Here is a 144,179-nt window from a genome sequence, read left to right as displayed (position 1 = left end):
CGAGAATCACTCAATGTGAAGGGTAAACAACAACAACCAACAAGTTACATTTATATAGCGCCTTTATATTATAGTAAAATGTCCCAAGGTGCTTTATAGGAGCAGGGAGGAATATTATATGTTGTTTGCGAATTCTCCCAGAAAATGGCAGACACCCTGGTTCGCTCTGGAGTCCACTGTTTCTGACTTGCCTGGTAAGGGGTGAAACCTCCATCTGTCACCTACAAAATAAAGGTTGTGGGAAGATGGAGCCAGGGATAGGGTGGGCCTATACCAGCAATTAGGTGGCCTTTCACTGACCCTAAAACTCTCTGCAGGATCAGCACTGGTGAGCACTAACTAGCAAGGGACAGTGCTCTGAAGAATTTTGGCCCTCACAATCTTCAGCAGCAGGTTAGGTAGTCAAGTAACTTTACTGGTCAGATTTCGGTCTGTGTTCTACTAGCTTTTTATTATTGTATAATCAATTAGGATTGCCATTATTTTCCAAGTGGAGTAGCAGCTATGATTTCATGTAGCAATATGGTGGCAGGGAGGGTGGGGGGTGGTGTTATTGGTAACACAAAGATTGCACTTAGCTTGCTCTTGTGTACCCTGCACTGAGATTTGAGATCCTTTCTGCAGATGATCTCACACCAGTTTGAACTCCCAAATTGTCCACAATAAATTCAGTGTAATATCCTCGTCACAACTATTGCAGCAGTTTCAATAGAGGATTGCAATGCAGTGTCTCATCTGTGCACTGGTATCAAGACATACTTTGTGCCTACGTTAATTAATATACAAGCTGCCAAAATAGTGTTAAATTTATCACCAGAATCTATGGAAAAATTCCAAACAATGGAAGTTGTTCTTTTGGATTGGATTCAAAGTGTTGGAATTGTTATTGATGTCGGAGTGGTGGTTCTTGGCCTTTTTCCTCTTTTTTTCCCCTTCTTCCTATATTTTAGCATCATCAGAGGGGTGTCTATAGATGTTACTATTGCTTTGGGTTACAGATGTGGTGAAGATATGTTAAAGAAAAATATATATTACCGACCCATTCTGAAAACATTCCTAAATTTACTCTTTTTCCTGGTTCAACGGGGAGCATACATCCATTTTGTCTGTCACACTGAAGAGACAAGGTGGTAATGGAAAGAACACAACAATATAATTTCTTATGGCATTGAGAAGAAAGCAGTATCGGGTCATTTCCGATAAGATGCACAAGAAGCGGGAACATTAGTGCTCTGTCAGCAGTGAGTAGAGGAACCATCCAAGTAGCATGTGTATGGAGAGAACCATGACTTCTTTTTCAGTGACTTCATTCGAACACAATTGATTTTGTCTAGTTATAACACTATCATTTGAACATTTTACTTAGTTTAGTGCTGATAATGACAAGATTACTGGTCCTTAATTGCACCATCTGTGACCACAATTTCCATGGGTTTGTTTGGCTGTGCCATCGGTGGCCCACTGTAAGCTGTTGAATTTTTAATATATGCAGAGGTATTTGCACAAACCTAAAGGCCTACTTGGATTGTTTACATGCCAGTAGAGAATGCTATTGGTGTCGATGCACCTTCACCAGTTCTGATACTGCTAGTATTCCTGCTTACTACAGCTAAGTAGCACTCATTACAAAAAATTTAGCTTCAGGCATTAAAGGAATGTAATTATAAAAATAAAGAAAGCATGACGTCCACAACAACTTTTCCACACACACTTTTAATCGCAGTTTGAGTAAAAACTTTGACAAATAGGGTCACTGTTTACAGCTCAAGTAGAGTATATATGGATGGGCAATGTTCTACAAGACTATTAACATTCTTATACAGCAGAAATCCTTATGTTGTCTTCCTGTTCTCAAGGCAGTATGTGCAGGCTAATACTTTTACCGTTACAAGTAATCACTGCAATGAATTTGAAAATTAAAGCCCAAATTTGAAAAGCACAGGTTAATATGATGAAATAAAAACAGGAAGTGCTGGAAATACTCAGCAGGTCAGGCAGCATCAGTGGAGAGAGAAGCAGAGTTAATGTTTCAGGTCAGTGACCTTTCATCAGAACCCAGTTGAGTATTTCCAGCACTTTCTGTTTTTATTTGAGATTTCCAACATCTGCAGTATTTTGCTTTTATTAATATCATGAAAGCCTGAGCCTTTATAATTCAGCAGTGGTTCAGTTGGTAGTACTCTTGTCTCTAAGATAGAAGGTGGTGGGGTCAAATCTCACTCCAATGCTTAAACACAAAAATCTAGGCTGATACTTCTGTGTAGCATTGATGGAGTGCTGCACTGTTGGAGGTATTATCTTTTGGATGACACATTAAGCTGAGGCTCCATCTGCCCTCTCTGATGGATGTAAAAGATCCCACAGCACTATTTTGAAGAAGAGTAGGGGAGTTATCCCTGGTGTCCTGTTAATATTTATCTCTTAATCAACATCACAAGAAACAGATTATCTGGTCATTATCACATGTTTTGGAGTTCGTGAGAGTTTGCTGTATGCAAATTGGCAGCTGCAATTCCTACACAATAACAGCGGCTTTCAATGTTGAAGAGGTCCTGCCGCTGGGGCTGAAACCTAGAGCCGACTCTGTGCCAGCGGACAGCAGGAACCTGGGATGGCATTTTACCAGTGGTGGCCAATTTACAGGCCGCTGCCGGGACAGCCATACAATTGAGGACAGGAGCCACCCCTCCCCCCCCCCAACACCCCCAGAGCTGCCAGCCCAATCAGAGGCTTGGGAGCTCGGAAGCTCGGCAGTGCCATCGATAGCGGTGGCCACTGCTGCGGCTGCAAGATGAAGGAAAGGATGCCTCCATGGTGGGTTGCCCTTGAAGACTGGGTAAATTAGTTTCAGCAAGCTGAGGCCAGACAGGTAGGCCCCAGTGATCAGGGTTTGGGGGGGGTGGTGGGGGGGAGCTTTCTAGCAATGGCTCTATAACCACAGGGTGACCGCTCCATTGGCCATGGAGCAGCCATAAAGGAGGGCCAGTGGGAGTGGATGGTGACCCTTAATTGGGCATTTAATTGGCTGCCAGTAGGTGGCCGCGCCGCTGAGGTTCCCACTACTGGTAATATGCCATGGTGGCGGGAAGACATTGGGCTCCCCTTCCAACGCCTTCCTCTGCCATATTCCCATCCTTCCCGCCTCCTAGCCCATCTCCAAAAGGCTGGTAAAATCCAGCGCTGCATTTCAAAAGTACTCCATTAACTGTAAACCGCTTTGGAATGTCCTAAGGTTGTGAAAGGTGCTATATAAATGCAAGTCTTTTTTCTGTATAAAATAATGTTGCTATTTGAAGTTTGTAGTGAAATGATTTGTTGATGATTAACTTATTTTGGGCATGAATATAGTACATTTGCATTTTCTGGGATGTATTACTGTTGTACGCCTAAAGTGTCAATCAATATAGTGTTATAAAAGTTCTGTTAAAAAATAATTTAAAAAAAAAGGGATTTTGAGTAAACTAAATAAATGTTTAATCAAGGGGACAGTGAGGGCTGATTCGCAACTGTGTTACAGTTTGTCACCTGCATTGCATACAAGCATTGGGCCTCACTGAAGCCAAGGTCAGAGAATTGCTCCCTAAAAACCCTCAGTGGATACGGCCTCCTACTGAGAGCCCTTCTGCCCCTCCTATTTTCTCTTTCAGCAGCTTGTCGTACTCTGTGTGGCTTCTCTTCATTCTCCCAGTCTTCAGTTCCCACAGGAAGTCCTACCAGGTCTGGAAGCAACTTGTTTCAGCACAAGCTTTTTAATCAACAAAAAAGTACTTCAGTCCCAGCCAGACCACTTGCTGTAGACTATTCAAAGTTTAGGCAAGTATAGGAAAGTTCTAAAGGCACGCACAATAGCACCAAAGGCCTCTAACCTGTAAGTAATTCATGATCCCTTGAAGTAGTGCTTGTGGGGATGGGGTGTCCTTTATTTTGTTTAGCATATGTTGGAAGGGCATTGACTAGAGCGTTGTGTTTGAAAATGGCAGCGTTGGTGTCAAACCAGCCTTGCACACTGGTTGACATCATAATCTGCCTGCTCTACATTTTGCCTGCAGCCAGTAGCTGCGTGCATATAAACTCTTTTACCAAGATGACGTCTGGAGCACCTCCCATTGAAGGTGTGCATGCTTCTCGGGCCCCACTTTCTATGTAGTACGTAAAAATGAGTGCTACAGAGCCCAATTTCTCTTCCCTCACGTTTAAGTAGGTGATTATCTTTCACGTGGCCTCTCTACTTCTAATGTGCTAATCACAGATAAGACCATATCTGATCATTGCCTTGGATTCCTTGCCACTCACATCCCCCTTCCTCCTCACAACACCACTTACTCCTGCATCCACCCAAAAAAACACTTCCCCAAGATACTTACAATGGCACTTTCAAACTCCTAACTGTCTAGCCTTTGGCCCTCTGTTCACCACAACATTTCTTCAGCTACTACCTTAATCACATCCTCATCTCCTCCTTTGATGCCCTTAAAGGCATTACTCTCTCTCACCCTGGCTATTCCCCCCATATGGGCCCCATCTCTGCTCCCATAAGTCCAAGGGACTTGAACAATTACAGCGAAAAACTGATTGAGCTTTTCATTGCCAGATCTGGCTGGACCACATGAAGAACTATCAGGTCCTGCTCCCCTCTGCCAAAACTGCATTCTGGAATGCAGAGATAATCCCTGGCTTCTCTTCTGCACTACAAGCTGTCTTCTTAAACCCATTCCCTTGCCCCCTCCACCTCAACTCCAAGAAAATTTACAAAGATCTCATGCACTTCTTTGTCAATAAGATTGAGACCATGCATTCAGCTGCCTCTACCACCTCCCTCCCTTCCTCTAGCCCACTAAGCCAAATTTCCATAAAGGTCACCCCTGCCTAGCCCAAAATTCACATCTTCTCTTCTATTTCTCCATAAGTCCTTTCTGAGTTCATCTTGTCCACGAAACCCACCTCCTGCTTCCTCGATCCTATTGCCACCAAATTGACCATCCAGCTTCCCTTCCTGGCCACTGTGCTAGCTGATATTGTTAATGGATCCATCCCATCAGATATTATCTTCCTCCTCTAAAAATCTGCCCTTATCACCACGCCCTACTCAAAAAACACACCCTTGACCTCTCTGGCCTTGCAAATTACCACCACATCTCCAATCTCCTTTTCCTCTCCAAAGTCCTTCAACGTGCTATTGCCTCCCAAATCTATACCCATCTTTCCCACAACTCTATGTTTGAACCACTCCAATCAGGTTTCTGCCCCAGTACAACATCGAAACTTCCGTTATGAAGGTCACAAATGACACTCTATGTGACTGTGACCATAGTAAACAATCCTTCTCAACCTGTCTGCAACTTTTGGCACAGCTGATCACATCACTCTCCTCTAATGTCTCTTCTGCCATCAGTGTGGTGGCTAATGTAAATAGCCGGGATGGACCGCAGCCCCCCGCCACCCGATGACATGGAGGGGGCCGGCTGTCCTTCTCTTGCAATGGTGCCAGCTGCCTGTGCGCAGGTGCTGATGCCATTTTTAAAGGGCTTCAAGCCCTGCCATTCAATTTAAATATTTAAAGATATATTGATTTTAAAAAATTAAATAAATTTATCTTGACCCTCTTCCACCACCCCAATAACCATAGAATTAATTATTTGCCCTCTCCCCCCCCCGCCCCAAACACTTACCTTGTCCACCAGACCTTCCCCACGCAAAGTGCATAAACTTTACACTATAAACCTTCATACCATTCCCTACACCGATGATATGACTTTGTCCCCCCTCCCCGTACCCCCACACTGAGAAACGTACCTCCTCCCCCCTTCCCACAAGTGTTCAGTCTCGGTTCCCCAGACAGGGATCTGAAAGGGTGGGAGTGCCTGCCAATAGCACGAATATCACACCGGGATAGACAGCAGGAATGTTAAGGTAATTAATTCATTAATATAAATCTATTTCAATATGTTAATGGCGGTTCCGTCACCAAGTGGTGAGGGGGACGCCATGAGGCCTCGCCACCACTGGCAATATCGAGCCGAGCCCTCCCAGCATTAGAGTGCGTGGTGGCCCTCTTCTGGAGACATTTTCCAGCCCCCCCAACCACAACCCCTGATGTCGGGGGATCTGTAAAATTCAGCCCGTTGAAAATACTGCCAAGTGCACTGGCCTTGGATTCAAAGTTTGTATTTTTTCTGAGACAGTCCTTTACTAGAAAATGAAACCAATAGCTTCAGAGTTCTTGGGAAATCAGAATTGGATGGAACCAGGTAAAACAGTTATTTGACCAGGGACAAGTGACTGGAGCTCAGGTTACAGTTTACAAGATTGCAGATTGAAGTGTTGAAGCAATCAGCAAGCTGTTGTATTTAAAAGACAAGCTGCTGTGATTGGAACCTGTTTTCTGGGAGCTGGTTCTTGGCAAATACGAGTTGCTACAGCTGTTTTTGTGCCTTAAAGATATAGCAGGGGAACCACAACAACAAGACTGTCATGAACAGGGCTGAGAGGTGACAAGACCAAAATGTTGAAGGGAAGACTGCAACACTCGCTATTGATGAGAAGGCATCACATCTGTGTCAACATTTTGGAAGACGGGATCTGGAGATCTACCTGAAAAGTTCAGAGATCTGAAGGTCTTTGTGGCTGTAACTGGTGCTATCTTTGCTGAGAGGACTGTCTAGAAAAGTTCAAAAGGAATACAACTGGATGGACCACCTGACATCGACTTAGGCACTGGAAATGAAAATGGCACACCCAATCCTGCAAAGTCCTCCTTACTAACATCTGGGGGCTTGTGCCAAAATTGGGAGAGTTGTTCCACAGACCAGTCAAGCAACAGCCTGACATAGTCATACTCACAGAATCAGACCTTACAGGCAATATTCCGGATATCAGCATCATCATCCCACGGTATGTCCTGTCCCACCGGCAGGACAGACCCACAAGAAGTGGCAGCACAGTGGTTTACAGTCAGGAGGGAATTGCCCTAGGAGTCCTCAATAGTGACTCCTGACCCCACGAAATCGCATGGTATCAGGTCAAACATGTGCAAGGAAACCTCTTGCCAATTACCATCTACCATCCTCCCTAAATTGATGAATCAGTACTCCTCCATGTTTAACATCACTTGGAGGAAGCACTGAGGGTAGCAAGGGCACAGAATGTACTCTCAGTGGGGGATGTCAATGTCCTTCACCAAGAGTGGCTCAGTAGTACCACTACTGATTGAGCTGGCCAGTCCTGTTGGACATATCTGCCAGACTATCCTGTGGCAGGTGGTGAGGGAGCCAACAAAAGGGAAAAACCTACTTGACCTTGTCCTCACCAATCTACCTGTCGCAGATGCATCTGTCCATGTCAGTCTAGATAGGAGTGACCACCGCACAGTCCTTGTGAAGACGAAGTCCCATCTTCCCACTGAGGATACCCTTCATCGTGTTGTGGCATAACCACAATACTAAATAGGATAGATTCAGAACAGATCTAGCAGCTCAAAATTGGGCATCCATGAGCTGTTGTGGACCATCAGCAGAATTGTATTCCACCAGGATATGTAACCTCATGGCCCTGCATACCTATCACTCTACCATTATTATCAAGCCAAGGGATCAACCTTGGTTCAATGAAGAGTGCAGGAGAGCATGCCAGAAACAGCACCAGGCTTACCTAAAAATGGTGAAGCTACAACACAGGACTACTTGCATGCTAAACAGTGGAAGCAGCATACAATAGACAGAGCTAAGCAATGCCACAGCCAATGAATGAAATCAAAGCTCTGAGTCCTGCCACATCCAGCCAAATAACAGGAGGAGGAGGCTCCAAAAATATCCTCATCCTCAATGATGGGGGTGCCCAGCACTTCAGTGCAAACGACAAGGCTGAAGCATTTGCATCCATCTTCAGCCAGAAGTGCTGAGTGGATGATCCATCTTGGCTTCCTCCTGAGGTTCCCAGCATCACAGATGCCAATCATCAGCCACTTCGATTCACTCCACGTGATATCAAGAAATGCCAGAAGGCACTGGATACTGCAAAGGCTATGAGCCCTGACAACATTTCGGCAATAATACTGAAGACTTGTGCTCCAGAACTAGCCGCATCCCTGGCCAAGCTGTTCCATTACAGCTACAACACTGACATCTACCCGGCAATGTGAAAGATTGCCCAGGTCTCTCTTATCCATAAAAAGCAGGACAAATCCAACCCAGCTAATTACCGCCTTATTAGTCTACTCTCAATTGTCAGTAAAGTGATGGAAGGTGTCGTCAAAAGTGCTATCAAGTGGCATTTGCACAGCAATAGCCTGCTCACTGATGCTCAGTTTGGGTTCTGCCAGGGCCACTCGGCTCCTGACCTCGTTACAGCCTTGGTCCAAAAATGGACAAAAGAGCTGAACTCCAGAGGTGAGGTGAGAGTGACTGCCCTTGATATCAAGGCAGCATTTCACCAAGTATGGCATCAAGGAGCCCTAGCAAAACTGGAGTCAATGGAAATCAGGAGGAAACTCTCCACTGGTTGGAGCCATACCTAGAGCAAAGGAAGATGGTTGTGGTTCTTGGAGGTCAATCATCTCAGCTCCGGAACATCACTGCAGGAATTCCTCAGGGTAGTGTCCTAGGCCCAACCATCTTCAGCTGCTTCATCAATGACCTTTCCTCCATCATAAGGTCAGAAGTGGGATGTTCACTGATGATTGCACAATGTTCAACACCATTCACTACCCCTTAGATACAGAAACAGTCCATGTCCATATGCAGCAAGATCTTGACAACATTCAGGCTTGGGCTGATAAATATCAAGTAACATTCACACCACAAACGTGCCAGGCAATGACCATCTCCAATAAGAGACAATCTAACCATCTCTCCTTGACATTCAATGGCATTGCGATTGCTGAATCCCCCATTATCAATATCCTGGGAGTTAGCATTGACCAGAAACTGAACAAGACCAATCATATAAATACTGTGGCTACAAGAACAGGTCAGAGTCTGGGAATTCTGAGGCGAGTAACTCACCTCCTGACTCCCCATAGGTTGTCCACCATTTACAAGGCACAAGTCAGGAGTGTGATGGAATACTCCCCGCTTGCCTGGATGAGTGTGGCTCTAACAACACTCAAGAAACTCAACGCCATTCTGGACAAATCAGCCTGCTTGATTGGCACCTAATCCACCAACTTCAACATTCTCTCCCTCACCACCATCGCACAGTGGCAGCAGTATCATCTACAAGATGCACTGCAGCAATTCCCTCCCGAACAGCACTGTGGGTGTACTGCACCAGATGGACTGCAGCAGTTCAAGAAGGCAGCTCACCACTATCTTCTCAAGGGCAATTAGGGATGGGCAATAAGTGCTGGCCTTGCCAGCGATGGCCACATCACATGAACGATAAAAAAATCCATGAGATCTGTCTTTGTTGCATCTGATAATTAACATGTAATCTTTAATATATAGACTGTGATTTAACTGTTAATTCATGTTTAATTAATATTGGTTTTAGTTTGAGTGTTACAGTAACATTTATAAAGGTGAAATTTTGTCCGTTAGTTTTTTTTTCCTGTAAATTGAGGTCAGTGGGTGGATTGGATTCTTTTAGTTTGTGATCATAACAATAGTCAGACAATTACTTGCAATGTCTTCTCTCCCACTCCTGCACTGTTACTGCTGGTGTCCTCCAAGCATCTATCCTTGGTCCCTATACGCTGCCCCTTGGTGATATCATCTGAAAACACAGGACTGAATTCTACAGGCCTGCCGCCGATTTTGGCGGCGGGCGAAAAAAATGTCAACCTGCACGGCTGGGCTGCACGCCAAAGAGCCATCACGATTCCAAGCATGGCGGCTCATCTAAATAGTCGGGGCAGGCTGGTCCCCCCACCCTCATATGGAGAGCGTGGCACGTCCATCACTGGCAATGGCGTCAGCTGCCTGTGATCAGGTGCTGATGCCATTTTTAAAAGGCTTTGACCTGCTCTCCTCTCCTAACCAGTATGGCGCCTCGAATTCCCCGGATGGGGATCGGAAGGTACGGGAGTACTGTCCAGCGGCACAAAGATCACACGGGGAGCAGAGGCAGACGCAGGGTTGCAATTAAGTTAGGTATGTAGACTTATTTAAATATTTAACTGCAGGGCCCATCGCCAAACGGCGGCAGGGAGGGGAGTGGGGGGTCCTGCCACGAGTCCTCTCCACCTCTGTGGTGGTCGGGCCAGGCCCTGCCGGTGTAGAAGACATGGCGGGCCACACCTGGGGCAATCTTCATGCCCCCCCACCACCACCACCACAGATCTCGATGTTGAGGCCTCTATAAAATCCAGCCCACAATGTCAGGTTCCATGTACAAACTGATGAATAAGCTCTATCACACCACCACTTGTCTCAACTCCTCCACTGGTTCTGATTTGTCATGCTGCTTGTCTGATATTCTATCTTGGATGAACAGAAATTTCCTTTAGCTAAATATTGTATAGACCAAAGCCTTTGGTTATTGCCACAAACTCTGTTCTTTAGCCAGTGACTTCATCCATCTTCCTGGCTACTATCTGAGGCTGAATTAGACCATTCACAACTTTGGAATCGCATTTTATCTTCAGCTGAGTTTCCAATCCCACAACCTCACCATCACCAAGATCACCTGCTTCCACCTCTGTAACATTGCCCATCTCTGCTCCTGCCTCAGCTTATCTGCTGCTGAAACCCTATTCTGTGCCTTCGTTACCTCTAGACTTGACTATTCCAGTGCTCTCCTGACCGAACTCCCACCTTGCACCCATCCTAAACTTGAGCTGATCCACTACTCTGCTGTCCTTATCTTAACTCACAGCAAGTCCTGTTCACCCATTACCCTTGTGCTCGCTGACCTAGATTGGCTCCAAGTCTGGCAACACATCAATTTTAAAATTGTCATCCTTGTTTTCAAATCTTTCTACAGCCTTGGCCCTCCCTATCTCTATAACAGTCTCCAGCTTTACACCCCTATGGGATCTCTGTACTTCTTCAGTTATTGCTCCATCATTGGCAGCGATGTCTTCAGCTGCCTAGGCCCTAACCTCTGGAATTTCCTTCCTAAACCTCTCCACTTTTCTACTTCTTTCCTCCTTTAAGACCCTCATTAAAACCTACCTCTTTATCACCTTCCCTAAAGCCTCCTCATATGGCTCAGTGTCAAATTTTGGCTACTCTCCAAGAAGCACCTTGGGATGTTTTACTACATTAAAAGTGTATATAAATACAAGTTGCTGTTGTTGTCATTGTTCAATGCAAAGCAAAATGAAGGAAAGCTGAATTCAGCTACGTTTTTATGAAATAAAAACAAGAAATGCTGGATTCACTCAGCAGGTCTGGCAGCATCTGTGAAAAGAGAAGCAGAGTTAACGTTTCGGGTCAGTGACCCTTCTTTGGAACTGACAAATATTAGAAAAGTCACAGGTTATAAGCAAGTGAGGTGGGGGTGGGGCAAGAGATAACAAAGGAGGTCTAGATTGGACCAGGCCACATAGCTGACCAAAAGGTCACGGAGCAAAGGCAAACTATATGTTAATGGTGTGTTGAAGGACAAAGCATTAGTACAGATTAGGTGTTAATACACTGAATATTGAACAGCAGCAAGTGCAAACCTGAAAAAACACAGTGGGTAAGCAAACTGAACAAACTAAGATGAAATGAAATAAATGCAAAAAAAGATTGTAAAAAATGTAAAAAAGAATGTAAAAACAAGGAAGAAAAAATGACTAAAAATGAAAGTAAAATGGGGTGCGGTCATGCTCTGAAATTCTTGAACTCAATGTTCAGTCCGGCAGGCTGTAGTGTGCCTAATCGGTAGATGAGATGCTGTTCCTCGAGCTTGCGTTGATGTTCACTGGAACACTGCAGCAATCCCAGGACAGAGATGTGAGCATGAGAGCAGGGGGGAGTGTTGAAATGGCAAGCAACCGGAAGCTCAGGGTCCTGCTTGCGGACTGAGCAGAGATGTTCTGCAAAGCGGTCACCCAGTCTGCGCTTGGTCTCCCCAATGTAGAGGAGACCACACTGTGAGCAGCGAATACAGTATACTACATTGAAAGAAGTACAAGTAAATCGCTGCTTCACCTGAAAGGAGTGTTTGGGGCCTGGGATAGTGAGGAGAGAGGAGGTAAATGGGCAGGTATTACACCTCCTGCGATTGCAGGGGAAGGTGCCATGGGACGGGGACGAGGTGGTGGGGGTAATGGAGGAGTGGACCAGGGTGTCGCGGAGGGAACGATCCCTTCGGAATGCCGACAGGGGAAGGGAGGGGAAGATGCGACTGGTAGTGGCATCACGCTGGAGGTGGCGGAAATGGCGGAGGATGATCCTTTGGATATGGAGGCTGATGGGGTGAAAAGTGAGGACAAGGGGAACCCTGTCACGGTTCTGGGAGGGAGGGGAAGGGGTGAGGGTAGAGGTGCGGGGAATGGGCCGGACACGGTTGAGGGCCCTGTCAACCACAGTGGGGGGAAATCCTCGGTTGAGGAAAAAGGTCATATCAGAAGCACCGTCATGGAAGGTAGCATCATCAGAGCAGATGCGTCGGAGACGGAGAAACTGGGAGAATGGAATGGAGTCCTTACAGGAGGTAGCTGTGGGAGTCGGTGGGCTTATAATGGATATTAGTAGACAACCTATCCCCAGAGATGGAGACAGAGAAGTCGAGGAAGGGAAGGGAAGTGTCAGAGATGCACCATGTAAAGGTGAGAGAAGGGTGGAAATTGGAAGCAAAGTTGATAAAGTTTTCCAGTTCGGGGCAGGAGCAAGAAACAGCACTGATACAGTCATCAATGTACCTGAAAAAGAGTTGGGGGAGGGGGCCTGAGTAGGACTGGAGCAAAGAATGCTCGACATATCCCACAAAAAGACAGGCATAACTAGGACCCATGTGGGTACCCATAGCGACACCTTTTACTTGAAGGAAGTGCGTGGAGTTGAAGGAGAAGTTGTTCAATGTGAGAACAAGTTCAGCCAGGCGGAGGAGGGTGGTGGTGGATGGGGACTGGTTGGGCCTCTGTTCCAGGAAGAAGCGGAGAGCCCTCAAACCATCCTGGTGGGGGATGGAGGTGTAAAGCGATTGGACGTCCATAGTGAAGAGGAGGCGGTTGGGACCAGGAAACTGGAAATTGTCAAAATGACGTAGGGCGTCAGAAGAGTCACGGATGTAGGTGGGAAGAGACTGGACCAGCGGAGAAAAGATAGAGTCTAGATAGGAAGAAATAAGTTCAGTGGGGTAGGAGCAGGCTGACACAATGGGTCTGCCGGGACAGTCCCGTTTGTGGATTTTGGGAAGGAGGTAGAAGCGGGCTGTCCGGGGTTGTGGGACTATGAGGTTGGAAACTGTACAGGGAAGATCTCCAGAGGAGATGAGGTCAGTGACAGTCCTTTGGACGGTGGCTTTTATGTTTTTATGAGATCTTTAGAAGGCCAACAGCACATGTCACCAATTAGAAAATGTGTTGATATTTGCATACACATTGAAGATAGCATGCTCCGGTTTCCTCCCACCGCCAAAGACTTGCAGGTAATAGGTAAATTATAAAATTGCCCTTAGTGTAGGGAATATGGGATTACTGTAGGGTTAGTATAAATGGTGGTTCTTGGTCGGCACAGACTCGGTGGGCCGAAGGGCCTGTTTCAGTGCTGTATCTCTAAAATAAAAAAAATAAAAAATCACATTTTTTGACTGTTTTTTCACAGAAAGGATTTGGAAAATAGTTGCTTTTTTTAAATTGTGTTTTACTACATAGTGTATTCACAAGTTTAAAAAAAGGGATTGAGATGAAAGGTGGTAAATTAATTATGCTTTGAAATTGTTTTCGAAAAGACAGTAAACAATAAGAAGTTTATGAGCTTGTCTAATTGTCCACTGACAGATAAACTTCAAATACCCATTATGTTGGGAGATTCCTCGTACTTTGACTTTTGACAGAGTTGTCTGGCAAAAGCCTTCCCCTTGGAATGTGAACACAAGGAAATATAAAAATCAGCGACTTCGGTAATATCAGGTTTTTAAACAGAAAGCTGTGAGGGCAAGTTTTTGCCAGATTCAAAAGTTTCAGATATTGAATAGTAATTAGGATTTTAAGTCTGATAAGACTTTGTGGATTGTTTTTATTCATTCAGGGATGTGGGCGTCACTGGCTAGGCCAGCATTTATTGATCATCCCTAATTGCCCTTGAGAAGGTGGTGGTGAGCTGCCTTCTTGAACCGCTGCAGTCCATTTGGGGTAAGTAGACCCATAGTGCTGTTAGGAAGGGAGTTCCAGGAATTTGACCCAGCGACAGTGAAGGAATGGTGATATAGTTCCAAGTCAGGATGGTGTGTGACTTGGAGGGGAACTTGCAGGTGGTGGTGTTCCCATGCATCTGCTGCCCTTGTCCTTCTCGCTGGTAGAGGTTGCAGGTTTGGAAGGTGCTGTCGAAGGAGCCTTGGTGCATTGCTGCAGTGCATCTAGTAGATGGTACACACTGCTGCCACTGTGCGTCGGTGGTGGAGGGAGTGAATGTTTGTAGATGGGGTGCCAATCAAGCAGGCTGCTTTGTCCTTGATGGTGTCGAGCTTCTTGAGTGTTGTTGGAGTTGCACCCATCCAGGCAAGTGAAGAGTATTCCATCACACTCCTGACTTGTGCCTTGTAGATGGTGAACAGACTTTGGGGTGTCAGGAGGTGAGTTACTCGCCTCAGGATTCCTAGCCTCTGACCTGCTCTTGTAGCCATGGTATTTATATGGCTACTCCAGTTCAGTTTCTGGTCAATGGTAGCCCCTAGGATGTTGATGGTGGGGGATTCAGCGATGGTAATGCCTTTGAATGTCAAGGGGAGATGGTTAGATTCTCTCTTGTTGGAGATGGTCATTGCCTGGCACTTGTGTGGCGCGGATGTTACTTGCCACTTATCAGCCCAAGCCTGGATATTGTCCAGGTCTTGCTGCTTTTCTATACGGACTGCTTCAGTATCTGAGGAGTCACGAATGGTGCTGAACATTGTGCAATCATCAGCAAACATCCCCACTTCTGACCTTATGATTGAAGGTAAGTCATTGATGAAGCAGCTGAAGATGGTTGGGCCTAGGACACTACCCTGAGGAACTCCTGCAGTGATGCCCTGGAGCTCAGATGATAGACCTCTAACAACAACAACCATCTTCCTTTGCGCTAGGTATGACTCCAGCCAGTGGAGGGTTTTCCCCCTGATTTCCATTGACCTCAGTTTTGTAGGGCTCCTTGATGCCATACTCGGTCAAATGATGCCTTGATGTCAAGGGCAGTCACTCTCACCTCACCTCTTGAGTTCAGCTCTTTTGTCCATGTTTAAACCAAGGCTGTAATGAGGTCAGGAGCTGAGTGGCCCTGGCAGAACCCAAACTGAGCGTCACTGAGCAGGTTATTGCTAAGCAAGTGCCGCTTGATGGCACTGTTGATGACACCTTCCATCACTTTACTGATGACTGAGAGTAGGCTGATGGGGTGGTAATTGGCCGGGTTGGACTTGTCCTGCTTTTTGTGTACAGGACATACCTGGACAATTTTCCACATTGCAGGGTAGATGCCAGTGTTGTAGCTGTACTGGAACAGCTTGGCTAGGGGCGCGGCAAGTTCTGGAGCACAGGTCTTCAGTACTATTGCCAGAATATTGTCAGGGCCCATAGCTTTTGCAGTATCCAGTGCCTTCAGTCGTTTCTTGATATCACGCGGAGTAAATCGAATTGGCTGGAGTCTGACATCTGTGATGCTGGGGACTTCAGGAAGAGGCCGAGATGGATCATCAACTCGGCACTTCTGGCTGAGGATTGTTGCAAATGCTTCAGCCTTATCTTTCGCACTGATGTGCTGGGCTCTCCCATCATTGAGGATGGGGATATTTGTGGAGCCATCTCCTCCAGTTAGTTGTTTAATTGTCCACCACCATTCATGGCTGGATGTGGCAGGACTGCAGAGCTTAGATCTGATCCGTTGGATATGGGATCGCTTAGCTCTGCCTATTGCATGCTGCTTACGCAGTTTGGCACGCAAGTAGTCCTGTGTTGTAGCTTCACCGGGTTGACACCTCATTTTGAGGTATGCCTGGTGCTGCTCCTGGCATGCCCCCCTGCACTCTTCATTGAACCAGGGTTGGTCTCCTGGCTTGATGGTAATGGTAGAGTGGGGGATGCCGGGCCATGAGGTTACAGATTGTGGTTGAGTACAATTCTGCTGCTGCTGATGGCCCACAGCGCCTCATTTTTGCACGTCCAGTTTTGCATTGCTAGATCTGTTCGAAATCTATCCCATTTAGCACGGTGGTAGTGCCACACAACACGATTGACGGTCTCCTCAATGTGAAGGCGGGACTTCGTCTCCACAAGGACTGTGTGGTGGTCACTCCACCCAATACAGTCATGGACAGAAGCATCGGTGGTAGGCAGATTGGTGAGGACAAGGTCAAGTATGTTTTTACCGCATGTTGGTTCCCTCACCACCTGCCGCAGACCCAGTCTAGCAGCTATGTCCTTTAGGATTCAGCCAGCTCAGTCAGTAGTGGTGCTACCGAGCCACTCTTGGTGATGGACATTGAAGTCCCCCACCCAGAGTACATTTTTTGCCCTTGCCACCCTCAGTGCTTCCTCCAAGTGGTGTTCAACATGGAGGAGTACTGAGTCATCAGCTGAGGGAGGGCGGTAGGTGGTAATCAGGAGGAGGTTACCTTATCCATGTTTGACCTGATGCCAGGAGAGTTTATGGGGTCCGGAGTCGATGTTGAGGACTCCCAGGGCAATTCCCTCCCTACTGTATACCACTGTGCCACCACCTCTGGTGGGTCTGTCCTGCCGGTGGGACAGGACATACCTGGGGATGGTGATGGCAGTGTCTGGGACATCGTCTGTAAGGTATGATGTATGATTCCGTGAGTATGACTATGTCAGGCTGTTGCTTGACTAGTCTGTGGGACAGCTCTCCCAACTTTGGCACAAGCCCCCAGATGTTAGTAAGGAGGACTTTGCAGGGTCGACAGGGTTGGGTTTGCCATTGTCATTTCCGGTGCCTCGGTCAATGCCGGGTGGTCCGTCTGGTTTCATTCCTTTTTATTGACTTCGTAGCGGTTAGGTACAACTAAGTGGCTTGCTAGGCCATTTCAGAGGGCATGTAAGAGTTACCCACATTGCTGTGGGTCTGGAGTCACATGTAGGCCAGACCAGGTAAGGACAGCAGATTTCCTTCCCTAAAGGACATTAGTGAACCAGATGGGTTTTTACAACAATCGACAATGGTTTCATGGCCATCATTAGACTCACTTTTAATTCCAGATTTATTAATTAAATTCAAATTCCACCTTCTGCTGTGGTGGGATTCGAACCCATGTCCCCAGAGAAATACCCTGGGTCTCTGCATTACTAGTCCAGTGATAATACCATTACGGCACTGCCTACCCTAGTTGTGGGGAAGTGTGGCAATTGTCATTATTTTTGTGTTATTATGCAAAGGCAAGTCATACTAATTGAATTAACTAAATCTAATGATTACTCTTGTTCAATATATTTGATTGACATGAAATCAAGCAGCTTAATAATTCATTAACTGCCCTCACCTTACCAAGTGTTTTCTCAGTCACCTTTGAAGGTGCACATACAAGGGCACAAATACTCTGGTCAGATATCAAGAGGGTTACACTATTGTATAGTTAGATGTTGAGCAGTAAGGTTACACACTGAATTATAAGGGGATAGATTTTCCACTCATTTGTACTATGACTATCACTACAATGCAAGTAGAGTCAGCCGAATACTACCAAAATTCGCAGAATTATAAACATTATTGAGTTCCGTCCAATACCATTTATGTTTGCTGTTTTGTGATCTTTTACACTCGTTTAAGATTCATTTCACCCGGATCAGGCCCTGCCCACAAAACTGGCCACGCCCCCAGTTCGAAATGATGAGATTCCGTCACAAGTTGCACTCATTTTCTTAGGCACACAGGCACGAGTAGACTCGTTTTATATGTTTTTCAGATCAATCAGTATTTAATTTACTAAGAAACTCAATAGTTTGCACTAATGAAAGTAGTAATTGGTTCAGTCTTGTTTTAAGTCAACCTGGAAGGTACCACACAGGCTGCTCACAAGGGGCTGAATTTTCCTGCAGGAGTTGGGAACCCAATGTCGGGACCAATTCTGGATCCAAACCCGCTGGTGTCTGATATCCATTCCCTGGCATGATCTTACAGGAGCCAGGCAATAAAGAGGCCGCCTCTGCATTTGCATCCAATTAAGGACGGGGGTGGGGTGGCTGAGCAACGACTTTGGAGGCCCAATCAGAAAGACCACAGCATTGGACAGAAAAGGGAGCGTGAGAGTATCTCAAAATGGAGGCACTCTCAGCTGGCTGCAGAGAATTTAAAAATAAAGAAGGCCCACAGCTGTTAAGGCCAACAGTGCGGAGGAATCGCTCCAGAGGATTGATTGTGGCTGTGGCTTGTGGCCTTTTCATCCTTGTGGCTCTTTCATTGGGACATAGATAAAAGGCTCCGAGGGCCCCGGCCTGCCACCAGGAGGCTGCCTCTAAGTAGCTGCCAGGCTCTCGACGCAGCGTGGGGGGGGGGCCAGTCTGATGCTGGGAAAATTCTGGCGGCTTCAGAAAATGGTCTCCAAGTGAGGCCTTAATTGGACTATTGTCTGCCCCTTCCGTGGAGTGGATTGACAATTTCCATGGCAGCCCACCCCAGGAAGCTTGCCTGGAAGTGGGACAGCTTCAGGGAGCTGACCCAACATGCAGCTATCTGAATTTTCTTGACTCTCCCTACCTCCGAACTCGCCCCCAAACCCACCTCCTTGGGGCTTGGAAGATTATGCCCAAGCTGTCCCATTTAAGACATCATGCAAGCAAATTGAAAGATACTGCACACTGAAATGAACAGTCTGTGCCCAATGAAAACATTTCGAGGGGACAGTACTGGACACATTGATTAATAATGCTTATTGTTGGTGATAAACCCATTTTCAGCTGTATTAATAAGACTGCATGTGGGTAACACTCAAGTATACTTTTTCACAGAAAGGAAACAATTACATTCTATTATGCTTCCTGATTGAGCTGATTCTTTGAAAATTTTACAATTTTGATTCTGCAAATTAATTTTGGCAGAAAATGGAACTGTAACCTAAGCAGTACAATGACTGCATTTTGGGCGCAATATCCGATTATGTTCAAAATGGAAACTTTACCCTAGGATACTCAGACTCCTTCCGTGAGTGATTATCACCAATGCCCCCTCTAAGTTGCTCAGGTGCGTGGCTGTACAGTAATTGGGAACGTGCTGCACAGGGGACTAACAGGCCGTGAATAAGCAGCGATCGTTTTAAAGATGCGCGGCCAATGGCAATGTCAGTGCAACAAATAGGCTGAACACAGCAAAGGAAAATTGGAGGGAACAATGATTAGCATTACTGCATCCATGAGGATATTTCCGGCAAGATCCTAAACTTGCAGCACATGTATTTAGTATGAGAAATATGATACTTTAAATGTTGTTCATTTGTGATGTATTTTGGGTTTAATTACAAATATGCAGAAATAAAGACTAGATTTGTGGACAGACTCAACATTTTCTCATGGGTATAGGACCACACCACGAAACTGCCCATAGACTATCCACCATTTGATTCCAAATCAATAGTCTAAGTTAGAGAGTTCCTACAGGTAGCGCGTGTTCCTGCTGGTGTAGGGAGTGCTTTTCTGAAGTTTGGGTTAAGACACAAAGGAAAATAATTTTTCTGTTATGTGTAGCAAAATCAAAACAAATACCTTTCAAATGCATTTTTGATGTTGCTGCACATCGTAACCAGAGGAATTCTTCCCCCAAGTTAGCACAAATAGACAGAGCTTTATTCTCTTCCTTGTCCATGTTTATCTGCTTGATGCTAATTCCGAGTGCAAAAGATGAAAAACGTTCACCACCCCAGCAATGAAATCCTCACCTTGATGAACACAAAAATTCTGGCTCTGTGAGTTTACTTTTCAGTATTTTACTAGATATTTTGAGCATAAACAACACACTTCCTGTGCTGTGAAGTTGTCACTGTGAAAGTATTACACAAGCAAATCAAGCCAGGAGCAGAGTGAGTTGCAGTTAACCACTGTCTTCCCTCAATGCACAGCTGTACTGCAGTTACCCTGGGATGTTCCTAGAAATCAGTTTATCTATTATGTTGGGGAGATGGTTAGATTCTCAGCAGCTGTATCTCTACCAACACAGTGGAAGGATTAAGTTGCACTTTGGAAGATCTGCTGACTTTTCTCTTTGTCAATAGGCCCACCCCATTCCCAGAATGCCAGTGATGTCTCCCTACATGGAGACAACAAAACTGAATGCCTGCCAGTATTGCTAGCTTATTGCTGCCACCAAGTTTAAACTTTATTTCTTGCCAGCAGTATCACCACACCCATAAACCACAGATGGGAAAATTCTGCTTTTATGATTTTGTGCTTTACATATCCTCGTCAAACATTTTCCGATGGGAAAGTATGGCAAATGCTCTGCTCTTCTAAATGTAGTCTAATCTTCCTCACATAAGCACAGGGTGGTTCTTCATTGTATCATCACAAACCAATGAAAGTGTCACAGGGATCCTGAAAGTGTAGTAAAATGGATACTAAATTTTGAACTTTGGGACCTGCATTCAAATCAAGTTGAGACTGGTCTCCTCTGTCTCCTGGTTAAGCCAATCTCAATCCAATTCCTGATGGAAATGGCATTTAACACAAAACTGTCCCTAATTTTGCATTAATTGGTAATATTATTGAAGCCACAGGGTGGCTAGAGTGACAGCTGGAATAAAAATCTGAGCCGTGTAGTAGAGGGTACTCTTCTGAGATCAGAGCTGAAACATAATTGTTGGAGCAGAGTAGAAGGCACTTAACTTTGCATCTGGTTGCGTTCTACTTGATCTGGGAGTGCTTAATGCTGACGTTGAGTGCCTTAAATAGGAATTGTTCCATTCCCTAGCATGAATGTCCCTCATCTGATGAGCACAACGAAAGAAGAAAAAATTAATTAGGCTCAAACTCCCCATTTTCTCACTAAAGGATTCACAGTATTTGAGCATTTAATGATGAAGAGATGTAAAACCAAATTAGGGCGATATAAAAAATAAGTACGGGTCATCCAACATTATCTCTCTAGTAAAGATTTTCCAATATATAATATATGCTCCAAAGGAAAAGACTTAAATCACAGCAAAGAAGAATTGGATCAGCTTGGCTTGAGTTGTGCCAATCCCTGCAAGATTACTGAAACGATTCAAATGAAAAATTATATATATTTAATAGAATCCTTTTAAAAATGACTTATAGGAATCCTAAGTTAATTCTAAACATATTTTTGTATCTGTTGACATTTTTCGAATGTTGGGATTGCAGAAAACATCACTGGAAAGAAAGCTTGGATATACCTGATTGAATTAAAAAGAGCACTGTCTTTGCAAAAAGTCTTTGGCAATTTTTATTTGTTTGGGGAGGGAGAGAAGGGCCATCAGCAATGTTCCCTGTAAGCTGCATGGCCATGCAACTCGAAAATGCCAGTGCAGGTCGCGCACAAGTCAGCCCCTTTAAGTTACTGCGCGTTCATCGCCACTCAAAATTATTTAAAGGGGCTATACATTCAAATAAATCACTTGTGCACTCCAAAAGAGTTAGAGGGAATGTTGGCCATCAGTCATTTACATTATGGTGCTGCATGCAGATGGGACAATTACTTCCTTTGACTGGCTTTGCATCAAGAAGTAAAGATTTGTGAACAAATCAAAAGCAATATTTGACCCAACATTTTCGGAAAATGGCGCTCCTTTAATATGAGTCGCCAAGTTGTGTGGGCAATTTTTAGAATTTTGAAATAGTGTACACCAATGCCACCTTTCACAACCCATTCACTGTAACTCTTTCCAACTGGTGTCAGCAGCCTTTAATGTTCAAACAAAGAAAGTCAAAAAAATCAACTGAAGCAAGCCGAAATAGGATTATTAAGATTAGTCTTGTTTTTGCAACTATTTTGATTTTTAAAAGCAGTACAGTATTAAAATTCCTTTAAAAAACAGAAACATGATCAGTAATAATACATCATTTAAAATACAATTAAATTAATTAAAATGGGAAGAGAGAAAGCCTTTTGGCACAGTTCAGAAACACTCTGTAAAACCCATTTTTGGTTGTCATGGTAAGTTATTGCAAGGTGTCCAGGATTCCACCTGAAATCTAAACAAGATTCAACTTTTGATTTCTAATTTAAGTGTTTTACTTTTCTTACTCCCAGATTATTCATTGTAAATTTTCTCAAAATATGTTACATAGAAGTACACGTTCATCTAACACTTGGTTGCTCATTAAGAACACTTTGAGCACAGTGTCTTTGAAATTCCTGCTTATCATCAATAATTCACTTTCAGGTGTAAATCTAGATCGTCCATAATTTTTGTTCACTTGAGTGTGTTGCTCCTTTCAAACAGCATTTTCTTTTCAAGAACAAGAACACACCAAAAATACTGGTACAATTTTCATAAGGTTCAACTGAGTGCCTCAGCAAAAACAATTGAAAGGGTTACAACATTTAGGACAGAATTTTAGCAGCCCCATGATAGTAGGATTGGAGATGGCTGCTGGGGTAGGGGGTAGGTGCTGGTAAAGTGGAAAGGGGCTGCATTGAGTCAGCCCCCCAGCATTGTCCGACTGCCAGCCAAACCTCCCAGATTCAGACGGCCAGACAGATCAGCCATACACTGAACGGCAGCAGGCACGTCTTGAAGGTTGTTAATCAGCCAATTGTCAGTGATTTTTCCAGTGATTTGGGATTTTGCAAGGGGTACATGGGTTGCATGGAGTGTTAATGGCTCATGTCTTCAAAGGAGATGGGAGCTCAGCAACAGGTGGGTGGTGGAGGGAAGAGGCAGCCATTGCTTGTGTGAACAGGCAGGTTGTATGGCAAAGAAGTGAGTGGCAGCAAGTTTGGAGCTAGTACAGAGGGTAAGACCAGAGAGGAGGACTGCTAGTGGAAGAGTTCTCCTAGGTCCATTGTACTGACTGGAGGCAGCACTGGGTGCTGAGAGGCTCATTGCCATGAAGGCGTCATTTGCCAATGGGGGCTCTGCATTCAAATTTTGAATCCTCCAGTGAAGAGGAGTGGCAGAAAGATGGTGATGCAGCCAGATGGAGCAGCTGTGCTGCAGCCAGGGGAGCTCCAGTGGCTTGAGGAAGCGATGGGACGTGGATGAGGAGGGCACATGGAGGCAAGAGGTCAGCCTCATGGTCACAGAAGGCACTATCCAGCTGAAAGAGTTTACCATCAGAGGCTCAGCTTCATTGAGATGTCCGAGCAGCAATGTCCCCGAAGACTGTGTCTGTCCAGCCAAGTGGTGGCAAGACGTGTGCAGAATGCTGGAGCAGGAGTTGAGGCCATTCGATGGTTATGGACACCCATTGCCTGTTGGTGGTGATGGTCACGCTGGCACTCAGTCTTTTTGCTAATGGCTCATCGCAGGGATCATCTGGAGATTTATGTGGCATCTCTCAGGCCCATCACTGCACAAAGCAGAGGATGGATACCATGTACCGTCAGACTGGCCAATGCATCAGGTTTACCATTGATGAGTCCAGTCAGGCCAAGAGGGCAGTTGGCTTTGGGGCCATGGCTGGATTCCCTCAGGTGCAGATGGTGATTGATTGTCCTCATGTGGTCATCAAGGCTCCCACAGAGCAACCAGGTGCCTTTGTCAACAGGAAAGGTTCCACCCACTGAATATTCAAGTCGTTTGTGACCACCATAAGCGGAGGTTTCTGGGAAGCTGCCATGACGTGTTTTCCTTAGACAGTCCCAGGTGTCTCAGCTGCTTCAGGCCACCTGAGTGCCTTCATGGCTGGATTCTGGGGGACAAGGGATATCCAGTGAGGACATGACTGCTGACATTTGTACACAACCCAACACACAATCAGAGGACACATACAACAGCTGCCATTTCACTACAAGGGCCACTATCGAGCAGGCCATTGGCTTTTAAAAGATGAGGTTTGGATTCCTTTATAGATCTGGTGGAGCCCTGTAATACATTCCCTCAAGGGAATCCTGCATCATTGTTGTCTGCTATACCTTGCACAACTTGGCATTTCAAAGGGGAGTAGTGCTTGAGCTGAAGGGCCACACTGTGCACGCCGCCTCCTCCTCAGAGGAGGATGGGCTTGAGGTACCTTGATCGCTGCTGGCTGATGGAGATGGTGCTGCGGGGCCCAGGTCACAGGCAGTGAGATGCATGCCAGGGAGACTCACGACTCTCTCATCAGCCCACGTTCCTCATGAGTTTCAGTGCAATAGGCCACCTAAACATTAAGTCCTCTCCTTGAGGCAGCCTCGTTGTCCTTTCATCAAATGCCCTTACCATCTCACAACATGCCAAGGCCTTCTGTCAACACTGGCAATCAAGAGCTGCTCACCTTTACACATTGTCCATCTAATTGCATCTGCATCTCGCCAGGGCCCACTGGTGCAGAAATATAAACACAAACCATGAATGAATGCATCACAACACCTTTAATTGTCATCAAATATGTAAGGCTGCTGCATTCAGCAAATAATTATCACACAGTGAAATCCCAAGTGCTAGTCAGTGCATTTACGTACTTACTTGCAGGTGTTCTGTCAGTACCTGGAGTTGGTGTGGGGGCAGCCTGCTGCCTTTCTTGCTCCGGTACATGAGATGGCTCTGGTGGCATCCTTTAGGTGCCCGAAACCTACAGGTGCCGACACATTCGGGGCCACCTACATCTGTGCAAGGGCCACCTCAGCCATCAGGTCAGCATGCAGCGTTCATGGGGCTAAGGATTCGCATTCAGTTATTGAGCCTTGTGAGGAGCCCCCATTGCTTTCAGCCCACCTGTCCTCAGCCCTTTCAGGCCCCACGTGCACTCCCCTGGTTGCCTGGAGTGATTCAGCTCCTGGAAACAGGGACATGTGTGGCTAGCCCATCTCGCCACCCATCACTCCACGTATCTCATAAATGCGATTATACTATGGAGGTCTGTGCGCACACCCTGCATCCACTCGGTGCTATGCTCCATGTGCCGCTCCACAAGGGTTGCCACTCTCTCAATGAAGGAGGCCATGTACTCACATGCTGGAGACATGGTGCCACTCAAAGGATAGATGGACTCCTCCATCGTTTGCACATGGAAGTGTACAGCCTCTGAAAACTCCGACAGATATTCACACATTTCATGCTGCTGCACGAGCACCTGCCGCTTTGCTGATGATTCCCGAGGCTCACGACTGCATCAAGCTGAGCATCGCTGTGCCTCAGCTCACTCCTCTGAAGGAAAGTGGCCACAGCCGTCACTGCCTCTGTTACCTCCTCCTGTGCATCTGTGCAGTGCTTACCAGCTGGTACCAGCTGTTCCACATGCGTCATTATGCCCACCGATGTGAGGGTATCTGTGCTGGAGGAGGGTGTGCTGGGCTGAAGTGACACTGTGTCCTCACATGGTGGTGGATCCGCTGAGGTGTCCAGTGGACCAGGAGTTCTCGGCTCTGTCTCATCCACTACTGGGCCTGCTGGAGATGATTTATGTGAAAGAGCTGCTCCTTTAACCAACCCCTGGTGCCTCCCCTTGATGAGGAACTTCCAGTGGCTTGAATGGCCCACACAGGCACCACTGCTCACAGGTGGTCAAAGGAATGATGGATGCAAGTATCGCAGTACTTACTCTCCATGGGCTGTACACCTGCCTCGCTCTCAGTGATTGGCTGCCCTGTCACGACCCAACTGATCTCCATTGCCTCCTCCTCTATTGGTGCCACCATGGCGATGAAACACATTTCACCTCCTATCCATTTACGCTCCCTGGCATTGTAATTTTGCTTCTCCTGCAAGCACAGACATATACAGTATCAATCATGTCGCACAGCCCAGCTGTGCTGCTCACTCTGAGTCACTGTAACTGTGCAACAGAACATGTGTGCGGAACCTGGGCACCTTAATGTGGATGGTGGTGCCTGGTCATGATACATGCATGGGTCAACCACCTGGCCTCACATTTCACAGGCATCTTTTCATTCATGCTGAGCTGCCAGTTTGCAACTATGAACGCCACTCACCTTTCCAGACCACACGAGGTCATTGAATCTCTTTCCGCACTGGACTCATATTCTTGCCAGCACCCTGCAGCTACTGACATGCTCTGCCACTTCCAGGAATTCCTTCTTTGTGAGGCTTGCTGGCCTTCTCCTCCTGTTAGTTGGAAACAGCACCTCTCTCTGTTCCCTTGCCGCCTGCAGGAGCACCTCCAGGGAGGCATCTTTAAATCTTGGAGCGACCTTTCCTTGCACTGCAGCCATTTCCCTGCAGGCTCCCTTGCTCAGTACCCCTTCCGATGGACCCTGTGTCTGCAATCTGCCTGCAGGCTGCAGAATGTCCTTTAAAAATGATGCCTTCCAATGATCTGCCAGCACTAGCTCCCGCCCGCCACTCGTACTTGGCTGACTCCCATGCCTGCCAGCCATTAATTTACTCTACATGGCAAAATTGGCAAGGAATTCCCACCACCAGCCTGTGTGGCCAAATGACCTGGATATAACCCCGTCGTCAGGTCTTCCACATGAACGGTAAAGCCCAGAACTTACTTTCTGACTATAGTTACATATCACACGGATCTGTTTTGGCATTTTTCACTGGTAGGTTGGAGTCTTGCATCATAATCATGATGTCTAGATGCTGAACGCTCTAGTCTCCTTAAGGCCAGTGTTCAAGCACTCATTGTTGGAATCCAGGTACTGGAAAGACTTGATGTAAATTAGAAGTTGGTAAATTGCTTATAAATTTCAGGCTTCTAGCCAGAAGAACATGGCTTTCTTTCTCATTTTTATGGTTGCTTTATGCCTATTAGAAAGTCTGATACCTTGAGTGTGACACATGCGTACTAGGCACAGGTCGCTTATACTTGTGGACCTCCCATGACAGTGCTCAGATGATGCAATATTTTATAATGTCAGGAGGACTTCACCATGTGATGTGCAGTGTATTGTTATTATGCTGTTAATGTGGTTTAGCTGGCTTGTCCCTTTAAGGCAATAAAGTTTAATTGTTAGAATGAAAAAGTTTTAGTGCTATGTGAACAATTTAAACTTCTGGGTGATATTGGATAAGCCCCCCATTATACACCACTTGCAATTTTCCTTTCAAAGTTAAAATTACTCCCCAGAAGTCACCAAAAGTTAACATTTCCCACTAGGAGTGAACACAGCCCGATGTCATTTAGAGTTTAATTGTTGTTTGATCAGGCAATTTTACAGATTGAAACATGCTAGTCAGTTTCAAGCTGCAGTTCAAATTCCCCAAAAATGTTAGATTGGTTGCATTAGATTTTAAACTTAATACCTAGGCAATTTTAAACTGGCATTGGGAATTGGCAGTCCATTTAAGGCCCAGTTTAGAAACTGCCGAATTACCATTTTCATTTATTTAAATGAAAAATAATATTGAGAGGTTATTGCAAAGTGCAACTAATCTGCAATGCAAATTTTACATCTGAGCAGTGGGCTACAAATTTACCCTATGATATCTAGAATATGATATCTGGAGTATTCACATATTGTTGTTAATACATGATCAATGAATATTGATGTTTAATGCTTCTGAACTACTACAGAAATATATTTTTTTATGACTTTAAACAAAATTCCAGAATTCTATATTTCCACAGTTGCGCTGAAAGTTTGTGCCTTTTGCTGTTTTTATTCACCGTTCCGAAGGGACAGGCGATGGCCTTTGTTGCCCTCAGCCAATCAGAAGAAAGAAATTTGAGTATAAGAAGCTAGCTCGAAATGTAAAAATGGATAGCGAGAGTTTCTACAGGCATGTAAAAAGGAAAAGAGTAAGTAAAGTGAGTGTTGGTCCTCCAGAGAGTGAGAATGGGGAGTTAATAGTAGATAATAAGGAAATGGCTGATGAAATGAACAAATATTTTGCTTCTGTCTTCACTATAGAAGATACAAAAAACATTCCAGTAATAATTATAAATCAAGAGGTGGAAGGAAGAGAGGAACTTGGTGAAATTACAATCACCAGGAAAGGGGTACTGATCAAACTGATTGAGGGGTGGCACAGTGGCGCAGTGGTTAGCACTGTAGCCTCACAGCTCCAGCAACCCAAGTTCGGTTCTGGGTACTGCCTGTGCGGAGTTTGCAAGTTCTCCCTATGACTGCGTGGGTTTCTGTCGGGTGCTCCAGTTTCCTCCCACAGCCAAAGACTTGCAGGTTGATAGGTAAATTGGCTATTGTAAATTACCCTTAGTGTAGGTAGATGGTGGGGATGTGGTAGGGAATATGGGATTAATGTAGGATTAGTATAAATGGGTGGTTGTTGGTCGGCACAGACTCGGTGGGCCGAAGGGCCTGTTTCAGTGCTGTATCTCTCTATGAGATGTGGGCTGACAAGTCCCTGGGTCCTGATGGGCTTCATTCTAGGGTCCTAAAAAAGGTGGCTAGTGAGGTAGTAGATGCATTGATGTTAATTTTTCAAAATTTGCTAGATTCTGGAAAGGTTCCATCAGACACAAAAATAGCAAATATAACCCCTCTATTCACGAAAGGGGTGGGTGGGTGGAAGCAGAAAACAGGTAGCCATAGGCCAGTTAGCTTGACATCTGTCGTGGGGAAGGTGTTAGAATCAATCATTAAGGAGGCTATAGCTGGGCACTTAGAAAAACTCAAGGTAATTGGGAATAGTGAGCATGGCTTTGTGAAAGGGAGATCATGTTTAACCAATTTATTGGAGTTCTTTGAAGGAGTAACTTGTGCCGTGGATAAAGGAGAGCCCATTGATGTACTGTACTTGGATTTCCAGAAGGCATTTGACAAGGTGCCACATAAAAGGTTATTGTGCAAAATAGGAGATCATGGTGTAGAAGGTAACATATTAGCATGGATAGAAGTTTGGCTGCCTGGCAGAAAACAGAGAGTATGCATAAATGGGTCCTTTTCTGATTGGCAGGATCTGACAATTGGAGTCCGGCAAGGGTCTGTGCTCGAGCCTCAACCTTTTACAATTTATATCAATATATTAGATGAGGGGGGCAATGACAATGTATCTTAGTTTGCAGATGACACAAAGATAGGTAGGAAAGTATGTTGTGAAGAGGACATAAGGAGGTTGCGGTCCGATATAGATAGGTTGAGTGAGTAGGCAAAAATCTGGCAGATGGAGTATAATGTAGAAAAATGTGCAATTGTTCACTTTGACAGGAAGAATAAAAAAGCAGAGTATTACTTAAACAGAGAACGACTGCAGAACTACAAGGTGCAGAGGGATCTAGGTGTTCTAGTGCATGAGTCACAAAAAGTTAGTATACAGGTACAGCAAGTAATAAAGAAGGCTAATGGAATGCTATCCTTTATTATGAGAGGAATTGAAAATAAAAGTGAGGATGTTATGCTTCATTTATACAGGGCATTGGTGAGACCACATCCCGAATACAATGTGCAATTTTGGTCTCTTTATTTAAGAAAGGATGTGAATGCATTGGAGGCCGTTCAGAGGAGGTTTACTAGATTGATACCGGGAATGAGCAGGTTGTCTTATGAGGAAAGGTTGGACAGACTGGGCTTGTTTTCACTGGAGTTTAGAAGAGTGAGGAGAGACTTGATTGAAGTATATAAGATCCTGAATGGTCTTGACAAGGTGGATGTGGAAAGGATGTTTCCTCTTGTGGGGGAGTCCAGAACTAGGGGGCCCCATTTTAAAATTAGAGGTCGCCTTTTGAGGACAGAGATGAGAAAAATGTTTTTCTCTCAGAGGGTTGTGCAACTTTGGAACGCTCTGCCTCAGAAGGTGGTGGAGGTCGGGGTCATTGAATAATTTTAAGGCAGGGGTAGATAGATTTTTGTTAGTCAAGGGAATCAAAGATTATCAGGGATAGATGGGAGTGTGGAATTAGAGACACAAACATATCAGCCATGATCTTAATGAATGGTGGAGCAGGCTCGAGGAGCTGAATGGCCTACTTCTGCTCCTAATTCGTATGTTCATATGTACTTCATAACTAAACAGCTAAATGCATTACTGTGTTAACCCACATTACCTTAGTAACCATAGTATATTGTGTATTACTGTAATAAAACATTTGTAAAGATTTTAAAGTGGTTTGTTTTAATCTTTACCATAGTAAAATATAATTCTCACAAATATTTCACAGAATAGTATATTATTGACTCACTTGTGATGTTTTGCAATTTTTTCAATTATTACAATATATCTGCTTCAATTTCAAAATCAGAAGTTTTTTTTGCTGGATTAAATGGAAATAGACAACATCAATATTTGTCTTTTAGTCCTTTCACTCACATAAATCTATATTGCAGTTGCATATAATACACTGGGGACAATATTCACCTACTGTGCTGCAGCAGAGCTCCATCCTGTTTTTAGTTATAAAAATGCTGTCCGATACCTCTTAATATAAATCTCTAGCTAGATCAAGTGTTGTTATTGCAATAGATATGGGCTCCATCCTGCACCACGTTTTGGCCATGAAATTCGGCTCCGTAGCACCTGCTGATTCAGTGCAGTATAGCTGGTGCATGCACCCACTTCTGTTGCCAGTTTTGTGGAGAGCCAGTTTGGTGAGGGCATTAGCATATGCACAGGGAGCATCCGCTGGAAGTATGTAGAGTAGACACGCAAGCTCAGAATGCCACATTAGCTCAGACTACTGCCATCATAGTTGCAGATATCAGTGTGCAAAGGGGTTTGCTCCTCCAATCTGCCCTCCAACACATTGCTGATTACTGAGATGCCGATCTGGGAGAATGGCAGTGGCACCATGGAGCACAAACCTGATGTCCTCTCTCAGGATGACAGCATTCTTCCTTCCACCATTGCCAGTCCACCAGTGCCCTCGCTGTTGCTTATCAGCCAGTCTGCCCATGCCAGGATGGTGCAGTCCAAAGTCAGGACTTATAGAGTCAGAGCTGCTCAAGGGCATCCTGCAACATCATCTACAGTCACTCTCACTTAAAGTGAGCCGCCTTCCACCAGTTATTCTGCAGCCATTCAGGTAGTACAACATTGGATCACGCGGACAGGCAAAGGCACCAGCAAGACAAGCACTAAGGGAATCCACAAGGATGATTAGTTGACCTCTGTATCAAATATAGCATGATTTGATTTATAAATTTGGTTTGGAATATTTATTTTATTGTGGCTTTTATTTTTACATTGTTGCCAAGTGGACACTGTGATGGTCAGTAACAAAGGGAAGGTAACGTGTGGGACTGTTGGTGAATGGGGAATTGGAATTCAGTTTACTGTTATCGCAGTTGAATGAGTCAATCCCTAACAACCCTAGCAGAAGGGATTGAGTTGGTTGCCTCCTCCCTTCCTCCTCCTCCTCCTCCAACTCAACCTGGCAAAAAAGAATGAAATGTATTCAGCTGTCTTGGAATACAGAACCTTAGTAATCTCCTTTATGCAACAGTGGACAGCAAACTGGGAGATGTTGCAAATATCACCTGCTCCAAGCTGGAAGGAGCCAGATGCATAAAAGTTCATGCCCACAGTCACTATCAATCACAGCCACTGGTAATATGGTCTTTGCCCTGCCCTGAGATTGCAGTTGTAACTGCATCAGCTGACAGATTTCAGTGAAGACATCTTAGTTAAGTGGAAACATCTGGCACCTTGTTCCTCACTGAGATTCAGGTCGGAGAATTGTTCTTTGAATGTTCTGGGCATAAATGGCCTTCTACTAAGAGCCCTTCATCCCTCCTCCTCCAGCTCCCTCTTCCGGAAGTTTGTTCTGCTCTGTGTCACCTCTACTTATTCGCTTTGTCATGCTATAGGTCAAGGTGGATGTAAAGTACTGCAGCCATTTCTGGGAGCAAGTGGTTTGTGCAGAATCTTCAAAGTCAGAACATAGTCCTACAGTACACCCCACACCACTCCCTGTAGACTTCAGCAACTTTAAAGAACTTTGGAAACCACCAAACACTGCTACAATCACAGCAAGAGTCAGTAGAAATCAATGAGCAACTAACCTGAAATTTGTTGATTTGTTGATGGGATCCCTTTAAATCCCTTTAAATGCTCCTTAGCATTGACCACAGGCCTTTTTGACCTGCCAATGGACCAAGCATTTCATTGCGCATTCACATCAGCCATCTTCTGCAGACTGTCCCACTGAAATGCTCATCTGAGTTCTCTGCAGCAGAACGCATGTGCGGCCTCACCCTCCAGCAAGCTAGCACCTCTGCTACCCTTGTACTCTGCCCTGACTTGTGTCTGGTGTCTCACCACTTGCAGGTCCTGCCTCTAAGCTATCCTTTGAAATACACATACTATCTGAGCTGATGGTTGTGAGCATGAGAGCGAGTGACAGCGTTTCTTGTTCTTCACTGTCCTCTTGCTCTTCCATCACTGCCTGGCTAGGTCACAGTTCTTGGATATCTGAGAGGAGAAAGGCACAAGACTAGGGTTGTGTGAGGGAGGGAGAAACAAGAGGTACATGCTAACACCTTCCATAGCTTGTAAAGCAGTAAAGGTTGTGCAATGAGAGGTAAGTGAGATGTGAGAAAAAAGATTAGGTTTGACCATATTATCATCTTCAATGGTTTCAGTCCTACTGCTTACCACAGCCTCAGTCATGGCTGTTCCAATGATGGCAAGCACCCTCTCTTCCATAGGGGTAAGAACATACAGCCACACCCTGCCAGTTTAGTGCTGCTGCTTATCAGTTAGGCACCATTTTTTGATCTGTAAGAAAGAGGGAAGCATCTGTGGAGAGAGAAGCAGAGTTAACGTTTCAGGTCAGTGACCCTTCTTCAGAACTGACAAATCCTGTCGGAGAGAAGAACAGAACTTCTTCAGATTTCCAGCATCTGTAGTATTTTGCTTTTATTTTAGTGATTAATTCACTGCCACTTCTCTTCCAGGAATGCCTACCTTGAAGAGGTTCTGCTCTTCTCTCTGACAGGATTTTGTCAGTTCTGAAGAAGGGTCACTGACCTGAAAGGTTAACTCTGCTTCTCTCTCCACAGATGCTGCCAGACCTGCTGAGTATTTCCAGCATTTCTTGTTTTTATTTCAGATTTCCAGCATCTGCAGTATTTTGCTTTTATTGTAAATAGGATATTGCTTTCTTGGAATCCATTCTCTCTCAGGCATACACCTTACATATGAATAAATCATAAGTAGCAAAAAACCCCAATCAAATCCCTCATTTATTTTTGTAAGACACCATTCATGAAGCAGGAAATTCTCTAAAAACAACCAATCAAATCGCTGAAACAATTTTACCAGTTTTTGTCCATTTCTTTCAGTGGCCAAGTTATTTCCTAAGGCACTTTAAGTAAACTCAAAAAGTATAATTTTTAATATAATCAATATATAAAACTGAAATTATTCACAAATAAAAACTCACCGCACCATAAAATGCCCAATAAGATTTGCCTTCAGAGACTTACTATCTGTTAGGTGTCAGGGACTTTAGTTTGAGTCTGTTCTTTAGCTTCTAAACTTTCTCTATTTTGCTATTCCCTGTTCTCCAGCCATGCATAAGGATCCTCAATGCTTTCTGTGGCCTCTGTACATGCATGATTTGGGTCTGCTTCTAGTGAGCTACACAATAGGAGATCCACTTTGAATTATCAATAATTAAAAAAAGAAGCAATATTTAGAGATGACCTTTTAGCAACTAGATCATAGTTCTGCCCCAAGAGTTTTTACATGAACAGTTTTAGAAATCATTTTATTATATTAGTAAAGGAACACGTTTGGGAAACTAAGTTTAGTAAGTAGGATTTTAGTAATTCTTTTTGAATTATGATTCATAAGCCTTTCCTTCAAACGATTTATATTTTCCTCTTAAAATGTAGGTAAACAATAACATTTTTGTCACATTGTACAGCAGTGTTTGCCAAATGAGAAAGACAATTAGGCTATCAAGTAGATAATAATGGTGCTCCGTAGACCACATTTGAAGTACTGTATTTAGTTTTCCTAGCACTACTTACAAAAAGAGAGATTTTTCTGTAAAAATAACGGTGAGAGAGCCTCACCATTATTTTGCAGTAAGCTAGACACCAACTTCTGGAGACTGTATTTGTGCAGTTAAACGAGAAAGTTAGAAAGTTTCTGTTCGGGTTGCCCTGCTTCTCACTGCTTTCAACAGTGGGATCTCGCCAAGAGAGTCAATTGGAACAGTGTGAATTTATGATACTTACTTGATAGAGACCAAATAAACACACGAGGAAAAGTTAGGATTTGTCCATTCAAGTGTAAGTGAATTTTTAACTTCACAATAAGTGTTCACTACTGCCAAACAATCTCTCTGGCATTGAAAATTTGTTTTTAAAAGTGTTGAATCTTATTCTTTCAGTTTACTATTATTGTTGGAGATTTTAAAAAAATATAAATTAAGTTTTTTTTTTACATTTTCTTTCGTCCCTTTTATCTCTCTCTCTTAACCTAATCTTTCTTTCTCTCTCTTTATTTTGCTTTCTGTGCAATGTTTTACTTCACCTTAAATATCCCTAAAAGGGCCTAATGGATTACCTGTCACTGCTGGGTGGGTAGCCGCTGCCGCATTGATCCCGCCTCCAGCAAGATCGCTCAGAGGCAGGAAAGCATTGGGGAGCTGACCAATGTGCTGTCTTCAAATTTTATTCCTGGTCCCACCTCCAGCCCTGCCTCTGTGGTACTAGGAGGATTATGCCCTGTGTGTCTCAGTGAGAATTCTTCAATCTGATTGGTTAAAGAGACATGCTGTTTCCCTGTTCACACATGCCACAGATTCCAATAGAGAGTGCCACACTATTTTAGATGCTCAATGACCATAGGTTGCCACTCAGGAGTCTGCCACAAGTCTGTGGGGGCAGCTGTGAGCGTAATGAGTGGCAACAACCAATCGTTAATCATTGACTGCAAAATCCGGACCATAGTCTTTGGACAGTGTTTAAAGTGGAACTGCATGGATAGTACTTGATCTTAAATGAATAAAGAGACACTCATGGAGCTACATTTGTCTTGATTGAAACAGCTTTATGGAAGAGTGCTGAAATTGAATTCAAATCTTTGAAAATAATGTTGGAAATGAAAGAAATGCATGCCTAGAAATAGAATCGGGCTGTGATCCCAGCACCACACAAGCTGCCTGAGCTTAATGAGGTGAGCAGCAAGACCACAGCAAATTCAGCCTCACTTGCTTATTATGGTGGTAGTCACAGCCCCTGAGGCAACTTGCCTGTGCCAGGGGGAGGGGAAGCTTGATCAGCCAGTTTATACATCCAGGTTGGGTTATTAGGAGAATTTGGGAATGGGGAGGCACTCTGGAGGGGGTATGAGTGGAGACCTCCAGTGACCAGTGTATTTAATGTGGAGTCGGGAAGAGTGGCTCCACAACCAGAGAAAAATAGTTCAAACATACATTTCCAGTGGCAGCTGCCAGCACGTGAAATTTGCAAATGTGGGGGTGGCGTCACAAATAGGTGTTACGAACTTTATTTGCATATGCAAACAGCCTAATGTCTGTTTCAGGTGCGCTACAGATGTGCCTTTGCCAACATAGTTGGTGACATGCTTGCAGCGTGGAATGAGCACACGCATGCCGCCTACTATATTGCCCTTTATGTGCCCATTTTATTGCCTGTAAAATGGCTGCCGTCGATCCAATTTCTAGGTCATTGTTTTCCCACAGGATTCCATTTTTGCATTTTTATAAAGCATTATTGGAGTTGTAGGCGTGAATGTGGAGCATTATCTGCTGAGCCAAGAGAAGGGAATATTAAAAATGCCAGCCAAACTAACAGAAAGAGTAACTGTTTCACTTGTAAAGTTGTCAACTTGAGAAATAAAGTGCCAGTTTGCAAATGAATGCTTGGTCAAAACATTCAAAGGGAAATGGCAAGCACTATTTTAGCTTATGATGAAGAAATAATCAAGGATGTCTCTTGTCAGTGATTATGGCCTTAGAGGAAGTGTGGTCTTGTATAATAGTGAGGCCAAGAAGGATTGTTCATGCTGGCGAGAAAGTTTATGTGGGAGAGTTTGACTGAGGGAGAAATCAATAAGGAGCTAGAAGCAGGTCTCCAGTTTAGTTCATGGTTGGTGCTGAGTTAACTGATTGCAGGAGCTTAGAATTAGAATTAGAACATTACAGCGCAGTACAGGCCCTTCGGCCCTCGATGTTGCGCCGACCTGTGAAACCATCTGACCTACACTATTCCATTTTCATCTTGGTGCCTGCAATTAGCAGAACTGGTATCTTGCTATGGAGAAATGAAAATATTTTATTTTGATGTTCATATTCAGCAGGAAGTAAAGGAATATCGAGACGTAGAGCCAAGTAGCAGTGAAATGAAAATTGCCTGTTGGGATCCTGACTACAGACAGAATGAGCTTCTACATCTTAAAATGCTATGGTTTTTTTGAAGAAATTATGACATTGAAAGGATGCTGTAAGAAACGGTTTTTTCAGTCCATGTTATGTAAAACTTTCTGTTTAAATAATGGTGCACCATATAAAAGTCCATGTAAAGCTGTCCCTGAAACTTGTGCAGGTCTGCCACCTTGGAACTGCAACTATTGAGAATACTGCTGCTATATATTTCTGTCTCTCTTCCTCTGACCTGATAGCCTGATCCCACTATTACAACACATTGTACAAAGGCAGCTGTGATAAATTTGATATTCCATTTATCATTGCACCTAAGCAGAGACAGCAGAATCTGACTAGCTAGTTGTTTGCACTGTTTTAACCATTTTGGAATAACTTCAAAGTTTAAAAAAATATCATTTAGAATTAGCAAATTGACATTACTGCAATCTGATTTCAGATTTACACTCAGAACTGTACTCTATGGAAATGAATGCACTGATTGCAAGTTCATTCCATAGCCCATCCACTGCTTCAGGTTCAACTGTATTCTCGGCAATGCACTGCAACTCTCCTTACACATTCTCCATTGCATTCTATCAAACATAATGGTAGGTTCGAGACAACAATTTTGAAATGTAGATGGCTACAGAATTGCACAGCATGAACTTGATCATTGCCATTAAATTCTGAAGATTTAGTATCAGTCAGCTAGACAAGATCAGAAAACAGACCAATAAGGTGGACACTAGATCACCCAATGAGTCCACAGATGGCACACTTCTGATTTCCCCCATTTCATCTCTATGAGCAGCTGAGTGAATCTTGGGCACTTCCTCAGAAGCAAAGGAAAATCAATGGATATCATTCTGCATCCACTGCCATATGTATCTTAGCAACCATCTCACCAACAAGAATAGGACTTGTGCCAGTTTTCTAATAAGGGAACTAAAAAAAATGAAAATGAAGGGATAGAAACACGTACAAAAATAGATACACAATTGCGTTTGGCGAGTATGTTCTGAATTATCTGCTGATGGAACTTACCTCATTCAGAGTAAGTGCTTGATTATTTATTTTAAATATATTGCTCGTGAGTTCTATTACGAGTGAAGAGCTAACGTGAGCGCTGGTAATCTAACCTAGCATTGGTAAATGTTATTTTTCTTTGTGTTGAAATGATTATGCTTGCCCCTTTTCAAAATACCATTGAAAGAAATATCAGAACTGTTTATTCCTCACCATAAACTTTCCGGATCCACGTTCATCTGACCTGTGCTTTCAGTGCTAGTTCAAATTTAGTATCTTCTCTGGGAAAAACTTTTCACACCTATAACATGCCTACACACCTATCACACATATTCTCTGTTTATCAACAATAAGCTATTTAAGTTGGTGAACCAGTGAAATATTTGAATACTACAGGGTAAAGCTTTGGATTTCTTAGACGTGTACCTCATGGGACTCTGCTGTATCTTTAAAGCCATTTGAAAAATCTGGTATGATTTCTATCAATAGGAGCATTGAACTTGGTGGTTTTCTGTTGGGTTCCCACAGCATTACAAAATCTTTGTTTATGAACAAGAGAATTCTAGCTTGCTTCATATTTGTAACCACATTGTCATTACCACTGATACTGTATCAACTATGATAATTACCACTGTGACTTAAAGTTAAATAGACCAGACATTTGTCTGGTCTAAGGGGAAGAATGCCAAGTTGGCTCAGGCTGCTTGATGAAATTGGGTTCCCTGTATTCAGCTTGGCTTGATTTGGCTCACTTTCATGTTGAATGCAAAAGAATTTGTGTGGTTAGGACAAAATGTGTTTTGGTGCTGAAGCAGATAAAAGTCCACTGCCGTACATTTGCTCAAACAGCAAAAACATGAAATTATTTACATCAGTTACTATGAAAACAGAGGCATCTGTTGAAAATTTAAAGATGTGATATAGGCTGGTTAAATTAGGGTGCGAATGGAACCAAAAGTAACACGCCAAACTTTGAAAAAGTAGGTCACTTTGAGTAAACTGCTAATTTGCCAGGTGCAAATATTCTATTTCCATCACAGAGAAGTTCGATTCGCAAATTCCAACTGCAAAATCAACTGCCAGCCTACTAATGCTTGTACTGCCTCATTTCTCTATCAACATAAATGAGCAAAGATACTCCTATGCGGTCATCAAAGTGAAAAATATTAATGCTGGTAAACCAACTATTAAGTGTACTCAATTCAACTATGATACTGATTATCTATATGGAGACATTCCCCCTTCTTGGTTGGCATCCAGTGGGATGCTCGCATTTGGTGGCCCTCCTCAACCTAGGCATTTTGGGATCCCATTAAACCCTCCTGCCGTACAGGACTAACCTATGATCAGGTATAAAATGGTTCCAACAATGGAAGCAGTATTCACGAACCTGTCAAACTGTTAGTCTTCGCACACTCTTTCCCAAGGGAAGAGTGCAGAATGTGCAAATATTAAAACCAAACCAGCAACAGTCCCCCCACACCCCCCACTGAACTCCAACAAACTCCTTGGTGCAACTTCAGCTGAGCACCATCTACTGTTTGGTGAGTATTTTCCATTTCAACAGCAACTATCCTTGTGGTCTCTCAAAAAGAGATTGAAAATGTATTAGTAATCTATGCCAAATTATTGACATCCTTGTTCTGTGAACTAATTTCCACTGGGAACTAAACTGAGACTGCCAAAACTCATTTCACTTACAATTGCCAGAGAGAGGCAGCTGTCAATCCATCAGGGCTCCACAGACCCCAGTCCCTGGAAAGGAGAACACTTTAAATCACTGGGTACCACTTCTTTTATTCTGTGTCCAAATTGTACTGTTCTCAAGGTTTGGTAGTACAGCCTGAAAATAAGTAAATATATCTGTGAATAAACTCCAATTAGAAATACAAATAAAAGAGGTTTTATAAATGATGGAAAGGTAGAATATGAGCCATGGAAATATTTGCAGAGCAGTAGTATCTCAGATGCAGGGATGTTATACAGTATTGAGCGACTATCATGGCTACACCCCTGAGGCCTCACAACCATACAGGAACAACAACAAGTTGCATTTACATAGCACCTTTAATGTATTAAAATGTCCCAAGGTGTTTCAAAAGTGCATTATCAAACCAAATTTGACACCGAAACATATAAGGAGCTATTAGGACAGGTGGATATTAGGACGCAGACAACAGAATATTGGATGAGCTCAAATTTATGGAAGGTGGGAGCATTGGAATAGTTGTGATCAGTTTTAGTCTTCTGCAATTCTGCATGTTTTGACTATCACAGTTATATCACTGCTGTTCTGTGTAATAAATTGTACGAGGTTTCAATTGAAGAATTGGACTGATCTGCATTTATGTAAGTTCTTTTCAGATCTAAAAGAGGATTTATGCATGGAGGCGGGGGCATGGCTGAGATACTAAATGAGTACTTTGCATATGGCTTTACCAAGGAAGAAGATACTGCCCTAGTCATGGTGAAGGTGGAGGTAGTTAAGACACTGGATGGGCTACAATTTGATAAACAGGAGGTATTAGAAAGGCTGGCTGTACTTAAAGTTGATAAGTCACCAAGACTAGATGAGATGCATCCAAGGATACTGAGGGAAGTAAAGGTGGAGTTTGTGGAGGCACTGGCCGTAATCTTCCAATCCTCCTTGGACACAGGGGTGGTGCCAGAGGACTGAAGAATTGCAAATAGTACACCCTTGTTCAAAAAAGGATGTAACTATGTAAGGATAAGCCCAGCAACTATAGGCCAGTCAGTTTAACCTCAGTGGTGGGAAAGCTTTTAGAAACGATAATTCGGGACAAAAGCGAATTCGTTAAGGAAAGCCAGCATGGATTTGTTAAGGGCAAATCGTGTTTAACTAACTTGCTTGAGTTTTTTGATGAGATAACAGAGAGAGTTGGTGAGGAAAATTTGGTTGATGTGGTGTACATGGACTTCCAAAAGACATTTGATAAAGTTCCACGTAACAGGCTTGTTAGCAAAATTACAGCCCATGGAATAACTGGGACAGTAGCAGCATGAATACAAAATTGGCTGAGTGAAAGGAAATGGAGAGTAGTTGTGAACCATTGTTTTTTAGACTGAGGAAGATACATAGTGGGGTTCCCCAGGGGTCGGTGTAGGGGCCCCTGCTTTTCGCAATATATATTAATGACCTCGACTTGGGTGTGCAGGGCACAATTTCAAAATTTGCGGATAACATAAAACCTGGAAGTATTGTGAACTGTGAGGAGGATAGTAACAAATTTCAAAAGGACATAAACAGGCTGGTGGAATGGGTGTACAAGTGGCAGATAAAATTTAATGCAATAAAGTGTGAAGTGATTCATTTTGGTAGGAAGAATGAGGAAAGGCAATATAAATTAAATGGTACAATTCTAAATGGGTGCTAGAGCAGAGGGAGCTGGGGATATATATGCACAAATCATTGAAGGTGGTAGGGCAGGTTGAGAAAACAGTTAATAAAGCAGATGGGATCCTGGGCTTTTTACACAGAGACATAGACTACAAAAACAAGTAAGTTATGATGAACCTGTATAAAACACTGGTTTGGCCTCAACTGTGTGCAGTTTTGGGTACCCACTTTAGGAAGGATGTTAAGGAATTAGAGAGAGTGCAGAAAAAATTCCTGAGAATGGTTCCAGAGATGGGGAACTTCAGTTATGTCGATAGGTTGGAGGAGCTGGAGCTGGAGCTGTTCTCCTTGGAGAATAGAAGATTAAGAGGAGATTTGGTAGAGGTGTTCAAAATCATGAAGGGTCTGGACAGAGTATATAGGGAGAAACTGTTCCCATTGACAGTAAGATGCAAAACCAGAGGACACTGATTTAAGGGGATTGGCAAAAGAAGCAACAGCGACATGAGGAAAAGCTTTTTTACGCAGCGAATGATTAGCATCTGGAATGCATTGCCTGAGAGTGTGGTGGAGGCAAAGTCAATCGAGGCCTTCAAAGAGAATTGGATAATTATCTGAAGAAAAAGAAATTGCAGGGCTACGGTGAAAAGGCAGGGGAGTGGGGGTAGATGAGTTGTTCTTGCGGCGAGCCAGCACAGACACAATGGGCTGAATGGGCTCCTTCTGTGCTGTAATCATTCTATGTTTCTATGATTCTATGATATGTCTAACTATGTCTATGCAAGAACTTATATTAACATATAGCTTGTCTAGAAATGCTCTGGAGCAACTTTTACCAGACAACTAAGTCAAATGGAAATATCAACAGTGTCCAAAAATAAATCTATAATATTAAAACATGCTTTTGTAAGCACTTTATCATGTTGAAATGGGCACTTCACAGAATGAACTACAATGGCAGCAACGATTACTATACCAACAATCATGGCGCCCGTTCTGTGCTGATGTCTTACTGTCATTAGATAAATTACTGGCGAATCTGTTTCTTTTAGTTGTTGTGATGAAGGGAGGAATGTTGGCTAGTACGCTCAGGAAAACTATCTGCCTTTTTTCAAATATTATCATGGGGTCTTTAATGCCTAACTGAATCACCTGAACAGGTATCTGGGAACTCAGAGTATCATCTCAGCTGATTCAATGCTGATTCTATCTGAATTCTAAAAGAGTTCTGTAAGTGCAGCAACAAAACCTACTGCTGTAGGCCGGTTTCTACATTGGCTGGAACAACTTTAAAGCGCCTCCATAAAGACATACTCAGTTCGTTAAAACTCCAAACAGTAACTATTTATTTGGTGCTACTATTGACTTTAATGACTTCAGAAGGACCACACAGGGCAGCAGCAATAAAATCTCGTTACTGGCCTAGACAGGGGAAGCTAAGCAATTCAAGAACTCAGCTTGCTGGTGGCCATGTTTTCATTTGGCTCCAGTTCCAGCGACAAGCCACTTGACATTGATTTTGCTGTCAAAAGTTAAAACCATATATTTGGGGGTGCACACTATTTCTAAAGTCAGCAGTATCACTTTTTTGAATTTGAAGTTTGACATTACTTTTCTTGGTGTTGGCAACAGAAGGGGGGTATAGGTGGTTAGTGGTCATGTAATGGTTTGTAATTTGGCACGTGACCAGTGCTGTGATAACTGCGGCAATAGGAGGAATCCTTCCTCATGCCTAATTCTGCAGAAAATCACTAAGAAAATACTAGAACCAGAATGAACATGCAAGTACCTTTTGAGTGCAAGAGGTAACCAGAAGCAAGGTGGTGCAAAGTTCATATATTTTAACATACATAAACTTTCTTTTTCTTAATAAAACAAACCCCAAAGTCCTTGGGGAAGCAGCATGTGCTCACCTGAGATATCCACTGCTGACCACACCAAAATTTGCAGGTCAAGTAGAGAGCCCTTCATTACTGTGCAAATGAATTGAAATTATGCACCACTACAGGTGCATCTAGAAAAGGAATTAAAAGAGTTTTTAGCAGCCCCCTTTATAAGGGGAGTGCAGTAAAATACATAATAAATTTAATTCATTTTTCTCCTTCAAGGGTCCAAGCCACCATCCCACCCTTGAAACAAAGGTTGGATCCCTGTTTGGCCTCACCAAGTGTGCCTCTGCTGACCCTATGTCAGGTACCTCTGAGAGCCAGAAAAATGGGAACTCCTGACTTAGGTAGTGCCAGAAGGAGATTCCATCCTAGTATCTACAATGTAAGGGCAGAACTTAGCATATATGGGTACTAGTCTAATTTATGGCACTTCCAATGCTTTCCTGCTGCTGTTCTGCTGGGAATTTGCTGGAGTGGCTATGCATTTACTGGACCTATTCCTTCAAATGTGTTCTTGTGACCTTGCAATGTGAAATGGACCAAAGCCAAAGCAAGCTGGAAATTAAATGTGATTACAAGGACAAATAAAAAAGGAGAAAGAATCCCATTTTGCAATGAAGATTGTACTTTCGTTTAAGCCTCCTTTGCCCCTAATTTCTAAAGGCTATATTTTAATGTAAATAGCTTTTGGCAATCAAATCTATTGCCTTCAGTAACTGCTCTATCAAATAATCAATTTCACTTTGAGCTATTGATACAACAGCATGCTGTACATAAAATTAAATGCTTAATTAAATTGCATAAATAAATGATGTTTTATGTCTATCAAAAGGCATTAATTGTTTTAACAAACCACCCATTCCATGCCAGCAGCCCCCCACCTCCAAGTGACCTCCAGCACTCAAAGGATGCCAGGTAGCTCATCGGGTTTGTAGTATTTGAATACATTCTATTGATCATGCTTTACTAGCTTCACAATTGTATTCTTATTGTTCTCAAAAAAATGTTAACTGATAATTATCTTGTTTACACACACTAAGATGACCTCAAGGCCAGGCCTCTTCCTGCAAATATTACATGAAAGCCTCTTTTCAAGCACCGTATGTCTGGCCAAGTTGAGTCTTGGTCCCACTAATTTGAGTCCTGTGCTGAAAACAGTGTGATAATTAAGCAAAACTGGTTTAGCCTGGCCATCAGCAAATATAATACGCCAACCCTTCATTTAACTGAAAAACTGGGATCCATGCCAATAGCATTGTTTGGATAAATTACGCAAGAACTAACCATAGATGTTTAGTAATGAGGTCAGCATATATGCTTAATTGTGCTGGCTTGTGTGTCTCCCCCACAATATTCAGAATCTGAAGCACTGCAAGCCAATTCTCAGCTTTTTCTTTTATGTTTATTTTTGCACTGCTATCGGCCATGCTTACAACTAGAGAAAGACAAATGCTGAGAGAGACAGGATGGCTTTGACAAACATCACTTGTGCAGACTATTCCCCAGCCATTTTAAGAAACTGACTTTCACATGTGAAGTTGGAGGTGGTTCTAAGGTATTTGGATAGGAAGGAAATATATATATTAGTCTTCAGTTGCTTGCACTTGTTCCCTGGGGAAGCATGGCATAGATAATATCTTGTTGGAGAATCATGGCAGTGGTTAAGTAGTGACCCTGCCATGGCAAAATGCTGCAAGACAGTTACTAAATCAATCCTTGATCATTATGTACACAAATTGCTTTTTTTGTTAATATTGTTGATATATTTACACATTAATAATTAAAGATGAAGCATGATGCTGTTTTTGTGATTATTCTTAACACTTTGGCTGGTTCTATTATGTAATTTTAATGAATAATAATATTGCAGAACCAAGGTTTTCTACAGTTCCATAATGTGCTCAGTAATGAATGTATCAGTGAATAAAGTGAAAAGATCACTGGGGTGAAGTATCCAAATGTAAAATCAGTTTCACCTTTTGTCATTTTTGAATCATTTCCAAAGTGTATGAAGTCCTGATTACAACTTAGATAAACAGTAGTATAAACAAAGCCTATTTGATTTCTCATTTTTCACTATTGTGTTTGAGTTTAGTCTTATAAGAATGTGAAATAGGAATATTTGGATTGACTGTCTTAAGCACATCAATAGGTGATTAGTAATTCAACTGGAGTCTGAAATATGCGTTACACTGAATGGGAAAGCTACAGCTACAGTCACCAGTGGAGGATTCTGTTGAGTAACTGTTTCAGGTGTTTGATGAGGTTTCTTAGTTTGAGGCAGTTTTAACTTTATTACATGGCACGAAAATTGGTGGTTTCATAAATAGTGAGCAGGAGAGCCTTAGGTTACAGGACGATATAGAGAGGCTGGTAAAATGGGTGGCGGAGCAGTGGAAAATGGAATTTAATCCTGAGAAGTGTGAGGTGATGCATTTTGCGAGGACTAACAAGGCAAGGGAATACACAATGGATGGTAGGACCCTCGGAAGTACAGAGGGTCAGAGGGACCTTGGTGTACTTGTCCATAGATCATTGAAGGCAGCAGCACAGGTAGATGAGGTGGTTAGGAAGGCATATGGGATACTTGCCTTTATCAGCCGAGGCATAGAATATAAGAGCAGGGAGGTTATGATGGAACTGTATAAAACACTAGTTAGGCCACAGCTGGAGTGCTGTGTACAGTTCTGGGCACTGCACTATAGGAAGGATGTGATTGCACTGGAGAGGGTGCAGAGGAGATTCACCAGAATGTTGCCTGGGCTGGAGCATTTCAGCTATGAAGAGAGACTGGATAGGCTAGGGTTGTTTCCTTAGAGCAAGAAGGCTGAGGGGGGACATAATTGAGGTATACAAAATTATGAGGGACATTGATAGGATACATAGGAAGAAACTTTTTCCCTTAGTGGAGGGATCAATAACCAAGGGGCATAGATTTAAGGTAAGGGGCAGAAGGTTTAGAGGGGATTTGAGGAAAAAAAATTTCACCCAGAGGTGGTTGGAATCTGGAGTGCATTACCTGAAGGGGAGGTAGAGGCAGGGACCCTCACAACATTTAAGAAGTATTTAGATGAGCACTTGAAACACCATAGTATACAAGGCTATGGACCAAGTGCTGGAAAATGGATTAGAATAGATAGATGCTTGATGGCCAGCACAGACACGATGGGCCGAAGGGCCTGTTTCTGTGCTGTATAACTCTATGACTCTATGACTATGAAATGACATCTTGTAAGTAAATGGTGTAAGATCACTCATCACCAGGTTCAAGAAAACTTTACAAACCCCATGTTCTGAGACTCCCTTTTTCCATTGAACAACCACCTTAGTAAATGACTTTCCACCTTAAACTTAAATACCAAAGTGGTAGAGTTCATGGACTTAAATTTCCCAGATTGAGGCCATCCTAGGAACTGCCTTGTTGCTTCTATAACTTTCAGGCCCTTATTCCCACCAGTCTTTCACCCATTGTAGCCCAGAATCTTTTTGTAGTATTTTGTAGTATTCTTTCCCCCATACTCTCAAAACTCAGTTCGTCTGAGACTCACTTCCTGCTCTCAATGCCCTTTTCACTCTACTCCTGACCACTTAACACACATTCCTGGTCTCCATGCTACCAGACACCATCAATGCTTTCTTTTCTTGAGGCACCTTCCCTCTCCCTTTCAAAACTGCCATCAGCTACCAAAAGAAACCTCAACCCATCCATCTGCTCTAAAAACCACTACAATTCCAACTTCCTTTTTCCCTCCAAGGTCCATCCTGCTCCATATCCACCTCTTCTGAAATTTTGTTTGAATTCTTCCTATCTGGCTTCCTAGTTTCACACAACACCAAAACAGCCCTGGCCAAGCTTACAAACAACATCTTCTGTGCTTGCAAATGTGCTATGTTATTACTCCTCATACTTCTCAACATTTGTCCAACATTCAATGTAGTTTACCAAATCATCGTCTTCCAATAACTCTTCTCCATCATCTAGCCCAATGGGACTGATTTTTTCAAGATTCCATTCCTATTTTTTTCAAATGTATACTGTGCATCTTCAGTATTCTATTTAACAGCACTGTGGGAGAGCCCTCACCACCCAGACTGCAGCAGTTCTACCACCTTTCAATGGCAATCAGTGGTGGGAAATAAAATGTTGACCTTGCCAGTGCTACCCACATCCCTAGAATGAATTTTAAAAAGCAATGCATTCTCTTTTCCCCAGATGCCTCATTTGGGACACCTCCCCCCCCCCCCCCCCACCAAAGATTTATCCTTAGCCATTCTTCTCTTTCTTATGTTCATGTTGTCCCTCAGTGAATTATCCATCGGCACAGAATCAGGTTTTGCACGTCAGCTGATGATACCCAACTCTACCTCACTATTACTTTGGACTCGTTGACTTCCTCTGTATTATTAGACTGTTTGCCCAGGTTCAATTCCTGGATGAGTCACAGCTTGGTCCTGCTCAACAGCAAGAAGACTGAAGCGATTAGGCGAGAAATTGGGCTCGTTACTTCCCATTTCTTGGGCTCGATGAGTGCACACACTTGTTGGATGAATCGTGCTGGATGTCATTGTGGTGAGGGTGTTAGCATCCACAGCGAGCATCTATCAGCAGTATGCAGAGAAGCAGATCATGACATCAATCAGCGTGCAATGCTGATTTGACTCAGCTGTGCCACTTTGGACCCCAACAGTCCACCTAATGCCTTCTCTTAACCTCGGACAGCTGAACACGCATTCAACAGCAGGAAAGACCACCCCCACAAACCCCACTGCCTCCTACTAACACTATTTAAAGGGATCATCAGCTACCTACAAGTTAGTAGCTGGTTGATTTATTCTGGCTGCTCCTTCGATTCTACAAGTGTTTGATGCTTTCTGTAGGTGTTTCAAGTTGCAAAAGTCTACTGGGAGTGGTATGGCAAGTGCTGAAGGAGTTTTTTTGGCTTCAAGGCTTCTGCACAAATCAGTTGCTTCCAGACATGGGCACACTAATAGATATTCCCCTTGGAATGCAGCATGACTTGGAGAATGAACAGAGGCCATGCAAAGCAGGACAAGCTGCTGGAAGAGGAAGGAGGAGGAGGGGATAAAGTGCTCTCAGCAGGAGGCCATATCCACCCAAAAAGTCCAGGGAAAATTTCGCCTCAGCCAGGAACAATGCATGAGATGTCTACCCGTCAGTAAGGATGTCGTCATTGAAATCTGCAACCTTCTGCAGCCACAACTGTAAGTTCAGAGTAGGGCAAGGATCGCATTTGCCAGTGGCTGAGAAGGTGAGCATGACAATGAGCTTTTATATGTCTGGCTGCTTCCAGGCTGGAGATATTCACATTATCTTGCAGTTTGTCATCTACTGTTGAAAAGGGAAGTCACTAAGGCTCTCTATTTAAGAAGACCTAACTACATTTTATTTGCTCATGCCTGAGAAAAGCTGGTGGAGCGAGCAAGTGGCTTCACTAACACTGCAAGGTTGCCATTGACTGCATGCACATCACTTTGCAGACTCTGCATGTTGACTGCCCTATATCAGAACCAAAAGGGATTCCACTCCCTTAATGTCCAGATGGAATGTTACCATACACAGAGAAACATGCAGAGTCATGATGCCTTCATTCTGTGCCAGCTGCATTTCAGACACCATTTCAGCAAACCAATGGGTGGGTTTCTGGGCAACAAGGGCAATCCACTGACGACATGGCTGATAATGTTGGTGCATAACGTGTACATACTTGAGTAGTATACATACAATGAAAGTCATGCTGCCAGATGAAATGTGATAGAGCAGAGCATTAGCTTGCCCAAACAACATTTCTGCTGTTGGATCAGTCTGGATTACCCTGCAATACTGAACAAAGTGAGCATGAATATTTTTGGTGGTCTCCTGCATGCTGCACAACATCACCATCATGTGGGGACAGCACTAGATACCAACTATACAGCGAATAGCTGAGCAGCAAGACATGAGGTGAGGAGGAGGAGAACACAAGAACAAAAGAAATAAGAGCAGGAATAGGGCATTCATTCCTTCGAGTCTGGTCCACCATTCAACAAGATCTTGGCTGATCTTCTGCCTCAACTATACTGATCCACATTATCCCCCATCTCCCTTGATTCCCTTAGTATCCAAAAACCTATTGATGTCTGTCTTAAATGTACTCAAAGAATGAGCATCCACAGCTCTCTGGGGTAGAGAATTCCAGAGATTCACAATCCTTGGAATGTAGAAATTTCTCCTCATCTCAGTCCTGAATGGTTGACCCCTTATTCTGAGACTGTGACCACCTGTTCTAGATGCTCCAGCCAGAGGAAACATCCTACAAACATCTACCCTGTCAAGTCCCTTCAGAATTTTATATGTTTCAATGAGATCACCTCTCATTCTTCTAAATTCTAGGGAATATTGGCCCCGTCTACTCAATCTCTCCTCATAGGACAATCCCCTCATCCAGCAATCAATCTAGTAAACCTTCTTTGCAGGCCCTACAAGGTAAGTACATCCTTCCTTATGTAAAGAAAACAAAACTGTACATAGTACTCCAGCTGTAGTATCATTAATGCCCTATACAATTGCAGTAAGACTTCTTTACTGTTATATTTCAATCTCTGTAATAAAGGCTAGCATACCATTTGCTTTCCCAATTCCTTGCTGTACCTGCATGATAACTTACTGTGATTTGTGTACAAGGACATCCAGGTCCCTCTGATTACCAACATTTAGCCATCTCTCACATTTTAAAATATATCCTACTTTTCTGTTTTCCTACCAAAGTGGATAACTTCACACATCTACTGGTTTCTCCTTACCCACCCTATTAGTTACAACCTCAAAATCTCTAACAGATTTGTCAAATACGATTTCTTTTTCATAAATCCATGTTGATTCTGCCCCATCCTGTTATGATTTTCTAAGTGCGCTGCTATCACATCCCGAATAATAGATTCTACCATTTGCCCTACTACTGATGTCATGCTATCTGGTCCATAGCTCCCTGTTGTCTCACTCTCCCTGCTTTCTTGAACAATAGGGTTACATTTGCTACCTTCCAATTCATGGGAACCATTTAAGAACCTAGGAAATTCTGGAAGAGGAGGAGAAGGAGGAAGTGTGAAGGGACGAGGCAACCTAGACAACCCCTTTATGCCTGGGCTGTCAATGAAGATCTCATCTGAGTGCAATATACCAGTAACAGCAACCCCAATTCCCCACTCACAGTAGTCCCACACACCTTACCTTCCCTCTGTCACTGACGAGCACTGTGTCCATTTGGCCACAAAGCAAAAATGAGAGCAAACACTTTTTGGTGTTCCTTCACTGCCTGGCCAGGTTGCACCTCATGAGTATCTGGAAGAAAAAAGACATAATGGTAAGGTAATGGTGTTGGGAGCGGCGGAAAAGAAGAGGTGCATGCTTACAACATCTGCAGCTTATATGTCAGAAGAGATTGTGGTATGAGGGGGAAGTAGGATGTGAGAAGGTTTCAGCCCCATTCACAGGCCATGGCCTCAGGAATTGGTATCCCAGTAGTGGCCATCCCCTCCATAGTGCTTAGGACATTCAGAAGAGCCTGTCCCCCTCCGGTTTGCTCCAGCTGCCTCCGTTAGTGCACTAACTTTTCCTACAAGAGAGAGGGAAGTGTGTCAGTGAGTGTCTTGCAATCTGTTTGGTTGAACAGCTGGAAATGTGTGCAAACTGTATGCTGTGAGTATGAGGCTTGCTGCAGTATTAAGTGTGAGAGAGTGATACGAAGCACATGAATATTAGGTCTGAATCCTGGCTGATGCAAATTGTTGGTAGGTGTGTAATGGGAGTTTAGTGATTTGAGCAGTGTCTGAGTCTCGTGGTGCAGTTGGGGGGATATGGCATTTAATGATCTTGAGCACTTGTGTGAAGTAATTGAACTTCTTGAGGCACTGCATCCAGGTCCTCCAGGGCTTGACTCCTGGCATTGACCTGTACGCTACCTGCTTCCATTGGCTTTTCAGCATGTATCTGGAGGGTCTCCTGACTTACTGCAGATATAGGACATCCCTGTACTTTTCACCTTCTACACCTCCTTCACAAGCCTTCCAATGCAGTGTCGGAAAACCTTGGAGCTCACTCTCTCCCATGTTGTGCTATTCTTCAGAGTTTCCCAGGTCAGATTCACTTCCTGCATCATTGCCAGCACCTGCTCTGTCTTTATTACACCTCCCCTTTAAGATATGCAGGCAGTTTTAAGCATTTAAGTTTTCGGACACTGCACTGGAGGGCTTGGTTAAGGAGGTGTAGAAGGTGAAAACTAGAGGGATGTCCTATATCTGCAATGAGTCAGGAGGCCCTCCAGACACATGCTGAAAAGACAGTGGAAGCAGGTAGCATACAGGTCAATGCCAGGCTAGCTTTAACTGGTGGTAGCAGGTTATGACTTTCGGCCCAATGCTGATGCATACAGCCAATGAGCAGTGCGGTTAGCACTTGACTGCAGCAATCATTCAAATAAACAAGCAAAACAAAGTTGGCGTACTGCCTGCATTGCATTGAACGGGTACGGGTTAATTGGGTATCGCTATCCCCGTGCCCATTCCATATTCCTTTCATTGCTTTAATACTGATTAACATACTACTGAATATGTAAATAGTTATATTATCACAGGAAGTGATGCAAGTTAACATTTGATCCAGTAGTTGGAAAAGTGTTGGTCAGCAGGTAGCACGTGTATTGAAGTGCTGCCCTCGATTCCTGTTATTCATCAATAGAGAACCCTCCATTTAGATTACCAATCATTGTTATAGTGTTTACTACAGTTATGTTAAGAGCCAATAACACAATATGGTGGCAGCAATGCAGATGTGCACGATGTGTTAGCAACGGTGTTCAACATTGTGACAGTGATCACAAGCATGACATCGTGGACAATGGGAGAAACCATAAAAGCCTGGTACAACACTATAAATAGCTGGAAGAAGCAGCAGCAGCAAGATTTAGGATCGGATTCAAAAATCACCCTCGAGAATCGGTACTCAAAGAAAATGAGTAATCGATAGAGGAATTTTATCAGAAAGGTAGTCGATCAGAAATGCAGTGTTCTGGCAGAATCGGGCTTTTAAAAAAAAGTCAGTCAGAATCAGGGTTGCGAGACAGCACCACCATTAAGCATTGCGAGTTTTTTGCTGAAAAATCTCCATGGACAGAGTCTTTCCGTGCAGAGGCTAAAAGCCCATGCTTCAGCCACAAAGCTCAGAGTGTGGCAGAGGTCGAGTGCTGCAGGTGCAGTAAACCTGCATTATTTTTCCTTGAAGAAAAGTCATTAAAGGAAAAGTAATTTAAGGGGAAAGCCCTGGCAAAACAAAAACTAATTCTTGTGAAGCAAGAAATTTGGACACCACGATGACAAAATATCTAGCTATGAATTAAAAGGTTCCAGACAACTTCATGAATTCCATCTATTTTGACAGCACATGGAGTTATGCGTTTTAGATCTTGCAGTCACAGAATCCAACAAGCAAGCAATAAAAATAATGATGGTGATTGGCAATGAAGGTCTCCATTGCATCAACACTTCTGGACTGTCAGAAGCAGACCAGAAAGATCCATCTAAACTCTGGACAATACCAGAAGATCAATTAGAGGCAAAGTCAACTTTAGAGTCCATCGACTCGAACTGATGGCCTATAGATAACAGCCTAAGGAAGCTATCAAACAGTTTGTCAGTAGATGTTGAGAAAAAGGCAAAGATAGCGATTTCTCAGATGCAGAACTCTCCGAGAATAATGGATTTGGTAAGTGCATCAACTCCATACAGGCAGTTCAAAAAGATCTGCTTGATAAGAAAAAAGGATATGACATCAACAGTCTACTCAAAGATGGCAGAAAATGTGATCAGCCAATATATACAAGAGCTTGGCGAAGCAACAACCATAGGTGAGGTAGCCAAGGCACCTTGACAGGGCAAGGCATGTGGCAAGTGCAATCTAATGCATCAGCCACATAACTGTCCTGCATTCAGAGAAACTGCAAGATGTGTAGTCTAAAGCGACATGGGGCAAGACTGTATGGAAAATCTGGCAGCGAAGGAGCGATCAGAAGCCACAGCTCGACAAAAAACAGACGCTGTCTGGTGGCAAGAATAAAAAAAAGAGTTCACCAAGTACTATTTCAAGCACAGGCGTGTCCACAAGGTAGATAGAGACCTGGTCAGCAAAAAAAGTACTGAAAGAGGCAAACTCAAACAAGAAAACGAACGAGCTTTCCATACAGTGACAGTCACAATTGACATGGATACAATCACACAACTGGAAGCTTTCACCACAGTTGAAATTATACGTCCTAACAAAAGTGGCAAGCACAAGCTATGACTGAAGATAGAAACTTGGGCAAGTGCCAACATTTTACCACTGTGGATACCCAAAGACACGTACCTAATGAAGTGGGAGTCTATGTTACAGCCAACCAGAGCTAGACTCACTGCATATAATAGGTAAATTGGCCATTATAAATTGCCCCTAGTATAGGTAGGTGGTAGGGAAATATAGGGACAGATGGGGATGTGGTAGGAATATGGAATTAGTGTAGGAGTAGTATAAATGGGTGGTTGATGGTCGGCACAGACTCGGTGGGCCGAAGGGCCTGTTTCAGTGCTGTATCTCTAAATAAATAAATAAATAAATAACTACAGTTCACCAATCTACTGTGTGGGAGCACTGACATTGAAGTGCAGATATGGAAGTTCTGCATGGTTGCCACAAGTCTTCTCTGTTGTTGACACCAATGATCCACTGGTAGCCAGACTGCCAGCCTGCAGTGAACTCCAGATTGTGACGATTCACACGATCATTAAAGCACCAATGCTAGATAGTCAAGGCAACTTTAACCCTATTGAGTCTATTCAAGATCTGCAACAGAAATACCCAGACAGATTTAACACCGTGGGCAATTTTATAAGAGATGCCATTTGTCAACTGAAAGACGATCCACCACAGAAGTGCAGTATGCATATAAAGGACAAGATAAAGGCTGAGTTTGACACAATGGAACAACAAGGGATTCGCCATGTTCAGCAACACATTGATTGGTGTAGCTCCATAACCACTGTAATTAAGAAAGATGGTACCATTAGAGTGTGTTTGGATCCTAGAAGATTAAGTCAAGCACTCAAAAGGTGTCCTCACAAGATACCTACATTAGAGGAGCTTAACCTAAAGTTTGCTAGAGCCAAGTGCTTCTCAAAGTTGGATGCGAAACATGGTTATTGGTCTGTGCATTTTTCCGATGATTCACAGGAACTAACGACATTCAGAACACCATTTGGAAGGTCTTGCTTTCTACAGTTGCCACTCAGTCTGTCAGTGAATCAAGACCTGTTCCAACAGCATATGAATCGCATTACCGAGAGTGTTCCTGGCTGTGTTTGCATTATGGATGACATAGCGGTCATTGGATGTACCAAGGAAAAGCGTGACAAGAATCTTCACATTCTATTGCAGATGGCTAGAAGAGGTCGTGTTTAATAGCAAAAAATGTGAGCCATATTAATTTCTTCGGCTCAATCCATTCTGACACTGGAATATGACCATATTCCAGTAAAATTGAGGATGTACAATCAATGCCTACTTCTCAAGATAAATAAGATTTGCAGAGGTGGCTGTGCCTGTTTGACTTCTGAGCACCATATGTCTCAAATTTCTCTAAGAAAGCATCATCACTGCGTGATCTTCTCAAGAAAGATACACCATTCTTGTGATGTTAAAATCATCTGAGTGCATTTGATTTGTTAAAATAGTCACTTTCTGCTGAAGCATGTTTATAATAGTACAACCCAGGAAAGAAACTATACTCAAAGTAGATGCCTCACAAAAAGATTACGGAGCATGTCTGTCACAAGAAGATAGAACTATTGCATTTGTTTCTAAAAGTTTGTTACCTGCTCAGGCAAACTATACAAGCATAGCAGGAGAAACATTGGCATTAGCGTTCTGTATCACCATATTCCATACGTACCTACTTGGCAAACACTTTGTTGTCAAGACTGATCACAAGCCGTTAGCAATGATTTGGTAAAAGCTACTCAGCAGTGCAACACTCCGACTCCAATGACTGCTAATCAATGTACAGGGGTATGATTGTGAGATCCGATACAAGCCTGGAAACCTCATGGTTAATTCTGACACATTGAACAGGCGACCTAACCTCAGGAAGACAGAAGATGTACCATTGGATATCAATGTAGATGAATTAGATGTGGAACTAGAAGATGTGTACAACATTTCCCGAATATAATTTGGACAGAAGAAACAGGAAGAGCTCCAAAGAGAGACTTCCGGAGAATCTCTCCTTAGGGCATTATGGCAGCTCATTATCAGTGGATGACAAAACACAATGTGAGAGATTCCCACAGACCTCAGAACCTTTTGACCATATCATGATGAATTAGGGTTATCAAGTGGAGTCATTTTCAAGGGAAGACAAGTATGAAAAGTGTTTCATCAAGATATCCTTACCCAATTACATCAAGGTCACATGGGCATTGAAAGATCAAGAGAAGTTGCACGTGAGACATTTTATTGGCCAGGGATAAATAACAACATTGAATGGGCAGTGAGGATGTACGATGCGTGTCAGGAGCATCAGCCAAGTCAGCACTAAGAGCCACTCCACCTTCATGATGTTCCATCACATCCATGGTTAAGAATAGCTACTGAATTATTTACTGTCAGAGGTGATGACTTCTTACTTATTACCGACTACTTCTACAAATTTCCTATCATTCTCCAACTGAGGGATACATCAAGTGCATTGGTAGCAAACACGATGAGTGCAGTTTTCAGTCTTTTTGGTTCCCTGCAGGAAATAGTGTTGGATAATGGTCCACAGCACACCAGTAAACCATCTCAAGACATGCGTGCAAAGTGGGCTGTAAGTCACGTTACATCATCTTCACACTATCCAAGGTCAAATGGATTAGCAGAAAGGATGGTGCAGACGATAAAGTCACTGATCTTGAAATGTAAGGAGAACAATCAGGACATTCAAATGGCAATGTTGCACCACGAGCAACACTACTAGATATGGGATTACAATCCTCAGCAGAGATCATGTTCGGAAGACAAGTCACGGCAACTCTTCCAAGTCAGCATCTGATCAAATCGTCATCAGTCCAAGATAAATTATTGGTAAAGCAAGAGAAAATGAAAATCGTGTAGGCATGGAGTTGCCTCCACTGATATAGATTTTCTATTAATTAATTGAATTTAAATTCCACCAGCTGCCATGATTAGATTTGAACCCATGTCCCGACGACATTAGCCTGCAGCTCTTGATTACCAATCCAGTGACATTACCACAACGCCACCATCTCCCCAAATGTTCAGGAGGGCCGGCAACTATGTGCGCTTCTGCATTGATGCAAAGAGTCAAACTGAGAGAGTGATAGAATTCGGGGCCATCTCTGGATTAACCCAGGTTCAGGGGGTGATTGACTGCACGCATGTGGCTATCAAGGGTCCCACAGACCAGCCTTCTGCCTTCATCAACTGGAAGGGCTTCCAATCCCTTAATGTACAACTGGTCTGCAACCACTTCAAGTGGCTCTTAGAGGTGTGTGCACAACTCCCGGGAAGCAGCCAAAAAGTATACATACTAAGGCAGTCCCAGGTGCCTGACCTTTTCCGTGCTTCTGCTCGCATTCAGGGATGGATCCTCGGAAGCAAGGGCTACTGAACCCAGGCACAGATGCAGAGGAGAAAGACAACATTTGCCACGGGTCAACCCAAGCGACCATCAAGTAGGCCATTGATCTGCTGAAGATGAGATTGAGGTGCTTAGATCGATCCAGTGGAGCCCTTCAGTATGCCCCAGCCACAGCTTTGTGCATTGTGGTGGTCCGCTGTGCACTACGTAACTCGGCACTACAGAGGGTCGAAGCGTTAAGCAGTGAGGATATTTTGGAATGAGATGCCTCCTCCAATGACGAGGATGCGGAGGAGGATGCTGCTCAAGCAGTATCAGATGAACGGCCCCAGGAACAGCATGAAAGACGCCATGAGATATGCACAAGGAAGGCACAAGACTCTTCAGATATTCATGTTTCCTTTGAGCCTTACCACCTTCTGGAACTGCAGCAACCCTATTGTTGCATCCATCCTTCTGCACTGCAGCACCAGGGCACAGGTCACAAAGTGGCAAAGCTGAAGCTTTGCGCACCCAGGTCTAGCTCCCTCACTACCAGCCCTTTAGGAGGAAAGTTTGCAAGGAACTCCCAAAAGGAATCCACAACAGAAAGGAGAAGGGGTGACTGAACAACATAGTTTAATTACATGTGACAACCATTGCAATAAGTGCCTTTTTTAGAACATCATCACCCATGATCCTCTAAGTGCATCTATGTGCTTTTCTTAACTCGGTTGCGGCTGCTCCTATGTGGTGCTATCCCGGGCTGTCAGCTGAGGCAGAGGCAGGCTACTGACCTTGCTGCCTCTTGCCTTGGGATGACCTTGCCAGCTGTCCTCTGGCTACCTGAGGCCTAGCAAGCCCTGGAACACTGAGGGCCTTGTGCAAAAGTGCAGGGACAACCTCAGCTGGTGGATGATGGTGGCGCTGGCATTAGTGACACAGGGGCTTTGGAGCCACACCAAGAGCACGCAGAGAGGAGCCCCCTTATGTGGCAGGCAGTCGCTCCTCCACCCTTATAAGACATACTTGTACCTCCCTGCTGACCTGAAAGGGATATGGACCTGGTGGAGACTCCAGGTGCCTCCTCCCTCTCTTCCCTTGCGAGTGCTGCATAGAGCTCATGGACAAGCGATGGAGTGCAGATCTGCACGCTTCTCCAACAGCCACTGATTGCTCTGCTGGATCTGGCTCTCCATGAGAATCGACAATCTCTCAATGAAGGAAGCCAGACACACAATCAGAAGAGACAGTGCAACACACAAGGCATGGATGGACTCCTCCATCGTCCGCTCTTGGGTACGCAAAGCCTCTGGTATCTCTGCCAGATGTTGGCTGACCTCTTGCTGCAGCTGCAACATTTCCTATGTTGCCACTCACACCAGAGGCACGTCATCAACCTGGATCTCAGCATGGGCCTGACCTCCCACAGTCCTCCGACTGCCAATGGCCTCGGCTGTCACAGCCTCTGTTAGCTGCCTTGGCATGTCTGTGTTATGCTCACCAGATTGTGTGCCCATGTCTAAGCGCACGCGACTACCCACCATGTCAGTGTGTCTGTGCTGGTGGAGAGTGCGGGAGAATGATGTGATGGTGAACCCTCTGAGGCTGCCTCCTCCTCCTCAGAGGTGGCCACCTGTCCCCCAACCTCTTCAGTTCCTCTCTCTTCTTGGTTACCTTCACCTGCATGAGAAATCATAGAAATAGGAGGCTTAGTGTCTGCCTATCCTCTCATTCATACCAGCCCAAATGAAGCTCGCCATTGCTGGCCTGAGGATTACACGCACCACATGGCTCTTTGGCACCAGAGACACCCTTGTGCCCTGGGAGATGCTCACTCACACACTTGTGTGGGTGGCCCTGTTTTGCCATCAGCTATAGCACGGTCGCCTTGTTGCTCAGCCAGTTCCATAGCCTCCTCCTCCATCGGTGTAAGGACATGGAAACAAGGAACGCCACCACCGGTCTTGGCATGTTTCTTCCTGTTGTGGGGCATCTTCTCCTGCAGACACAAATAAGGGATAAGGTCAGTTTACCAGCAGGTAAAAGCCCCAGACCTCTGATGGCGAATGTCCATCAAGCCATAATGGAGACTCACACATTCCTCCTGCGTGCGGCCACTCTCGAGGGACAATGCAGGGAAATGCGCTGACAGACAGGCACCTCTAACTGAGGTGCGGCCATGCCTTAGGCCCCATTGGCGACTCCAGAAGGCCATTTCCATGGCTTGGTGGTCCCTCCCTCACTACCAAATTAATTCGCTCACTCTGACACAAGCGGGATGCGAAGAGTTGTAATTGAATGGAACATTCACTTTGGAAGACTAGATAGCTTATTCACCTTTACTGCCGCTGGATCCGTGTCCTTGGGATGACCCCACAGCTGCTGACCTGCTCCGCTAAGTCTATCCAGGCTTTCTTGGTCAAGTAGGCTTGTCTCCTCTTCCCTTCCCTGGGGAACAGGACCTCCTGCCTTGCCCTTGCAGTCTGGAGCAGAGGCTGGAGGGAGGCATCTTGAACCGTGGGGCCACCCATGGTCTTCCTTCTGCCTTTCTGTCTGCAGGCTTGCTAAATGATGCCTTGCACTCTTGAATACAGGGGATCACTGCTGAAATGAGCAGGCAAGCAAAGGCTGTCAGTCCTTGAAGTATGGTGCCTGGAGCGTCTACGTTCGCTGCCTGTGCTGCCGCCTCCGTCGTCTCAGTGGACGGCCCCCCGTGACTCCCAATCTTTAATTGGCCAGCTGTAATTCAATTGCGATTGGGTAGCTGCTGATTACCCCAACAGATGCCGCACCTGCTTCTGGTCTTGACGTCGGGACCTGTGGCCTAGAAATAAAATTCAGCCCTTTATGTCTGTCTTCACAAATGAGTCGAGACGATATAGACATTGTAGTTTAGAAGGAAGAGTATAAAATATTGGATGATATAAACATAGTGAGGGAGGAAATATTAAGCAGTTTAGCATCTTTAAAAGTGAAAAATTCACCATGTCTGGATGAAATAGATCCCAGGTTGCTCTGAGAAGCAAGGGAGGAAATAGTGGAGGCTCTGGCCATCATTTTCCAATCCTCTCTGGCTGCAAGCAAGGTGCTGGAAGATTGGAGGACTGCTAACATTGTACCATTGTTTGAAAAGGGAGGAATTGATAGACTGAGTAATTACAGACCAGTCAGCCTAATCTTGGTGATGGACAAATTATTGGAAAAAATTCTGATGGACATTATAAATCGTCATTTAGAAAGGCACAGATTAATTAAGGACAGTCAGCATGGATTTGTTAAAGGAAGATTATACCTGACTAATTTGATTTAATTTTTTGAGAAGGTAAGGAGGGTTGATGAGGGTATCACGTTTGATGTAGTCTACATGGATTTTAGAAAGGCTTTTGACAAGGTCCCACATGGCAACTGGTCAGAAAAGTAAGAGCCCATAGGATCCAAGGACAAGTGGCAAGTTGGATCCAAAATTGGTCTGTGTGTCAGGAAGCAAAGGGTCAATGGGTGTTTTTGAACTGGAAGGCTGTTTCCAATGGGCTTCCACAGGGCTCAGTACTCGGTTCCATACTTCTCATAGTATATATCAATGACTTAAGCTTAAATGTAGGGGGGCATGATTAAGTAGCTTGCTGATGATACTAAATTTGATCATGTGGTTGATAGTGAGGAAGAAAACTGTAGACTGCTGGATGGACTGGCCAGGTGGGCAGAAAAATGGCAAATGGAATTCAATCTGGAGAAGTGTGAGGTAATGCATTTGGGTAGGGCAACAAGGCAAGGGAATACACAATAAATGGTAGGAATCTGAGAGGTGTAGAAGAACAGAGGGACCTTGGATTGCATGTCCACAGATCCCTGAAGGTAGCAGGACGGGTAGATAAAGTGGTTAAGAAGGCATGCGGAATATTTTCTTTTATTAGCTGAGGCCTAGAATATAAGAACAGGGAGGTTATGCTAGAACCATATAAAACACTATTTGGGCCACAGCTAGAATATTGCATACAATTCTGGCCACCACAATACAGGAAGGATATTATTGCACTAGAGAAGGTACAGAGGAGATTTACAGGGATGTTGCTAAGACTGGAGAATTTTAGCTATGTGGAAAGATCGGAAAGGCTGGAGTTGTTTTCTTTGGAACAGAGGAGGCTGAGGGGAGATTTAATTGTAGTAATTTAATTTAAGTGCAGAAAATTATGAAGGGCCTATAAAATAGATAGGAAGGACCTATTTCTCTTCACAGAGGTCAATAACCAGTCAGTAAAGATTCAAAGTAATCAGCAGAAGGATTAGAGGATAGTTGAGGAGAAATTCTTGCACTCAAGAGTGTGGTGGGGGTCTGGATTTCACTGCTGGAAAGGGTGGTAGAGGCAGAAACTCTGATGGCATTTAGAAAAATACTTGGATATTCACTTGAAGTGTTGTAACCTACAGGGCTACAGACCAAGAGCTGGAAAGTGGGATTAGGTGAGTGTCATGTGTTCTTTGTGTTATTTTAAGCAACACAATGGGTTACATGGATTCCAGCTCCTTGAAGATCTCTAAAATGTTTATTAACAGCTAAACTAGTACATACAATACAGAGCAAACTATACACAGAGCCTTTGTCCAGGGTGTTACAGTTGCAGAGTGACAATGGCTTCTAATCACATGACACATCCTGGTACTTAGCTCATTAGCGTACTGAGTTCTTAAAGGGACATCACTCTTAAAGCAATCATACAACATCCCTTCTCTTTCTAAAGGTAAGTCTTGCATGCTACAAGTAAAAACACATAAAGTTGGATAATATCAAAATTAGCAATACAGAATAGAGATTATAAGTTTAGAAGTGTAAGAATAGGGATTGTGACATTTACGAGTGCAGAAGCTTAAGAGTCCATATATATTTTCAGTCCAGATCTTGTTATGGTATAACCTTCTGGGAATGTGGATTGCAGCCTTGGCTGTTTTTGGTTTGCAAACATGTTGCCAATGTGTTAGTTGTGATCCTGTTATTCCATCACACCCTCATTGTTGGAGTGTGTTCTTTCGAGTCCGCTGTGCACAATTGGAGTATTGCACACTTCTCTTAATTGGTTTTGGTTCCTCCTCAACACTGCTCCGTTAGATGTTGTAACCTCATAGGACCTAGGCTCACTGCATACTTTGGATACCTCTGCAGGTAACCATGTTCTCATTGTGGGGTGTATGACGCTGTCCTTCTGTCCGAGGTGTAGCTGAGGTAGTTCTGCCCCTGCATGTCAGTCATGCACTATCTTCATTCTCCCTTGGTTTTCGAGCAGTGTCTCCTGCACCTCAGAGAATTTGGACAGATGATGGCTTGGCAGAATCATTCACACTTGTCTGCCAAACATGACCTCTGCTGGTGACAGTAAGCCCATATTGCTCTTTTTGGCTAGCACAGACATGATGGGCCAAATGGACTCCTCTGTGCCTTAAATTTTCTTTGTTTCTATCATAAATTTCACTCCCTTGGCACTGATTTCATTCCCCTGCACAGCCATTATCTCAAACCTGAACCATACTATTCCTAAACTTGGCATTGTATTTGACCCTGACCTGAGCTTCAAAACCTACATCCTATCCATAACTAAGACCACCTACTCCTACCTCAAAAGTATTGTCCACCTCTGCTTTAACTCAGTCCCTAAAGTCCTTTTACATATACAAAAACAAGAAATGCTGGAATCACTCAGCAGGTCTGGCAGCATCTGTGGAAAGAGAAGCAGAGTTAACGTTTCGGGTCAGTGACCCTTCTTCGGAACTGACAAATATTAGAAAAGTCACAGATTATAAACAAGTGAGGTGGGGGTGGGGCAAGAGATAACAAAGGAGAAGGTGCAGATTGGACCAGGCCACATAGCTGACCAAAAGGTCACGGAGCAAAGGCAAACAATATGTTAATGGTGTGTTGAAAGACAAAGCATTAGTACAGATTAGGTGTGAATACACTGAATATTGAACAGCAGCAAGTGCAAACCTGAAGAAAAACAACCTGAAAAAAACAGATGCTGCCAGACCTGCTGAGTGATTCCAGCATTTCTTGTTTTTGTTTCAGATTTCCAGCATCCGCAGTATTTTGCTTTCCTTTTACATATACTTGTGCTTGATGAAGTGTCATCGACCTGAAACGTTAACTCTGTTTCTCTCTCCACAGTTGTTGCCAGACCTGCTGAGTATTTCCAGCATTTTCTGTTTTTATCTCAGATTTCCAGCATCTGCAGTATTTGATTTTCGTGTTAGAACACTCCTTTATGGCCTTTCACTCTTCTTGAATTCCAACTTGTTCAAAAATTTTCTGCACGAGGGGCTGAATTTAATAGGCCCCAGGGACAGATGCAGAGGTGGGGAACTCACAGAATTGCAGCAGAGGGAAGAGGGCTCGTCACACCAGAATTTAGTCAGGGACGGGATAGGCTGACAATGGCCTTCCCACCCAGAGGCCAATTGAGGCCCTTAAGTGGCCTATTACCGGCTACTTTAGAGCCTCTTCCTGCTGCTGCTTGGATTTAACCAGAGGTGAGGCGGGTGGGGTGGGGGGAAGCCTCTGTCATGCGGGGATGTGGCCGAGTAAAACAAGGCAACCTCCCTGCAGGCTTGTTGGGGGGACCCTCCTTCGTAGGCAATCTGTGACCCATGGAGGGCCCCCACCAGGAAACACTCCACCTATGTGAACCCTCTCCCCCTGTACTAATCTCCCACCCTCCCCATCCCCTCGCTAGGCCCTGCCGGTCTGTCCCCAGCATCCTTGCCTCACTTACCTTGGATCTGGGCTCCAGTGCTGGGCTTGGGTCCAATGCCTCTCGCAGTACATAAGAGACTGTTAACTAAGGTAGAAGCCCACGGAGTTGAGGGCAAATTATTGACCTGGTTAGGAGGTTGGTTGAGTGGTAGGCGACAGAGAGTGGGGATAATGGGTAAGTACTCCAATTGGCAGAATGTGACTAGTGGTGTCCCACAGGGATCTGTGTTGGGGCCTCAATTATTCACATTATTCATTAACGACTTGGATGATGGCATAGTAAGTCATATATCCAAATTTGCTGATGATACAAAGTTAGGCGGCGTTGTAGACAGTCTAGATGATAGCATAAAACTGCAAAGAGATATTGACAGACTAGGTGAGTGGGCAAAACTGTGGCAGATGGATTTCAATGCGGGCAAGTGTGAGATTATCCATTTTGGACCAAAAAAGGATAGAGCAGGGTACTTTCTAAATGGGAAGAGGTTAAGTACAGTGGATGTCCAAAGAGACTTGGGGGTTCAGGTGCATAGATCTTTAAAGTGCCACGAGCAAGTGCAGAAAATAATCAAAAAGGCTAATGGAATGCTAGCCTTTCTCTCCAGAGGATTGGAGTATAAAAACACAGAGGTTATGCTGCAGCTGTACAAAACCCTGGTTAGACCCCACTTGGAGTACTGTGAGCAGTTCTGGGCACCACACCTTTGGAAGGATATATTGGCCTTGGAGGGAGTGCAATGTAGGTTTACAAGAATGATACCTGGACCACAGGGGTTAAGTTACGAGGAGAGATTACACAAATTAGGCCTGTTTTCGCTAGAATTTAGAAGGTTAAGGGGTGATCTGATCGAAGTCTTCAAGATATTTACAGGAAAAGACAAGCTAGATGATTACTGGTGTTGGCTAACTCTAATAGTAATAGTTATGGGCGGCATAGAGGCGCAGTGGTTCGCACTGCAGCCTCACAGCTCCAGGGACCCAGGTTCAATTCTGGGTATTGCCTGTGCGGAGTTTGCAAGTTCTCCCTGTGACCACGTAGGTTTTCGCCAGGTGCTCCGGTTTCCTCCCACAGCCAAAGACTTGCAGGTTGATAGGTAAATTGGCCATTGTAAATTGCCCTAGTGTAGGTAGGTGGTAGGGAATATGGGATTACTGCAGGGTTAGTATAAATGGGTGGTTGTTGGTCGGCACAGACTTGGTGGGCTGAAGGGCCTGTTTCAGTGCTGTATCTCTAAAATAAGAAAAAAAAATAGAAAAATATAGATAAACTATTTCCACTGGTTGGAGATTCTAAAGCTAGGGGGCATAGTCTAAAAATTAAGACCAGACCATTCAGAATAGATGTTAGGAAGCATTTCTTCACGCAAAGGGTGGTAGATGTTTGGAACTCTCTCCCACAAAAAGCAGTTGAAGCTAGAACAGTTGTTAATTTTAAATCTGAGATAGATAGATTTTTGTTAAGCAAAGATATTAAGGGATTTGGGCCAAAGGCAGGAAGATGGAGTTAGGCCGCGGATCAGCCATGATCTCATTGAATGGCGGGACAGGCTCGAGGGGCTGAATGGCCTACTCCTGTTCCTATCTTCCTATCTTCCTATGTACCAGCAGTGGCCACCGCTCCCACTGGCAGTGCTGATACTACTGTGCTGCCAGCCCTCTGATAGACAAGATCTTGGAGGCGGGATCCCCTTCTTTAAAGGGATGTGTCAGGCTATTAAGTGGCTGAGCGCCATTAAATCTCACTGGCGGTCCCGGAAAGGCTCAGGCGGGGTTCCCCTCGTCTTTTTGGCCCAGCACTGGGAGCCCCATTGGCGCAACAAAATCCAGCTCAATCTGTTCTACACTAAGTCCCACTCACCCATCACCACTCTCATTACTGACCTACATTGAACCTCTGTTTCTCAATGGGCAGGATATCCATTCCAGGGTCGGGGCCCTGACTCCACGTTCATTTCCAAGTCCTGACCCTGCACAATGTCGGCAACACCCATATGTTGCAATTTTAATCAGCAAAACAGTTAATTGGCCCAGAGTTGCGTTCGCCGCCCAATTAGCTGCAGTGGATATGGGAAGGAGGCGGGACACAGGGAGAAGTGGGCCCGATTAAAAGGTCGAGCGGCAGCCATTGCTGGTGTTGCCGTTCGTCTCAAGAATGGGGGCTGAATGAACAGAGGGCAGTGGGTAGGGAGAGCTCCTGTGCCAGGGCTGCCCCCCCCATTTTTCTGACGCCTCACGATGTGGGGCTAGATGCAGTGAAAGCACGGAGAAGCATCTTGTTCTCTGCCAGCAGCAATAGAAAGCCTGCAAAGCTGACCAAGAAGGCATGGCTGGAGGTGGCTCATGAGGTCAGCAGCAGAGGAGTGGTGAGAAGAACTGGGTCTAGTGCAGGAAATGTTTCAATGACCTGCTTAGGTTTGGCAAGGTGAGTCCAAAGATAGACCCAGATGGCATGCCTCCTGGTCAGCAGTCACCAGAATGCAAAAGAGAGGGGCATCCTGAGGGTGCATAGAGTTCTCCTGACCAAAGGGAAATGTGTGCACAGCAGCATTGATGATCCACAAGCATAGTTCATACCCAAGTGCTATTATTCAGTGTAAAACCCTATGCAAATGAACAGCTGCAAGGGGTGAGGGAGAGAGTCATTATTCCAACGGCATCTTATTTCATCTTTCAGGCGAAAGGGAAAACAATGCCAGGGAGAGCAAGAGGGCACGCATGGATAGTGGGGTCCCTCAGCTCGCATCGCTGATACATTTCGAACAACTGGCCCTAGATCTGGCCAGAGTGACAAGTCACCAGGACGTTGGAGACAAAGAAACAGGAATCCAACATAGACAGGGTGAAAAGATCTCATCATTCTCAGGTTCAGGGGATGCATGGCAATCCTCCCCATGCAATGAGCTGTCATCTCATTCTTTCATGCAGCTGAAGCATCTGTTGATTGTGCCAATTTCTCATGATCACCTCTCTTATGTCTCTCACAGGGCCAGCTGTAGAGGGTGAGGAATCAAGACACTGCCAAACTGTTCTGGAGGAGTCAGAGGAGGAAGATACCTTGTACCCTGCACCATCACATCTTTCTTGCGCACTCTCCACCAGCACAGATGCACCTCAGTGGGTCGTCACATGGTCTTAGAGATAGTGGCACAGGGTGAAGAGCACATCACATCAGAGCAGGAGGATATGGTGGAGGCAGAGTCGGCTGTGGCCAGTCCCCCTCGGAGGATGGAGGACAGGCACAGCCCTGCTAAGCATAGTAGAGATGCAGAGCCTCAGAGTCACAAAACATGCGGCTCTACCTGGAGAACCAGCATGAGACCCACCTGAGGCACTGCGGAGTCACAGAATGGGAACGGAGGAGTCCATTCATCTTGTGCTCCACAATGTCTCAGTGCTTTAAGCACAGGAGCTCCTCCATTGAGAGAGTGGCCAACCTAATGGAGAGCCAAATGCAGCATCACTCAGAGTGGATGCAGGAATCGCACACTGAAAGGTGAAATGCATGCCACAGTCTGTAGAATTCACCGGTCAGTGGCACAAATGGGGCAACAAAGTATGGAGTGGATGCCAGCTGTGCCCCAGCCGGTGTTTCCTTCTAGCGATCAAGGGTGTCATGAAAGGGCTGAGGTGGCAACAGATGATGATGAGGGGATCACCTCTCACGAGGCTTTGTCATCATCATCTGGCTTCATGGCCCTTCCGAAGGACAACGCATATGTAAGGTTACGCACTGTGACAAAGGCTGCTGCACCTTCAGTAATGCTGGTGCAGCAGCCTTTGGAAGTGCACCCCCCACCCCCCACCACGGCTCCTCACACTGGTGCCGACCGCCACAGGCATCTCAGTCCCAGACAGGCACTAGCAAGCAGTCTACCTCCACCTCATCCTCAGCCACAGGGTGAGCAACTCGTAGGAGTGGCCATGGGCGTAAGCCACCGCATTGATAGGATCACTTTGTGGGTCACTTGGGTGTGTCTGTTGTAAATAATATCACACTGTACTTCAGTTAAGCACTGGGCATGTTGTTGCACTAAGGCAGACTTGTGTGTCTTCATTTCATCATGGCAAAAGGCAAAAGAAGGAGTGCATTGGGGAAGAGTGTGTCAGGTGGAGACTCTGGAGCCTTGCAGTGCTTGTGAAGGTTGCTGACTTTTGTTCTTAATGGATGCTTACTCTCAATCAGATGAAGGAGAATCTCCTCTGCAAACATCCTGCAGACTTAGTATCGCTCAGGTGAAACATGTCTGGATCAGAGTCGCCCTAGTGTTCCTGCCATCTTGATAAGCATTCCACCTCCTGAACCTACCATGATGACATCCCTGAAAAGCATGGTGACCAATCTTGAGTTCTCCTTTAGCCTCCTCCTCCTCCTCTTCTTCCTCCCCCTCTTCCTTATCCTCTTCCTCGACTGAGGACCTGTACTGTTCCAGCATTTCTCCTTCTTCAAGGTCCACTCCTCTCCAGAGGGCCATGTTGTGAAGTGTGCAACAGATCACCACAATGCATGAGACCCTTGATGGAGAGTACTGAAGGTAACCACCCAACTGGTCATGGTACCTGCACTTCATCTTCAGAAGGCCGATGGTCTGCTCAATGATGACCTGTATGCTCAGGTGGCATCGGTTATAATATCTCTCAACCTCTGTGGCGGGGTAACGCACCAGAGTCACCAGCCATCTCCACACTGGATAAGCCTTATCCGCTAACAGACATCCATAGATTTCCAATGGCTCCATGAAGACCTGGGCACTTGTGATTGCTGAAGGATGAAGGCATCATGGCAACTTCCAGGATAGCGTGCACACACCTGCATGAAGTTCTTGGTGTGGTCACATTCCAGCTGGATATTTAGGGAGTGGAGTTTCTTCTATTGAGGAATTTCCATCGCTGTTCAGTTGGTGGCTTGCTAGCCACATGGGTGCAATTGATAATCTCCTGCACCTGACGGAATCAGCAACTGAGGCAAATCCCACTGCCTTTTGAGCTTGTCTGCCACTATCCACATTGAATTCAATATAATCCTCAGCCCTCTCGAACAGAGCATCTGTTACCTCTTTGATGCAATGATGTGCTACTGCCAGCAAGATGCCACCAATGTCTGCTGCTGCTGCTTGGTAAGGCCTGGTTGCAAAAATAAGTGCCAAGGCACTGTGACCTTTACAGCCATGGAAAGGCCATGGCAAAGGTTTCTGTAAACCCTTAGATGACCCTGAAAGAGGGTACACGTATCAGCAACCTGCACAGACGTAGCCTTCTAAGTCACTGACACTCTGACATGTCCAGGTAGCTTCTCCTTTAGCGGTAGACCCTCTGCTGTGGGTATCGCCTTCATTAACTTCCTGCCCCCTCATTCTTGACTCCTGCGCCCCTGTTGCCCAGGGGGCTGCCTCTGCACCTGCAGATGCTGCTCCTCATTGCTAGTGAACCTTATCTCGGAGTAGCTTTATCCCATTTCCTGTTTTCTCCTTCCTTCTTTTCTACTGGAATGTGCTGTCTTCCTCAACCCCCTCTCATGAAGCCATGAGGCCCGTAAGCAGAGGGACCAGTCCACACACTCCCACTGCCTGCAAAGTCACACCCCACCAAATTACCTTGTCAAGCATGAGGAGATATGACAGATGTCTCTGTACAATTGGTTACCCAGGAATGAGCGTGTTTTCTGAGCCTTTCCTCTTTAATGGAGCCTCTTACTGCTGTTCTGCTGTTCTGACTGGCTCCCCACTTTGTTTGTGGCTCCTCCTCCCTGTCCTGGCTTAGACCTTGCCTGGATCTCGTGCCTCTGAAAGAAAATTCAAGACTCACCCTTAATGAGCTGACAACAAGCTTATTAAGTAGCTCAACTGGTCATTTAGAGATCTCGGGTGGGTTGGCTCCTCCAGCTCTTGAAGTGGATCTCATTCTCTGAAGATGGTCAACACACTGTGAGAAAAATATAACAAACAAACTCAGCACAAAGAAGGGTAATTCCTAATGAAACTAAAATTCTGTTTTATGCAAGTAATCTGTCCTTGATTTTTTTATTGTTATTATTTAAACTGTTTACCCATATTAAGGTGTGGGCAATGGAGCAGGGTGGTACAAAGGGCAACACGTTGCCCTTTCATCCATGGGGCCAGGTTATCAATCTGGCCCAGATTAGAATGATAGTCTCCCTTTTCTGCTACCTTCTGGCATCATCTTTACTGTTGATTTGATAACCCATGACAAACTAAGTTCATGGAACTATCTTAGAAAGGCAGTATTAATTCAGTTTTAGTGAACATAATCTACAGTACAAAACTGCCTATACTTCAGCAGTAAATTAACATTTACTGAGCAATCTTACTGAGAGATTCCATAGCATGCCTGATTTGACAAACAGAAATGTAACATGGGATTCTGCAGGGAAAATGGTAATCATACTGATTCATGATTCTATTCTCCTCACTCTATGCTCCTACCTCCACCTCTTCACCACTTGTTGATCCTGTGCCTTGCTTCATACTGTTGGTCCCTCTCAGGTGCTCCCTCATCCCTCTGATAATGCTTGTGTGAATTCTTACACCTTTGACACATCCATCATGCTTCTGAGGCATTTTTGCATCTCCCTTCATACTTCTAATACTCTTACATCAATCATGTTTTTATATAAGCTCAACATGCTTTTTCATGCTTGTGTTCCATGATCCTCATACCTTCAGAGGTATGGTTTCCAAGTCCTTATATCAGCCAAAATGTGCTTCTAAATTACCCTCCCTGATTTACAGCGTAAGTATATATCCAGTTCTCAGCTGTTTCAACTCAAGTCCCAAGTCATGCCTTAACTGGAGCAAAAAAATGAAAATTTGCTGGTTCAGGGAGGGCTATCCCACTGTCCTTCATAACGTGAGACTGGACAATTCCCTGTAATGAAACTGGACGACTAATTTCAAATCTGAAAGTCAGAGAGATGGCAGGCAAAGAACAGCAGCATTTAACATACAGGCCTATGAATTAACAATGGCTGAAGATTGGGTTGCGGTGGGCCATGAACGTTCATTCTAGTATGAGGGTTGGCACATGTAAAGGAGTTGCCTGAGGGATCAATGAATCAAAGAACAAATAGTATTGACAAAAAACTATATTGAGTTTACTATTAGGACAATTATGTCTCAATTTAATTGTTTTTATGTCACAGTTAAATTGCATTACATGGTCTAGTACTAATGTAATTTAATAACTCAGAAACTTATTTTTCTTCTTTCATTGGTTGCACTGTGGATGTTAAGTAGCTTTCCCCTTAGCGGTAAGTGGGGAAGCACCAGCAGTTTAAATTTATCCTTCAAGTGACACATAAGCGTCCACTTCACATGAAGGTTGTTGTCACCTTGGAGCTACCATTGGTGCTACTTTTCCATTATCAGAAATGTTTAATTCTTTTAAATTATGAACTTTCACACCTCCAAGTCTCATGGGGCTGCAGTTTCCAATGGGCTTAGTGCCATTTTGATGGCTTTTAGATTTTTTCAGGTCCTGAAATCCTGAAAAAAAACAGTGTGATTCCATTTGCTCAATGACATTTGGTTATAATTCCAGTACACTGATGTGACATTGCACAGAAAATGGACTTAGATTAATGTATGTTGATAAATTTGGTTTTGTTAACCTCAGCATCATGGTCAATGAATACAATTACACATTTGTGCCATGACACATAGAACAGTGGTTACGATGTCAATGCAGACACGAAAAGCTCAAGTAAAATTTAGCCCTCAGTCTGGTTAGCAAGACCTTCTGTTTTTGAAGCAGTGATGATGTAATGTTTTTGCTCATCAAATTGAAGGTTGTTAGTGGGAATGAAATATTTTTCATTTCAGGCAAACAGTGTCAGCATTAAGTACTCTCAGGGCAAGTATAACACAATTAGACGCAAATTAAAGCCTGCTCTCTCTTTCTCAACAATTTTACTTTAGCCCCAACCTCTTAAGAGTACCTGCTACTTTATCAGTGTGGCTTTTTCTCAGTTCTTACTCCTGTCATCCTCTGGCCTGTTTGAGTAGAATTGTCAATTTAAACTGACCCTTCCGAATTCGGAGCCATTTGGTGCTGTGTATCCAAGCCAGGAAAGAACTGAATTGGGACTTCCCAAATTCACATAATGGTTATATGATGTCTGGGACAGGAAGATTGGGTCGTGGTAACAATTATTTCAAACTGATTTTGTGCATGCAGATTGCATCAAATGTCACCAATCCTATCTCATGACTGGAAGAATTTTTTTTCGAGGACAAGTAAATATAAAAAGAGGAGGGAATTTTTTTGTAATGTAAAGATCTAAGGTATTAAGGGGAACAGATTGAGAGAAACTATTTCCACTGGTTGGGGAGTCTAGGATTAGGGGGCATAGTCTAAAAATTGGTGGCAGACCTTTCAGAAGTGAAATTAGGAAACACTTCTACACACAAAAGGTGATAGAAGCTTGGAACTCTCTTCCACAAATGGCAATTGATGCTAGTTCAATTTTAAATTTTAAATCAGAGATTGATATATTTCTGTTAACCGAAGGTATTAAGGGATATGGGGTAAAGGCAGGCATATGAAGTTAGTCTGCAGATCAGTCATGACCTCATTGAATGGTGGAACAGGCTCAAGGGGCTAAGTAGCCTACTCTGGTCACTGTTGTATAGTCAGAAATCGATTGAAAAAAACTGTTTTGGGCAGGAATACTTTCTAAGAAATTACAGAATACTTTTACATATATGAAGAGCTGTATCTGAAAAAGTTATCGTAGAGACAAGTGAATATTCTAATTTATTATGAGGGTACGTTAATGACATTGTAACGTTAAAAGATCTGCCCCTTACACAGACTTTTTGTGAAAAGAAATGATTGCACAGTTTACCCGATGCAAATTTCAGGGAAGTTTTTTCCAAAGAATATATAAACGTTGGCCCTAAAATTGCACAGGGTTCTCCTGGTCCCCTGCTATGACATTGGCAGGACATCAGTGGAACCACCAGAGAAGTTGCCGTTTAGGCCCTATTCCTGGAGGATCCAACAGACTTGACTGAAGTTATGGTTGGACATTGAGAAAATATCTGGAATTTCAGGATCTATATTACTACTGATCATGCTTGCAGCAAAAACTGTAAATGCAGACACTTGCAGTATAATTGGCGAGTGATATCATTCATAGGACCATGCATTGAATTCTGGGAAGTGATGTGACACCAATTCAAATTTGCAGCCGCCTGCTACTTGGTCTACATATTTGCTGCAATGCAACTGGTGAGAAAGCTTAACAAAATTATAAATAACATAAAAGATCTCAGATGGATCAGTACACAGCCTTTATATTTTGATTCTTAAAGTACTGACATCACAGTTGTTTAACAAATATCCTGACTAAAGCCCCATAGGTATGTACAGGAACATATGTAGAATGCTCTAATTCCACAAGTTTCAAACATTTTACGACTTTTACGTCAGTGGCGAATTCCCATCAGCCTAAGGTAAAATCCAGCCCATATAGTTTGACTTTCCTATTAAAATAGTGAGTTTAATGCCTGGGAACCAATTAGTGGAGGAATGCCCTTTTATATGTTATTCCACATAGTTAAAGCACTTATTTAAAAAGTGTTAAGTTATTTACTATAATGTCAGATTGGAGTAAAATCTCCCACCTTCAGAAGGTAGCTTACAATCAGCACTGAGTCAACTAAATGAGAACTAGGTTGGCATAAGCAATCAAATGCAACTCTGATTCACCATCCGTCCCATGATTTGGCAGCAGGTGTGTCAGAGGGGAGCTTAATATGGTTAGAATTAATATGTATGTGTGTGTTTATGGTGGAAAGTAGGTGAAAGAGAGGATTGAGGCATGAGATACAACTGATTGCTTTAAATTATTTTCTAGTAACATTAAACTGATAAGGGCCACTTTCAAATATTTTCTTAAAAAACAAAACACAGTCTCGCCTCGAATCCAATATGATGGCTTTTGGAGTGAAGGTTTTGATAATGTATTAATGCCCATTCTCTCTGCCAATTGGTGTGCTTGTTTTCCTAATTGCACCATTTATTAGTTCTGTCCACTGCATCTATTAGTTGAATAGGCATACAGTGTGAACAGAAGGTCAAACTACGTTTGAATCAATTGAATTCAGTTCCATTGTTAATCTAGTTGAAAGCAGCAATGTCCAACAAAATGTTTCTTGTGGTTTAAAAGCTCAACATTAAGCACAGCCACATATTGAATATTATCTTTAAGCCATTTGTTACAAAAGGTATTGTAGTTTTGTTTTTTGTTACATAGTGATCGAGTACTGGTTCTTACATTAGCTCTCTGCACTTTATAAAAATTGCTTTTTTTTCTGAAGTCATGATTAATGAAACACTTTGCAAATGTCTTCAAAATCAAGAAATTGTGGAGTACAATTTCCAATGAATGACTTTATTTGATATTGAACGTCATGTTTTTTGAGCAGTTTGGGGGTGTGGAAGGGAGTTGGAAGGGTTTATGTCTAGTAGGATAGTAAGTGCTTCCACATGCCATTGTATGATGTTAATAAATAGCTTTGTGGCTGAATGTACCATGCAGTCCATCCTTATTCCACCCTAAATTTCCTAATTTCCACTGGGACAGCAGTTGGGGCACAACAGTTGGCTTAATCACCCTTAAGGCTGAGAAAAAGTGGGGGTGGGGGGGTGATGAAATCAGGCAAGGTTTCTGCTCCCAATAGTTATTGATTGATCCCTCTATGTGTTTGGAAATTTGGTAAGGGCAAGATCAGCTTCAGTTATTGATTCTATACACTTTTGTCGAGGCTGAACACTCTCTGTCTAGGCTTACAGAAGAAGATTGAACACTTGGGTTAGGGGCTGGTGTCCAAGAATTTCTCAGGAAAATGCTGTAATTCGAAATTTGCTTAAGCACTGAAATCCAATGCTGAGCTCTTGATTAATGAGATTTACCATGGAAACTGAATGCTCTTTGGTTCAGTATGTGCACTCCAGGCATCTCTGCATATGTCTTCTAAGCTCAGGAAATTGCACTCCTGAATGGTTGGGCCTCCTGTAATGATTTGAAAAATAATTATATGCTGATATACAATGTATGACACTGTGCCACCTCAACTCCTAGTACTTGCACATAAATTAACTAAGTAAATTCCATCTGATAGATAACAAAGCTTCTTAAGATTTTTCCTAAGAATATCACACCTTTTAAGGTCCTTCTTTTATAGAATCCCAGGTATTTTGATTTTATCTTTGTATTTCTTCTCCAGTGTCATCCCTGGCCACACACTTTGGAAACTAGATTAGAAGATGCTTACATATAGCTGAGGAATCTTTAGTGTTTCTTCCAGAGCTGGTGAGAAAACATTCAGACCTCTAATTAGCATGATCTGGATCTCCATCAGTACAGAAACTTCACCTCTGGATAGCAGAGTGGGCCATCTCATCCTGTTTTTTTTTAAATCTATGAATCAGAGAATCATAAAGCAGCTAATTTAAAATTTTTAGTGAGGAAGTGCTTCAGGGCATTCCCAGGGTGTTATCAATGTTCAGCTACAAAGGACAGATTCCATGGCAGGTAACTGGCATGGTTTTAAAAGCAATCAGTCACGCCTCAAAATCTGTAGGAATTTTTTAAGGAAGTGACTCAATTAGTGAACAAAGGATATCCAGTGGATGTAATATGCTCAGATTTTCCACAGGCATTTGACAAGGTTCTACATCACAGGCTTCTAAAAAAGATAATAGTGCATGGAAGAAATGTTAAATTAACTAAATAGAGTGATAGTAAGATTGCCAATAGAAATCAGGAATGAATGATAAATGTGCATGGTTGTGCTTAAGAGCAGTGCTTTGTAGGGTTTTTTTGGAGTTTGTTTTCAGTTCTCTGCTGTTTGCACTATTCATAAATAATGTAGCAAAGGATTTTTTTTTTTGTAATAGAAAATTTGGAGCAGATCCCAAGCTGTATGTCCACCTAACCTCTACATGGATGGGTAATAAAATTCAAACGAATCTGTGCAAAGTAAGTAGAAGCTGAAGAATGACAAATAATATTTAATGTTAATGTATGATGATACATTAAGTATAAAAACCGTGAACTAATTGTAGAATAGATGCATGTCAACTGATCCAGAAGAAATCAGATTTGTGCCTAGATTCCATGACAGTGTTCACATAAAGCCATTGTCAACAAGGCAAATGAAGGTCTTTAATTAGATAATGGGAATGGTAGAAGAGTGGTAATGTCACTAGACTAGTGATCCAGAAACCTAAAATAATGCTCTGGTGACAGGGGTTCAACTCCCGTCATAGCAGCTGGGGGAATTTAAATTCAATTTATTAATAAATATGGAGTAAAAAGCTAGTCTCAATAATGATGATCATGAAACTGTTGTTTTAATTTTCCACCTTGCTGTGATGCTGCTGTCTCTGTCCATGGGCTACTGTAGTGTTCCAATGAAGCTCATACAAGCTCGAGGAACAGCCCCTCATCTTTCGATTAGGCACTTTACAGCCTCGCAGACTCAACATTGAGTTCAACAAACTCAGACCGTAATTTCTGCCCCATTTTTCTTTGAATGTTTCAGTCTTACTCCTGTTTTTCTCTTGCTTTTGCTTTTGGATGGCAGCTGTTCATTATTCTGCCATTCACACCTCCTCTAGATACATCTTTTGTCTCTTTACCTGTTCCATTATTACTCCCTTCAGCTCTGCCCCACCAACTCTTTTGTCATTTAATGACTCCTGTCTTCCACCTATCACAGACCTTCCCTTTTGTTCTACCCTCACCCATTTCACATGCTTAAAACCTATTACATTTCTAACTTTTATCAGTGCTCATCGACCTGTAACGTGGGCTGAATGTTATTTTGGCAACGAGGATCGCTACGATGAGCCGGAAGATGGAAGCTGATCCCTCCTCGGCCCTTCGTCAGATCCCCATTGCAATTCCATGGAGGGCAGCCAAATAACTGCCCACTGTCCCTTTAAAGAGACAAGCTCCCGCCTCCAGAGCTACCAGCCAATTGGAAGGTGGGCCGATCTGCAGTACTGGCAGTGCCACTGGGTGCAGAGGCCACTGCTGGTACTGCAGAAGGCCCTGTAGTACTGAAGAGAGAAGACCCGGGACAGGCAGGTAGGGACAGGGTCGTCGAGGCCATTCAGGCAAGCCCCGGCAACAGGATGTGGGGAAGGGTGGGGTTTGGTCTTCTGGGGGTGGGTGGTGGCAATCTCAACCAGGGGGTCTCCGGGGCCCTGGATTGTCCCCAAATGAGGGACCAGCCCCCTGCCCCGACCCTGCTAGGAGGACACCAGGTTTTACCTGGCAACATCTCCTCGCAGCAGTGGGCACCTCCACCTTCCATTAAATTGAAGAGGAGGCGGGAAGAGGCCCTTAACTGGCCAATAATTGACCAATTGACCTCAATTAGCTTGGGGCAGAAAGGCCATCCTCAGCCTTCCCTGCCCTGGACTAAATTGGAAAGCATTGGGGAAGCGACAAGCATGCCACCCCTCGTCTTCCCATGCAATTTTATGGGCCCCCCTCCTCCATTCCCATCCCTAGGGAGCCCATAAAATTCAGTGCATTAACTCTGTTTCTCTCTCCAAAGATGTTGCCGGACCTGCTGAGTATTTCCAGCAGTTTGTGTTGTTATTTCAGATTTCCAGCATCTGCAGAATTTTGCTTTTGTGTTACGGCATGAAACTACTGGATTGTCATAAAAATCTACCTAGTTCAGGGAAGGAAATCTGCTGTCCTGACCCAGTCTGGCCTACATGTGACTCCAGACTCACAGCAATGTGGTTGACTCTTTACTGCCCTCTGAAATGGTCTAGCAAACCACTTTGTTGCATCCAACTACTAGTGAAAAGTTAAATAAATATAAAACTGGATGCACCACCCAGCATTGACCTAGGCATTGGAAATGACAAAGGTATACCCTGCCAAGTCGACCCTGCAAAGTCCTCTTCACTAACATCCTGGGACTTGTGCCAAAACTGGGAGAGCTGTCCCACAGACTAGTCAAGCAACAGCCTGACATAGTCATACCCACAGAATCAAACCTTACGGCCAATATCCCAGACTCATCCATCATCATCCCTAGTTATGCCCTGTCCCACTGGCAGGACAGACCCACCAGAAGTGGCAGCACAGTCTGGAGGGAGTGGCCCTGTGGGTCCTCAACATTGTCTCCAAACCCCATCTCATTGCATTAAGTCAAAACATGGGCTAGGAAACCTCCTGCTAGAAACCACCTACTGTCCTCCCTCAGCTGAAGAATAAGTATTGCTCCATGTTGAACATCGCTGGGAAGAAGCACTGAGGGTAGAAGGGGCACAGAATGTACTCTGGTTGGGGGACCTCAATGTCCATCATCAAGAGTGGCTCAGTAGCACCACTACTGACCTAGTCCTGAAGCACATATCTGCCAGACTGGGCCTGCAGCAGGTGGTGAGAGAACCAACAAGTGGGAAAAACCTACTTGACCTTGTCCTCATCAATCTACCTATCACAGATGCGTCTATCCAGAACAGTATTGGTAGGAGTGATCACCGCACAATCCTTGTGGAGACGAAGTCCCATATTCAGACCGAGGAGACCGAACATTGTCTTGTGTGGCACTACCACCGTGCTAAATGGGATAGACTCAGAACAGATCCAACAGCTCAACACTGGGCATCCATGAGGCTTTGTGGGCCATCAGCAGCAGCAGCAGCAGAATTATGTTCAATCACAATCTGTAACCTCATGGCCCAGCATATCCCTCACTCTACCATCACCAACAAGTCAGGGAACCAACCCTGATTCAATGAAGAGTGTGGATGAGCATGCCAGGAGCAGTACCAGGCATGCCTAAAAATGAGGTGCCAACACGGTGATGCTACAACATAGGAATACGTGCATGCTAAACAGCAGAAGCAGCATGCTATATGTAATATTACTTGTTCCTTTGGTATATGGACTATTGTAAGACTCACAGGACTTTAAGTAATATCCAATGAATATGTGGGTTTTTATTATACCTTAACTGGAACAGAGATATATACAACTGCTACAGGAGCCACATCTACACACATCTTACTCTGTTGGGCGACACCCACAACTCCCTGGTCATGTGTAACGTGACATCACTTCCTCTGGTGACCATCACTTACAACCTCTTAAGGTAGTGCAGGAAGGTAGTGTAGGAGTCACCTGGGTCCATCTCCCTTTCTAACAGATTTTCCTCTTTGGATATTGTTGTGGGAGATAGCTTCTCAGGGGAATGCAGCAAGAGCCAAGTCTGTGGCACCATGGGTGGCTTAGCTGTACAGGAGGGGAGGAAAAGGAGTGGGAGAGCTATAGTGATAGGGGATTCTATCGTAAGGGGTACAGATAGGCGTTTCTGTGGCCTCAAAAGTGACTCCAGGATGGTATGTTGCCTCCCTGGTGCTAGGGTCAAGGATGTCATGGAGCGGCTGCAATCAAAGATAGAAGAGAAACAGAGTCAGTCTGGAAGGCAGAGCAAATACAGACTTGTGAAGGACAGCAGGGCTAAGCCAGGGAACTACAGGCTGGTGAGCCTTACATCAGTGGTGGGAAAGTTATTGGAAGGGATTCTGAGAGACAGGATTTATATGCATCTGGAAAGCAATGGTCTGATTAGGGATGGCTTTGTGCATGGGAAATCAAGTCTCACGAATTTGATTGAGTTTTTCAAGGAGGTGACCAAGAGGATTGACGAGGGCAGGGCGATGGAGATGGATGTTGTCTACATGGACTTTAGCAAGGCCTTTGACAAGCTCCTGCATGGTAGGCTGGTCCAGAAGGTTCGAACACATGGGATCCAGGGTGAGCTAGCAAATTGGATACAAAATTGGCTTGGTGATAGGAGGCAAAGGGTGGTAGTGGAGGGTTGTTTTTCAGATTGGAGGCCGGTGATCAGTGTTGTGCCGCAGGGATCGGTGCTGGGCCCTCTGTTGTTTGTCATATAAATTAATGACTTGGATGTGAATGTAAGGGGCATGATTAGTAAGTTTGTAGATGACACCAAAATTGGTGGTATGGTGAACAGTAAAGAAGGTTGTCTAAGGTTACAACAGGATACAGATCAACTGGGAAATTGGGCAAGGGAGTGGCAAATGGCATTTAACACAGACAAGTGTGAAGTGATGCATTTTGGGAAGTTAAACCAGGGCAGGACATATACAGTGAATGACATATACAGTGAATGGCAGGGCCCTGGGGGGTGTTCTTGAGCAGAGAGACCTTGGGGTGCAAGTACATAGTTCCCTGAAAGTGGCAACACAGGTAGACAGGGTGGTGAAGAAGGCGTATGGCATGCTTGCCTTCATCGGCCGAGGCATTGAGTACAAGAGTTGGGACGTCATCTTACCGTTGTACATAACGTTGGTTAGGCCGCATTTGGAGTACTGTGTGCAGTTCTGGTCACCGCACTGCAGGAAAGATGTGATTAAGCTAGAGAGGGTGCGGAAAAGATTCACAAGGATGTTGCCTGGTTTGGAGGGCTTGAGTTATAAAGAGAGATTGGATAGGCTGGGTCTGTTTTTCCTGGAGCGAAGGAGGCTGAGAGGGGACATGATAGAGGTTTATAAAATTATGAGAGGCATAGATAGGGTAGATAGCCAGAGTCTGTTTCCCATGGTAGGGGTGACTAAAACTAGAGGGCATAGATTTAAGGTGAGAGGTAGGAGGTTTAAAGGGGATCAAAGGGGTAAATTTTTCACACAAAGAATAGTGGGTATCTGGAATGAGCTGCCTGATGAGGTGGTGGAGGCAAGAACCGTAGCGACATTTAAGTGGCATCTGGACAGGTACTTGAATGAGCAAGGCATAGAGGGATATGGAATTAATGCAGGCAGGTGGGATTAGTATAGATAGACATTATGGTCGGCATGGACGCGGTGGGCCGAAGGGCCTGTTTCTATGCTGTGCGACTCTATGACTCTATGACTCTAATATTAGGGAAGTTAAAATCACCTACTATTACAACCCTATAATTCCTACACCTATCTGTGATTTCCCTACATATATGCTCCTCCAATTCCCTCTGACTATTGGGGGGGCCTATAGTATAATCCCATCAAAGTGATCACCCCTTTCTTATTTCTAAGTTCTACCCATATGGCCTCGCTGGACATTCCCCCCGGGATATCCTGCTGTGATGTCCTCCCTAATCAATAGTGCAACTCCCCGTCCTCTCCTCCCTCCACCTCTGTCACGCCAGAAGCATCGGTATCCCGGAATATTGAGCAACCAGTCCTGCCCATCCCTCAACCATGTTTCCGTAATAGCTATAATATCACAATCCCATGTACCGATCCATGCTCTGAGTTCATCTGCCTTACCTGTAAGGCTTCTTGCATTAAAGTAAATGCAGTTTCGCCTACCAGACCTTCCACGCTCCCTGTCCTGCCCCTGCCCGGCCTGCCTACATGACTTGCTTGCTTTAACCTCTACATTTGCCTCAACTATCTCATCGGAGAGACTACTACTTTGGGTCCCACCCCCCTGCAAGACTAGTTTAAACCCTCCCGAGTAGCACCAGCAAACCTTCCCGCAAGGATATTGGTCCCCTTCCAGTTCAGATGTAACCCGTCCCTCTTGTACAGGTCACCTCTGCACCAGAAGAGATCCTAATGATCCAAGTAGCTGAAGCCCTCCCGCCTACACCAGCTCTTCATCCACGCATTCATTTGCCTTATCCTCTTATTCCTACCCTCACTAGCACATGGTACAGGGAGTAATCCTGAGATTACAACCCTAGAGGTCCTGCTTTTCAACCTTCTGCCTAACTCCCTATATTTACTTTGCAGGACCTCATCTCTCTTCCTGCCTATGTCGTTAGTACCAATATGGATCACGACCTCTGATTGCTCACCCTCCCCTTTCAGAATGTCCTGCAGCCGCTCCGAGACATCCTTGAACCTAGCACCAGGGAGGCAACATACCATCCTGGAGTCTCGTTTGCGGCCACAGAAATGCCTATCTGCACCCCTTACAATAGAATCCACTATCACTATAGCTTTTCCACCCCTTTTCCTCCCCTGTTGTGCAGCAGAGCCCTCCGTGGTGCCACGAATTTGGCCGTTGCTGCTTTCCCTTGGGAGGTCATCCCCCCCAACAGTATCCAAAGCGGTATATCTGTTTGAGAGGGGGATGGCCACAGGGGACTCCTGTACTACCTGCCTGCACCTACAACTCGGTCTGGTGGTCACCCATCCCTTTTCTGCCTGTGCAGCCATTACCTGCGGTGTGACCACCTCACTAAACATGCTATTCACGACGTCCTCAGCATCGCGGATGCTCCACAGTGAATCCACCCGCAGCTCCAGCTCCGTAATGCGGGTAGCCAGTAGCTGCAGATGGATACACATCCTACACACATGGTCATCAGGGACACTGGAAGTATCCCTGATTTCCCACATAGCGCAGGAGGAGCATATCACGGGGCTGAGCTCTCCTGTCATGACTTACCCTTAGATTAATTAGTTGCTCCCTTAATTAAAAAATACTAATTACACTCGGGGCCTTGTTCTACACATTCCAATCTAACGTCCTTAGTAAGCTACACTGAATTTTAAAAAAACACTTTAGTCGTACTCACCTTATGATAGAGGTTTTTTTCAACAAAAAAAACTTTCCCCTAACTTTTTTAAAGATATTTAAATGCATTAAAAGCAGTGACTCACTAGCCAATCACTTTGCAGCTCTCCTCTGACGTCACTGTTGGCTTTTTTTTTCAAAACTCCGGCAGGCTGGAAGAGCTCCTCTCCGCTCCGCTCCCGGAAGGTAAGTCAGGGAGAGATAGAGGAGCAGATATGTAGGCAAATCTCAGAGAGGTATAAAAATAATGGGGTAATAATAGTAGGGGATTTCAACTTCCCTAATATCAACTGGGATAGTCTTAGTGCAAAAGGCTTAAAGGAGGCGGAATTCTTAAAATGCATACAGGAGAGCTTTTCGAGCCAGTACGTAGAATGTCCTACGAGAGAAGGGGCAGTACTGGACCTAATCCCAGGGAATCAAGCTGGGCAAGTGGTAGAAGTGTCAGTGGTGGAGCATTTCGGGGATAGTGATCATAAATCTGTCAGACATAAGGTAGTTATGGAAAAGGACAAAGAGGGACCGGAAATAAAGGTACTGAATTGGGGGAAGGCTGATTTCATTATGATAAAACAGGATCTGGCCAAAGTGGACTGGAAGCAACCACTTGTTCGGAAAGTCTAAATCAGACCAGTGGGAGTCATTCAGAGAGGAAATAGTGAGAGTTCAGCGCCAACATGTACCCGTTAAGGTGAAGGGTAGGACCAACAAGTCCAGGGAACCCTGGATGTCAAGGGATATAGAGGATTGCATCAGGAAAAAAAAGGAGGCTTATGGCAGATTCAGAGCTCTGAAAACAGCAGAGGCCCTACAGGAGTATAGAAAGTGTAGGAGGGTACTTAAAAAAGTAATTAGGAGAACGAAGAGGGGACATGAAAAAAACACTGGTGGGCAAGATAAAGGAAAATCTGAAGGCATTTTATAAGTATATTAAGGGCAAGGGGATAACCAGGGAAAGAGTAGGGCCCATTAGGGACCAAAGTGGCAATCTGTGTGTGGAGCCGGAGGATATAGGTGAGGTTTTAAATGATTACTTTTCAACTGTGTTCACTATGGAGTAGGTGTAGAGATCAGGGATGGGGATTGTGATGTACTTGAACATATTAGAATTGAAAGGGAGGAAATATTAGCTGTTTTAGCGGGCTTAAAAGTGGATAAATCCCCAGGCCCAGATGGGGTGTATCCCAGGCTGTTATGTGAGGCAAGGGAGGAGTTAGCAGGGGCTCTGACACAAATTTTCAAATCCTCTCTGGCCACAGGAGAGGTACCAGAGGACTGGAAGACAGCGAATGTGGTACCGTTATTCAAGAAGGGTAGCAAGGATAAAGCCAGTAATTACAGGCCAGTGAGTCTAACGTCAGTGGTAGGCAAACTACTGGAAAAAATTCTGAGGAACAGGATTAATCTCCACTTGGAGAGGCAGGGATTAATCAGGGATAGTCAACATGGCTTTGTCAGGGGGAGATCATGTCAAACTAACTTGATTGAATTTTTTGAGGATGTGACTAGATGTGTAGATGATGGTAAAGCAATTGATGTAGTCTACATGGACTTCAGTAAGGCTTTTGATAAGGTCCCGCATTGGAGATTGGTTAAGAAGATAAGAGTCCATGGGATCAAGGGCAATTTGGCAAAATGGATCCAAAATTGGCTTAGTGGCAGGAGGCAGAGGGTGATGGTCCAGGGTTGTTTCTGCGAGTGGAAGCCTGTGACCAATGGTGTACCACAGGGATCGGTGCTGGGACCCTTGCTGTTTGTAGTGTACATTAATGATTTAGATGTGACTATCGGAGGTATGATCAGTAAGTTTGCAGATGACACAAAAATTGGTGGTGAATAGTGAGGAGGAAAGCCTTAGATTACAGAATGATATAGATGGGCTGGTAAAATGGGCGGAACAGTGGCAAATGGAATTTAATCCTGAGAAGTATGAGGTGATGCATTTTGGGAGGACTAACAAGGCAAGGGAATATACAATGGATGGTAGGACCCTCGGAAGTACAGAAGGTCAGAGGGACCTTAGTGTACTTGTCCATAGATCACTGAAGGCAGTAGCACAGGTAGATAAGTTGGTTAGGAAGGCATAAGGGATACTTGCTTTTATTAGCCGAGGCATAGAATATAAGAGCAGGGAGGTTATGTTGGAGCTATATAAAACGCTAGTTAGGACACAGCTGGAGTACTGTGTACAGTTCTGGTCACCACACTATAGGAAGGATGTGATTGCACTGGAAAGGGTGCAGAGGAGATTCACCAGGATGTTGCCTGGGCTGAAGCGTTTCAGCTATGAAGAGAGACTGAAAAGGCTGGGGTTGTTTTCCTTTTGAGCAGAGAAGGCTGAGGGGGTACATGATTGTGATATACAAAATTATGAGGGGCTTTGATAGATTAGATAGGAAGAAACTTTTTCCCTTAGCGGAGGGGTCAATAACTAGGGGGCATAGATTTAAGGTAAGGAGCAGGAGGTTTAGAGGGGACTTGAGGAAAAAAAATTTCACCCAGAGGGCGCTTGGAATCTGGAATGGCCTGCCTGAAGAGGTGGTAGAGGTAGGAACTCTCACAACATTTAAGAAGTATTTAGATGAGCACTTGAAACACCATAGCATACAAGGCTATGGGCCAAGTGCTGGAAAATGGGATTAGAATAGGTAGGTGCTTGATGGCTGGCACAGACAGGATGGGCCGAAGGTCCTGTTTCTGTGCTGTATAACTCTATGACTAAGGTGTTCCTCTTAAGTTGATCCCACAACACTATAGACAGAGCTAAGTGATCCCACAACCAACGGACTAGATCTGAGCTCTGCAGTCCTGGTACATCCAGTCATGTATGGTGGTGGACAATTAAACAACTAACCAGAGGAGGAGACTCCATGAATATCCTCATTCTTAATGATGGTGGAGCCCAGTGCAAAAGACAAGGCTGAAGCATTTGCAACCATCTCTGGCTAAAAGTGCTGAGTAGATGATCCATCACGGCCTCCTTCTGGGGTCCCCAGCATCACAGATGCCAGTCTTTCAGACAAATTCGATTCACAGAATCAGAATCACAGAATCGATGAAAGTGCAGAAGGAGGCCATTCGGCCCATCGTGTCCACACTGGCACTCCACATGATATCAAGAAATGGCTGAAGACACTAGATGCAGTAAAGGCTATGGGTTCTTAAAATACCCAGGCTGTAGTATTGAATACTTCCACAACTAGCCACACCCCTAGCCAAGTTGTTCCAGTACAGCTACAACACTGGCATCTACCTGATAATGTGGAAAATTGCCCGGGTATGTCCTGTCTACAGAAAGCAGGACAAATCCAATCTGGCCAATTACCACTGCATCAGTCTGCTGTCAATCATCAGTAAAGTGATGGCAGGTGTCGTTGATAGTGCTATCAAGCAGCACTTACTCACCAATAACCTGCTGACCGATGCTCAGTTTGAGTTCCTCCAGGACCATTCACCTGCAGACCTCATTACAGCCTTGGTCCAAACATGGACTAAAGAGCTGAAGTCCAGAGATGAGGTGAGAGTGACTGCCCTTGACATCAAGGCAGCATTTGACTGAGTGTGGCATCAAGGCGCCTTAAAAAGAATGAAGTCAATGGGAATTGGGGGAAAGGTCTCCACTGGTTGGAGTCATACCTAGCACAAAAGAAGATGTTTGTGGTTGTTGGAGGCCAATCATCCCAGCCCCAAGACATCACTGCAAGAGTTCCTCAGGGTAGCGTCCTAGGCCCAACAATCTTCATCAATGACATTCCCTCCAACATAAGGTCAGAAGTGGGGATGTTCACTGATGATTGCACAATGTTCAGCACCATTCGCAACTCCTCAGATACGAAAGCAGTCCGTACCTGTATGCACAAGACCTGGACAACATTCAGGCTTGGGCTGATAAGTGGAAACAAATTCATGCCGCACAAATGCCAGACAATGACCATCTCCAACAAGGGAGAATGTAACCATCTCCCCTTGGCTTTCAAAGGCACTACCATTGCTGAATCCCCCACCATCAACATCCTGGGGATTACCATTGACAAGAATCTGCCACACAAATACTGTGACTACAAGAGTAGGTCAGATGCTGGAAATTCTGTGCAGAGTAACTCACCTCCTGACTCCCCAAAGTTTGTCTACCATGTTCAAGGCACAAATCAGGAGTGTGATTGAATACTTTCCACTTGCCCGAGTGCAGCTTCCACAACACTCAAGAAGCTCGATACCATCCCAGCCAAAGCAGCCTGCTTGATTGGCACCCATCCACATTCACTCCATCCACCACCGGCGCAGAGTTTCAGCAGTGTGTACCATCTACAAGATGCACTGCAGCAACTTGCCAAGGATCCTTCGACAGTACCTTCCAAACCTGTGACCTCTACCACTGGAAAAAAAAGGGCAGCAGATGCATGGGAACACGAGAACCAGCAAGTTCCCCTCCAAGACATACACGATCTTCGCCAGCACACTCCGTCACTCTGCTAAACCTTACTTCCCATTCTCCTTTATCTTGCTAACATGAAATGGAAACACAAGTCAACCTTAATGCAACAACTTTCCCAGTGCTTTTTCGCTTAACATTTCACTATTGTTTACAATGGGAAACACCCAAGTAACCAACAAAGTGACATTACCAACACAGTGGCCTGCACTCACAGCCATTCCTATGATGGTCTCCCTCTTTGGCTGAGGATGAGGTGGAGGCAGGCTGATCACTAGTTCCTGTATGGGACCAAGATGCTCCTGGCAGTCGGCCTTCGTGTGGAGGTGCCTGCCTGAGGCTATGGGTGGGGGGGGGCACCTTCAAAGGCCGCTGCACTGGTAGTACTGGGGTAACAGCCTCTGTCATGGGGTGAACTCCACAGATGCTTCGTCCATCAGAGGGGTAATGGGGACAGATGATGATGCCGGAGCCCCGTCCAGGGTGGCCCCCTCATTTCCAACTGTCGCCTCCTCAGCCCTTTCATGGCACCCTTGATCGCTGGAGGGGCCCACAGCTGGGCACAGCTGGAATCCACTCCATGTCTCTTTGTGCCATTTATGCCACTGACTGGTCAATACTGCTGAGCCTGGTATGCATCCTGTGCATGTCAGTGCGCTGCTCCTGCATCCACTGTGAGTTCAGCTGCATATGTCTCTCCAAGATGTTGGCCACTCTCTCAATGAAGAAGCTCATCTGCTCAAAGCATTGAGTCATTGTGGAGCACATGAGATGAATGGACTCCTCGATCCTCAGCCTATGATTCTGCAGAGCCCCAGGTAACTCCAACATGTGGGCACACATCTCACACTGGTTTTCCAGGTAGAGCCAATTACTTCATGACTCCAGAGGCACTGCATCTCCGCCCTGCTGAGCAAGGCTGTGCCTGTCCTCCATCCTCTGAGGGGGACTGGCCACAGCCGACTCTGAGTCCCTTGAATTCTCTTGCTCTGCTAGGATATACACATCATCCTGTGCCACCATCTCTAATATCACGTGATCACCCACTGAGGTGTGAATATCTGCACTGGTGGAGGGTGCGTTAGTAAGACATGACAGTGCAGACTCCGAAGAGTCTTCCTCTTCTGACTCAGGAACTTGTTGTCATGGACTCATGCCTCTCTGCAGCTGGCCTGTGGGAGACACAAGAGAAAACAGTGAAGAGAGATTTGGACAGTCAGTAGATGCCTCTGCTGCTTAAAATAATGAGATGACCACTTTCGCTATCCTGTATAACTAATTTTGATATTATCCAATTTTATGTGTTGTTACTTATCGCATGCGTGACATCTTTTGGAAAGAAAGGGGATGTTGTTTGATCGCCTTAAGAGTAATGTCCCTTTAAAAATGCAGTATACTAATGAGCTAAGTACCAGCATGTAGTCATATGCCTAGAAGCCTTAGTCATTCTGCAACTATAACACCCTAGACAAAGGTTCTGTAAATAGTTTGCTCTGTATCGTATATACTAGTTTTGTTGTTAAGTGGACATTGGATAGACACATGGATGAAAATGGAATAGTGTAGGTCAGATGGTTTCACAGGTCGGCGCAACATCGAGGGCCGAAGGGCCTGTACTGCGCTGTAATGTTCTAATTCTAATTCTAAACCTTCCAGAGATCTTCAACAAACTAGAATCCATGCACCTCACTGTGTTGCTCAAGATAACACAACGAAATACATGACAGCACTGACAGCTTGTTGCATGGGCAGCATTGCCATACTTCGCCTGAACCTGCAAATGTTGAGATGTTTTCACCCTGTCTACAGCGGATTCCCATTTCTCCATCCCCAGCGTCCCTGTTGCTTGACACTGTGGCCACATCAAGGGCAAGCTGCTCAAAGTGCATCAGCACTGTGCACTGCGGCACCTCATCTTCCAGGTGTGTCCCCTCATTCTCCCTGTCATTCAACTCCTGTTTGGCCTGCAAAATGAAGAAAAATGTTGTTAGTACAATCCCTCTCTCCCTCAACCATGGCTGCTTTCCATTCGCATACTGCCGCAGTCTACACTCCAATCTCCTGACCTATGCTTATGGCCCATCAATACTGCTGAGCAGACATCTCTGCCACGGTCAGGAGAAAAAAATGCACCCGCAGGATGCCCCTCTCTTTTGCACTCTGGTGACTGATGACCAAGAGGCATGGCATCTGGATCTTGCTTTGAACTCACCTTTCCAGACCTGAAAAGGTCATAAAAATGTTTCCTGCACTGCACCCTGTTCCTCCTCACCACTCCTGCTGCTGACCTTGTGTGCCACCTCTAGCCATGCCCTCTTGGTTAGTCTTTCTGTTGCCATTGGCAGGAAACAAGATGTTTTGGTACTCTGTCACAGCTTCCAGCAGCATCTCCAATGAGGTGTCAGAAAAACGGGGATAGGGGGGTGGGGGGTGCTGCCCTGGCACAGGGGCTCTCCCTCCCTACTGCCCTCTGCTCAGCTTCTCCTTCCATTTTTTGGACCAACAGCCACCTCAGCAATGGCTGCTGCCCACCCTTTAAATCGGGTGAGCTGCTGCCTGAGTCCCTTTTCTGCCTCTTTCCTGTATCCACTGCTGCTTCTTGGGCAGCAAACACAATTCTGTGATTTGCAAATTAAACTTGCAATGCACGTGTATTGCCGCAGCGGTGTGGGGTCCGGACCAAGAAGTCATCGCGATATCAGGGTTCTGACCCCAGAACTGAAATCCCGCCCTGTATGCCAATATGGAAGTAGATACATGAAATAGTACATCAAATGATCAATGGTTCTCTTGTGGTGTTACTTATGGTAAATTAGAGGATCCACTGTTTTGTAAGAACAGGTGTTTTCCAGCATATATAATATACAATGTATTACTACAAAGGCACAGCACTTGGCTGCCGAAAGAGGCTTTTGAGAGATATGCTCATTGATAATTAATTCCAGGAAGCTAAATATTTGTTTTATATATCCAGACCAAGTAAATTACTCTAAGGTATTGGGGAGGGGGGAATGGGGAAATGTTTTTTATTTTTAATCAGATTTAGAAATAATACAGAAAAACCAAGAGCCACAGACTTGGGCCGATATATTGGGAGTAAAACCCAAAGTACTATTTCTGAGGGAGAGTGAGGGTACTGTGTGGAGTCTGTTTCTGGAACAAAATAGTGACTCAAAGAATTTTCAAACGTATTTTGAAGAATTTCCTCGATTCTTCTCTTCTCCGTATTATTGGTAGCTGCTTGCTTATTTTTGAGTGGGAGTTTTTAAACGTTATGTTAGTTTACATTCCTGTTTGCTACTTGTTCATTAGTGCATTCCTGACTCACTTAGTTGCTGCCTTATGAATATAACATTTCAATCTGGTGCAAGCAAGACAGTGAAACTTTCAGTGATGTGTGTGATGCCTGAGGTGTAATGAACAAAATGTGTGCTAGGTGCAAGACTCTTTCATAAATAAATTTATTTGCTCATTTTAATAGGGCCTGACTTGCTGTTTGGTTTTAAGACAGATTGGATAGTCTCGTGTCAAGATAATGAAATATTCTCTTGAATGTAATGCTTCAGTCTTGTTGGAACAATGGAAATGTAATATGTGGAGTCCAAGTGGTCAGGGTTTTAATATGTTATTTGTAATATTATATTAGATTGTTGTCTGGAATCTTCACTTAACTGTCCATGGGGATTCAACACGAAATTTTGCTGTTTTCTCTTTAAAAACTTTCATCCGTAGTAATTCAATTCACTCAGAAAATTAAATATAAGCAAGTCTCAAACTTGAATAAGCTCAAAAAATCTAATGATCCTTCTGCTTCCAAGATTTCCTTTTTTTTTGTATTAGTTGACACAAGAACATGGTGCACCCAGAGGCAACTGTAATAAGGACAGATGTCCTAAGGTATTGAGCCTGAAAGGCCTGCAGAATGAGTGCCAATTGGCAAGCTGGGAGCTCTGCTATGCCTATTGCATGCTTCAGCAAACTTGGATCCACTTATAACAGTTAGCTGTGTGCAGAAACTTCTACAGTTTATTGCGGTTTTTATGTTCTTAATGATCATCTGTTGCCAGTCAGTAGATGGCACTGAAGCGCAGCCCAATGTAGAACCCCCACCCCCACCCGCCCCCATGCTGATTTTCCCTTCCTTCCATCAGACAGATACCTTGCCTGTAGAGGTCCTGTCCCTACCAACCGAATAGAGATCAGCAAATTGTCATGTGAAGAAAACGTCAAGGGAATATCATCTGAAGCTGGATCTTCCATTACTTGTAAATCTATTCCCACTGATTTTAAGTTGGCTTCAGTAAGAAATTATATGAAGTTACATCTTTTATGTTTTGATCAGTCTGATTTCTCTTTTTGGACATGTGACCTTGTTTAGTCTTTGATAAAAATCCTTGGCATAATAAAAATGTTTAGATATCAAAGCAATACTGGCATAAAGGAAGATTGTATGCATCAAAGGGATGACTGAGGAAGATAAAACTGGTCGGCATGATAAAATTTCAAAAACACAGGTACATCTTGTCACTTCATTAATTAAATGCTGTTTGTCATCATGTCCAAGGATATGTGTGATTTAAAAACAGTGAAAGGTCTGTAAGTAATCAGTAGAATGCTGTTCATCTCTATTAGTATTCAATACAGACAAATGCTGATAACCTCTGCCCCCACCTTAACAAATTAAAAAGTAGCTTTTCAAAAGCATGCAAGCTTATCAGGAATAAAGAAAAACTTTGAAACAGATTGTGATGTCTCAAAAAGTTATCTCAAATAGGAAATGTTCTTACGAGAGATATAAGGCTTATGCTTCCAAATAGGAATTATAGATGAGAACAAAGCTTCAATAGTTGATAAATGTAAGGAGGACTGTGAAACTGAATTATTGCCTAAAAGTCATCAGCAGCTTTTTCACATACTTGTACTGGGAAAGGGACATGTTTCCACTTTAGGGGCCCAGTGTCAGGTTCAAGCACTCCCACATCCCACATAGCACAGAAAGTTACTCATTTCATCAGCACTGCCCAACAATGTGGCATTTCCATCTCTCATATATCCTTTCGGACTACCTGAGTGAGATTGTCACATTTGTTCAAGTATTGCTGTGTAATAAGAACTTTTGTGCTCCAGGCATGTGCCCATTTTACTTAGTAGCCTCAAAGCAGCCGACAGAGAGAAGGCTTTCAAAAGCGGGGAAGGTTTGAACTCAGTTCCAGAGAGAAAGGGACACTGGTTGTGATATAAGACTGGATATTATGGTATATTTTTGGGGATGTAGATTGCTGGTAAAAAGACTGGACTTTAAATATGAATTGCCATTTTATTAATAATAGGTAAAGCTACAGCTCCCACTTAACTAAAAAGAAATTGCATCAACATTTAAAATATAATTTCATTTTCTTCTATCTAGTAGTAAAATTAAACAACAATGACAATTTAGCTTTGGAAGAAGTTTGTGGACATGTCATTGACCTGACTGTTCGGTACTGTTATCATAATATAAAAAGCAGTTAATATGAACCTCTGAAAAGCTACTGTTAGACACAAAGGACTGAATTTTGCGCTGGAGGTGGGGCTCCCAGCGCCGGGCCGAAAAGGCGGAGGGAACTCCATAGTCCTTTCGCACGTCCCCGGAGCGATCCTGCAGTCTTTTTAAATCAATGTTTCAGGAGCTGGGATCCCCATCCCTTTAAAGATGGGGATGCCACCTCCAAGAGCTATAGGCCAATCATAGGGCTAGCAGCTCAGCAGTATCAGCAGCACCACCAGGAGCAGTGCCCACTGCCAGTACTGCAGAGGCCTTGGACCTAGACCCAGTCCTGGAACCCCAGACCCAAGGTGAGTGAGGTGGGGTTGCCGGGGCCAGTCCAGTAGGCCCTGGCAAGCGGGGGTGGGGGGCCCCAGGGGGGTAAACTGGTTCCCAGTAGGGGTCCTCAATGGGCCACAGACTGCTCCCGCCCCACCAAGCCCGCAGGGAGATCACCTCATTTTACAAGGTGTCCTCTTCACGTAGCGGAGGCACACCCCTGCTGCGAGTAAGATCCCAATGGCAGCTGGAAGAGGCCCTTAATTGGCCTTAATAGGCCACATAAGGGCCTCAATTGTCCTCTGGGGGGGAAGGCCATCGCGGCCTTTCCTGCCCCCGGGAAGATTGCTTCGTGACAGGGAGGCGACAGGCTCTCCAACCCTCCCCCTCCCCCCACCACCTGTCACGATACTCCATGCCCCCACCCACCCTCCTAACCGCCCCAGGGGGCCACACAAAATCCCGGCCAAAGCATAGTATAGTGTGAATGGTTAACATTGCATCCTGATCAATGAGCAAAGAATGAAGTATTGCAAGTAATGGCAAGGTTGATGGCTGTTTTGGGAAAAATTTGCCAAGATAGCGAATGAATTCTTTGAAAAAAGCTGCATGTAGATTTCATCTGTCGTCTAATTAATGACTATTAATAACTATTTTCAGGTTAGTTGCTGATTGATTTCTAGTGGCTTTGGTTGAGTTTGTAGAAGTGCTATGAGTTCTGTACTGCTATTTCAAGTTGGTGAAGTCAACAGGGAATGGTATTGCACATGGTGAAGACCATGGTTCTGACTTCAAGGGTTCTGATCAGACCATCTGTTTCCAGTCATGGGTGCTGGAGTTACCAAATGCCTTGGTCTGCAATGTGACAGAGAGAATGAGTCATAGGGTCACTCTGGCACAGAAGGAGGCTATTCGGCCCATCGAGTCCATGCTAACTCAATAAGCAGAGGCAACACCGAGGAGGACAAGCTGCTCGAAAAGGGATGAGCAGGAGGGGGAAGAAGGGCTCTCAGCAGGAAGCCTTATCAACCCAGGGAGCATTTCTTTAACCTCAACCTCACCGAGAAACAATGTGTGTGACGCCTCCGTTTTACAAAGGAAGATCTCACTGAAATCTGCCACCTGCTGCAGGAGGCCTGCAGCCTCAGAGCAGGGCGAGGACAATACTGATAGAAGCTGTTAAGGTGACCGTTGCCGTGAATTTCTTCGCATCAGGGGCCTTCCAGGCTGGAGCTGGCGGCACCTTTAACACCTCCCAGTTTGCAGTTCACTGCTGTATAAGGGAGGTGACTGATGCTGCTTATGCCACGATAGGGGAGTACATTGTGTTCTCTCTGGCCAGAGAGAAGCAGTAGTGCATGCACATGCCTGTGACTGTGCACATGTGGCTTTTGAGTGCATTGCATCTAAATGCAGAGATGTATCTCAACCACCAAGTGTTTCTCTCCTTGAATGTGCATTTGGTGTGCAGCCATGCTCAGCATATCATGCAGCTAAAAGCCCAATAACTTGGCAGCTGTCATGATGTCTTCATTCTGCGCCAGTCCACATGCCATAAGAGACTGCCGACTCCACAACAAAGGCTATCTGTTGACCACCCGGCTCATGACTCTGATGCGCAACCCAACCACACGTGGGCAGTATGTATATAATGAGAGCCAATACTGCCATATGAAACATCAGTGAGCAGATCATCGCGGTGCTCAAGTGACACTTCTGCTGCCTGGACCGTTCAGGAGGAGACCTGCAGCACTCACCAAACCATGTGGCATAATTAGTCGTGGTCTGCTGCATCCTGCACAATCACACCATCATGAGGGCACAGCCTTTACCACCTGGTAAAAGGTGAGAAGCTGAGGAAGAGGAAGAGAAGGAGGAAACCAACACATTCCCTTTCCAGCCAGCCTATCCATGATTGGCTCATTTGACTTCAGTATCAGGGAAAAGACTGCAATTCCCCATTGAACAACAGTCCTCTCCACCTTATCTTCCCTCTGTTACTGACCATCACAGCGTCCTCTTAGCTTCAATGCTGAAATAAAAGCCACCATGAAGCAACCATTCCAAACCAACTTTATCAAATAAACCATCCAATATTCCAAACAAAAGTCAATTAATCACCCTTGTGCATTCCTTTAGTGCATGTCTTGCCAGTGCCTTTGCCTATCCTGGTGCCCCCAGTGGCTGCAGCATGGCTGTTGGAAAGCTGCTGACTTTCAGTGGGGGAGACTGCAGATAACCTTGCAATATGATCTTGAGCAGTTCTGGCCCTAGAATTCCCAACCTCAAACTGCAACATCTGGGCATCTGCAGCAGCAGGCTAACAGAGGACTGGCAGTGGTGGAAGGACGAATGCTGTCACCCTAAGAGAGTACAGCAGGTTCGTGCTCCACGGAGCCACTGTCACTCCCCTGGTTGCTCAGGAATCCTAGTAATCTGCTAGAGCACAGATGCTAGACAGCTTTGACACCCTGAAAGTCCCTTTGAACATTGGTACCCACATGCATGATGCAGCAGTCTGAGCTTGCACGGCAATAAATTGAGATTGCATGGCTTCATTCTGAGCTTCCACTGCAGCACTCTGATTTTGGGTGGCTTCTGTTTGTGCTGCAATGGAAGCTGAGACATCAGCCATCAGATGCTGCATCGTGGTTGGGTCTGCAGGTATTCTCATGGAGTTGGCCACCACTTCCACGCTGATAAGGATGGGCTTTGTCTCTGCACAAAGCCCGATGCAAGGTTCGTGCCAGACTTCTCCATGCTTTTGAAAGTCACAGCAGGTGTTCTGTTAGACCTGCCAGTGCACCATGCATTTCCGTGTGCATGCTAATTAGCCTTTTTCTGTATGTCGCCCCAACAAAGTCCTCATGTGAGTCCTCTGCAGCAGAACTCATGAGTGACCCAGCCCCCCTGGGAGCTGGCATCTCTGCTACCCTTTCCCCCTGCCCTGGCTGCAGGCCACTGATCCTGGTGACTCACCCTGTGCAGATCCCACCTCTATTCTACCCTCTAAAGTATGCGCAGTGTCAATATCTGAGCGGGTGGCTGCAAATGTGAGATCATATAATGGTGAAATAAAAGCAAAATAGTGCGGATGCTGGAAATCTAAAATAAAAACAAGAAATGCTGGAACCACTCAGCAGGTCTGGCAGCATCTGTGGAAAGAGAAGCTGAGTTAACGTTTCGGGTCAGTGACCCTTCTTCGGAACTGACAAATATTAAAAATGTCACAGGTTATAAACAAGTGAGGTGGGGGTGGGGCAAGAGATAACAAAGGAGAAGGTATAGATTGGACAAGGCCACATAGCTGACCAAAAGGTCATGGAGCAAAGGCAAACAATATGTTAATGGTGTGTTGAAAGACAAAGCATTAGTATAGAAAAGGTGTTAACGGACTGAATATTGAACAGCAGCAAGTGCAAACATGAAAAAAATCATATAATGGTGTTTTATTATCATGAGTCTCTTTTTCCTCTTGCACTTCTTGCTCCTGCGAACTACCTGGCCAGGTGGCAGTTCTTGGGTATCTGAAAGGACAAAGGCACAACGGTAGGGTTGCAGTGAGGGAGTGGGGGAAAGCAAGAGGAGCATGCTGACACTATCTGCAGCTTATAAATCAGAAGAGATTATGGGCTAAGGGAGAAATGGAATGTGAGAAGGTGAATTAGGTAGGAACATGCCATTGTATTCAATGGTTACAGCCCTGCTGCTGGCCTCAGCTTTAGTCGTGGCCACTGCAATTGATGGTGACCACCGTCCCCTCCATGGGGTGAGCACATGCAGCCATACCTGTCACCTGTCGGTTATGTGTTGCTTGTGGTTGCCCGACACCTTGTCCTGCAAGAGCAAGGGATGTGTGTCAGTGAATGTGGTGCAATCTCTTTAGGTGATGTGGCTGATATGGAGGAATAGCTGGCAGTGTATGCAAGCTGTGAGATGTGGGTGTGAGGCTTGCAGCAGTGCTACCTGTGTGAGGGTGAGGTGAAGAGATTGTGGGTAGGTGAGAATGAAGAAGGGAGTGGTGAATTGAGCAGTGGGTGAGGCTAGTCATTCAGTTGTAAGGAGATGGCGTTTGAAGATGCATTCACTGACCTTGACCACTCATGTGAAGCCATTGAACTTCTCTTGACACTGCGTTCAGAATCTCAGTGCTATGTTGTTGGCATTGACCTCCACGGCTTTCTGCTCCCACTGCCTTTGCAGTGTCTGGAGGGCCTTCTGATCCCAGTGGATAGAGAGCCTCTCTCCTCCTGTCCACCTCCTGCACCAAGGCCTCTCGTTCTTTATCTGAGAGCCTTGAAGCCGTTCTGTGCTCTGCTGTGCTATTAGTTAGTGTTCTTCCTGCTCAGAATAACTTTTCCTGACACTTCCAGCACCTGCTGCAGCCAGAATGCACCTTCCCTTAAAGTGACGCAGGTTGGCTTTAAAAATAGTGCAGGCGAGCTCTAAGTGTTCTTTCCTCGCATGCACTTGGGCTCCCTGCTGAGGTATGCAGCCATTCAACTATCCGTTTAGCACTTGGCTGCATGCCACTATCATTTAAGTTAACAGGCTGCAGGAAGTTGCGTGCTGCCTGCATCAAAAGGAATGAGTGTGGGTGAATTTTTTTTTTTCCAAAATATACTTTATTCATAAAAATCTGCAAAAATTACATTGCCAAACAGTTTGAAACAGCACCAAAAAATACAAACATTGCAAGGGAGATCAGTTTCCTTCTATACTATCATGAGTTTCTTCACAACCCTTCCATTTCACTCTTGTCATGCCAATTACAGTTTCACATTTACAGCAGAAGAAAATATCAACGATACAGTTCGAGGGGTTTCCCATGGATCCAGCCCCTCAGTTCAGCTTGGTGGGGGGACCTTACACTGTGGTCTTTCCCCATTGAGCCTTTGCTGCGGCTGCCCCAAGCTTTAGTGCGTCCCTCAGCACGTAGTCCTGGATCTTGGAATGTGTGAATAGCACATCGCAATCCCTGTGCTTGTTTTCCATTTTTTTTCCCCATATGTGTTGAACCTAACACACTTCAGATGTTACACTTCAACATCATACTTGAAAGCTCAAAAATATTTATTTAAAAGAGTGGCAGTTATGTTACACTAATCGCTGATGTGGAGCTGGAAATTTACAAGCACCTGTCAGTCTGCAAACCTTCCCCATCAACAGCAATTACCCTCTAGTTAACCTTAGGATTTACAGCAATTAGCCTTTTTGGCCCTAAAAGGACAGTCTAGCCTTGTCACAGCTTCATCTTCGCAGTACATTAATGCATTAGGCGTTACATTGCATAACGATCCTATCCCTATAAAACAATGCATCATCTGCTTTACGACGAGCAATGGCACAGGAGCTCTGCTAATTTCTATGAATACAAAAGCAATAATGACCAAAGAATGACAGTTTGAGATTTTTATTACCGTTTGAAAATTGCAGGTGCTGGAAATCTTACACAAAATCTGAAAATATTAGAAATGTGCAAGAGGTTCATTCTGAGATCACAAGTTAATGTTTCAGATAGGTACCCTTCATTATAACAGGGAGTAACATTAAGCATTCTATGCAGAATCATCCAGTGTGCATTAAATTTATTGAACATGTACTGCCTATAGTGGCATTTTATCACTGTAGGTAATGTAACACTTAAGGTAATTACCACAAATCTGCATTTTCTACATGTAAATTAACTCAGCTGTAATGGATTGGCTAATGATAACTAATCACTAATTAAGGCAATTATTTAAGTGATAGATCTGACTATACTAAGCTGCACATCTTTTTCACATTTAGGGAGAGAGGGGAGATGCAGAATATTTTAGTAATAATGCATATTTGAAGTAGGTGAAAAACAAGAAAGTGCAAACGCTGGAAAATTGGAACAGTCAGTATCCGTACAGAGAGTAGACAAGTTAATATTTCAGGTGTAACCCTTCAGCAAGCATTTGAAATAGTTATTATTATTATGGAGCCTCTGGATTAGTGATTCACATAAGGCGATGCCAAAATTAGCCGGGACACAGTGCTTTGGGTCTGCAGCAATGTTCCCTCTATTTTTTATGCAGTCCGCGGGTGATTTATTTAAGTACATGGACCTTTTAAATTGTTTATACGCCCATGCACGTGTGGTAACTTAAAGGGACCAACTTGTGCACTGCCTGCTTGGGAACTTTCAGGTTGCTGATTGTGCAGCTTACAGGGAACATTGGTCTGCATTGAGAAAGGGAAACTGGCACAGCCTTTACCTCTCTGCACTCACAGCAAAATCTCAATGTTGATTAAAATTACAATGTATAAGAAGATTCAGAGCTCCTAAGCTTGCAATGGAAGGTTTCCATTGGGCTATATACATGACTCAGAACCAAGCTGTCAGGATGGATTGCACTGGAGAGGGTGCAAAGGAGATTCACCAGATTTTGCCTGGGCTGAAGCATTTCAGCTATGAAGAGAGACTGAAAAGGCTAGGGTTGTTTTCCTTGGAGCAGAGAAGGCTGAGGGGGACATGATTGAGGTGTGCAAAATTATGAGGTGCATTGATAGGTTAGATAGGAAGAAACTTTTTCCCTTAGTGGAGGGGCTATAACCAGGGGGCATAGATTTAAGGTAAGGGGCAGGAGGTTTAGAGGGGATTTGAGGAAATTTGTTTTCACTCAGAGGGTGGTTGGAATCTGGAACGCACTTCCTGAAGAGGTGGTAGAGGCAGGAACCCTCACAACATTTAAGAAGTATTTAAATGAGCACTTGAAACGCCATAGCAGATAAGGCTATGGGCCAAGTGGTAGAAAATGGGATTAGAATAGTTAGGTACTTGATGGCCAGCACAGACACGATGGGCTGAAGGGCCTGTTTCTGTGCTGTATAACTCTATGAACTTCCCCCTTCAGAACGTCCTGCAGTCACTCTGTGACATCCTCGACCATAGCACCAAGGAGGCAACATATTATCCTGGAGTCACGTTTGCAGGCACAGAAATGGCTATCTGTACCCCTTACGATAGAATCCCCTATCACTATAGCCATGCCGCTCTTGTTCCTCCCTTCTGTGCAGCTGAGCCACGCATGGTGCCATGAACTTGGCTCTTGCTGCTTTCTCCTGAGCTATCTCCCCCAACAATATCCAAAGCGGTATATCTGTTAGAGAGGGGGATGACTACAGGGGACTTCTGCACTACCTGCCTTCCTCTACTCTTCCTGGTGGTCACCATTCCCTTCCTGCCTTTGCAGCATTTGCCTGTGGTGTGACCACCTCGCTAAATGTGCTATCCACAATGATCTCAGCATCGTGGATGCTCCACAGTGAATCCATCCGCAGCTCCAGCTCTGTAATGCGGGTAGCCAGTAGCTGCAGATGGATACACTTCCTGCACATATAGTCGTCAGAGACACTGGAAGCGTCCCTGATTTCCCACATAGCGCAGGAGGAGCATATCACGGGTGCGAGCTCTCCTGCCATGACTTACCTTTAGATTACTTAGTTATTCCCTTTAATTAAAAAATACTAATTACGCTAGGGGACTTGTTCTACTCCAAACACTTCCCACTCAGTCTAAAATCCTTAATAAATTACACTAATTTAAAAAAAAACACACTTTAGTAGTACTAAAGTTATCACTTATATGATAGATTTTGAGAGGTATTTTTTCAAAAAAGAACTTTCCCCTGATTTTTTAAAGCTATTTACAGGCACTAACGGCTGTTACTTACCCAACCAATCACCTTGCAGCTTTCCTGTGATTTCACTGTTGACTTTTTTCCTTCTTTTTTCAAACCTCTGGCACGTCTAGACTGCTCTCCGCTTCTGAAAGGTAAGTGTCTAGGCCGTGATCTTTGGGCTGTATTTATCCGCTTCTCTCTCTCGGCATTCTCCCCGCAGGTCCGCTCCGCTCCCAGAAGGTAAGTGTCTAGGCTGCGATCCTCGGGCTCTATTTATCCGCTTCTTTTGGTCGGTGTTCTCCCCTCAGGTCCGCTCCGCTCCTGGAAGGTAATTTTGCAATTATATAGCGCCTTTCATAACCACCGAATGTCCCAAAGCACTTTACAGATAATGAAGTACTTTTGAAGTGTGGTCAATGTTCTAATTTGGGAAACACAGCAGCCAATTTGCATACAGCAAGCTTCCACAAATAGCAATGTGATAATGACCAGATAATCTGTTTTTTGTGATGCTGATTGAGAGATAAATATCGGCCAGGACACCAGCGATAACTCCCCTGCTCTTCTTCAAAATTGTGCTATGGGATCATATACATTCACATGAGAGGGCAGACAGGGCCTTGGTTTAATATCGCATCTGAAAGACAGCTCCTCTAACAGTGTAGCACTCTCTCAGTGCTGACTCTTGTGCTCAAGTCCTGAGTGGGTCAATGAAACCACAACCTACTGAGTCAGAGGCAAGAGTGTTACTAACTGAGCCACAGCTGACACTTGTGGTGCACAATTGGCCAACATCCAGCAAAAACAATTTCTCAAAACCTGATTATCCATTTCACTCAAATCCCACTGGCCATGATAACTAGAAACTCAGCTCTCTTAATCCTCATGCTTCTGGTTTTCATGTTATTGTAGATTTGCTTCTTCTTTTGGCCTCTGCTGTTCACCTGCTTCTGAAAGGTGAGTCTTGTATTTCTCTGAGTTATTGTGTTCCTACCTACCTGTTGGTATTTGAAATCCAATTATTTTCCTGCTTTTCCCCCCCTCTTCTAATTTCAATTGATTTTAAGTAGCTGCCTCAGTGTCTTCTTGTTCCTATTTTCTGTACCATTTCTCTTATATCAGTCTTTATAGCCTTGAAAGTATTCCCAATTAAGTACAGAAGTAACAGCATTATTTTTGACACCAGTTTTCCAGTCACCAGTTTACCCCTGCATGGATTACTACCACTTGATCTCTTCCTAGCCCCTTTAATAGTCCTGCTAATGTTTGCTGAATGGGGTGAACAACATGGGGAATTATCAGAGTCTTTAAAGTGTGGTTTTTCATGATCACCTCAGAACACAAGGATAGGAAAATATAATCTTCTTTGACTTTCTCCTAGTTTTTCTAAAGGAGGAATGTTCAACAAAAAGTGAAGATGTAAGTAGGTAACTGGAAAACTGGTGTCTAAATAATGATGATACTTCCATAATTAATCGGGAATACTTTTTGGAATGTAGATTGCTTTAGCTCTGCATAAGCAGCTTGCTAAGATCATGGGGGACTGGGTAGTTTAGATGGCTAGTACGTAGTTCAGAACAACATCAACAGCATGGGTTCAATTCCTGCTCTGGTCTGAGGAAGTTAATGGTAAACCACTTTATATACCCTCTTTCCTAGTCATGCTTATCTCTCCTGGGGTGGAAAAAAATGGAGCAACCTTGGGCAGACCACAATGGCATGGACCCAATATCATGCAGGTTGTATCCTCATAACACATATGCACTGTCTGAAGCAAAGTGTTGCCTTTGAATGTAATGTACCAATATCTTTCAGACTGCAGTTTTGTACTCAACTATCCTCTCTGATTTTTGAACTATCTCTTTCTCTATGACTGGGTTTTCTTCTGCATTATGTGACAATGCCTGATTCATTATTGTAATCTTCTGAGTGGCTTCGTAGCTGATACGTTTCCTAACCTTAATTTACCTACTATCTCTACTATTTTGCTTCCACTTTGAATGGAATCTGTTTCTCTACTATAATAGACTCCCTGTTTCTTGTTCTTCAGTGTCTGTGAACTTGGATGCTGCCGTTTTTGTTTGCAACAGTTCCTTCAAAAAGCCTCCACCCCAGCCAACAGAGATGTTTCTAAAGAAAAGGTATTACCAGACAGGTGTGTAATTTTTAGCTCATGTTGAAAACAATCTGGTGAAAAAAATCCAATAAGAAGAAAGCAAACATTGTCTTCCAGGGTTTGAAGATTAACATTTTGGTTGTCTAACTGTTTCAAATGGAAAGCATCCTCACACCTCATCAGTCTCTGGTACACTTCAACTGAATCTTTGTCTTTATGCATATGAGAAGACATATAGAGTTTCAAAAGCCGTGCTTGTATTTGTATCATCAGAGACTGTGGTGAGAGTTTGGCAAGAGTCACTGGAAGAACTACACACTTTAAATAGTCAGCCCATTTGTATTAATGTAAGCTGCTGATTGTGCTGTGTAGCTGCAATTTTTGTTTCTGTGATGTATTTTTACTTGTAAATAGGTCGGGAAATGTGGTCTAACAATGTGATATTTTTGAGTGCTCAAATTGAATGTGCATCCCACATATTTCTCTGTTAAGAAATGCAGCGTGATAAGAGTTAATTAATTGAGTTGGTTATGTTAATCTCAATACAACACGGAATAAAGATGCAGGTTTCAGTATGTTGGAGACTCTCCTTACAGAAATGGCTGTCCCGCTGTTTGCACAAAACAAAAAAGGTTCGGGAAATCTGTGGAGAGAGAAGCAGAGTTAACGTTTCAGGTCTGTGACCTTTCTGCCAATTCTGATGAAAGCTCACAGACCTGAAACGTTAACTCTGCTTCTCTCCCCACAGTTGCTGCCTGACCTCCTGAGTATTTCCAGCACTTACTGTTTTTATTTCAGATTTCCAGCATCTGCAGTATTTTGCTTTTATTTTGGGTTAGGGGAATACATGAATTGTAAACACTCACCTGCCTGCCCTCTAACTGGCAACACCCCTTGGATGTATGGAAGAGAATGATTGCATGTGGACCAGCAAAATCAATAGATTGACATTAGAATCAATTTAATTGGTTAAAGTCACAGATGACAGATGTAAATAGGCTATTTAACTTGAAGTGCAAGCTGAGAACTAGAGAGCAAAATGTTCAAAATTACCAAACCCTAGAGCCAGACTAGAGATAATCAGAATTGTTTTAACCAGCAGCCTGCTAGTTATCTAAAATATACGGAGTAATTTCAATTCCTGGGCAATCAGCTGGTGGATTGCCTGGGCCTGCTGCCTGGGAGGTGTCATGAGAGGCTCAGTCCATTTTAACTCATTAACATAGATGCAGCAAGCTGCCCGCCCAAAACAGGCATTCAGAAGCAACTCGTGAAGTTGCGGATGGCAAGTGTTGGACACTCAAATAAGTCATCGCTGGATGGGAGTGGGGAAGGTTTCTTGCAAGCAGAAAGTAGGTGGGCGGCGGGGTGGTTGGTGAGGGCAGGGTGACAGTGGCTGAAACTTTCATTTTGGTGCTTGTGACACATCTGTTCAAAAAGGAAGACAATTATAAAGTACTTAACTATGGATCAGTTCCTCGAATGTCTGTTGTGCACAAACTCTTACAATCCCTAATTCAAGATTAAATTAACTAGTATTTAGAAATGTGTGGGTTATCTAGGGCAGTCAACACAGCTGTGATAAAAGTAAGTCATGTTTGAAAGGTTTAAGAGTTTTTCAGCTACTCCTATTCCTCCTGGAAAATAATTTTTACACTTTCCTGTAAAGGCCTTCACTTCTTGACTATCATTTTTTACTGAGCAAAGCTTTCATGTCAGACAATCCTCCCACTGGTGAATTAACATAGCAACATGGTCCTAAATATGTCATAGAAGCCCAATTTACATGTATTCACAAGGCTTCCACAGGAGTCAGGAGGGAAACTCAGCCACCTAACAAAACAGAGGCATTAAAATGGCCACTGAGCAATAAAGAGCAATGAGTTCACCACTAGGACTTTTACTCCCTTCCTGCCCAGTGGCAAATAAATTCCTCCTAGAGTCTCAGAAAAGCAGCTAATACTATCTAATTATTGAAATGGAGCCTACCAGAATCAGATGAATGAGAGAATATGATCTTCTTTTCCTTCCCTCACCATGCTAAGTATACGGGCTGTTCTCTTTACAGTCAGAATCAATGTTTTTCTTAAATGCCACAGGTGAATCCTTGGATATTCTTTCAAGATGGTCTCACATGTACAAGAAGTGCGACGATGAAAAATTATGGATTAAAACTGAAGACTGATAAAAATTGACCTTGTCTTAAAAAAGGACCTTTCTTTTAAAAAGTGAACAATGCTGCTAAAAATGGCAGCATATGTATTCCAACATGGCCACACTGCCTGTTTAGAACAAAGAATACCTTCAAATCTAAGAGGTGTCAATTGCATCCATCCTAAACCCATCCTGAAACATTCCTGATTTTGAATGGGTTCTCCTGAAAACAAAAAAGGTATGAAGTAGCAACATCCTGTGCAATTGTCTGTCACTACAGGGAAGAAAATACCTGTCTCCCAGCAGAGGTGAGATGTAACAATTTCTTACCTTAAAAAGGCCGCCTTAGAGAAAGAGAGAGACATCCAGAAAGAAGCACTACCAAATGGCTTTTCTAGCTAAGGGGCCGGGAGAACATCCAGCAAGCCAGAAGGGATGTGCTCTGCTATAGAATGCTACACCTCTACTTATTGTTCCAAAAGTACTTCCATTTTTTGTTAAATTTTGAGGACTTATGTTTTAAAACTGAAAAAAGGATTACATAGATGATGGACTTCATGTTTTTTTTTTAAAAACAGGTCATCTTAAGAACTTTTGGACTTGGTTTGTAAATAGCCCTTACTGGAAGTCACTTGTCTTCAGATAATTACCCAGCAGGGCTTTTTTTGACTTGGCGAAGATGTTTACAGAGAAGTGACAGGTCAAGATATATAGGGGTCAGCAGGCTTGACTCTTGAGATTGTTTTAGTTTCACTTTGGACAGTCAGTTGGAATTTTAAAAATCAACCTAAAGGATTCCATCTCTTTGAAAAGCCTGCTAGTTTTTCCATCTCTTTGAGAAGCTCTTAGAAGCGAGTGTAAGAAATAGAGAAATTGATGCTACATTCATCCTGAAAGGCATACTTGAAACCTCTGTTGCTGCATTTCGCCTGAGAAGATGGAAAAACCTGCAGGATAAATCCTCAGCACCACCTGAACAAATTGATCCAGAGAAAGATCCCAGTGATAGCTGTCTACGTGTTTTTGGGACACCATACCAAAAAAAAGGATATCTGACATCTTTCTATAACTTCTCTTTTTTTCTTCAATAATTAACTAGTATTTGGCCAACGTATTCTTTTTCTGTTTTTTTTTGTAACAGAGCACCAAAGAGAAAATCTCTTTATTTTTCTGTTAACCTGTGTGTGTGTGTGCGTGTGTGCGAGAGAGCGAGAGAGAGAGAGAGGGGCTAAGGTAAAAGGGAACTTTCATATTTCAATCTATGTGTTAATGCTTTGCTTCGTTACTGGCTATGTCTTGTTTTATAATAAACCGATAATTGTGTTGTTTATTAAAGAAATCTGGTTGGTGTATTTTATTCTGGGATAAAGTGTAGAGTCTATAATTGACCATATCAGTAACTGGGTAAACGTTTAAATATATGTTGTGGAGAAGTGGAACTGGAAAAGACGGTCCACTCCTCCCACCTCGGTCATAACACATAATTGGGAGCTCTGTGCTGGATAATCCAAAGTCAACAACGTGCAATTGTAAGTTGTGGGGGGGGGGGGGTGTGGAGGGGGTGGAAGTAATAATTGAATAGAAGAAAAATGAAAAAAACAGCTTTTCTTGTGTATTAGAGTAATGTTTACACTGACGGAATGTCTTTGTTAGTTGCTACGACCTTTCTTGAGAAGGAGGATGTATCCGTGAGTGATTTAAGAAACTTAACCAAGGTGAGACTAAAGGATTTGGCAGACATGTTGGCATTAGAGTTAAAACCAGGAGCTAAGAAAGCAGATATATTTGAAGTAATAGCACAGCATTTGCAATTGGAAGAAGAAGGCAAACCGTTGCATTAGTTAAAATTGAGTTCTAGATAAGGCAGCTTGAACTTGACAAAGAAAAAGAAAAAGCAATAGCATTGAAAAAACTTAAGCTTGAACAGGAAAGAGAATTGACCATGAAAATCTTGAAATTGACAAGAAGGAAATGGCAAAAGAGAAAGCATTTCAAAGAGAAAGGGAAGAAAGGGAATTCAAAGTTAAAAAGCTGGAACTAAGCCAAAAGAGTGGCCTTGGATCCAAGGAAAATTCTGGTGAGTAACGATCTGACTCCAGCCCAGCATCCAGTGGACAGCTGTTTAAATTTGTGTAACCCCTCCTGAAATTCGAGGAAAGGGACGTGGAGGCATTTTTCATTTCTTTTGAAAAGATAGCCAGACAGATGAAGTGGCCAAAGGAAAGCTGGACACTTCTTATGCAAAGCAGGTTGATACACAGAGCTCATGAAGTTGATGCCATGCTTTCTGAGGAGGCTTCTGCAGATTATGAGATGGCAAAAAAGGCTATTCTCACTGCTTATGAGTTGGTCCCTGAAGTTTCAGCAGAAATTTCAGAACTTCTGGAGAAGATCTGGGCAGATTTCTATAGAATCTGAGAGAGGAAAGCAAATTAATTTTGATAGTTGGATACTGGGGAATAAAGGTAGAGGCTATGTATGAGAACCTTAGGGATCTCACTCTCCTGGAAGAATTTAAAAATTCACTCCTTCTGTTAGTAAGAACCCATGCAGAGAATCAGAAAGATTCAACAGCCAGACAGGCAGCGGAAATCGCTGATGATTACGAGCTTGTTTATAAATCCAAAAACTTTGTGTGTCACCCCCACAAACCCGAGAAGAATAGAAGGTGGGAGGGTGAAAGGAAGGCAAGTAGCCGGGGACAAGAAGGGACAAGTTGGGAACACTGTGAGTGCGGGTAATGTGAATAGGATATCTGAGTGTTACAGGGAATTCTTGTCAAAAGGAAAAGTAACTCCTTAACCCTCAAGTGAGACAGGTAAACCTATAGTTATACTTAGGGATACAGGAGCCACCCAAACTCTTTTGCTGGAGAAAGGCATAACTTTTCCACCAGAGAGTGCACTGAATGCCAAGGTTTTAGTGAATGGTATTAGTGGGGAGTAAATACCCCTACCTTTGTATCGGGTGCACCTAGAGTGTGACCTAATGTCTGGAACCGTAACTGTAGGAGTTGTCCATAGTTTTCCTGTAGATGGATTTGACCTACTCCTGAGGAATTATTTAGCCTGAGTGAAGGTAGTGGCTTCTCCAGTAGTCACAGAAAAACCAAGTGAAGTCAAAGACACAGAATAGCTGCAGGAAAAGGTTCCAAGAATTTTTCCTTCCTGTGTAGTGACCCAAGCAACGGCTAAACAAGTTCTGTTGTCAGAGGGAAAATTGGCACCACAATCAGATAGTCAAATATCTGAATCTTCCTTTGAGGATTTGGATAATCCAAAGGAAATGTTCAGCAAGTCTTCTCTGATCAAGGCTCAACAAGCCAATCCAGAGTTAAATAAAATGGCACAATCAGCTCTAACTGAAGCTGAGGCAAAAGGAATTCCGGAAGGATACTATATTAAAAATAGGATTCTGATGAGGAAGTGGAGACCTCCTCACAGACCTGCGCATGAAGAATGGACAGTTGTTCACTAGATAGTGGTACTGCCCAAATATCGCCTGGAAATATTAAGGATAGCGCATGAAATTCCTATAGCAGGACATGTGGGGATCCGGAAGACCCAATCACGTATAATTCAACAATTTTACTGGCCAGATTTTTCCAAGGATATGGTGCAGTTTTGTAAAACGTGCCATATGTGCCAGATTGTGGGAAAACCACAACCTGCCATATGCAATCTGCCATTAAACCGGCACCTCTAATTCCCATACCAGTTTTTGGGGAAACATTTGGTTGGGTGTTGGTAGACTGTGTAGGAACTTTACCAAAAACAAAAGCAGGACACCGATATATACTCACTATCATGGATATGGCTACTCAGTTCCCAGAGGCCATTCCCTTGAGAACAATTTCTGCTAAGATAGTGGTAGAGAATTTAACCCAGTTCTTCACTTAGATATGGATTACCAATTGAGATTCAGTCAGATCAAGGTTCCAATTTATGTCTAAAATTTTCCAGGAAGTTAGGAGTAATTTGTGTATAATACAGTTAAAGTCTTCAGCATACCACCCACAGAGACAAAGGGCTTCAGAAAGGTATCATCAGACCCTCAAAACAATGAACAGGGCAGACAGAGCAGGTGGTAGCATAGTGGTAATGTTACTGGACTAGTATCCAGAGTTCAAGGCTAGTGCTCTGGGACATGGATTTGAATTCCACCACAACAGATGATGAAATTTGAATTCAATTAATAAACCTGGAATTAAATAACTCATCAAATGGTGACCATGAAACCATTGTTGAATGTTGTTAAAAACCCATCTGGTTCAGTAATGTCCTTGAGGGAAGGAAATCTGCCGTCCTTACCTGGTCTGGCCTACATGTGATTCCAGACCCATAGCAATATGGTTGACTCTGAAATGCTGACCATGCCACTCAGTTCAAGGGCAATTAGGGATAGGCAATAAATGCTGGCCTAACCAGTGATGCCAACATCTCACGAACAAATTAGAAAAATACTGTCATGAATATCCCCATGATTGAGATAGAAAGCTAGAGTTTCTTTTGTTTTCCACTAGGGATTCACCTAATGAGTCAGTCTACCGGTTTTAGTCCTTTTGAATTAGTATATGGACATGAGATAAGAGGTCCTCTAAAACTAATTAAAGAAAAGTTTTTAGAATAGATGGACAGATTTTCTGTGTTCGATTATGTATCCGTGTTCCAGGAATGGCTCACGAGAGCCTGCAATGTGGCTCAGGGACACCTTGAAGCTTCCCAAACAACCATGAAGAAATGAGCAGGCAAGCATACGAAGACCCGAACATTTCAATCAGGGGATGAGGTGTTAGTATTTCTGCCTTTACAGGGTGAATCGCTGAAAGCACGGTTCAGTGGTCCATATAAAGTGGTCAAAAGAATTGGTAAACTAAATTATTTGATTGACATCCCAGATCGCCGGAAAAAGAATTGGCTGTGTCATATCAATCTGTTGAAGCAATATCATTGCCAGAAAGAGGATAAGCAAGCAATCAGGTATGACAGGTCATAGGGACAGTGAATGATGAAAGGGATAATGAGAATGAAGTAGAAGGAGACTTAGGCAACTCCCAAATTGAGCCTCCTATTATCCGGTTAGCTAATACTGAATTGTTAGAGAGATTGAATACTATGCATTCATATTTAAATGTAGAACAATGAGAAAACCTAAAAAGGATACTCACGGCATTTTAAAAAGTCTGTCGGGACAAGCCAGGATGTACAACCTTAGCCATATATGATGTGATGTAGGGGAATCCTTTCCTATAAAACAGTATCCTTATTGCTTAAGTCCAGAGAAACAGGCCCAGGTAAAAGCAGAAATCCAATACATGCTGGAAAACTGCCTATTTGAACCCAGTCAAAGCAGCTGCAGTTCCCCAGCGCCTAAACCTGACAGTTCAACTAGATTCTACATAGACTGCTGAAAGGTTGATGCAGTAACAAAGACAGACTCCTACCCAATTCCTCGCTTGGAAGACTGTATTGACAGAGTGGGCAGTGCCACATTTCTTGCAAAAACAGATTTGTTAAATGGATACTGGTAGGTTCTTTTAACACCTTGAGCTAAAGAAATATCGGCCTTTGTCACGCTAGATGGTCTTTTCCAATGCAGAGTGATACCATTCGGACTACAAAATGCCCCAGTAACTTCTCAGAGACTAACGAACCAGTGGTAACCAGTGTTTCTAACTGTGTCATTTATCTTGATGATGTGCTGGTATACAGTGATACTTGGAAGGACCACTTGGAACAATTAGAAGCTCTGTTTAGAAAATTACAATTGGCTGATTTAGTGATAAACCTTGCCAAAAGTGAATTTGCAAAAGCCAGAGTAACCTACCTCGGGCACATAGTAGGGCAAGGACAAATGTTGCCAAGAACAGCAAAAGTATAAGCATTAGTGGACTTCCCCACCTCTAGGATTAAGCAAGAAATCATGAACTTCTTGGGGGTGTATAGTTTCTACTGTAAGTTTGTACCAGATTTTAGTACTATAGCTGCTCCACTGACAGATTTGCTACAAAAATAAAAAAAGGTACTGTGGTCAGGGGAGTGCCATGCCAAAAGCCATCTTTTGAGAGGCTGAAAACCATTTTGATTAATGAACCAGTGCTGTCTGCTCCAAATTTCATTAAGCCCTTCAAGGTAGCAGTTGATGCTAGTGACCTGGGGCTCAGTGCAGTCCTGTTACAAGATGATGAATCGGTATTGGAAGGCCAGTGGGTTACTTGTCCAAAAAGCGAAATTAGCACCAAAAAGATATTCAACAGTGAAAAAAGAAACCCTCGACTTATTACTGGCTCTTAAGAATTTTCAGGTCTATGTCTGCCACGACTACAGAGAGACACTGGTATATATGATTATAAACCTCTGTGGAAGAATTCAAGAACCAGAATGCCAGACTATTGTAATGGAGTTTACTATTGCAACCTTATCACTTAAAGATTATCCACATTGCGGTAAAAATAATGTAATTGTGGGTGCTTTACCTAGAATTTAACTTTGCTTTGAGTTATCTGAGTGCAAAGATGGTACAAAGCAGAACCATATTAGTTACAGGTAAAGAGTGAATGAGTGTGTAAATGTGTTTTAATGTTTTTTCATCTTCTATTTTTTCCACTCTTTGCAATGAAACACATTTAAAAATGATGTTTCATTCCTCCAAGAGTGGAGGTGTTATGAAAGCACTTCCAATTTTTGTTAAATTTTGAGGACTTGTGTTTTAAAACTGAAAAAAGGATTCCATAGATGTTGGACATTGTGTTTTTTAAAAAAAGAGTTGATCTTAAGGTCTTTTGGACTTGATTTATAAACAGCCCTTACTGGAAGTCACCTGTCATCAGATAATTACCCAGCAGGGTTATTTTTAATTGGAGAAGATGTTTATAGAGAAGTGACAGGTCAAGATTTATAGAGGTCAGCAGGCTTGACTCTTGAGATTGTTTTGGTTTTTCTTTGGACAGTCAATTGGAGTTTTAAAAATCAACCTGAAACCCCTGTTGCCACATTTCTCCTGAGAAGCTGGAAAAACCTGCCGGATAAATCCTCAACGCCACCTGAACAAATTGCTCCGGAGAAAGAGCCCAGTGACAGTCATCTACACGTAAGTGGGATGCCAAACCAAAAAAAGGACTTCTGACATCTTTCCATATCTTCTCTTTTTTTCTTCAAGGATTAGCAAGTATTTGGCCAAAGTATTCTTTTTCTTTTTTTTAGAGCTCTAAAGAGAAAGTCTCTTTATTTTTCAATTAACCGGTGTGTGTGTGTGTGTGTGTGTGTGTGTGTGTGTGTGTGTGTGTGTGTGTGTGTGTGTGCGCATGTGAAGGGCTAAGGTAAAAGGGAACTTTCATATTTCAAACTGTGTGTTAATGCTTTGTTTCATTACTGGTTATGTCTTATTTTATAATAAACTGATAATTTTGCTGGTTGGTATATTTTATTCTGGGATAAAGAGTAGAGTCTATGATTGACCATATCGATAACTGGGTAAACATTTAAATATATGGTTGCGACCTGTGGAGAAGTGGAACTAGAAAAGACACTGAACTCCTCCCACCTCAGTCGTAACATTATACAGCAGTGAATTAGAAGTGATTCGCTGTCTTCAACTGAACTTTCAAGCAAGAGAGAAACCCACAAACACCTCAGATCTGCAACCGAGAACTTGACTTCCGAGAAAATTAAACAGGTTTATCATGACCCCCGAAATCCATCTCCACTTACAACTGCTTACCCCTTTTCCTCTCTATCTGTCTCTTCTTGTGTGTTTGTGTGTGTAGAAAACCTGTCGCTGTTTATTTGACAAATAAAACACAAAGGGGTTAAACCCTAATAACAAAAAAAAGCCTTGCTGCAGTCAGGTGGGAGTTGAACAGTGGGAACCACCCACACCCCTCACCACATGGCCGTAACAATGGCTCTTGTAAACTGCCTTTAACTGAACTATTACAACCCTTTCCCCTTTTTCTTTCTACTCCTAGACATTCTCAATAATATGGGATGCTGTGTTAAACTTTTAGGCTCTCCTCACCTATTGATTTTAGCATCTTAAATGTGTTATTTATATTTTTGTTTGGGAATCCATGACTGCCCTCTTGCTGTATAATGAATTGTTTCACAGACGTACGTAGTTCTATAATTCTAAACCATGATTTGAAAGTTGCTTTGGATATATGCCCTATTTACTAGTTTTTAGCAAGTGTACAACAATCCAGACTCTTTGACCAAGCTCTTGAGGTTAATTTCCAGTTGTTGAGTTATCAAATGCAAAGGAGTTTGTCAGACCTTCATTGATACAAATGTTATCATTTCGAAATACAGCTCAATGGTAAGTAAACGTGGTTTGCTGAGATTTAATTTCACAAGAGTCTAATGCAAGTTCATATGACAAATCTCCTTTACATTTATAAGTAGCCATCAAATAGACTGTAATTCACTTTTGTCCTAGCTCTTTGTTGGATCAGGAATGAAATTCTAACCGTTTGGAATCCAATTTGCAGCAATGTATCACTCAAAACTTTCACTTTTGATTTGTGAAGATTAACCAGGCAATTCTGGGAATGACAAAGTCATTTTTAATTGAGTTTATTTTGTTTGTATACATTTTATTGTTGCATAGTCTTGTTCATTTTAAATTTTGGCTTTTACTTGGACTCAGTTTCCACATGGAACATTAGAATGCCTTATCTTTCTGTTCACATATTGTTTTGAGTCTAGGCAAAGATAATTCACAGATGATTAAAAACATTTGTTCACTGCTGTCCTAGTGGCTTTGTGAGGTTAGCCACTGAGTAGCCAAGTCAAGCAGGCCAGGAATGTCCCGGGTTTGATCAACAGTCTGTGCTGAGTTAGCTAATCTCAGCTGGGGCAGTGGCAAGGGCACTAACTTTGAACTCAAATGCTGTTGAAGAGGGGAAATTGCCAGACGTCCTGCTCCTCATCACTATTCAAGACCCCTACTGAACATGCACTCATGTAGATATCGGGTGAAGACCAGGTCAGCTTCTGTTGCAATTTGTCCACCACAACCCCCCACCCCCGCCAACTACTTCCATTTGAATGAGTTCCTATTCTTTCCCCAGATCATATAACCTGTCAAACTCACTGCTGAGGTGCATGCATTGGCTACTTGAGCATTGCCCTGCAGGATTGCTCAAACCCTTGGAAATGTACCCCAGGAAAGGAGTGGAGATAATTGCCAAGGGGAAAAGAAACCAGCAATTCTTGCAGAGAATCAAAGTAATGTATTGCTGTATTTTTGGAGACAACCTGCATCTAATATGTGTATACTGTGCTTTAGATGTTTTTCTTTATTTGTTTTTGGGGTGTGGCTGTTAGTTGTCCATCCCCCACTCATCCTGAGAAGGTGATGATCGGACATCTTCTTGGGGGATTGTCTTCACAACTAAATTGCTCAGTAGACCACTTCAAATGGTATCATAAGTCAACTATATAGTGTGCGATTGTAGTCATATGTGGCCTGGAGTGGGTGAAAGTAGCAGATCCCCTTCCCCGAAGAACATTAATGATCTAATTGGGATTTTTGTCAGCTGTGGCTCAGTTGGTAGCACTCTTTCCTCTAAGTCACAAGGTTCCAGGTTCAAGTCCCACTCCAGGTCTTGACCACAGCAATCAAGGCTGACACTCCAGTGGAGGACTGAGGGAGCACTGCACCATCAGAGGTGCCGTCTTTTGGATGAGATGTTAAATTGAGGCCCCGTCTGCATGTTGGGGGAGATGTAAAAGATCCCATGGCACTATTTCAAAGAAGAGCAGGGGAGTTATCCCTGGTGTCCCAGCCAATATTTGTCCCTCAATCAACATCACAGGAACAGGTTATTTGGTCATTATCACATTGCTGTTTGTGGGAGTTTGCTGTGTGCAAATTGGCTGATATGTCTCCTACATTACAACAGTGGCTACACCTCAAAAAGTACTTCTTCGGCTGTAAAGCGCTTTGAGGCATCTGGTGGTCATGAAAAGTGCTATATAAATGCAAAATTTTTTACCAACAATCTGGCAGCTTTCATAGTAACTCTTTAATAGATTTATTGAATTCAATTGCCAAATTATCATCATGGGATTTGAACTCAGGTCCTCTGAGTTACTAGTCCAGTACCATAGCAACACTGCCCTATAATAAGTGGGCATGCTTTGTGATCAGAGCACCTCCTCTCCCAGAAATAGAATAAGGACTTTGAAATGACGCAATGAACATTCAAATCTTAAAGCACTCCAAAATGATAAATGATTACCATCTAAGGGTTTTGTTACCGGTTAATATTGAAAAGCGGAATATTTGGGAATGCAATGCATTACAGTGAGTAACTCAGTTAATGCCAACGATCATCAAACAAATTAATTTGTACCTAAGGAAACTTTCACATCTTGCTGTTGCGAAATTTGGTCAAATTCCAAATTGTTTTGCCACCTTTGAGCTTCCTTGGCACAGAAGACTGCTTTGCAAAAGGAAGACTTGTTAGATCCTTGCCCCCACTATTTTTTCACAAAGCATTAACATTTGAACATTGAAACGACGAAGAATCAGGCATTGATAAATGCATGTAGGCTTCTGAGGCATCAAGAACAAACACTACTGTATTTAATACTGCCCTTTTTTTCCAGCTATCACTTACAGCAGTGTATTCTACTCTCCTGAATTGATAATGTTTGGCTAAATGATTCTGTCTGACATTAGATTTCATTAAGTGTAAATTATACTCCAAGGCCTGAGGCTTTGAAGTGGCATTTGAAGCTATCATCGGGGACGTTTTTCTTTCTACCTGTCTACTGGCCAATTGCCCAGAAGTTTTAACTAATGGAGAGTTGGCATTCACGATGTAATACAAATGTGAGGTCTGTGCAGCTTTTTTCTCCTTTGTGACAGTCATTAAATTTAAATGGAGATAGGAAATTGATCTGTATTTAAGGGGGTTAAAGACCCTCAGCTAACTTAGGATCTTTATGACCTGCTCATTATAGTTATTATATGCTAACAGAAGCACTAATGAGCAGCTTTAAAACTGTCTGTACGTGGCGTCCATCATTTTAACCAAGAAAGCAGAAGCAGCAGCCTAGATGAGAAAAAATAAAGGAAAAGCTTAAGAGCTATTTGGGGCAAATTATTTGCACTTTTCAATCAATTTTTTTTATTTATCAAAACTCTTGCTTGTATTCAGTGCTTTTAGTCTTTTATAAAATGTTTTCTTTGGATGATGAACTGGTGCCTGATGTTACGCTGCTCTATTTAGGTTATGGGTTTGTGACCCATTGGTGTCAAACACTTGAACTCAGCTACCTCTTGTGCAGTGAGTCAAATTACTTAGGAAACACTGACAAACTTTTCATCTCATTCCAAGAGCGTGTGTGTTTTTCTGGTTGTTATACATTGTATCATTCAAAGCGTTAGGTTTAAAGCCCGAATATGTACGGAAACTTTAGGAACGGAATAAAAAAGTGACAATGGGTAAGCATTTTTCCCACTCGTCGACTGAGTGGGTGAGAAATTTAGCCCAAAATGTAAGTCTTACCTTCACAAATAACTAACTTATTTCTGTAATGGTCCACACTTTCCTCATTTCCCAATAGTGTCACTGCTTTGACATTATGATAAACCTTGTTCTATTCATTTGTAAAAATGGCATGCATCACATAAATTTTACAATTAATTTAAACACTAGGTGAACATTGGAAGTTATTCTAACATATTATTATGGTGTAGTGTCAAGTTTATTTGAATAAACAATATTTTGCTGAGATATCATTCTGTGTTGGTTGCTTTTAAAAGTCACATATTAAGGTAGATTTTTATAATTATCGTATTCCAAATTAATCTAATGATCTAAACTTAAATCTGTATTTTAAATGAGAATTTTGACATTCTGTGTATTGCACTAAATCAAATGTTTACATATTTAGTTAGATCTTCAGTTATAAAACTAATAGTCTGTTTTCCATATGTGTTCCAGACACACTCACATTCAGATTCGAGTAACCCAAACCTTTCTAATTATTTTTATTTTTAATCAAAAGTTCACAGTAACTTAACAAATAACAAATCAACACAACTGGTTGCAAAGATACCTGCATCACCTTTCTCAAGAGATGTTCCCACATAGAAATAAAGTTGAAAAATTCCATGTCTAATAAACTGTGTCCGTCAAAGACACCCCATCCTTTCGAGAAAACAACTAACTTCTGCAGATTTTACGAAAAAATTGTCGTTCATAATGCTTTATGTTTCTGGTTTTATTAATCTAAAGGGAGTCAGATGGTGGTGAAGAGCTAATTTATTTGTTGATGACAAATGGTGCTGTATTTCACATGTTTAGATTTCTTTAGCCTTCCTGACTTGGGTTACAGAGGCGTGTCATCTCTGATTACAGCATAGCCATCAATCTTGGATAGTTCAAATGATTCTCCATTATCTGGCACAGCATCAGCCCATAAAGAAGACCTCTGGAAGTTGATTGAATGTGTCTGCTTTTTATTATTTATCAAGATTTTGCAAACTCTCTTGCTATCACAACTGTCACACAATAATATAAGACTGAAACATATTCATAACAAAAGCATTGAAAGCAATACATTTCCATTGTAACCTGCTTTTGAGATTTATTCTATATGCATGATCGTGTATCTTAGCTGTTAGTGGCTAATATATGCAGACATAAGTAAATCAGGATGACGGCCTAATTGGACTAGGTTTGGAGGAGTGTTACACTGAAACTGAACCAAACTAGAGCAAGTCTGTTATCAAGTGTTAGTTCTAAGTCTAGCTGCCATGCAGCCTAAGAATTCACCTTGTGGAATATAAATGGTGAAACTGATTGGTGAGATTTAGTTTTATGCAGAAAACAGCAATGGAGTAAATGCTCCTTAAAATATCAGACTGGGGGTGCACTGGGAAGTATGATCATGTATCACTGTTGAGATTGACGGAAGAGATAGGCCTCACCTATTACCTGTTGCACAGTAGATCGTTACAAAAGGAATGAACCAGCTCAAATGAATGCAATTAGTACATTGGTATTACATTACAGCTTGATGCTTAATGTAGCTATGCAAAAGACACAGTACAAAATTAGGATTTGTGACTCATGAACACGTGATCAGTGCGGTCACAGCATAGCTGTTATTGTGCAACTAACAGACAGTCAAACTGTCTGGGTGGAGTTTAGCCACTGCAATCTAATCATTAAGTTCCAGTTTATACTGGTTTAGAAAGAAGTGCTACTTGTGTCCTTCGAACAAGCTTATTTTAACCAAAAGATTGTTATTTAGCTAAGAGCATTCGGTGAAGGCATGGAGTTCAACTGACTATAAAGTTTGTTTTAAGCAGTAACATGTACACTTATTGCCAACCACATGACATTACTATGTACAAGTACCACAAAAATATATGTTGAACCACTTTAAGTCATTTGTGTTAATAACTATTGGGTCCAAGTGGGTGTAAAACAGATTTTTAGATCCTATGTTCAGGATGAGGTACTGTAGCTAAATCAGGAATGACTCTCTCCAAGTGATATTTTTCTTTTCCAGCAAAGCTGGTTAGAAATGACCTATATTTTCCTTTGCAGTTCCTTAATATATATCAGAACAAACAAAAAAACACATGTGTTTCATATTTTGTATAAATGTCAGATAGATGTAGGGAATAAATTTAAAGTTGCTTTCAAAAGATTTCATGTCATAAAACCAATAGAGGGTAGAAAGCATGTAAGTAGTTAATCTGAGAATCCACAATTGTAAGGAACCATATTCCTTATGTTAAGTCTGCCGAAGTTGATTTGTAATCCATGCTTCCACAAGGCTGTTTTTTAACCAAAACCCAGTTATTTGAATTGTAAGGTTTTCAGATGTGGGCAAACAGTTAAACCTATTCACAGTCAGACATTTCTTTTTACATATCTCATCTTGATGGTGCTTTACAACTAAAAAATTCTCAAATTAAAGAATGATGTTGTTCGAGAATGAGATTGCTTCATATATTATACCAGCACATCAGTACAGATTACTACTAGGACTGATATAACATGAATAAGCGCACTGCTCTACATTGTCCTGCCAATGTAATTAAAACTCTAGCTTCAGAAAAGTAAACCTCCCTGCATTAGCAAAGCATCTCGTTTCCACAGATTTTCCTTTATGGTGCAATTATGCCTGCCTGTTCAATTTTAGGGGAATGTTAGGCTTTGGATTCAAGTCTGTTTGACCCAAGCTCAGTTCAATTAGAATCTTCAGCAGGTGCCAGACAAAAGAGTTTCTTCATATTTCTTTGGGTGAATTCATTATCCGGGTCTTAAAAATGAAAAAGACCATAGGTGAGAAAGTGAAATTGTTTGAATCCATTTTTGGGTGCTATGAATGCCCTTAGAGCACCACTAAAGGTGTCTGGGGAATAAGCGTGCACTTTTGGGGTGAATCGTGCCGGACGACATATTGGTGAGGGCGTTAGCGGTGCTGAGTGAATGACTGCCTCAAGTATGCAAAGCAGACAGATCATAATGTCAATCAGCACGCAACACTGATTTGACAAAAGTGCAGCCATTTTGGAGCTTAACGCTCCATCTAACACCTTCTCTTAACCTCACACAGCTGAACATGCATTCAGTAGTAGGAAGGACCCCCAACAATTCTATTTAAAGGGATCATCATCTACTTACAGGTTGATTTCTTCTAGCTGTTGCTTCGATTCTACAAATGTTCGGTGCTTTCTACAGTTGTTTAAAGTTGCAGAAGTCTACAAGGAGTGGTATGGCAGGTGCTGAAGGACTTTTTGATGACTTCAATTCTGCTGCATAAACCAATTGTTCACAAACATGGCTGCACTAGTGGGCATCCCCCTTGGAGGGAGACAGCATGACATGGAAAATAAACAGAGGCCATGCAGAGCAAGACAAGCTGCTGGAAGCACAGGAGGAGGAGGATGAGAACAGCTCTCAGCAGGAGGCCGTATCTGCCCAGTGTGTTTAGGAAGCAATTCTCCTACCTGACCCTCAGCGAGGAACAATGTGTGAAATGTCTGTGAGATGTAAGAAGGTGCTCACTGAAATCTGCTACCTGCTGCAAACCACAGCTGCAACTTCACAACAAGGCAAGGACTGCATTGCCAGTGGCTGTGAAAGTGACCATGGTGATGAACTTTTATGCATCTGGCTCCCTACAGCCTGGAGCTGGAGATATTTGCAACATCTGGCAGTATGCCATCCATGATTGCGTAAGGGAGGTCACTGAGGCTCTCTATTCAATGCGAGCTAACTACATTTCATTTTCTCTTGCCAGAGAGAAGCAGGCAAAGTAAGCATGTGACTTCACTGGAGTTGCAGGCTGCCCTATTGTGCACCTTGTCGGCACATAACATCCCTTTGTAAACGCCGCATGTCAACTCTGCCTTATACCCGAACTGAAAGGGAATCCACCCCCACAACATACAGCTGGTATGTGATCATAGGCAGTGGATCACGCAGGCCAATACACGTTATCCTGGCAGAGGTCATGATGCCTTCTTTCTGCGGTGGTCCATTATGCCAGCTGCATTTGAGCAACCACAGCAAACCAAAGGGTGGAATCTGGATGAAGATGGCTATCTGCTGACGGCATGGTTAATGTCTCCAGTGTGCAACCTATGCTTACAAGTGCAGCATACATAGAATGAAAGCCATGCTGCCAAATGAAATGTGATAGAGCAGAATGTTGGTCCACTGAGACAACACTTCCACTCCCTGGGCCACTCCAGAGACTGCTCTCGGCAGAGCAGATATCACAATTCCTGGTAGTCTGCTGCATGCTGCACAACCTTGCCCTTCCCAGCAGCTATACTGTGAGCAGCTAAGGAGCAGGAGCATGAGGAAGAGAAAGAATAAAAAGGGGACTAAAGGAGGAAGGAAACTATACAGCTGCTTTTTGGCTGTGCTGACCATGTCGACCTCATCTCAGTGTGATACCAGTAAGCACAACCCCAATTCTCCATTCAGCAATAGTCCCACACCTTACCTTCGCACCGTCAGTGACCATCATAGCATCTGCTTTACCATGATGCAAAAATAAAAGCCAATACAAAATAAACATTCCAAGCTAAATTTATAAATGATATCATGCCATATTGCATTAAAATAAAATCAACTAATACAAAATGCAGGATGGGATCCAGGTTTTGGGCAAAGCCCCATCCCCAAGTTGGTGCCGCCTCCTCCATGCTTCTTGACATTGACGGCAGGCTTACCAATGCACCAACTATGTTGTGCATACCCATCAGTATTCTTCTGTATGCTGTCCCATCAAAGTGCTCATCTGGGTCCTTTGCAGCAGAACTCGTGCAACCTTGCCCTTCGGCGAGCTGGCATTTGCGCAATCCTTGCCTCTGCCCCGGCTGAAGATCACTCATGCCCTGTGTCCTACCATGTGCAGATTGTGCCTCTATGCTATCCTGTAAATTATGCGCAGTATCTGAACTGGTGGATGCGAGTGAGAAATCAAGAGACGGTACATCTTCATCATTACTGTCTTCTTCCTGTTTTTCCATTGCTTAGCCAGGTTGGGTATCTGAGAGATGAATGGTACGAGGGTAATGTTGTGATGTGGGGAGTTGGGAGAAAAATAAGAGAGGTATGCTTATACCACCAGCAGCTTGTAAATCAGAAGAGAGTATGAGATGAGGGGGAAGTGGGATATGAGATGAAGGATTAGGTATGAGATGCCTCCAGTCTGGTGTCCAAAAACCTTGGATTCCACTCTCTCCCAAGTTGTTTTTCAATATTTCCCAGGTTAGACTCACTTCCTACAAGACTCCCAGTACCTGCTCCAGCCACAATGCTCCTCCCCTTTTAAGAGGTGCTGGCTAGCTTTATACAGTGCTAGCCACTCACGATATTGTCCCCCACCCCACCCCGTTGATGTGTCCAGCCAATTAACAGTGTGGTTAGAACTGACTGGACACTGAAATCGTTGATATGAGCAAGCAACATGAAGTTTGTGTGCTGCCTACATCACAATCAACAGGCCCAGTTAATTACACATCGTGATCCCAATGCCCTTTTTTGGGGCTATCAAATTTTGCTTCCAAACTCTTTACTTCCTTCTGCAAGCTGGATCAGGAAATGACACTGTGTAATAGAAAGAAAAGAAAGAAAGGACTTACATCAATATAGTGCCTTTCACAACATCAGGATGTCCCAAAGTGCTGTAGAAACAATGAAGTACTTTTTGAACTGTAGTCACTACTGTAATGTAGGAAATGTGGCAGCCAATTTGCGTACAGCAGGCTCCCACAAACCACATGGGATAATGAGTCATAGAGTCATTTACAGAACAGAAGGAGGCCATTCAGCCCATTGAGTCCATGCCGGCTCTCCATGGAGCGATCCAGTCAGTCCCACACCCCCGCTAGATTCTCGAGGCCCTGCAAGTTTATTTCCTTCAAGTGGCCATCCAATTTCCTTTTGCAATCATTGATTGTCTCTGCTTCCACCACCCTTGCGAGCAGCAAGTTCCAGGTCATTACCACCAGCTGTGCAAAAAAGTTCTTCCTCACATTCCTCCCTGCATCTCCTGCCCAAAACCTTCAATCAGTGTCCACTAGTCCTTGTACCATGAGAACAGTTTTCCCTTGTCTACCCTATCCAAAACTGTTGTAATCTTGTACACCTCTATCAACTATCCACTCAACCTCCTTTACTCCAAGGAGAACAACCCCAGCTTTTCCAACCTAACTTTGTAACTAAAATCCTCCATCCCTGGAACCATTCTGGTAAATCTCCTCTGCACCCTCTCAAGGACCCTCACATCCTTCCTAAAGTGTGGTGACCAGAACTGGATGCAATACTCCAGTTGTGGCCTAACCAGAGCTTTTTAAAGGTTCAGCAAAACAAACATGACAAGATCATTTTGTTACGACCAGGTGAGAAGGGATCTAGGGATTTCCTCTCAGCCTTTGCCTGGTTTAACTGTAACAGGGTTTAATTTTAGAAACACTGTGTTTTTAGCTCCCCCTTCAGTGAATCCTTGTTCACTGCTCCAATTGTAAGGCAAAGAAATCAGACAGGTTTCATTAGATTTAAACAAGAAAGGTAAAAGTTTATTAATCTTAAACTCGAATCTGGTTAACGACAACGAATATGCGACGCGACCACGCTAGCATGCATACATGATAAACACACATGCAGATAGAGACAGAAAAAGTAGCAAGAATAAAGGAGAAAAGTTTGAGGCAATATCTGTTAGTTATTTAACCTCTGGTCCAGTACACTGACTCAGCATCTATGCACCTGAAGCTAAAGACCAGTTCTATGAGCAACTCCATAACATCATTAGCAGCATCCCCAACACCGAACACCTATTCCTGCCGGGGGACTTTAATGCCAGGGTTGGGGCCGACCATGACTCATGGCCCTCCTGCCTTGGGCGCTATGGCGTTGGAAGGATGAATGAGAACGGGCAGAGACTGCTTGAGTTGTGTACCTATCATAACCTCTGCATCACCAACTCGTTCTTTCACACTAAACCCTGTCACCAGGTTTCATGGAGGCACCCAAGATCACGTCGTTGGCACCAGCTAGACCTCATTGTCACAAGGCGAGCCGCCTTAAACAGTGTTCAAATCACACGCAGCTTCCACAGTGCGGACTGCGACACCGACCACTCCCTAGTGTGCAGCAAGGTTAGACTCAGACCAAAGAAGTTGCATCATTCCAAGCAGAAGGGCCACCCGCGCATCAATACGAGCAGAATTTCTCACCCACAGCTGTTACAAAAATGTCTAAATTCACTTGTAACAGCCCTTCAAAACACTCCCACAGGGGATGCTGAGACCAAGTGGGCCCACATCAGAGACGCCATCTATGAGTCAGCTTTGACCACCTACGGCAAAAGTGCGAAGAGAAATGCAGACTGGTTTCAATCTCATAATGAAGAGCTGGAACCTGTCATAGCCGCTAAGCGCATTGCACTGTTGAACTACAAGAAAGCCCCCAGCGATTTAACATCCGCAGCACTTAAAGCAGCCAGAAGCACTGCACAAAGAACAGCCAGGCGCTGCGCAAATGACTACTGGCAACACCTATGCAGTCATATTCAGCTGGCCTCAGACACCGGAAACATCAGAGGAATGTATGATGGCATTAAGAGAGCTCTTGGGCCAACCATCAAGAAGATCGCCCCCCTCAAATTTAAATCAGGGCACATAATCACTGACCAACACAAACAAATGGACCGCTGGGTTGAGCACTACCCAGAACTGTACTCCAGGGAGAATGCTGTCACTGAGACTGCCCTCAATGCAGCCCAGCCTCTACCAGTCATGGTTGAGCTGGACATACAGCCAACCAAATCAGAACTCAGTGATGCCATTGATTCTCTAGCCAGCGGAAAAGCCCCTGGGAAGGACAGCATTACCCCTGAAATAATCAAGAGTGCCAAGCCTGCTATACTCTCAGCACTACATGAACTGCTATGCCTGTGCTGGGACGAGGGAGCAGTACCCCAGGACATGCGCGATGCCAATATCAACACCCTCTATAAAAACAAAGGTGACCGCGGTGACTGCAACAACTACCGTGGAACCTCCCTGCTCAGCATAGTGGGGAAAGCCTTTGCTCGAGTCGCACTGAACAGGCTTCAGAAGCTGGCCGAGCGCGTCTACCCTGAGGCACAGTGTGGCTTTCGTGCAGAGAGACCGACCGTTGACATGCTGTTCTCCCTTCGTCAGATACAGGAGAAATGCCGCGAACAACAGATGCCCCTCCACATTGCTTTCATTGATCTCACCAAAGCCTTTGACCTCGTCAGCAGACGTGGTCTCTTCAGACTACTAGAAAAGATCGGATGCCCACCAAAGCTACTAAGTATCATCACCTCATTCCATGACAATATGAAAGGCACAATTCAACATGGTGGCTCCTCATCAGAGCCCTTTCCTATCCTGAGTGGCGTGAAACAGGGCTGTGTTCTCGCACCCACACTTTTTGGGATTTTCTTCTCCCTGCTGCTTTCACATGCGTTCTGAAGAAGGAATTTTCCTCCACACAAGATCAGGGGGCAGGTTGTTCAACCTTGCCCGTCTAAGAGTGAAGTCCAAAGTACGGAAAGTCCTCATCAGGGAACTCCTCTTTGCTGACGATGCTGCTTTAACATCTCACACTGAAGAGTGCCTGCAGAGTCTCATCGACAGGTTTGCGGCTGCCTGCAATGAATTTGGCCTAACCATCAGCCTCAAGAAAACGAACATCATGGGGCAGGACGTCAGAAATGCTCCATCCATCAATATTGGCGACCACGCTCTGGAAGTGGTTCAAGAGTTCACCTACCGAGGCTCAACTATCACCAGTAACCTGTCTCGAGATGCAGAAATCAACAAGCGCATGGGTAAGGATTCCACTGCTATGTCCAGACTGGCCAAGAGAGTGTGGGAAAATGGCGCACTGACACGGAACACAAAAGTCCGAGTGTATCAGGCCTGTGTCCTCAGTACCTTGCTCTATGGCAGCGAGGCCTGGACAACATATGTCAGCCAAGAGCGACGTCTCAATTCATTCCATCTTCGCTGCCTCCGGAGAATACTTGGCATCAGGTGGCAGGACCGTATCTCCAACACAGAAGTCCTCGAGGCGGCCAACATCCCCAGTTTGTACACACTACTGAGTCAGCGGCGCTTGAGATGGCTTGGCCATGTGAGCCGCATGGAAGATGGCAGGATCCCCAAAGACACATTGTACAGCGAGCTCGCCACTGGTATCAGACCCACCGGCCGTCCATGTCTCCGCTTTAAAGACGTCTGCAAATGCGACATGAAATCCTGTGACATTGATCACAAGTCGTGGGAGTCAGTTGCCAGCGTTCGCCAGAGCTGGCAGGCAGCCATAAAGACAGGGCTAAAATGTGGCGAGTCGAAGAGACTTAGTAGTTGGCAGGAAAAAAGACAGAGGCGCAAGGGGAGAGCCAACTGTGCAACAGCCCCGACAACCAAATTTCTCTGCAGCACATGTGGAAGAGCCTGTCACTCTAGAATTGGCCTTTATAGCCACTCCAGGCGCTGCTTCACAAACCACTGACCACCTCCAGGCGCATATCCATTGTCTCTCGAGATAAGGAGGCCCAAAGACATTTAATGTCCTTTGAGTTCAATGTAGGGTCTTTGGTTGCCGGTAAGTCCTGCTGTTCATTGGGGCCCAGTTCATGCTTCAACTTGTTTCAATGTCAGAGTCTTTTCTTTGCTCTCGTGGGTCTGGTGGCTTGGGAGAAGGCGAGAGAGACATCCAGGAGAGAGGCTTGCATGTTCCAGCTTCAATTGCAAAAGTGCCTTCTGATCTTTTCTGTGTGGCACAATTCAAAAAACCCCAGGTTGCCCAGCAGGTTAGTCATGTGACTAGCTCCTTTTTGTGGATTGTATTATCTTAGCAGGCCCTGGAATGCACTTCCTTACACATTCAATATCTGGTCATCAAGATCCATTTGGGTTAATTGGATCAGGGAATAGTCATTTGTCTCCACAAGCAGCATCTCTTAGTATGCAAATGTAACTCCAGCCCACTGTCTGGAGATCTTCAAACAGTTCATTTCTTCACTCCAGCAACAGTTTAAAATCAACGTTCATATGACAAAATTAATATGCCTCATTCTAGGCATGTGGGGGGCTGCATAACACCTCCACACCCAGTGGAATGAAATGCAATTTAAAAAAAAGAACATTCCATTAAAAGGGACGAGAGAGAAGATAAGGACAGGAAGACACACATGCATCTCTCTCATTCATTCAGAACCCGAACAATTGTTACAGCCTATCTTTTCTTAGTTGCAGTGCTGCTTTAAATGGCCCTTTTTGGCATCCCAATAAACATGTGGTTTTTGGGGAAGTTTCTCAGTTTGTACATTTCCATGCCTGCCTATGGTCTCTTTGTTCGTGTTGAGGTCTGCAAGGGGAGGGTGAGGTTTAATTAGCCTTAGGTTGGAGTTCTGGTCCGGGGTGGCGGCAGTGGGCGGTTCCACTCTGAACTCTCTTTCAGTGGTTTGATGAGTCATGCAAGGGCTTTTCACCTGAGGGGATGGATAGTTCCCTGTTCTCCTGACTGTGGGGGAGAATTGTTTGCTAATCTTCCCTTTGTCCTCTGGGACACTCCTGCTTGCAGGTATTTGTCCAGATTCTGCTGCACTCCCCTGCCACACTTCAACTAGGTGAGGCATCACCCTCACCATTTCTCTGTCCTCTTGAGGACTTTCTTTGTCTCTGCAGGTTCTTGTAAATACTGTTAGCAACTCTGGTGGGGTGCTTCTAGTGTCTGCATTTGCATAGGAAGATGTGGGGTCTAACTTTTCAAATATTTCGGGGTTGGCTGACCGGACAGTAGGGGTTTTCATCCAGGATTCTTCCTGGCCCTCCTTTAACCTGCCCTCTTGGTTCCTTTTTCCCCGTTCCTTTCTAACCTGTTGCCAGTTTTGTGCCTGCCTGTCCCCTTTTGTTCTTGGCAGGGGTCCTTTTCGGTTCACCAGCCCTCTGCTGGAGGGTCCTCCAAACACCGATACAGGACTTAGGCGTGCAGATTTCACTGTAGGTTGGGGTTTCCCCTCAACCTGGCACATGTGGCAACTCCTACACTACTCCACCACATCTTTGTGGAGATTTGGCCAGTCAAACTGTTGTCTTATGCGGGCATTGTTTTTTTCGTATAAAGACATGTACAGCCACTGTAGTCTCATGGGCCATTCTTACTGTTTCTCTCTGGTACCTCTGCGGCACCACTAACTGGTGAACCACTGTCCACTCCTTGCTCTCAGGTCTGTGAGGAGAACTCCATTTCCTCATCATTACCTCATTCTTTAAATAGTAGCAATCAGGGACTCCCTCTGCTTCACTTTCAGACTGGGCAGCCTGTGCTAACTCTTTCAATACTGGGTCAGCTCGCTGAGCCTCAGGTAGAGAAAATTTATTTAACTCATTCCCTGGGTCTCCTAACTTTCCAAAGAAAGTCTCAGACAGACAGACTTCATGGTCATTTGCCTGCAGTGCCAATGCAGTCTGCTCTGGGGGAGCTGGTTTGATCATGTCCTGATTCATTACACATTAAGGGAAACTGCAGGGGACCGTCTCCTCCCACTGCCCTGTCTGTCTGACTTCCTAATGTCTTTCTTTCACTACTGGGGAAGCTACCACCTTCATCCCCGCCAGATCATTACCTAGGAGCAGGTGAATCCCGTCCACAGGCAAACTAGGGACAATCCCTACGGTCACCAGTCCCGAAATTAGATCGCACTGCAAGTGCACCTGATGTAAAGGTACAGGCATACACTACCCTCCAATCCCATTCACCATCATTCAGGAGTTTACTGCACTTTCTGAGGGAAAGGTCAGGCCTTTTCCCAGTAAAAGGGATCTATGGGCCCCTGTGTCCCTGAGAATTACTAGGGGCTTGCTTGTCCCACTCGAGGGGTATGGGGTTATTCTCCCTTCAGACACAAAACCCTAAAAATCCTCAGGAATCTTATTAAATTTTCCTGCACTTGCAGATGTAAGCTTTCTGAGTCACACTCTTACAGCAGTTAAAGCCACAGCTTGTTCTGCTGCGCTTTCCATCAGGGTCCCTTCTTCACTGAACGGGTGTGCCCTGATTAACCCAACCAGTTTTCTCTTTAGTTCCCAGAAGTCAGCTCTTAAATGCCCTGCTTTATTACAATGGAAGCACACAGGTCTCCAGGTCTCACTCCTATTTATAGCACCTTCCTTTTTGGCTGGAGGAAGGCCCCCTGTGTCTCCTGCTTTTCTTTCCCTCCCAGGACTGCTTGGGCTTCTACCACCTTCCCACCCTTTGCCCTTTACGGATTTGTGGGGGTGATTAGGAAAGGTTTTCCCCTGGGAAACCGACTTATAAATGAGGGCAAACTCATCAGCCAGAACTGCTGCCTGCCGGGCTTTATGATCCTTTTGTTCCTCCACATGTGTCTTTATGGAGAGTGAGAGAGAGTTTTTAAATTCCTCTAACAAAATTATTTCTCTCAGATTCCCATAGCTGAGCTGTACTTTAACAGCCCTCAGCCACTGGTCAAAAGCCAGCTGCTTATTTCTCACAAACTCCAGGTAAATTTGATCAGCTTGCTTTGAGGGTTCTAAACTTTTGGCGATAGGCTTCTGGTACTAACTCATATGCCCCAAGGATAGTATTTTTTGTCATTTCATAACTGATGAACTCTCATCTGGCAACATGGAATAAACCTCTTGGGCTTTTCCAGTTAGCTTAATTTGTAACAAGACAGTCCAAGCCTCATCTGGCCACTTTAACTGCCTTGCCAGTTTTTCAAAAGACACAAAAATGCTTCCACGTCTCCCTCATTGAATTTTGGGATCAGTTGGGAAAATTTTAACAATTCTGTACCCAGCCCTGAATTATGCTCCTCCATATTGGCCATGCTTCCACTGGGGTTACTCTGTCGCCCCCTAGTTAACTCAAGTCACCTCAGCTCTCTTTCTTTGCATTCTTTCTGGAAGATTCTTTCTCTTTCTCTCTCCTGTCTCTCTCTTTCTTTCTCCTCTCTCTCTCTCTCTTTCTGCACGTTCGTCTGGAAGGCTCTTTCTTTCTCTCTCTCTCTTTCCTCAAATTCAAGTTTCTTCTGTTCCAGTTGTATCTTTGCTAACAATACCCTGTCAGAGAGTCTGCTTCTAACCCTGTTTCTACTTCTTCAAATTCAAGGAAAAAATGGTTGGCCACTAGCCTTAGGAGTTCAGACTTCCTAGCCTTGCCATGTACAGTGATCCCACACTGCTCAGCCATTTTCCTCAACTCCTCCATAGACAGTCCTTTTAACTTATCCCAAGTTACTTCACCCTGGCTTGGGGAGCTACTAGCTTCAATCGCAGACATGTTAGTGTTCTAGCAAACACAACCACAAGAAAACCTGTATTGAAATCTTTTCTGCTTTTGTTTGGGATCAATTTGACTTCCCACTTCCAATTTCTCATTTGCCTGTGGGTCAAATCCAGGACGCTAGCCCCCAAATTTTGTTACGACTAGGTGAGAAGGGGTCTAGGGATTCCCTCTCAGCCTTTGCCTGGTTTAACTGTCACAGGGTTTAATTTTAGAAACACCATCTATTAATCTTAAACTCTAATCTGGTTAATGACTATGAATATGCAATGCAACCATGCTAGCATGCATACGCCATAAACACACATGCAGATAAAGACAGAAAAGGTAGCAAGAATAAAGGGCAAAAGTTTGAAGCAATATCTGCTAGTTATTTACTGTCCTTTGAGTTCAATGTAGAGTCTTTGGTTGCCGTTAAGTCTTGCCAGTCACTGGGGCCCAGTTCACACTTCAACATGTTTCGAAATCAGAGTCTTTTCTCTGTTGAGGTGTACGTGTCTTCTGTGGGTCTGGTGGCTTGGGCGAAGGTGAGAGAGGCAGCCAAGAGAGAGGCTTCTTTGTTCCAGCTTCAATTGCAAAATGGCCTTCTGATCCTTTCTGTGTGGCACAATTAAAAAAAACCCAGATTGCCCAGCAGGTTAGTCATGTGACTAGCTCCTTATTTGGAACAGTCTGTCCTGCGAGGTTTGTGGATTGTATTATCTTAGCAGGGCCTGGAATGCATTTCCTTACACCGTCAATGTCTGGTGATCAAATCCATTTGGGTTAATTGGATCAGGAATAGTCCTTTGTCTCCACAAGTAGCATCTCTTAATATGCAAATGTCCTTCCTGCCCAGTGTCTAGTGACATTCAAACAAGTCATTTCTTCACTCCACCAACAGTTTAAAATCAATGTTCATATGGCAAAATTAATATACCTCATTCTAGGTTGGGGTCTGCGTGACAATTTGTTTTTAATTGCTGGTTGATGGATAGATATTGGCCAGGGCAATGTTATCGTATGAATGTTTTACGATTTTGTTTTCATTCCTTCTGCCCAATATCATAATGCAAGCTGTAACCTATTTAAAGTAAATAGGTTAACTCCTCCATTAAAGTCATGAACAGAGAATAGATAAGTTAATTAAATCATTTAAGTTTTGATAATTTTGAACTCTATAACAGCCAAGTCCATAAAAGGAGCAGCACGTATACTTCTATGGACTTTAAAAACCAATAAAATTTTTACTTCTGATGAAGGGTCACTGACCTGAAACGTTAACTCGACTTCGCTCTCCCCAGATGCTGCCGGACCTGCTGAGCAGTTCCAGCATTTCTTGTTTTTATTTTAAAACTTTTACTAATGTTCTGTAACTGCCCACCTAGCCCCCTCTTATATATCTCTCCCTACTTTTAAAAGCTACCTTAAAATCGACCTTTTTGACATCGACATCAGCTGCCTTGTTTAATTTTCCCTTCTGCTCCTGTTCAGGTCTCACCCCCAACTGTGAAGCATCTTTGGGTGTTTTTCTACTTCAGAAATGCTGTATAAACATATATTGTTCACTGGGTATATTTTAACTTTAACTTAAAATCCACTTGATAGACTTGAATTTATTTCAGTCTGGAGAAAAATATAGTTCATAATGGCAATTTCCAGGCTGAGATTTAGAACAATTTAAGCATTTTTCCTTACATTCACAGCTTAATAAATCAAAGTTTCTGACATTGTAGGGAGTCATACAGTCATAGGGAGATACAGCACTGAAACAGGCCCTTCGAACCACCGAGTCTGTGCAGACCATCAACCATCCATTTATACTAATCCTACATTAATCCCACACCCCCACCTTCCCTCAATTCTCCTACCACCTACCTACACTAGGGGCAATTTACAATGGCCAATTTACCTATCAACCTGCAAGTCTTTGACTGTGGGAGGAAACCGGAGCACCCGCCGAAACCCACGTGGTCACAGGGAGAACTTGCAAACTCCGCACAGAGAGATCAAGCTTTCTTCTGAAAAGGCTTTGCACAGGACATTTTGTTATCATTTTATTGTGTCTAAAGAGTGACATTTTAATGTCCCTGCATTTTAGTATTTTAAAGTCACTGACACATCCAAAATTTAGTTGGGAAGTCCAAAACAGAAAATTGTGTTTAAGTATTGTGCATTGCTTTAGAGCAATTTCTCTTTATTCAACTGTTCCTCAGTTAAAGATCCTTTTAAAAGACAATGAGCAAGATTTTTACACTATCGCTGATTTGTTAATTAATCAGAGAAATATTAAAGGGACAAGGCTCAACACCAGAGTTTCTGCCTCTATCTTTTAAAGGCCCTTTGGAAACTGCTGCTCAGTGACAAATATTCTGCCATTTCATGAACATTTTAGTATGTCTCATTTTTGTAATGTAAACTTGTTAGAGCATTTACTCATTATGTTAATTCATGGAGTAATAATATTTAGACTACATTAATACTAATGGAATGCAAACAGCTTCAAATAATAATAGAAATTCATCATTTGCAGGGTTGAAATCATAGAATTTGAAATGTTAATCATGTGGATCTTCTTAAAGATAGGATCAATGTATGATGCATCTCCTTTTTAATGAAGGCTGTACATGTGTTTCATAAACATTGTAAGATAAAGTTGTGTATAAAGGCATATCATAATATTAAAATAAGCCATGGGGATTACAGGAGAGTTTAAATATACCAAAGAAACCAGTTGAAGAAGAAAACAAGGTGTTATAATGTTATGTATCCTGAAATGCTTTTGGTGCTTCATTTGTATGTGTTGCATTTTTAGTAGTTCCTCGAGAAACATATTATTCTACAGAAGAAATGTGTGTTTATTATCTTATTGTAACATTTACTCAAAATCCCCACGGAAATAGGCTTATTTTCACTGTTTTTGATTTTCTAAGTCATTGGAGTTAGAGATGGAGCAGTCATAATAACCATCAATTTAGGATCCACATGAAAAATTGTAGCACACTCTATCAATCAAGTTTTAATGACAAAATCCTTTAAACATAGAAACAGAAAGATTTACAGCATAGAAGGAGGCCAGTTGGCCTGTTGTGCCCATGTCAGCCGATAAAGAATTATCCAGCCTAATCCTACTTTCCAGCTCTTGGTTCGTAGCCTTGTAGGTTACGCATTTCAAGTGCATAACCAAGAATTCTTTTAAATGCAATATGAGTTTCTGCCTCAACCACCCTTTCAAATAGTGAGTTCCAGATCGCCACCACCCTCAGGGTGAAAAATATACTTCTCAACTCCCCTCTAATCCTTCCACCAATTATTTTAAATCTATGCCCACTTGTTATTGATCACTCTGCTAAGGGAACTAGGTCCTTCCTATCCTCTCTACCTCGGCCCCTCATAATTTTATACACCTCAATTAAATGTCCTCTCAACCTCCTGTGTTCCAAAGAAAACAAATCTAGCCTATTTTATCTTTCCTCATAGCTAAAATTGTTCAGTCCTGGCAACTTCCTCACAAATCTCCTCTGTGCCCTCTCTAGTGCAATCACTTCCTTTCTGTGATATGGTGAAAAGAACTGTATATAGTACTCCAGCTGCGGTCCAGCTAGTACTTTATATATTTCTAGCATAACCTCCCTGCCATTATATTCTGCCCATCAGCTAATAAAGGAAAGTATCCTGTATGTCTTCTTAACCTTATCTACCTGTCCTGCTATCTCTGGGGATCTGTGGACATGCACTCCAAGGTCCCTCTGTTCCTCTACACTTCTCAGTATCCTATCATTTATTGTATATTTCCTTGCCTTGTTTACCCTCCCCAAATGCATAAACTCACACTTCTCCAGACTGAACTCGATTTGGCACTTTTCTGCCCACCTGAAAAGTTCATTGATATCTTCCTGCAGTATACAATTTTCTTCCTCACTATCAACCACACAGTCAATTTTGGTATCATCTGCAAACTTCTTAATCATGCATTTAAGTCTAAATCATTGATATATACCTTGAACAGCAAGGGACCCAGTACTGAGCCCTGTGGAACCCCACTGGAAACAGCCTTCCAGTCACAAAAACACCTGTCAACCATTATCCTTTGCTTCCTGTCACTAAATCAAGTTTGGATCCAACTTGCCAATTTCCCTTGGATCCCAGCTTAGAGCTGAATGCTTGATAATTATCCGGAGAATAATTTTCCTTTACTATAATTTGATCCAGTGTATGAACTCTGAATACTTATATACATAGAGGTTTACGCTGCTGGTGGCATCTCCAATCCTGAGCACAAACTGCATTGAAGGATAAATTATATCTAAAAATGAACTAAGCTGCCTCACTGAAGTATTTCAGTTTTTCAATTCAATTATGACCCTGAATGTGGGGAAAATCAAACTCTTAGGGAAGAGAATTCACAGTTTAGCAGGCAGATAAAAGATCAGCAAATGACATTTGCAACAGACTACAGGATATTTTTGTTAACATTCCTCCATTGTCTATGTCACTCTGTGACATCCCATATACCCAAGACAAAGGCAGTGGGGTAGATTTTCCAATTCAGCCTGTCTGTTAACATGCTGACTCTAATTGATCCTGTGAGATCAGCCACATTTGCACAGTGTGGGTGAGCTTCCAGACCAGAATTGAAAATTTACCAGAGAGGGCCAAGTGACAGAGCAAAACAGCACTCAAACCCTTGTTTGATGGGTGAAGAAATGGAGGTGCTGCAGAATATGATGGTAGTGAAAGATGACTTTCTTGCCATTCCAGGGTACCACTGCCATTGGACAGCATTGTAGCATGCCTGGTAAGAGCAGCCCTGGACATTTATGTTACATGGACAAGTAAATGCTGTATGGGTTTAGGTACTGGAAAATTGCATTGTTGTTGGAGTAATGGCCTAATTTTAATATAATTAACTTCAAACTGGGGGTAGGATGCTTGTGGCAGCAACACAAAATTTAACCAAAAACTTGGCGTTAAATGGCAGAAATCTAGCTTGATGCATTTCTAACCACTTTTACGAACATACGAGTCTGACCGAAGTGCCCAATTTTTACCACCAATTAGGCAGATCCAAATGAAAGATCTATTCCATGACTCAAAGGTGAAACATGATTTTTTTCCTATTTTGTAAGAGCTAAAACTTTATTCAGATACAAACATTAGACTCATTGACTAGAAATGCAGGTAGAAGAGTACAAATCCTAAAAACAGATCAGTTTGGCTTGTCATTGTCAGAAACATTGATGTTCACTGCATATATCTTCCTTTTGATAGAATATTTGTAATTAGCTTGGCAGGCAAAAAAATTCCTTGCTGCTGCATACTTTAATCTAAAGCCATATGGACGATTGAAATGATGAGAACAGCTCAGTCAATGTAAGAGTTCAGCATTTCCAACCTCAGTGGTGTGACCAAGATGTGATGAAAGGAACAGTACAACAGTCAGCAGTACTTAAACCAGCCTAGGAGCAGGCAAAAATCATGCAATTTCATTCTAGTATTTGCTGTTAATCCAAGAAACCTTACAATGGTAATGGCTGTGTTTCACACACCCATTTCTACTCCATGCAATTTTCCAGAAGGTCACTGTCTGGAACACTGTGCCTTGTATGTAAAATGTTTTAAGTACAAAGTTAACAATCATTGGTTTGTGAAAAGCTTGTTGAGTATTGATACTTCAACTAGGATTCTTATAAGTATTTCTGTACTCTCACCAACCAACAGGGCTGGTTTGCAATCTGCATTCCAGCTGCATTCTACTTTACCAGCTGATGTACAAAAAATCATGTGATCAAGCAAGAGTGATTTACCTAACATGTGATGCACTGTGGCTTTGTATGTGTGTCAGATTTATTTGCCAAAACCATGTTCAGATTGAGCATAAATTAAATCCTAGTACTCAGAACGCAACTGTTTACCCCATTGGAGTCCTTTTATTTATAAATATACTGGAATGGACTGGCTTGGGCAACAACTGGTGAAACTTAACCAATGAAAGAAGGTGAATTTGAATGTCAGTTAAGACTTTGAACTTTGGTTCTCTAGCTGAGTCTTGCACTTTACTACTAAAATTACTGGACCACAAATTGTCCTACTCTCCATCCATAACCATGTTGTGAACCACATCACAAGCATCGACCTTATTAAAATCTTGTGTTCTTCCTTGCTGTGATATTGATTGAATACAGTGCCAGAGTGGATAAGGGTCATACTTTAGATGGCAGGTCTAAAGTTGTGAAACCTGCCGACAGGACATGAGCAGCGATGCCTCTGGCAAATGTTTTCAAGGCAGTGCTGTTTGGAATGCCTCAGGTTTTAATAAGCACAGATATGTCTGAAAACTATGTGAATTACATTGGATGTGACAAGCTTGCCTCCTTGCTTTGATTAATTGGCATCACGTCATTTTTCTGCACCTGGCTACAATTTGCATGCATTCTTTATTTGGCCTGTTTACATATTCTCAGACCATCCCAGTGCCTCATTAAGGCAAAGGTTATAACCAAAGAACATGTGTTTTAAAAAGTACTGGAGCAAAAGAAAACTGAGAGACAACCAACATCAAGACAGAAAAAAATGGAAATGTGTAAACTACACATACATTCAGTATTTTTGCGATGTGTTTAATTGTATAATATAATCTTGAGCAAATGTATAATTCTTTGAAACATGTTTTTTAAGATTAATATTTAGATCTATTGATAAAACAATCCCTTAATTTTGTAGTTTTTTTGGTTTATCAAGTGTACACAAATGTATTTTGATAGATTTTGAATAATTTGTATTAGCTTTTTTGTAGACTGTAACATAAACACAAATAATGCAAAATATCACTTCTGCCGGATTTCTTGAAACCTATAGAGGCATTAGAATTAAAAGGTTTACAATGAATGCCTGCATAGTTAAACCAATTTCTCGAAAGAATCTCATTCAATTGCTGTCTTATTTTAAACTTTAGGTGATCACCTCACATATATTCTATCTTGTATAAGTATTCATGTTCATAGATATCAACCCATTGTACACAATATAATCTTATTTTTCTAAAAGGGAGAGCATTCAGTGCTTTGAATTTTGGGATGGAGAAGTTTCTGTCTTAGAAACTTTTGGTCTAACCAATAATTCTGAAATTCCAAGTAACACATATAACAGACTTAAAGACGACAAAGATCAAACACAGTTATGACCTCAGTAAAATGCATCTTAATGGAAGAAGTAAGGGTCATGTTAATTGATCTGACATGATTTATAGAACTTTTCCTCTTTACTGCATGTTATTTTTTGTATTGAACTTCTCTTTGAACATCTTTCTCGCTGCCATCTTGGAGAGTAAGCTCATTGGCCGGGATTTTGTCAGTGCAGTAGAGATTGGCTGGGAGGCAGGAGGGGTGGGAAAATGGTGGTGAACGCTCTCTGCCGGGAAGCCCGATGTGTTCACACCACAAGGGAATATTCCCAGAGGCGGCCGGGCTGGTGGGAGAAGGCTAAACTTGAAGGTGATAGACAGGTAATTAAACCTGTTAAACAGGCAATTAATGCCGATTTTACAGCTTTTTTTCCATTTTGCAAGGGGCGCATGAGAACAATGGAGCTTCTGAACCTTGTCAGCTATAAGAAGGCAGAAGCAAAGCGGAAGGTCAGCCTTGGCTGTAATCAATAGCCATTGCAAGAGGTAGTGTGGCTTGGTAGGGAGGGTGATAATGAGAAGACAGCAGCAGTAGCAATCTGGAGACGAGCCAAATGCGGCTAACACAGAAGAGGCATTATGGTTGAGTGCCCCTCTGATTTGGCACCTGTATGTACAGAGTAAGCAGGATGGAAGGCCCTGAGAAGTGAGTGCAGCAATTTGCCAAGGACCTCAATCACGCAGGTTTTGAGATCTCCAGTAAGGAGGAGCAGCAATAGGGAGAGAGCTGCAGCCACCAGATCATGAGGCTGGAAGAGGGCATGGACAAGGAGGGCACAGAGGGGCATGCAACCAGCCTCTTGTGCGCAGAATATGTTACCCTCCAGAGAGGGTCTACAGTTAGAGGCTCTGCTTCCTGCAATATCGGAGCAGCAGTATTGCCAAAGACTGTGCCTCTCTAGGGAAGCGGTCACCAAGCTGTGCACCATGATGAAGGAGGATCAGAGCTCAATTGGAAGTGGCCTGTGGTGTTGAAGGTCATTCCAGGGATCTTCTGGAGGTATCTGTGGGATCTGTCAGACTGCAACAAGCTTTCTTTCATGGGACGTGGGCGTTGCTGGCAAGGCCAGCATTTGTTGCCCATCCCTAATTGCCCTTGAACTGAGTGGCTTGCTGGACCATTTCAGACAGCAGTTAAGAGTCAACCACACTGTGGGTCTGGAGTCACATGTAGGCCAGACCAGGTAAGGATGGCAGATCTCCTTCCCTAAAAGGCATTAGTGAACCAGATGAGTTTTTACAACAATCGATTATATTTTCATGGCACCATTATGAGACGAGCTTTCAATTCCAGATTTTGATTAATTAATTGAATTTATTAATTAAGTGATTTTAAATTTCACCAGCTGCTGTGGTGAGATTTGAACCATTGTGCCCTAGGGCATTAGCCCAGGCCTGTAATGTCCAGCGACATTACCACTATGCCACCATCTCCCTCTAAGATGGTCACCAACGCCATGTTCAAGAGGTCCAACCAATAGGTGTGGCTTTGCACTAATCCGGACAGTCAGGCTGAGTAGGCTATAAAGATTCAGGGCTATCAGTGAATTCCCCTAGGTGCAGGGTGTCGTGGACTGCAGGCATGTGGCCATCAAGGCTCCCACAGACCAGGCAGCAGTCTTCATCATCAGGAAGGGCTTCCACTTGCTCATAGGACACCCCAAGCAGTTAAAGAAGGCAGCTCACCACCACCTTCTCATGGGTAATTAGGGAAGGGCACTAAATGCTAGCCTAGCCAGCGACAACCACGTCCCCCGAATCAATAAAAAAAGGCAGAATTTGATAAAGGCCCTGAGGGGTAAGGCTCAATGACATACACGTAAGGGAGGCTCGCGACTCACTAATACAGACATGTTTCTCATGAACCTTCCTTACACAGCCATTCAATCAAATAAAGCTTCCACCTTCTATAGCCTTGTTCCCCATTCCTTGAATGCCCTTACCAATCCCTGGACCCATCATCACATGAGGCCACGTCATGGAAAAAACATTGACCACTGTGATGTGCTCCTTCCCATCACACTTCTTGTGAGAGCCTTGATCTGTTAATTGCCCACTAGTGTATAAAGATGTAAAGGCTTTTTTCTGTGGTGCAGCTTATTAGAATTCATTAAAGTCAAATAAAGAGCAAGGTGACATCTAAATACTTATTATAACCCAGTGAAACCCAAGTGCAGCTAGGTGGACTTTCTCACACGCTTGTGGGTGCTGCTATGTGCTGATCCCTCTACGCTGTCAGCTGAGGTGGATGCAGGCTGCTGACCTTTCTGCTCCGTGGCTTCAGATGACCGTGACGGTTGTCCTCTGGTTGCCAGAGGCCTTTAGGGTCCAGACATATTGAGGTCCTCCTGCACAGGTGCAGGAGCCGCCTCTGTTATCGCAGCTTCCAGATGCATTGGTGTCACCGTCAGAGGGACAGGTGCCCACCCATCACATCAGGAGCTCCCTGACAGGAGATCAAGATGCCTCAGGCAGATGCTCCTCTACCCTTTCAGGGCACACTTGTCCCTCCCTACTCACCTGAAGAGTTCGAGGATGTGACGATGACTCCAGGCGTCTCGTCCCCCTCTCGCCCAGCCATTGCTCCACAGGGCTCATGGAGGAGGTAATGGAATACAGGTCTGCGGGCAGCTCCGGCATCCACTGTGTGATTTGCTGCATGTGGCTCTTTAAGCGGGTTGCCACTCTCTCAGTGGAGGATGCTATGCGCGCACATGCCAGAGACATGGCTGCATTCATGGCCTGGACTTCCTCCTCCATCATTCGTGCAAGTGTGTGCAAGGCCTCTGGAAGCTCCGCCAGATGTTCCTGCACCTCACGCTGCAGCTCCAGCATCTGCCGCCTTGTTGATGACGCCACGCCATGTCATCAGCCTGAAGCTCAGCATTGCCATGCCCTCCCACAGTTCTCTAAGCATAAGTGGCTCAACCGTCGTTGCCTACATCAGCTGCTCAGACACGTCTGTGCTGTTCTTACCAGATTGTGACCCCATCACTACTTGCACACGACTACCCACTGATGTGAGAGTATCAACGCCGGTGAAGGGTGCGGGGGTGGGGAGTGATGTGACGGTGCACCTTCTAAGGTATCCTCCGCCTCCTCAGAGGTGGAAGGCTGTCCCACAGGCTCTGCAGTTGGCTGCTCTTGTCCATGACCAGTGAGAGAGAGAAGAGTGATAAGAGGGCAATGCGCATTCCAACTGACTACTCATCATCTGCAGCTCAATGTGACCAGTGTTGGACACATGAGCACTATGCTTTGTGCTCACCAGAGCATCAATTGTGCCCATCTATTAGGCCACTCACTCTTCCAGGGCTCCATACCCGTCTCATCATCAGCAATTGCCTCCCCTGCCTTCATGCCTCCCAGCTCCAAAGTCTCTGTTTCCCTTGGCATGAGAATTGCCATGCATGGCACGCCACCTCCAGTTCTTGATCTTCTCTCACATTGCGAGCTCTCTTCTCCTGCAAGCACGTAAATTTCCATTGTTATTCAACCAGCAAAGACACGCATTACATTTGTGTTGGCGGCAGCCTTACTGTCCATCATTGTGCCACAGGGATGACCCCTGTATGTAGCAATTCAGTACTGGCAGTGCAGGAGTAACCTCTGCCTGACTGATGTACAGCACAGAGAGACTAACAAGCATCTGACACTCAATGATGATACACAGCATTGCCACTGATTGGCTGGGCACCCTCCCTCCAATTTTATATTCAACTTCAGTCACATTTAAGGCTGCAAGGTTAATATTGTGCACTGCACTCACCTTGCCAGAACACACCAGGTCATTGATCCTCTTTCAACACTGCAGCCATGTACATGAGACCACCCCACAGCTGCCCACCCCTTCTGCTATCTCCATCGATGCCTGTTTCGTCTGACAGGCCGGTCTCCTCCTCCCATCCTGAGGGAACAGGACTTCTGTCTGAGCCTGTGCAGCCTTGAGGAACACCTCCAAGAAGGCATCAGAGAACCTGGGCGCCACCCTTGCTCTGCCTTCTGCCATCTCACAAGTTCTGCAGTTGTCAGGGCTCCCTCGCTGTTCCCTCTGGGGTATTGCATTACATACTGCTTGCTGCCTTTCAAAGATGGTGCCAGCCTTGCCTGAGCCAGTACTTCCCCCAACCCTCATCTACTAACTGGCCGTCTCCCACACCTGTCGGCTGTTAATTGGATTGCTCCAACAATATCGCACTCCCACATCAGCCTCCCGCCCACACGGTCCACCACCCGCTTTAGCTTGTGACAGCTCGGCTTTATTACTGCTGGTAAAATCCCAGCCATCTCTTCCATGACAGCCTTCATTAAACTTGTCCAATAGCTTCAAGTACAGGGAGACTTAAATCTTCTAGTAACACATAATCTGATGGCCATAATCTGCTTTCTAATAAGGGTTGATTGCTCAGTGTGAACAGCAGGACTCAATTTAAGACCATGTAATATTCAACCACAGTAGCAAAACAGAATATACAGAGCAGCTGAAGAGATTGGCATAATTCTTCAAAGCTATAACTCATATTCCTGTATTTTTTTTAATTCATTCATGGGATGTGGGCGTCACTGGCTATGCCAGCATTTATTGCCCATCCCTAATTGCCCTTGAGAAGGTGGTGGTGAGCTGCCTTCTTGAACCGCTGCAGTCCATTTGAGGTAGGTACACCCACAGTGCTGTTAGGAAGGGAGTTCCAGGATTTTGACCCAGCGACAGTGAAGAAACGGCGATATAGTTCCAAGTCAGGATGGTGTGTGACTTGGAGGGGAACTTGCAGATGGTGGTGTTCCCATGTATTTGCTGCCCTTGTCCTTCTAGTTGGTAGAGGTCGCGGGTTTGGAAGGTGCTGTCTAAGGAGCCTTGGTGCATTGCTGCAGTGCATCTTGTAGATGGTACACACTGCTGCTACTGTGCGTCGGCGGTGGAGGGAGAGAATGTTTGTAGATGGTGTGCCAATCAAGCGGGCTGCTTTGTCCTGGATGGGGTCGAGCTTCTTGAGTGTTGTAGGAGCTGCATCCATCCAGGCAAGTGGAGAATATTCCATCACACTCCTGACTTGTGTCTTGTAGATGGTGGACAGGCTTTGGGGAGTCAGGAGGTGAGTTACTTGCCTCAGGATTCCTAGCCACTGACCTGCTCTTGTAGCCACGGTATCTATATGGCTATTCCAGTTCAGTTTCTGGTCAATGGTAGCTCTTAGGATGTTGATAGTGGGGGATTCAGCGATGGTATTGACGTTGAATGTCATGGGGAGATGGTTAGATTCTCTCTTGTTGGAGATGGGCATTGACTAGCACTTGTGTGGTGCGAATGTTACTTGCCACTTATCAGCCCAAGCCTGGATATTGTCCAGGTCTTGCTGCATTTCTACACGGACTGCTTCAGTATCTGAGGAGTCACGAATGGTGCTGAACATTTTGCAATCATCAGCGAACATCCCCACTTCTGACCTTATGATTGAAGGAAGGTCATTGATGAAGCAGCTGAAGATGGTTTGGCCGAGGACACTACCCTGAGGAACTCCTGCAGTGATGTCCTGGAGCTCAGATGATTGACCTCCAACAACCACAACCATCTTCCTTTGCGCTAGGTATGACTGTAGCCAGCGGAGGGTTTTCCCCCTGATTCCCATTGACCTCAGTTTTGCTTGGGCTCCTTGATGCCATACTCGGTCAAATGATGCCTTGATGTCAAGGGCAGTCACTCTCACCTCACGTCTTGAGTTCAGCTCTTTTGTCCATGTTTGAACCAAAGCTGTAATGAGGTCAGGAGCTGAGTGGCCCTGACGGAACCCAAACTGAGCGTCACTGAGCAGGATATTGCTAAGCAAGTGCCTCTTGATGGCACTGTTGATGACACCTTCCATCACTTTACTGATGATTGAGAGTAGGCTGATGGGGCGGTAATTGGCCGGGTTGGACTTGTCCTGCTTTTTGTGTACAGGACATATCTGGGCAATTTTCCACATTGCAGGGTAGATGCCAGTGTTGTAGCTGTACTGGAACAGCTTGGCTAGGGGCGTGGCAAGTTCTGGAGCACAGGTCTTCAGTACTATTGCCGGAATATTGTCAGGGCCCATAGCTTTTGCAGTATCCAGTGCCTTCAGTCGTTTCTTGATATCACGCGGAGTAAATCGAATTGGCTGAAGTCTGGCATCTGTGATGCTGGGGACTTCAGGAGGAGGCCGAGATGAATCATCAACTCGGCACTTCTGGCTGAAGATTGTTGCAAATGCTTCAGCCTTATCTTTCGCACTGATGTGCTGGGCTCCCCCATCATTGAGGATGGGGATATTTGTGAAGCCACCTCCTCTAGTAGTTGTTTAATTGTCCACCACCATTCACGGCTAGATGTGACAGGACTGCAGAGCTTAGATCTGATCCGTTGGTTATGGGATCGCTTAGCTCTGTCTATCGCATGCTGCTTACGCAGTTTGGCATGCAAGTAGTCCTGGGTTGTAGCTTCACCAGGTTGACACCTCATTTTGAGGTATGCCTGGTGCTGCTCCTGGCATGCCATCCTGCACTCTTCATTGAACCAGGGTTGGTCTCCTGGCTTGATGATAATGGTAGAGTGGGAGATATGCCGGGCCATGAGGTTACAGATTGTGGCTGAGTACAATTCTGCTGCTGCTGATGGCCCACAGCGCCTCCTGGATGCCCAGTTTTGCATTGCTAGATCTGTTCGAAATCTATCCCATTTAGCACGGTGATAGTGCCACACAACATGATGGACGGTATCCTCAATGTGAAGGCAGGACTTCGTCTCCACAAGTACTGTGCGGTGGTCACTCCTACCTATACTGTCATGGACAGAAGCATCTGCGGCAGGCAGATTGGTGAGGACGAGGTCAAGTATGTTTTTCCCTCGTGTTGGTTCCCCCACCACCTGCCGCAGACCCAGTCTAGCAGCTATGACCTTTAGGACTCGGCCAGCTCGGTCAGTAGTGGTGCTACCGTGCCACTCTTGGTGATGGACATTGAAGTCCCCCCACCCAGAGTACATTTTTTGCCCTTGCCACCCTCAGTGCTTCCTCCAAGTGGTGTTCAACATGGAGGAGGACTGACTCATCAGCTGAGGGAGGGCGGTAGGTGGTAATCAGTAGGAGGTTACCTTGCCCATGTTTGACCTGATGCCATGAGACTTCATGTGGTCTGGAGTCGATGTTGAGGACTCCGTAGCGGTTAGGTACAACTGAGTGGCTTGCTAGGCCATTACAGAGGGCATGTAAGAGTTAACCACATTGCTGTGGGTCTGGAGTCACACGTAGGCCAGACCAGGTAAGGACAGAAGATTTCCTTCCCTAAAGGACATTAGTGAACCAGATGGGTTTTTACAACAATCGACAATGGTTTCATGGCCATCATTAGACTCACTTTTAATTCCAGATTTATTAATTAAATTCAAATTCCGCCTTCTGCTGTGGTGGGATTCGAACCCATGTCCCCGGAGAAATACCCTGGGTCTCTGGGTTACTAGTCCAGTGATAATACCACTACGTCACTGCCTACCCCATGCTATGTATGCTAAAGAGATTAACATGGAAAGCTTTGAGAAAACTCACCTGGAACAAAATGCTGCAGTTAAAAGTTATCTGTCCCTCTATCTAATAAAAATAATCTTAGACTGTTTAAAGATTAGCATAACTGAAGTTCTCAGATGTAAGACAAGTATATCCCAGTAGTTCAGTTTAAGCTGTCAAACAATGTTGCAACAAGAATTGACAAGGGAAGCTCAGTGAGATGGAAGATCATTAATATGTTCTACATAAAAGAGAATAATGAGAGAGTAAGATCTAAAATGCAGGATACCATTAAGATTTTTAAAATGTAAAGGAGAAGAGAAGAAATCAGAAAAGGTGATGGGATGGGCTGAAGCTTAGCTCAGTGAATCCTGATGCGCAATTTGTATGGGTGGAGCTAAGAAACACCAAGGGGCAGAAAACGTTGGTGGGGGTTGTATATCGACCCCCAAACAGCAGTGGTGATGTAGAGGATAGCAGTAAACAGGAATTTAGAGACACATGCAATAAGGGTGCAACTGTAATTATGGGTGACGTTAATGTACATATAGATTGGGCAAACCAAATTAGCAATAATATTGTAGAGGAGGAATTCCTGGAGTGCATACGTGATGGTATCTTGGACCAATACATTGAGGAACTAATTAGAGAACAGGCCATCCTAGTCTGGGTATTGTGTAATGAGAAAGGATTAGTTAACAATCTTGTTGTGCGGGGTCCCTTGGGGAAGAGCAACCATAACATGATAGAATTCTTCATTGAGATGAAAAGTGAGAGAGTTGATTCCGAGACAAGGGACCTGAATCTAAATAAAGGAAACTATGAAGTTATGAGGCGCGAGTTGGCTTTGATAGATTGAAAAACGGTACTTAAAGGGTGACAGTGGATAGGCAA

The sequence above is a fragment of the Heterodontus francisci genome, chromosome 17 (genome assembly GCF_036365525.1).
Source record: "Heterodontus francisci isolate sHetFra1 chromosome 17, sHetFra1.hap1, whole genome shotgun sequence".
Lineage (NCBI taxonomy): Eukaryota > Metazoa > Chordata > Chondrichthyes > Heterodontiformes > Heterodontidae > Heterodontus > Heterodontus francisci.
The sequence above is the reverse complement of the archived record's forward strand: the minus strand, read 5'-3'. Positions refer to the sequence as shown.